This window comes from Athene noctua, chromosome 27 (assembly GCF_965140245.1).
Source record: "Athene noctua chromosome 27, bAthNoc1.hap1.1, whole genome shotgun sequence".
In the NCBI taxonomy this organism is placed as follows: Eukaryota; Metazoa; Chordata; class Aves; order Strigiformes; family Strigidae; genus Athene; species Athene noctua.
Window position 1 is genome coordinate 6780897 of NC_134063.1, and position 119948 is coordinate 6900844.

General features: G+C 57.5%; 8 protein-coding genes and 1 long non-coding RNA gene across 13 annotated transcripts; 7 read left to right on the forward strand and 2 right to left on the reverse strand.

Annotated features, from left to right (window-relative positions):
• The first annotated feature begins 1068 nt into the window (after positions 1 to 1068).
• On the forward strand, positions 1069 to 55223 carry GATAD2A (GATA zinc finger domain containing 2A). 2 transcript variants are annotated; one of them, XM_074928130.1, is made up of 12 exons: positions 1069 to 1211; positions 19568 to 19642; positions 29915 to 30186; positions 40584 to 40713; positions 41248 to 41379; positions 42965 to 43054; positions 45106 to 45237; positions 46390 to 46557; positions 47324 to 47603; positions 48164 to 48453; positions 49335 to 49521; positions 50471 to 55223. In XM_074928130.1, exons 3-12 carry the CDS (start codon positions 29924 to 29926, stop codon positions 50599 to 50601), a joined length of 1803 nt encoding a protein of 600 aa, XP_074784231.1. In that variant the 5' UTR covers positions 1069 to 1211; positions 19568 to 19642; positions 29915 to 29923; the 3' UTR covers positions 50602 to 55223. The 2 variants fall into 2 exon arrangements, with proteins under 2 accessions (XP_074784231.1, XP_074784232.1); XM_074928131.1 differs by lacking the exon at positions 42965 to 43054 and having other exon boundaries at positions 1070 to 1211.
• Positions 55224 to 59494: 4271 nt separating this feature from the next.
• Positions 59495 to 62685, forward strand: NDUFA13 (NADH:ubiquinone oxidoreductase subunit A13). Of its 2 annotated transcripts, none has more exons than XM_074928133.1 (6): positions 59495 to 59587; positions 61249 to 61426; positions 61560 to 61638; positions 61899 to 61970; positions 62075 to 62144; positions 62431 to 62685. In XM_074928133.1, exons 2-6 carry the CDS (start codon positions 61333 to 61335, stop codon positions 62548 to 62550), a joined length of 435 nt encoding a protein of 144 aa, XP_074784234.1. In that variant the 5' UTR covers positions 59495 to 59587; positions 61249 to 61332; the 3' UTR covers positions 62551 to 62685. The 2 variants fall into 2 exon arrangements, with proteins under 2 accessions (XP_074784234.1, XP_074784235.1); XM_074928134.1 differs by lacking the exon at positions 59495 to 59587 and adding an exon at positions 60153 to 60205.
• Positions 62686 to 63327: 642 nt separating this feature from the next.
• YJEFN3 (YjeF N-terminal domain containing 3) lies at positions 63328 to 69777 on the forward strand. Its single transcript, XM_074927703.1, has 7 exons — positions 63328 to 63435; positions 66049 to 66157; positions 67549 to 67617; positions 67963 to 68073; positions 68162 to 68275; positions 68749 to 68899; positions 69563 to 69777. Exons 1-7 carry the CDS (start codon positions 63389 to 63391, stop codon positions 69775 to 69777), a joined length of 816 nt encoding a protein of 271 aa, XP_074783804.1. The 5' UTR covers positions 63328 to 63388.
• Positions 69778 to 71058: 1281 nt separating this feature from the next.
• Positions 71059 to 77745, forward strand: CILP2 (cartilage intermediate layer protein 2). The gene is made up of 9 exons (XM_074927704.1): positions 71059 to 71119; positions 72478 to 72576; positions 72864 to 73136; positions 73381 to 73563; positions 73944 to 74102; positions 74206 to 74469; positions 74613 to 74721; positions 74817 to 74974; positions 75084 to 77745. Exons 1-9 carry the CDS (start codon positions 71059 to 71061, stop codon positions 77474 to 77476), a joined length of 3699 nt encoding a protein of 1232 aa, XP_074783805.1. The 3' UTR covers positions 77477 to 77745.
• An 8591-nt stretch (positions 77746 to 86336) lies between these two features.
• CCDC194 (coiled-coil domain containing 194) lies at positions 86337 to 88633 on the forward strand. The gene is made up of 4 exons (XM_074927705.1): positions 86337 to 86703; positions 87720 to 87816; positions 87929 to 88061; positions 88189 to 88633. The coding sequence occupies exons 1-4, from the start codon at positions 86374 to 86376 to the stop codon at positions 88631 to 88633; spliced, it is 1005 nt and encodes a 334-aa protein (XP_074783806.1). The 5' UTR covers positions 86337 to 86373.
• Positions 88634 to 91319: 2686 nt separating this feature from the next.
• PLVAP (plasmalemma vesicle associated protein) lies at positions 91320 to 94159 on the forward strand. Its single transcript, XM_074928137.1, has 6 exons — positions 91320 to 91822; positions 92243 to 92327; positions 92562 to 93151; positions 93386 to 93503; positions 93627 to 93705; positions 93794 to 94159. Exons 1-6 carry the CDS (start codon positions 91448 to 91450, stop codon positions 93798 to 93800), a joined length of 1254 nt encoding a protein of 417 aa, XP_074784238.1. The 5' UTR covers positions 91320 to 91447; the 3' UTR covers positions 93801 to 94159.
• On the reverse strand, positions 91535 to 92875 carry LOC141971055 (uncharacterized). The gene is made up of 3 exons (XR_012635249.1): positions 92735 to 92875; positions 92152 to 92278; positions 91535 to 91662 (listed from the first exon to the last, which is right to left on the reverse strand). It is a non-coding gene; the product is annotated as an uncharacterized LOC141971055 (long non-coding RNA).
• An 889-nt stretch (positions 94160 to 95048) lies between the features above and the next one.
• Positions 95049 to 99029, reverse strand: GTPBP3 (GTP binding protein 3, mitochondrial). The gene is made up of 9 exons (XM_074928136.1): positions 98961 to 99029; positions 98187 to 98425; positions 97027 to 97113; positions 96703 to 96905; positions 96544 to 96616; positions 96311 to 96454; positions 96015 to 96180; positions 95619 to 95897; positions 95049 to 95534 (listed from the first exon to the last, which is right to left on the reverse strand). The coding sequence occupies exons 1-9, from the start codon at positions 98996 to 98998 to the stop codon at positions 95303 to 95305; spliced, it is 1461 nt and encodes a 486-aa protein (XP_074784237.1). The 5' UTR covers positions 98999 to 99029; the 3' UTR covers positions 95049 to 95302.
• A 3185-nt stretch (positions 99030 to 102214) lies between these two features.
• On the forward strand, positions 102215 to 112655 carry ANO8 (anoctamin 8). 3 transcript variants are annotated; one of them, XM_074928206.1, is made up of 18 exons: positions 102215 to 102440; positions 105167 to 105277; positions 105501 to 105633; positions 105709 to 105847; positions 106608 to 106704; positions 106966 to 107082; positions 107167 to 107294; positions 107525 to 107686; positions 107867 to 108019; positions 108110 to 108236; positions 108317 to 108372; positions 108457 to 108531; positions 108793 to 108936; positions 109314 to 109985; positions 110073 to 110264; positions 110362 to 110493; positions 110756 to 110866; positions 110975 to 111927. In XM_074928206.1, the coding sequence occupies exons 1-18, from the start codon at positions 102341 to 102343 to the stop codon at positions 111650 to 111652; spliced, it is 3327 nt and encodes a 1108-aa protein (XP_074784307.1). In that variant the 5' UTR covers positions 102215 to 102340; the 3' UTR covers positions 111653 to 111927. The 3 variants fall into 3 exon arrangements, with proteins under 3 accessions (XP_074784307.1, XP_074784309.1, XP_074784308.1); XM_074928208.1 differs by lacking the exon at positions 108793 to 108936 and having other exon boundaries at positions 102216 to 102440; positions 110975 to 112655; XM_074928207.1 differs by lacking the exon at positions 108793 to 108936 and having other exon boundaries at positions 102216 to 102440; positions 107504 to 107686.
• Positions 112656 to 119948: the final 7293 nt, after the last annotated feature.

Here is a 119948-nt window from a genome sequence, read left to right on the forward strand (position 1 = left end):
GTGGCCGGAACGGCCGGTAGCCAGGGTGGCCGGTGGCCGCGCTGCTGCGCTGGCTCGGGCCCGGCCGCGCTCTGCGGCTCCGAGTCCTGTCTGCCGCCGCCAGGAGTTGGGGTTTGGGGTGTTTCAAGTTATTTTCCGGCTGCTTTCAGCTACTCGCTGAGCCCCCGGGAGCTGGCGGCAGCGCTGGCGGGAGCTACCGCGAGCTCTCCGGTGTGTGAAAATAGCGATTGCCGGGGTCGGCTGCTCAGAGCGTCTCTCTCCCCACTCGGTGGAGCTCAGCTCCTCTCGGTCAGACTTTACTCTCTTCAGGACGGATTTCGGAAACGAGCCGAGTCCGTGTCCGTGCCTCCCCGCCGCCCGTCCCCGCTCGGTAGCCAGGCCTCCGACTATCGGTAGCCCTGCCCGGAATACGCAATCTGCCCGGGGCTGGCTCCCGCTGCCGTGCGCTGCTGCTGCTGCTGCTGCTCCTCCTCCTCCTCCTCCCCGCTGTCCCGCCGCAGGCCGGCGCGGCCGCGGGAGCCGCGCGCCGTTAATCCGCTTCCTTCATCAGCGCCTCCAGACGCTCAGGAAGGAACAAGATAAGCGGCCCCCGGGACAATCCGCGTCCGCGGAGGTCCCGCCGTCGCACCGGACCGCGGCAGCTCCCCTCCGCCCGGCCCGGGAGGCGGCGGCGGCCTCCAGAGCAAGCCCGGCCCCGGGGCCGGGAGGCCGCAGCGGAGCCGCCGCCGCTCCACGTGGCCCCGAGCGGCGCGGCGGGACCCGCGCCCCCCGCGGCGGCGCCCCTCGCCCGCGCCGCAGCCAATCCCCGCCCGCCTACCATGTGCCGCGACCCCCGCCGGCCAATGGCGCCCCGGGTCACAGACCTGCTCCACCATTGCCCGGAAGCGGCGCCGGGCCCCTGCGCGCTGCGGCCGCCACCGCCGCCGCCGCTCCCGCTGTCGCCGCGCCAGCCCCGCTGCGGCGCAGGACGGGGCCGCCCTGTGTTTCGGGGACGGCCCCGCGCATGCTCCGCCGAGTGACGCCGCGACTCCATGTGTGAGAAGCGCATTATTTGGCAAAGGGAGCCGCGGCGGAGAGGATTAACCGGGGGGATCCCTTGGCGGCGCGGAAAAAGGGGGCGGCCAGGCGCGGGGGAAGAGAAACCGGCCGCCGGGGAACGGGCACCGGCGGCGCTCGGATGCGCGGGGACCGGCGGGGAGGTGCCGCGGCGTGTGAGTTCCCAGATTAAAAGTTCGCGTTGGGTTTATTGTCTTGGGGAGGGAGCGGCGGCGGCAGAGTTATTTGTGAAAAGCGGCCGCTGGGGATGCGGGTGCGCTCCCGGGGAAGTTCCGGGAGAGCCCGGTCGTGCGGGGACCGCGGGCAGCCCGGGAAAAGTGCAAAGTCCTGCTCTCCGGCCGCCGGGCTCCAGCCCTCGGGCGGGCTGATTGATTAATGCCTGCCAGGGAGGTGGTGCCGCTGCCCGCGGCGGCGAGGAGCGGGCTCCCGGGGCTCCGGGGCTGTATCCTCGCCGGTAAACCAAAAGTTTAGCGGCGCGGCGCGTCCCCCGAGCCCGGGGCCGAGCTCCCGGGGTTGCCGCCGGCTTTTGTTCGGCGTTGGGACGGCAGCCTGCGAGGCGTTTGTTTCGGAAAGTTGTTACGGGCTTTCCGCCGTGCCTGCTTCCTCTTCCTCCTCCTCCTCCTCCTCCTCCGTCGCCGCCCGGGCCGGTGCGGGGCTGGGAGCGCCCCGGCCCCCGCTGCCCCCCGCGGACGGTGGCGGCGGCGGGACCGGCCCCGGGTGGGGGGGGTGGGGGGGTGGGCCGCGGCGGGGGGCGAGCGCTCGCCCCGGGTAGCCCCCGCCCCGGGCAGCCCCCGCCGTGGCACTGGCCCGGCTGGCGGCCAGGCTGCGGCCCGTGTCACAATAAGAGTCCTCGCCCGCCCGCCCGCCCTTCCTGCGGCTCAAGGTGCACCGGGCTGCCCCCCCCCGCCTCCCCGCAGCGAGGGGGGGCCCTGGGGTGTGTGTGTGGGGGGGGCGCAACCGCCGCCTCCCCCCGGGTGTCGTGTCGGTAACGGGGGGCTCTCGGCCGGGGCCGCGGGTGGAAGCTCTGGCTGGGCGCCCTGCCCCGGTTTCTCCATTACTGCACGTTCCCGGCGCCTGCGGGAGGGGCCGGGCAGGATTTGGCCCCGGTCGGGAGAGTCCCCGGGAAGCGGCGCTGCCCGAGCGCACGCAGGCGTCGAGCTCCCCGGTCCCCGGGAATCGCCGCTCCCGGTGGCGGAGGAGCCGTTTTGGCGGGGGGGGGGGGGGGGGGTGTCGGTGCCTGAAAACTGGCATCAGTCGCTGCTTTGGAACCACAAAGCTGGGGACGCCCGTAAGTCGGGATGCACGTACTGACTTCTCTAGAGCATCTGCTTACTTTTTGTTGGGTTTTTTTAAAATTATTTTACGTTCTCTATATGGCTTAGGTTTTACTTTCACTTGTCTTTTTTTTTTTTTTTCTGGCTGCCCCACACTCTTCTATTTTTGTACTTGATGAGGTAAACCCCTTTCCCCAGGACAGAGGTTCCCAAGCTGATGGACCCTGCAGCGACTGTCACCGAGCACTGATTTGCAGTCATGGCCCTAATCCTCGTTTCCAGCTTCTTTTGCAGGTGTCTGACTTTCATGTTTCTCCCTCGCTTGCCCGCCTGCGAATGCAGCTGGAAGCAGAGGTAGCAGAGCTGCTTGTAGAGACAGTTACACAGGAAGTGAAAGGAAGAGGGGCCTTTGGGAATAAGAGACATGCCAGTAGGCTGGAAGCTGCCATGCATCAGCGGGAGAAGAGGGCGAAACCTTCCTTCCTTCAGACAAACTATTGACCAGCCTCTCAAGTGGATGGAGTTGTGGGTAGGAAGAAGCAGGAGCGTAAGAGATGTGCTGGTAGTGGACGAGGTGGTAGGGGATCAGAGGCAGCAGAAAGCATGAAATAAAGGGATGTGGAGCCTGCGGAGAGCTTTTTTTGTGTAAGAGAGCTGTCTCATGGGCGGCCTGTTGCTGGGCACGTGCGTTCTGCAGACCCAAGACTGGGGACAAACGGTCGGTCCCACCAAATCGCGGATGTGGCGGCGATAGGCACCGGTGTCTGCTGGAGTTCAGGCCCGGGGAGGCCGGTAGCCTCCCCCTGAGCTAAGTGGGGACCGTGCTGTATTGAGGGGGGCGGGGGGAAGCTGGCTGTCAGCAGGGTCGTTGCCCCCAAGTGCCACCTCACAGCCACCCGAGACCGTGGCACGTACGGGATGGCGCAGTCCCGTCCATCTCGCTCCCTTACTCCCCGCTGGTGTCACCTTCGGTGTATCTGGACTGTCAGGCTCTGGTCAGAGAAACGGGGCTGTGATATCCTGGAGGCAGCGAGGCTCTGCGGTTAAGTATCTCGGATAGGATCACAAAATACCCTGCTTTCAGGGCTGGAATTTATTTAGTTTCTTTTTTTTTCTCCTCACAACTATCTGGTTTTGAGAATGGGGAGGGCGGCGCTGCTTGGCATTGAGGCTGTGAGAGCTCACCCCCCCTTATGCCTTGTCTGGGGGTCAGCAACAGGCTGATGCTCTTCTAACTTGGAAAAAAGAGTGAATATATTACCAGTTAGCATGCGCTGGCTGAACTTCGAGTGTGAAAAGGACCAAGTTCCGTGCTTGAAGTGAAAGCCACCTTGCTGAGCTTCACTGGAAGAGAGAGAGTTGTGTCTCTGTAGTCACTCGGTGTCCAGCAGTGGAGCAGGATGGAGGCAGCCCAATATATTTCTCTTTCCTCAGAGATGCAAACACAAAGGAGTAGCTAATACCATCCCTAACAGCGTTACATAGTCATGAGGTTACATCAATGGGTGATGATGCAACACCGCTGGCATATGATGCAGTGTCAGTATGCTAATACTGTAACTTAATATAGCTGCGTTACGACTTTTTTGTAGTAATTACAGGCCGGTAGTCATGTGTGGAGCTGTTTAAAATCATTGCTTCAAATTGAGACGGTGCTGGTGTTTTGTGTGATGTTTGTGACGCTTCTGCAAGGCACGGTGAAGGATTTGGATTGGTTTTTTTGGTCAGACAGAAGCACATGTACGTGGGTCCAGCGTTTGGTCCTTTTAGGTACCTCTGCGCCGCCTCAGGTTTGAACTGGAATTATCTCTTTGCTGTCAAAGGAACTATAATTGTGGGAGGAACTCTGGGCTTACTGTCTTATGGTCTTACACTTCTATTTCTGGGTGTGCTCTTCGTTAGCCTGACCTGTCCGTGTGGGCTATAAGCATTCTTACTTCCTTACTGAATCACTTCTGCTCTGCTGCTTTAGGGAGGGGGAAGGAGAAGGAATGATGCTTGGGATAAAGGAAGTCAACTTGTGACGTCTTTCGCGTGGCTCTGGAAGAATTTTAAAAATTAAGTCTAAAATTCATTCAGCTGTAACGAGGCCGCAGTTGAGATCACCTTACGTTTTCAGCGGTACCTCCTGAAATGGTGTCCGTGTTGTGAAGTCCCTGGCCAGTCGCCAACCAACCAAAATCCACAAGAAATTGGGGGTGGACAGAAGCGGCGAGGTGCTGCGGTGGTCAGCAGAGCTTTTCTGCTTTGATGGAGCACTCACTCGCTTCATGTGTAACTTCAGAGTGGAAAATGCAGTTTTGCTGATTAAATTCAAAACGTTTTCACAGAGCGTGTTTTGAACCACAAACTTGTAGAAGCAGTCTCTAGATGTTACTCACTGATAGTAGTGTACCTGAGTGTACTTTGGCATTTAAAAACTCAAATCTTCGGGCATCAGAACTTAACTTTTTTTTGGCACTACGCACCTATGAACTGTGAGTTCTTCCCAGGCTCAAGTTACCTTTAATACTTTGGTTTCTTACTGCCATGCTCTGAGGGGAGTAGTCGTGTGCTTATCTCGCTTGTGTTTCACAAAACACGGTGTTTCCCTTTTATGTGCCTTGGGAGGTAGAAAGTCGTGTGCTCTGTACAGAGTTCACGTCTGTGATACACACCTGTGCAGGGACAGGCTTTTATCCTGCGGACAGGTATTGCTCAGAGAGGTCACAACAGAAAAGCTGGGAAGAAAACATGCCGCGCGTGCGTTCCCCTTTTGGATTAAAATACACGTGCTGAGCTGTCGTTACAAAATAAAAGGAAAAATGAGCTGTGATGCGGAGGGTTTTTTATCCCTCCTCTTAGACTGACCAACATTACAACCCTGTTCCAGGCGCTTCTTGACTTCCAATTCATGTCTTTTTCAGTAATAATCTAAGTAATGTAGAACTGTATGGTATGTTGGTTTTTTTTTTTTTTTTTTTTTTTTTTTCCACTCCAAATGTTCCTGGAGACTGTGGTATCTGAAAATATGGTAGACTTATTTTTAGACTTGGGGAAGTAACGTTTGCTTTTGTGTAATGCTATTCATGTTTGAGGTATCACAGCACACGGTCTGTAGACCAGTATGTGAAGTGCAATGTAGTTAGCATATTTTGTTGATTGGGGGGGAAAAAATGGCATGTGAGCGCTCTTTCCTCTTCTCCTGGCATTAGACAAAGGAAATGTTCAGAAGAAGAGCTGATGGACTGGGAAGTTCCAGGACAGCCCTTCAGTTGTGTTCTGTAAAAGTCTGTTCTTGGTAGTTTCATCAGGCTGTCCCAGCTCTCCCATGCTGCTTGTTTTAGATTTGTGCCCTTAAAACTTACAAGCTAGAGTTTGGCACCTTATATATAGACATTCTGCTTATTTATGCATTCATATTATGATTGATTGGTGTAAAGACTTGCTTGGGCTTTATTTTTTTATTTTTTTTTTAGGCTTTTCTAGCTGCCTTCCCCCTCCTCTTGTCTCTGCGTTTCTGTGGCATCCCTTCGCCTGGGGAACGGGACATCTGTTGAATATGTTGACCCTCACTGAGTTAGTGGTTCCTGCTTTATTCCTTACGTACCACCTGGAATTTCTGAGGTTATCTGTTTCTTTGTGATGTTTTCTATCCGCTTAGCACCGCTCAGTCTGAATGCCCTGCATACAGCAGTGATCCTCAGATGAATCCTGTGTCCATTTTCAGGTGGGGAAAAGGAGAGTGAATTGCCCAAAGCAAGCATTACAGGACAGGGACAGAACAAAGGTTAAGGTTTATTAATCCACAGTTTCCTACGTTGGCTTTTTGCTGTTCAGCACTTTGCCTTCCCCCTTCCCCAACTGCGTTTCTACTTCATTGCCTTTAATTGTGTTCTTTGGGGTTTGACTTCTTGGTGTGTCAGGTCTCGGGACTCTCCAGTGGGGCACCAGTAAAGGAGCCTTTGTGTGTGTGTCTGTGTGACCTGTTCAGCATCACCTCGGGAGACTGTGGCGACCACGGGGCAGGGAGGAATTCTCCTGTACAGCTTTCCTTCCTCTTTAATTACAGAGCACCTCTTCACTGTGCTGGGGCTTTTTCACCTGTTGTCCGCTATGCTCCTCTCTTTCTAGTGCAAGTGAGGCTGGAAAGCAGCGTCGTGACTCGCTTCAGGAGCACAGCTCACTCTCTTTGAGCCAAGAGGGCATTTGGAGGAAAAAAAAAAAAATTTAAAAATCTGATTATACCATTTGGGCTGAAATGGGACAAAGTCAAGGTTTAGCAAGAAAGTTTTGCCTGCGTTCGATGTGTTGACTCTTAAGAAAAAGATGTTTGAATGTGTTGCTGTTTCAGCATTCTGAAATAAGGCAGAAAGTGGAAAAACTTTGCCACGTGCAGCTGCAGCAATGCCCTTTTCTTTCCTCATTGCTTTTAATATCGGAGGTTTGACACAGTTCAGCGTTGCAGGGCGGCGTGGGTCGGTGTCTGGCCAGAGCTTTGGATCCGGCACAGCTCAGAGTGTGGAGGGCAGATGCCAGGTGTTTGTCCCTGTTATTGCATCTTCAAAAATCACACTGCTCGGGACCAGCTGGTGTCCTGTGCGCTGTAGGAACTTGTCCTCACCTTTACCATTGCTTCCCTGTCCTCTCCGGAGGAGAAATTTTATATTGCTTTGGGTAAGTCACTTAAACCTCTCCGTGCCTTGGCTATCCCATCTGCAAAATGGGTATAAGCAGGAGGCGTGCAAAGTGTGGCTTGTAACAACAACTCCTTTTATTTTAATCTTCATCTTCTCTAGCTTTTATCTCTGAAATGATTTAACCCCACGTCATCTTATGTTTTCAAATGAGAATTGCTGGTAGGGCTTCAGATGAGACGAGGGGGGGTGGAAAAAAAGAGTTGTTGGGTTTACCCCACAATTTGCAATGCCAGTTTGTTGTGTTAGGAAATGCAAACATTTGAAAGGTCTGGGAGAATAAAATTTAACAGCCAGTCACGGGCGCTGAAGGCCAGACAGATACGGGGAAGGAGGGTCACGTGTGTAGACCGAGGGAAGCAGGGAGAGCGCCCCGACGTTCCTTGTTTGAAGGCTTCGTGTGTCTGTAGGTGATGTGCTCGGGTCAGGTGAATTTTTTTTTTTTGCCTTGCAGGATTTCTTTCTGTAAATCCCCTATAACCAGCGGGTCTCTCCCGGCGGCAGGATCGAGGCTGCACCTTTAACCGAGACGTGCAGAAGCTTGTGCTCGGGAGGGTTTATTTTGTCTTTTATTTTTAAGAAGGCTCAATTTCGGGAGGCTGTTTCTCCTCCCACCACTGTCCTTCCTGGAGAGCCCTTGGGCATTGACTGGACTCCTCGGATCCTCCCTCCAACTTTTGGTTTGTGCACAGAACGGACCGATCTGCTGACCCAGACCTGATGGGGGTCCTTTCCCATTTAGAAATCTTCTGCGGCTCGAGCAGGTGCTGCTCATGTTAAGCAGAATCTGTGGAATGGTCTGTGTCTGTATCCTGAGAATGTCTGGAGTCTTAAAGCACTCCAGGAGTGTTTAGGTATCAGCTAGTTAAGATGCACATCTCTGAGTTTATATCAATCTGTTCTGCTTGTATTCTTTCTTACTAAATTCTGGTTTTGACTTTTTTTTTTTTTAACTCTTATGAGCGAGTTGAGCATTTCAGCCTCTATTCATTCTTCCGCTTCTTTGTTTCCTTCTCTCTCCCCTCCCTCCCCCCTTTTTCTCCCAAAAAAACAACAAACGAAAAACAATCGGTATTTTGCAAGAGTAAAGGAGTTTTCGTGACTGTTTTGGGGTGACCCTCAAGGTGAGGCAGTTTGGCCACGACTTGCCTCTTCAGAGACGTCGGCAAGTTTGGCATTCCAGATGATCTGGCATTAAGTTAATGCTCTGCCGGAAAGGCTTTACTCCTGCCATGTTTGGAAGAAGAGTTGGTCTCCAATTCCTTTAACAATTATGAGGTGACTAATAACTTGAACGCAGTTTCCCTGCTAATTTGTGGTGCCCTGTAGTGAACTCTGCTGTGGCATGAAAGGGATCAGTGTGCGAGCGCTTCGTCTTCTGGTTTTGGTGTCTTATGCGTCACCTTCTGACTTGGGCTTATTCCTGTATAAACACGAATCAAACTAAATTTTAAAAGTTATACCCAAATCTCTCTGGACCCGGTGGCCCAAGCCACGCAGATGGGGAGTGGGGAGGCAGTCCACCACACTTCCAGTCATCCATAACAAGATGTGTTTTTTTGTTGCCCTCGCTCCAGCAGTGTGAATGGGAGCTGGAGGGATGGGAACAACAAAAAAAAAAAAAAAAAAAAGCCTATAAAAGAGCACTCCCACGAGGCAGGAGATAAGCCCTGACATGAAGTAAACACCATTCCTCCCCCTCTACCTCCACTTCCAGTCTCTTCAGCTGAATATAAACGGATACTTAAAAAGTCAGGTACCTGAAGAAGTTTCTAAACCACTTAGTAACGAGTGAGGCCGTACGATATTTTCTTATTTTTTGCACTTCCATCAAGTGAAAATAACTCATTGCTTTTTAAATGCGTAAAGTACGGTGGGTAGTTCCGACAGAGAGTGTGGAAATAGATGCTCTGCCTCACCTTCTGGGAAGAGGTTCTGCTAACTCTTTATCATAATCACTAATTCTTTAAGAGTAAATGTTGTTACTCAAAGTTCTGACAAAAGTGGGTAAGAACAACTTCTAAGAATATCAGGTGACACCTCAAACAGGACGTTATTTTTTTTCAGTCATATTTGATGGGAGACCAGATGAACATGGTGATAGGTAGGTAGCTGCTCTCAAGCTCAAGGCAGTATGGTGGGGTTTTTTTTTTCCTTTCTCTCTTAAATATCCAAAATAAGTAGAAGTTTATGACGGGATCTTTGCATTAAAATGCCAGAGTGATGGAGTTGAAGGAATAAAGGCTTCTTTTGTAGCTTTTCAACAGAAAAAAAGAAATGAAGCCATGATTGAATTTTCAGTTACTCTCGAAATTGATTTTGACGTGACCTGTCTCATTCACTTTGGGATACAAATACCCAATTTTACTACCTGTAAGACTATAGGAGTTGGCATTCAGGAAAACTTAGTGCTTTTTTTTTTTTTTTTTTAAAACTCAGTAGAACAATTCAGTGATGCTGGTTGTCTCTTGTTTCCTAACTCAGTCTAGATGGAGAGACTTTTGTCAGTATTGGTTGCTGAAACTGCATCTCCCGCACACCAGACAATTACCCCGTTGCCAGCACAGTGGTTAATTTTCTTAAAACAGTTTTGTAAATGCCCAGAGCGTGGCTGATCGGAGCCCAGCAGTGGTGTGGGATGCTCTTGAAAACAGAGTAAGCCTCCTTGCAGCAGCAAAGTCACTTTTGTGACTGTTTCGTAGGGGAAGTTTTGCTGAAGATGGTCAGCAGTGGTTTTTCTTGTAGTTGGGTTTATGCTACAAATACCAAAGACTTTCCAGCTACTCAAATGAGTCAGAAAATGGAATTGTTAGCTTTCACACTAATGCTGATTTACCTGCTGCTGTAAGTAGGAGCAGCTTCCTTGCCATAGCCTGTCAGCTATGCCCAGTATGTTCATTTGCTGAAGTAGCCATGTGATCACGAGCTTTGAAATGCTTGCAAGAATTAGAGGAAGTAAACTGAAGGCATTCATATTTAATAGGATCTTAGAAAATCCTGTCTCCAACAGAATTAAGTACTGCAGCGTGCGTGTGTCCCTAGCACTGTGGTATGTGCAAACACACTGAACCACCTATTGAGATCCACACGCTGTATAAATCTAAAATTTTCTGGTTTTCATTGTAAAACAGTGAAATTACATACTGTTGCAGGCACAAAGTGCTAGCGTTACTCTCTGTAGGATGCTGTTGCGTATGGATTTCCAATTCTGTTTTCTGCTGGCTTCCTTGTTTGTTTGGAAGGCTCGTGAGATGGTTTGTGTGAAGGAGGTGCCTGGCGGTTTTGGTAGTGGAAAAAACCTCTGCCTGCTTTTGTTTGGTGCCTGTGGAGGGTGGCCAGTGAAGCTTCACTCATCTCTGGGTTGTGCTCACGAGGAGCTGAGGGGACTCTGGCTTCATCCTTCCTTTTGGGGCTGGGCTCTTAGTGCCTTGATTAACTCTCTAAATGTGACAGGAGTTTGATGTCCTCGGCCTTTTTCAAATTCACTTTTGTAGTTGGGGGGGGGTGGAAAGGAGGGCGACATTTGTAACAGCTTTTCTGTACCTGATCCTGAAAACAGGTGATACCACAAAAAAACCTGTGGCTCGTGGTGTAGCTTTTCCTGAACGATCCCAATGAGGAGATGTCATTCTCCATAAAACTTGAAAAGCAATCCTGGCGTAACTTCCAGAGGCTCAGCTCAACTAATCGGGATTGGCTCCGGGTAATAATTCTTATTTTCATTAAAGTTACGCTCCGATATAGTCGGCGGCCCTTACAGTTAAGGCGAGGATTAAATTAATGTCTTGCAGTTGACAGAAGATTGCTGATACGTAGGAACTGTTGCTGCTCTGTGGGCTGCAGCGGCAGGATCGAACAGGAGGATCGCCCAGAGAAACTTCTGGGTTGTTATATCAATAGGTGTTAATATAATTTGCAAATCCTGTTTCTGGGAAAGTTTATGAATAGTCAAAAAAGCAAAATTAATTAGTAATATAGAATATGAGGTGGAAAGCGTAGTGTCTTTGGGGGTTGGTTTGGTATATGGCGGGTATGTGAGGTATTCTGTGGTGGGAAAAGCTCTGAAATTCTTAAATTCTGGAGAAGGTAAACTTCTTACTTGACATTTTTAAAGAAATACAGCAAGCTTGGCGACTGTGTTCTCACACTTCTCTGCACTGGTGGAGAGCTGGGGCCCGGGAGGCAGAGTGCCCCTCTCCAAACTTGTTACCTTCAATCTTCATTCCATTAGTTTCTGTGGAAGGTATTTAAGATTCCTCTGCTTTTTCTCCTTCCTTCAGCAGAGGTATCCAGAGAGGGGTGTACTAATTCCTTTTGCTGGACCAAAACCTGTTGTTAAACCTGAAGATGATGGTTTAACAAGCAGCCGGGACTCCTGAGGGATAGAAGTGGCTCGGGGAACAAAAGCATGTGAATCCTGTCGGTTAAGACCTGATGGGTAACTTATTTCTGTGAGGTGCCTGAGAATTATGATGATGAAGACTATAGAAGTAATTAAATAAGACTCATTTTAATATTGCGCATGTTATTGATCCCTTAGGACATTTAGATACACCAACTTGATAGGAAGAGCTCCTTTGCAAAATGTTGTTCGGTGTAATTGTGACACCTCTGGTTGTTTTCTGCCCAAAATGCCCTCATGTTTTTTTTTTTTTTTGTGGAAGTGAGATGTTTTACATAAAGCCACTGAAGTAACCGAGTCTAAATTTCATCTTGCTCATTTTCAGTATCTGTTCGCTTTCTGCTTGTTCTGAGCAGAGGGACCCCGACAGGTTTCATACCAGCGGTTAGGTTTGCTCAAGATTAAAAATCCCCCTCGATCCCATGGGTGATAATGACAACTTTTGTTTCCTTTTCCCTTCTAACTGCAGGACCAGGGGCTAAACATCAGCCCCGCAGCCTGCCTTGCCTTTACCTCAGCCGTGGCTGCGTGCGATGGTGGGTGTGCAGGGCTCCCTTTTCATCTCAGGTGGGGGATGCAGCGTGCATCCAGATCAAGTTTTGTGTGCCGAGGCCTCTGAATTAATTAATGATGGTGGCTGTGCTCGGCTTCCCCTGTAAATAGGTGTGGCCCCTGGGTCCCTGCCAAGCTGCCATTTCATTTCCCTTATTTGGATTTCTGAACGGTGTCATTCTCTACACACACCCTCGGTTAGGTTTTTAAATAATAGTTGGGGAAACTAAAATTGCTGCTACAAAATTATTAGCTTATGGGTTATTAATGTACTCCTACAACTGAGATTAAGAACATGTCATTTAGTGGAGGATGGTATCTTGAGCTCCCCCCTCAAAAAAAAAAAATAAAAAAAAAAAAAGGTTACTGCTGTGTTTTCAGTAGGTGATGCTGAAGCCAGGTAGGAACAAACCAAATTGTTCAGCAGGAATCAAGTTGTCATATCTCGGTTGATTCCAGGTTGCCCAATTAAAGTCACTGGCACTTGGTGGGCACAAACTGCCCGCAGAGCACAGCAAAGCTTCGTTGCAGCAGTGAGTGTTGGCAAAGCAGATGAAAACAAAGCCCCCAGATATGGCATTCCAGAGCAAACATGATGCATACAAAAAGCACATCTTACACGATGATGAAAGTAGATCAGATTTTTTTTCACCAGAGCTAGAAATAACAATTTGTCACCTGCTTTAAAAAAAAAAAAAAAAAAAAAATTGAATGTTGCCACTCATTTCAGTCTCCGTCTCTCTTAATGAGAGTTGCGGAGCTTCCCAGTCATCTTCCTTGGGCTTGTTGGGCACTCGGTGAAAGAGGTGATAAATTCATGCAAGCGTCCCTCTTCCCCTCTTTAATATTCTGCCAAACAGTTCTGCAAATGCATTTCATAACGCTGCCTCTTTGCATAGAAAAGAGACACCCCCTTCCTCTGTCAAAAATACATTTTACGTCTGAAAACAGAAGATAGTAATTCCAGTTCTTGAAAAACATGTTTATACAACAATCCACAGAGACCTGCTCTGTCAGGCGATCAGATTGCGCTTTGATTAAAACCAGTTGAAGGCAACTACTGGGGGTGGCTGGAGGATGAGGTGGACGGGCTCAGGCGTCTCGAAGGAGACACAGAGCGGGTCAGTCCTGCAGCGTCAGAGCCGGTGGTGTTGATCTGGATTGTTCTGGATGACGAATAATTCAGGGATAGGAGCCCTTCGTGCTCATCCCATTAATCCAGGAGATCTTGGCCCTGGGTGAGGATCAACATAATTGCCCGTAAACACAGAGTAACTGAAAAACAGTTCAAACTGTGCTGTGTATAAACCAGAGAACCCCCAAACCAAAACTCTTGAATCTATTTTTAGCTCTTCTTGGTGTTCTCTCCTTTTGTTTAACAGTAGATGCTGTAGTTCCTCTTCTTGAAGTGGGCACTGCTTTGTTCATGGCTGCTGCTCGGCTGCTGTCTCTGATGTGCAGAGTGTTTTCTGTTCCTGCAAGTCAGCCTCTTGCAAAGATTTTGATCTAATGAATCGGGTCTACCCGTTTAGTAATTACAAAGATTAACTTGGGTAGATGTGAAACAGATGTATAAAACTGTTTGGACCTGGCTGCAGTGCAGCCTCTTAATCAGTGGATTCATCCTTTCTCTGACTGAAGTCCAGTTTCACAGTTTAGACTACTAATTGTGAAATTAATGACAAAAATAATATTTTCTGTTTCACTTTGGACTTCCCTAATTCCGTATCATACCTTTGTTCCTTTGAGCGAGGACATGACATTGCTTAAATGCTTCTCTACAAGGGAATTCATCTCTTAGAGCCAAAGCAAAACGAAATTGGTCTACGCAAAGGGTTGCTCTAAGGTTAACTTGATCTAGAAATACCAGAGCTTTTGTAGCTCGCTTTAGAACACATTGCTCTGACTTTTATAAAACTGAAGTGTCTTAGAGCTGTTTCCTGTGAACTTTTGGAGGAATAACTGTTTTTTTCAGAGATTTGCTGGGGAACCTGTCCCCCCTTACCCCCATTTGAAGACATAAATTGTGTTATGAGTGAAAAGCAAGCTTCGTGCTCGTGTCTGCTTGAGCCCGTAGTGGTGCAACCCTAGACAATCATGGGTGTTTCTATTCATGAGTAGCCAACCAAATCGTGATCTGGGTATTTTGAGCCTGCCTGATCTTCTGAATCAACCTGCAGAGAAATGCACTCCATTTTGTGCTGACCGGGGACTCCGCGCAGGGCTGGCCGCTGTTGCGTTTTCCACGTAGCATCTGTAAACTCGGTTGCGTTTGCTGCGGGTGCCTCAGCGTTGTGAACTGCTGACCAGGACGGCAGTAACTGGGTACTCCAGGCTCTGGTTACAGAAAGCCAGATTTGCAAGGTCTTGAATAGCAAGGCTTCCTGGAAGAAAAACATAATTTAAGTTAGTGTTGATTTTTCTCTCTAAACTGCATTATTGGAACCTCTTTCTCTTTGCATCTTCCAGGTATCCACACTTGATTGAGTTCTGGCTAATGTCAGTGGAAAGCACAGGTAGATGGTGTCTGGGGAGGGAGGAGGGAGCTTGGTCGTGTACTTACCGCTGAGATACTCCAGACTGAGGAACGAGAGAAATCAAAATGCATTTGCACTGCGACCTCAAAACAGTAAATTTTGATTGCAAGAAGATTAGATTATACCAGTGTTTTCCAAAAGGTTCAACCTGGATTTTTTGGAGAAAACTTACTCTGAGATTTCCTGTTTTCCTGCAGCGCTGGTGCATGTGAGTAGCAGCATTTGAGAGGGCAGAGTAAAGCTGAACTCCAGTCCTGTAGAGAGTAACTAGAGCTGTACGGAGTGCGGTGCAGGCAGTGTGAGTAGCAGATCGTACTCTCCCAGATCCAGAAGTAAAGGCAGGGTTTCTCCTTGAAGGCCTGCGTGCACTTCCATAAGATTTGGCAGCCCTTCGTATCCAGTAGAGAATAAACGCTGGAAAAATAAGTGTTCTCCAGAAGAAGGATGTGCTGGGGTGACGTGCTGGAGGAACAGCTGTGGCCAGTAAATCGTTTTCCTATATCTGACTTTGTGCTGCTGCCTCAAACGATGCTCTGGCTGGCTGGTGCAGCCTGTGATCCCCGTCTGGGGACCGGCTTAACTAAAGGGTTACTACAGCCCCTGGTCTCCCTGCCCCGCGAACGCAGGCATTGATCTGAAGGGTGTAATTATAAATGCTATTGATGGCCGGGGAGGGGAGTTGTATGTTTTATCTCTGGCACAGGAATTCGGGAGTGAGTGGGAGAGACTTTTAATTTGTAACAGGTTTTATTTGCGATCTGACTTGTACACAATAAACGGGTAGCGGTGGTATTAATGAGCATCTGAAAGGAGCTTTTTTTTTTTTTTTTTCCCCTTCCTACAAGGTGGCACTTCACTGTAGAGAGGCTAAAACTGAAGAGTGGGCATGCGGGGTGTTTGGGCAGCTTTCACCTCGATCTTTAGGCACACAGAAGTTAGAAAGCAACGCTTGAATATTTGGAGAAATACCCGCGTCTGCCAGGTACAGAATGGATCAGCACATTCATAAAAAGCCAGAGAAGTGCTTTTCCACTCCATGATGGTTGCTTACACTGTAGTGAAATGTGCACCATGACTGTTATTTCTCTCCAGTGGCTCTTCCTAGAATTCTTTTGAGACGTGTGCAGGGAGGAATCTGCGCTTTTGGAACGTACAAAAATGCTTTCAACTGGTATTTCGGTGCTTAAAAAACCTGATTTGATACTTCGAGTTCTCCTTCTAGACCAATAAAGTCTTTGAAGACTTTACTCTTGGACTCAAAGATGTTTATGGAAGTAAAGCCTGAACACATGAGACAGAAGCTAGCCCCTTGTCTGTCAATATTTAAAGTGTAATGTGACTCCATTTCTTTTTTTTTTTTCTGCTGACCAGTTCACTCAGCCTTCCAAAAAGTACAGAAGTTTTCTTATCTCGGTTGTTTGAGGAGGTATGTACAGCGGTAATGCTAAACTGTAGTACCTGTGTCATAGTTTCCATGCCTTAATCTTCTTAGAGAATCCATAGCCTGTCTTACTCTGAAAATGTAATGTTTTAAAAACCCTGTCTTGCAGGCTAAATCTCTCTTGAATTTTACTGGATAATAATTTTTCTAGATAGTGTTGATGGGATTCAGTAACGTTGCTAAAAATGTGGTCCTTATTATTCTATCTGGAGCTTTCATCATCGTTTCGCAGAGGAAAAAAAAACCTTCGTGAGTGACAAAGTAGACTCTGAGCAAATAGATCTGATTTCTGCTCTGGCAGGTCAGCAAGAGATACTCAGTCCAGTGCCTGTTTAATTTCCTGAATATTTCACTTACGATGGTTTTTAAAAGTTGCTATATCAGAACGAGAGCCGCGATTCTTTTTAAATGAAACATCCAACTTTGGAAAGAAATTGGGGAGTGATAGGATACTAAAGGTTTGGTTTCCTGAAGGGTGGAGGAGCTGCTCAGGACCCACAAGACGGGCAGCGGATGGTGTCTGCGGTGCTGGCAGAGCCCTCGCCGGTGCCCTTGGATGCAGCAGCCGAGCACCAGAGCCTGCAGGTAGCTGGGATGGAAGTGCTGTCAAAACTTAGAGCTGCTTGGGCAGAGTTTCACTTCCTAGTATTAACTGTTTAGCTGCCTGCTTCCTACGAGGCTCCCTGCACAGATGCTTTAGAAGTTAATCCTTCCAAATATTTGTATAAGCATTTGAACCTTTTTTCCTTAGCGGCGTGCGCTGCGAAAACAAACTTCCCATCTTGGAGATGCAGGAGAAGGCTGAGCTGGCCACGGAGGGACGGAGTGTGCGAGCCAGGGCGGGCCGTGGGGCCTCCCCGGGCAGCTCGTTGCCACCCGCCTGTTGGGTTTTGATGGAAACTTTCACATGCTGAGTGTGGGTCAGCACGAGAGGTGGCCCCGGCCCTGCACCGCCAGCGTCCCGTGGCGCTGAAGCGGTTAAACTGCTGTTCTGGTGTCCTTGCAAGATGAAAACTATTTTAGTCCCATGACACGAGCACTATGGGAGTTTAATGCTACAGTTCATTAAAAATGGAGGCTGGCCAGAGCCTCAGAAATACGATTCGGTAGCTTTAGGCTTCCCACGTCCAGAGCACGTCGGAAGGAAGGATCTCTGCTGAAGTCCTCTGAAACACGGGGAGCACTCTGACACGAGGGTGCTGCCGGGCTCGTTTGCATAACCATATTCCTCTTTCTCGGGGGAAAAACTTTGAGCAAAGCGCAGGCTCCCTCTGTGCTGGAGGTGCCTTGCGTGCCGCCCTCCTGGCAGAGCCGAGCCGGCTTCGGATGGAGCCGGTGCCTGGAGGATCCTCCCCTCCCGCTGCCACCTTTAACCAGTCCTGCTCAGCAGTTATCTCTCTACCAGGCAGAATAATTCATTTTTTAAAAAATTTTTCTTCCCCCCCCCCCCCCCCCCCTCCCCAGCAGAGTTAGAACTTGTGGCTTCCTGGTGGCTGCAATAGTGTCGTAACCACCAGTTACCGGGCCGGGCCGTAGCGCTCGCCGGGGCCCGGCCGCGGTCGTGCCGTGCCCGCTGAGTTCTGTCCTCTTCAGCAATAAAAAAGTGTTTTGTGTCCGGGCCAGGTTGCGTGAGGAGCAGCGTGGAAGTATCTGTCAGGTTTTATAGCACTGTTGAAGGCCCTGAAGTAGCTTGAAGGCCCTGAAGTAGCTATTGCAATGGTTTTCAATGGGCTTCTAATTAGAAAAGCATTGGACTAATAGGATGAGCTATAATTAGCAAGACCTGCCCTCTAGATAGCTAATCGGGGACCAGAATACAGTTGCATATCCATTCATGCGGTTTCTATATCTGCACTTTTGTAGCGATTTGTTTAACCTGTTGGAACCTTTTGGGGGTGTTTAAAATAGTAAAACAGAGAAGACGTACACGGACAAGACGACCTCCAAGCTTGCTGGAGTCCGGGCAGGGGGGGCGGTTTGATCCTTGGGTGGGTGTCAGCCCTTTTCCCCACCCCAGAGAGGAGTTCTAGGAGTCGATGAGCTGTTGTCCTGCCTTCTGGACAAAAGAAAATAACTCTGCAACTTTTTGAGGAGGGAAATGACTCAGTTCTTGGTGGCTTAGCAGAAATAAGAGGCCGAGCTTCCAAGGAGTGGTCTTGGCAGGCAGCGTGCATCAATTACTGCGCTCCACCTCCAGCCCAGGGCTGCTGCCGCCTGCCCCGAGCGCCCACCCCGGCGGCGTGGCGGCGTGCTCGGCCCCGAGCAGGACCCGCTGCTGGAACTGGGGCTCTTGCCTGGTTCTTCGCTTCGTGCCGCGTCAGAGCAGGCCGGGGTAAGGGCTTGTTGGACTCGGCCTGCACTGCTGGCGCAGGTAACTGCTGATCCAGTAGGATGGCAAAACTAGTTGGTTTTTCGAACTGACCAGTGTACACTGGCTGCGGGTTTCTCCCCTCAGTGTTTTCACAGAGAGGGAGAAGGAAGGTTTGGGTATCGTACACTGTGTGTACAGGCTCATAAAAGGATTTTTGTAAAGCGTAAGCAAGCGTCAGCCAGCGGAACTTTTTCTGGAGTAAGAAGCAGATAAACACACAAGCATGTTCTTCTAGAATTATTTTGATATGCTGTCCTACAGAATAAAAGCTTCACTAAGAAGTGGTTTCCCCCTTCTTTCTCTGCTTCGTGTGCAACTTCACGGAGACTTCTGCGGGGAACAGTGCTGTGGTCTCGGGCAGGACCGGGAACGGGGGGGACAGCTGACTCCATCTGTGTCAGTGGTGTGGGCGGCGGTGGTACCCCGCCAAAACCTCCCACTGGGTTTTAGTCAGAGCGTCCAGCTCGGCACTAAAACTTGCTCTGGTGTCTTGTAAGTGAAAATACCAAAGTGTCACTGAATTGCTGAACTGAGGCGGTGCGTGAGCATACGTGTGACCATGTCACATCCAAAGATGGCTCTTCGTTTGCATCTCAGTGTTGCTGCCACTTAAGTGGGATTACCTTCACGTAGGTAGCGCTAGACAAACGTTGCCTTGTTGCCTGCACCTTACTAGCTATTAAAATGCTCGTCCGGGGGCCTGCTGGCTTGTTGGACAAATTAAAAGCACCAAACTTCTTTCTGAAGATGTGTCTTCAGGTGTCCTGCATGCACACATGGACCCATACTGCTTTTTGTGCAAGAAGTAAAACGGAGAGGGGGCACAGCAACTGCCTTAAGGCTTCCTCGGAGCCGGGTCCTGTGGTACCGGGTGTTAGGACAAGTGCAGGTCTCGAGGAAAACTGTCGGTTAGAAGTGGGAATTCTGCTTTCAGCAGGTGTTTGGGTCAGACCAGAGATAGCAAGAAGCAGTTGGTTTCCTCCTAGCGTGTTAATGTAAGAAGCAAAGTCTAAAGAAATACAGAGTAAGAAAAACAGTAACTTTACAACATTTTTGCCTGTGCTTTTGTTTTTAATCCAAAAGCATTTGAGCACACGCCTGGCTTGCAGTTCCTTTCCTTAACGTAATAGGGTGCAGTCTTCTCATCTTTCACATGGGTCCCAGTGTTTCAGGCCAGCTGTCTCATCAGCGAGCGCGTTTTGGGTGAAGGTGATGGGCCTGTCACCAGCTGTACTAACCAGCTTGTCTCTTCCCTCAGGATCCTCGCTGCAGTTGCTTTCAGCCACTCGGCCTGGTCAGGATCCCACCTGGAACCCATGAACTTCACTGACAGGTAGGAGTTGTGAATAAGGTGGAGTCTCTCATGTTGCACAGACACCCCTTCTCCCCCTCGTTCAGTGCTGAAAATGAGGAGGTGGATGGGAGGGTGGGATTGTCTTCTGGTCTTTTGCACCTTCAGCTCCTGCTTCATCTAGGAGGACAAATAAGAGCTGCAGAGGAGCTCTGAGATTAAACTCAAATCAGAATTTGGCTCCTTAACCGAAAATGGCCTTTCATTTAGCACTTTAGCTCCAAAGTAGGTGAGTCTGCCTTGTGAAGGGACAAAGTTGTTTTACTTCCTTTTAACTGGGCAGTCACAACAGCTGCACGATATTGTCAGTCTTGAATGAGAGGAGAAGCAAAAGCAAGCACACAGAAATTCCTCCCTTGAGACTTTCTGTATATTTTGATCATTTGTGCAACCTTCAGAAGAAAAATTGTGAATGGAAATGAAATTTCTGCCGATATCTTGTAGCTCGGGCAACGCTCAGTGGTGTAGCTGAAGCGAAGCTCTCTTGCTCAGCTCTCCCGTGCGTGACGGTGCTCACCTGTCCCCAAATGAAGCGTTTTATAAATAGCAATTTAAGGATTTACCCAATGTGTTGTTTGGTTTGTGTTTTTTTTTTTTCTCCAAAACATGTATTGCCAAGGCCCCAGTGGTCAATACTAAGTATTTCTGGTCTTTGCTTTTCCTCCTGTCTCAGTTTTCCTGGTGTAGTTGTTGATGTCTCTGCCCGTAGATTGACTCATTTGATTTACCGTGGTTTACTAGTCAGCTTCAGCACTAACGTTGTGCCAGCCATCAGCACTGCTGGGTTCTTTGGCTCCCTTCTGGTTCCCAAATTTTGCAAGGCAGTGCCACCTTTCATGAGACCAAAAGGCTAAATGAAATCATAAAAACACCTTAATGACATCAGTCAGAGGTGAAGGAGTAACAGTGAGAGTATCAGAGAGAATCACGCTTGGATGTATCGACCATAGGCATGGAAATTTCTTCATCTGCTCTCTTGTTCAGTGGGTTTTCACCGTAAAACGCCTGAAAACCAGCTCTGTGCAGTTGTAGGGCAGTGTGCATAAATCGTATTTTGTCAGTTCAACTTGTTATCCAAATCCTGCAGTCTGAACCATAATCGAAACTGGTACTTAACGGCTCTCCTGCACTGAGGAATCTCCATGATTTTTTTTGGTAATACAAAGCCCAGACATAGTCATTAGCAGACTTCCTGCCCAGTAGTTTCGAGACAAAAATAGATCTGTAAAACTTGGGGGAGAATTCAGGTCAAACAAGGCCCTCGTGTAGCGGCTCTAAGTAGTGCCCTCTAAAAACACCTTTTTAAACCCAAAGCAGTGGACCTTAGAATTAATATAAAGTTCCCTGTTAAAGAATCGGACTATTGATAGGTATATAAGAGAATTCCTTAGCTGTTCAAATCTTTCTTTTGGTACCTTGTCCTTTGTACCCACTTACACCAGTTCCCTCCATGATCGTCCTGTGGCTGTATTAAATAACTTATATTGGGTTGAACATGAATCCAGAGCACAGCACTTCTTGGAGAGGAGTGATGCTGAAGCCAGTGTGGATGGTCTGGGTGCCCAGAGAGCCTCCCTTCTCTTTAAGTTTTTAAAATGCAGGGGGAAAAAAAAAAAAAAAAAAAAGAAACCCAAGGAATTGCCTGTATTATAATATACACAGCATGTGGTGCTGGAAAAGCTGATTGTTGTTGTGACTGAGTATTTAAAGATGCTAATTTTGCTGCTCTTGCATTAAAATAAATGAACCAACCTAGATCCCTCCTCTAATAAGAAGCATACATTAAATGGGGAGGGGGGTGGAAGAAGGGGAGAGGATCTGATTGCAATCTACGGTGCCGTTACTTAATATTTAAATCTGTTCCCATCAAATAAAAGTTTAAATCAAGTTACAGTCCTTTAAGTGCAAGGTTTTATTTTTGAGTCCAAATAAACACTGGATAAACAGTTTTTAATGATGAGTTAATACTTGTGAGGATCGATGTGCCTGGAGAATCCGAACCTCGAGGAAGGGCAGAGTCTCTCACCGAGGTGGAGTCGGACCGTGCGCTTCTCCTAATCGCTGGCGTCTGTTAACAAAATGACTCTGATTTCATTCTTCTCCTTCGGCCGCCTCGCGTGAGGGTGGTTGAATTCCCCCGGCAAGCTCAGGGGTGACAGCAAACCAACTGCACCCTGAAGCGTGCGGTTCATTCCTGAAAACTGCAGCTCTGGCTCAGGGTCACAGAGCACGGGAGGAGCTGGCACCGCTGCGCAGAGCGAGCCAGGGAATCGGGGTCGTTGTGGCAGGACTGAGAAGTGAGAGGATTTTTTTTGGTTTGGGGGTTGTTTTTTTTTTTTCAGGCTGGATCCTTCACTTAAAGAACAGCAACACTAGCAAAAGGTATTTAGGAGAGAAAGAAAGAAAAAAGCAGGTTTCTCTTAGTTGCTTTATTATAATATTTTCTAAGATCACCTCGATAGTGAACACTTCTCTGGAGTTCCTACACAAATTTTGCAAGTCAGTAGATTGATTTTTACAGGCAGCAGCTATTTCCCATTTCCACAGCTACACGTTTAATATCATCCATGCGGCACATTGAGCTTTCTGTTAGGAACTGTGAATGCTTCTCTCTTTGTCACACAGAGCCCTTAGACAGTGGTTAGACTCCCGACTAATAAATGGAGCCAAACTCAGCCACAATAGTGATTTTTAAGATGAGTTGACACAAAACGCTGTGCAGAGCAGAAGGGTGACTCCTAGTGTAGTGGGACTTCAGCTACCAAAGTCCCGTTTCTGGCCAAATACAGAACTTCGTGTTTGTGGTGCTCCGAGCTCGACTTCAGCGCCTTTCTACGAATGTTTATCTGTTCATTTTAGTAAATATTTAGTCAAGCCCGGGCTGAATTGCTTCCTACTGCACTACAACGACTGCCAGCAGTTGCACCGTGGGCACTGTGTGTCTTAGTGCCTGGTCACTCGGATGGAAATAAAAGCAGCTTCTGCGAGGCTGGAGGTGCAGAAGGAGCTGCGGGTGCCCCCCTCTGAAGCCAGGAGCAGCCGTGGGGATGTGGTGGCTGTTTTCAGGACAGCGTAGGGTTCTGGTACCCCACATTTCAGGTGTTTTCCTTCAGCGGTTTGTTGCGTTGGTATCCCTGGGATGATGCTTTGCTGCTGGTGGGCTGCTCGCGAGAACTTTTCTCTGCTGCCTCCAGATGCCCGACACTCGTGGCACAGAGGAAACTTCTGTTGGGCTCTGTCTCTTTTTAATTGCAAGTACTTAACAGTCCTAAGCAAGCTCATTTATTTTTCCTCGAATGCTTAAAGAAGGGGGAAATAATAATACTAGGAAAAGAGGGAGGCAGGACTGCGCAGCCGGGAGGTGCTGTGGTGGCCGGCTGGCGTGAGCACATGCAGCTGAGCAGCGTGGGAGCCCGGTGAGGGAAGGGTTAAGGGCTGCCATTTTGTTATGTAACACCCTTAATGGACATATCAGTGAATGGCACCAAAATGGCAGGGCTTAACCCTTGGTGGGCTGCAGTGCTCAGCCAGCCAGGGGCTGGGAGCCTCTCCCCGCTGGGAGCAGGGAGTGGGCTGTGAGCAGGTACCCTCCTCTCGTCCCTTCTGCTGGAGGGGGCTTCAGCACTTGCAGTTTCTTCTTCTTTTTAGGTCTCGTGGTATGGAAATCATGGCTGAGATAGCAAAATGATCAACCCACCTCCGGCTGCTCTCATGCTTTTTGTTGCCTTCATCAGGCAAAGGATGGATTTTTGGTTGCCCAGTTGAATTCAGATGCGGGATGATTTTTTTTTTTTTTTTTTTCAACTTGCAGAATAACCTATGTTCTTGTCCTACTGCTGTTGCATTAGTTTAGTCTTTAAAAAAAAAAAAATCTAGTTCTTTGGCTTTCTAAAGTTTATTTTTCTAAACATCTACATGATAAGGTCATGAACAGCTCAGTGTGTGCATGTATACGCACATTTACATGCGTGCACACGTGAGTACACGTGCACACAGTAGTACACAGACACACACACACAAATATAAATTACTTTTTCCAGGGCATCTCATTTATGGCTTACATCCTGCTATGAGAAATTGATTTCTAGGCACCGTGGGGTTGGTGCATGGGGCTGATCCACGGTGACTGCGTGGGCTGCGCTTGCAGGAGGCCTCTCTGCCGCAGGTCTGTGCTGCGTGCCAGGGACTGTTCAGAGTCAGTTTTTGATCAACTACCTTTAGAAAAAACTCACCGAGGAGCATTGGATGTCTCTTAACCTCCCTGTTTCCTCCTCTGTAACCTTGTCTGTTTTTTTTCTCTTTTTTTTTAAAAAAAATATTTTTTATTGCCCCCCCCCCCCCCCCCCCGCCTTTTGCTGTAAAAGTTTCCAGATCATGTTGGGGAAGAAGGGTTGTTGATCTTTGCTTTTGGCTACCAAAAAGAGCTATTATCACATAGCTGGATGGGCTAGTGTGTGGCTCCAGTGGCATTCGAGCCCATCTGCAGATGCTCTGTGCTGAACCCATATCTGCTGCCGGTGCTCACCAGCACGGCTGATGATTCTACCAAAACATCAGGATGTAATTTTAACTTCAGTCCTTTTAACTCCAAACCACCAAGTTGTGCTAAACAGTGAAAAGTAAGCAGAAGTATTTCTCCGTGAAAGAATTACTTGGAGTTTGTACGAGGAAGTTATAAATCATGAATGGGAAAGGAGTGAGGAGGTAATGTGGATAACTCTGAATGGGATGTGGGGGAAAGTGGAAGTGTACATTACAAACAGCAAGCAAAGTGTGCTGCTTTTTTTTAAAAAAAAAAAAAAAAAAAGTGGCTTTGTCTTTATGTACCATGTCGGGGTTCTCTGTGTGCATCAGACCTGTCCTGGCTGCCACCCCACTCCCCGGTCCATGCCCTGGTCAGGCAGCACCCGGGTGAGCTGGGCACGATTTCTGCAGCTGCTCAGGCTTATTCCAGGCTGGACTGTACATCTGGAAAAATCAGCATCAAGTAATTCATTTCCCAAGTCTTAAACTGGAACTTTGTGAGTTTTTTCCTCTTCTGTAACTTTTCCCTGTAGCAGCAAAAGCAAGTGAGAGCAGGTGATTGCTGCAGCATCCCCAGCCCTTCGCGAGGGCCTGGGCTGTATCACAGAATCCCGGAATCATCCGGGTTGGAAAAGCCCCTGAAGCTCCTCCAGCCCAACCATGACCCTCCCCCTGACCCTTCCCAACTCCCCCAGATCCCTCAGCGCTGGCTCAGCCCGACTCTTCAACCCCCCCAGGGATCCCGGGGACTCCCCCCTGCCCTGGGCAGCCCATTCCAACGCCCAACAGCCCCTTCTGCACAGAAATCCTTCCTCAGAGCCAGCCTGACCCTGCCCTGGGCAGCTTGAGGCCATTCCCTCGGGGCCTGGCGCTGGGACCTTGGCTCCAGAGACTCACCCCCCCTCTCTGCCCCCTCCTGGCAGGGAGTTGCAGAGGGCCAGGAGGTCTCCCCTCAGCCTCCTCTGCTCCAGACTGAACCCCCCCAGTTCCCCCAGCCGCTCCCCAGCAGACCTGTGCTCCAGACCCTGCCCCAGCTCCGTTGCCCTTCTCTGGCCACGCTCGAGTCATTCAATGGCCTTTTTGGGGTGAGGGGCCCAAAACCGAACCCGCTCAGTGAGGGGCGGCCTCCCCAGTGCCGAGCCCAGGGCTCAGATCCCTTCCCTGTCCCTGCTGGCCGCGCCAGTGCTGACACAAGCCAGGATGCCATTGGCCTCCTTGGCCCCCTGGGCACACTGCTGGCTCCTGTTCAGCCGGCTGTCAATCAACACTATGTCACAGTGTCCTTCACATCCCTGCTGGAAAAGACACTGTCTGATTTAAACCAGGTTTATCTTGGTCTTGCTGCTCTGCTCTTTGGAGGGAGGAAGGATTTGGAAGACAACAAGAGAGCTCTTTTGACCCTTTTCCCAATGGAAAGCGTACTGGTGGCATCACAAGCACACACAGGATTTACCAGGCTAGTGTAAATAGGTTGGGAACTCCGGAGGTTTGGGGTTTTTTTCCTGTTGTCAGTGTGCTCAGAGGGCAGTGGAGCTGCATGGAGGCATTTCTGACAAGGCTTCAGGGTGACCAATGTAATGGCCTGCAGTCCAAGGAGTTTACTGTGTTCCATATGATATACTCAACGGCCTTTTGAATTATCGTAGTAGTTAATCTGTTACAGCAATAGCACTTAACAACTGAGCATTTGCTGCTTAGATCCTGGGCACTCCACCCCGAGCTGTTCCAGTCCTTGTAATAAAAAGCAGAACCTTTCATAAAACTTAAAAATTTACTGTGCAATACTTGCTTTCTCTTCCTTCTGTCACATAAAAGGCATAATGGAGTTGAACCGAAGCCGTTTACTGTTTGTGCTGATCAGTTCCTTTTGCTCTTAACGGTGGGGAAGCAGAAGTGGTGATTTTGGGAATAGCTTCAGAAGTTACACGTTATCCTTAAAAACAGCCTGGATGTTTTGAACCATCTACCTGATTTATTCTCATCTAGTGGAATCAGTTGGTCAAGGTGCAATCTCAATAAATCCAGCAGATTTAAGGGCTGATCACAGAGTGTGCTGGTAAAATGCTGTTTAATAGTGGTGGTAAAGTCTCGGGTGATGACTGGCATGCTGTCCTCGGGTGCTGGGGATTAAGCAAATTGCCAGATTTGCCACTGGGAGAGAGTTTTCTTCCCAGGTGGGTTTGGGTTTCTCCCACCTCCTCCTGTCAGGAGAGCAGCCGCTCGTGCCCTCTCCATGAAGGAGGACACTGTCCCTGCTGGTGCAGGTCTCTGCAGGCACCCTCTTCTTCCTCCTCTCTTCCAGGGCACCCGTCCGGTTTTAACCTTTTCCTACAGATCTCGAGTTTAGGCTGGTTTGGAAAGAGTTTTGTGGTTTCCTATGTGAAATAGATCCTGCTGGGGACTTGCCTGAACTGTTCACCTGCTTCTCACTGCCCTCTGGCTTGCAGGAGATGGGGCCCAGTAACCCAGGTGATTCTTATGAAAGTCTCTGACATTACCAGTTTTCATCTCTCTTCCTGAAAAGAGAGGCACAATAACCTTTCTAAAGAAAATCCTTCTCACTATTTTATCTTTTTCTCCTCCCCTTCTCTCAGTGCTACATTAATTTTCCCTCAGGTCTCTCTGCACCTGCATCCATGTTAGCAAACTGTTTTCTGGTACCATTTCCTGCAAAGGGTTAAAACTCTTTTAGGGAGCTTGATTTTAGGGCTCATCTACAATAAGAATGATCACTATCACAATAAATAATAATCACTATTGTGACAGGGGGAACTGTGCAACCAGATCTCTCTATTACATGAGCCTGCACTTGCAATCTTCAGATTTGGCTGTAAAAATCTTAGTGCAATCTCATCCCAAGGTCTTCCCAGTAACGTAGATCTTCCCAACGTGCCGTTTCCCTTGTGCTACAAACACTCTTCTCTAGCAATCGCTGTCCCCAGTTGCTGCTTTTCAGCCCTACATCGTTGCGACGAGACACTGTGAATTTTTAACGCAAACTTGAACTGAATTTTGATTTGTAGAAAAGTCCTCGTAGCAGCAGCACCGTTCCTCGAAGGAAACCAGAGGCATTGCTTTTTGCCTGTGCGAGTTGGGAACGTGCCGGGAAGCTGAGGCCATTTCCAAATAAAGTTGGTGGTGTCTGATAAGGGGACGACGGTGGCGTTCCAGGGGGAAATGGCTGCGACCGGTTGGGAAAGGACTCACGGGGTGCAGGATGTGATGTCCTTGAGAATTTGTAATAGGAGAGGGTTTTGCTGGAAAGGTACGTGGTGCCTTTTCATCAGGGTTGTTAATCTGTTCGGTCTGACCTTTGTAAGGAGTTTGTGTACGAAGGGTTTGCCCCTGGAAATGCTCTGAGCTGGGTGCTCAGTGCCTGCCTCTCTCCATCGCTCCGAGACGGGCTGTCTGGGTTAGCTGGAAAACAGGTGCTTAGGGAGGGATTCAGTTTGCATTACCTGGCTTTACGTTAGCATTTTGACTGCATTAATTTTTTTTAATAAAACTGAGTGCTGATACGAGATTTAGGTAATTTCCATTGCTTGTGATGTTACTCAGGTAATCAGGATTCAGCTGTGAGCGTGCAGCTCTGCCTGGCAGCTTTACGTGGGATGTGTCCCAGTACAGCTGAAGAGACTGCCTTTCCCCATCCCAGTCAAAACTGGAAAAAACCTAAAGGAGATTAAATACAGCATAGTGTAAATGTTCTTAAAGTTTGGAGCCTGAAGTGCTGCTGTAGCTCTTGGGTCAGCACAGGCTGCTGGAGCTGCTTCTCATCCCTGTGAGGCTGGAGAGCATGAAGATGCTGAAAATAAACCCAGATCAGGGTTTAAGGAGGTTTCCTACTGACTAAGCAGTCTTGCTTCAAGAAAGTCGCTGTGATTGATGGCACATCTCAGCTCCGTAAGCTGGGCCATAGCTGCTGGTCCTTTGTTTTAGCCCTGGGTGCAGATGCGTTTGCACTGAGTTACCAGGAGGAAGAGTTGTGGTCCCCTGGCAGCCCGTGCAGGGGGAGAAGCAGTTGTCCTGCTGCTGTACTGTCAGCAGAGACACTTAAACCGAGGTACTGTTATAGTTAAAAGCTGTGCTTTAGAGGGCTGGCTGAGCCCGAGCAGGGTTTGGAAGAGGCTGCTGCCTGTCAGTCGGGGTACACTGAGCTGCACCGAAAATCTCCGTGCTGCTGCCTGCCTGTCAGCTCTGTGCTGTTTGCTGGCTTTCAGAAACACCAAAATTTAACTTTGCCTTGCTGTAAAACACAACTTTCTTCCCTTATTGTAAGTTCAAGTGTGGTCACACCGTAAATGCAGATCAGCTGAGGGGAGGCACTTTGATTTTAATTCTCCCCTCACCCCTTAAAAAATACGTATTTTATCCAACACCGTGCTGGGAAACTTGTGGTCGCTGGTGTGGGGCTTATGCCATCAAAGTGGCCATTTCACATAAAGCTTCTGTGACGTTGTTGAGTAACGGGGTGGTGGGGGTGAGCAGAGGTTAATTACGTTGTGTAATTATGTTAAGCTCTTGCTGCTAAAAACATTTTAAAGACTTTGTTCGACTCTTGTGCGTTGGCCTTACTCTTGAAATCCATTTTATAAGGAGGAGGAGGAAAAATAATCTGGGATGGGAGGAATGCTTAAAATAAATAAATTTAAAAAATTGATGTTGGGGGTGTGTATTTCTCTCCTCTGCCCTCATGGCACCCCCTTGGTGCCTGGTGTCCCCAGGCACCCGGAGGGGAGCAGCGGTGCCCGAGGAGGAGGAGGAGGGATGCTCCGGGGTGCCGGCCGGGTTAGCCCCGCTGCGGGTTGCCTGCCGCCGGCTCAGACTGGTTTCTGGAAAGTGCTTTGTCTCGCAGGCTGCATCCTGGGAAGGGTCATGTGGAGCCCAGTGATGTCATGGGATCAAAGCCTGACTCAGCTCCGCGTCCGATGGATGGGTGTCCGCAGGTACCGAAGTGCGGGCTGAGATGGCAGAGCCCACCAGCAGCAAAACTTCCCGCGCCTCCGGCAGGCGAGGAGTTAAGGCTGGTTCCCCCGAGCCCGGCGCTTCCTCTGCTGCCTGGAAAAGCCTGGCTCCTTCACCAGGAGGGGAGAAAGTCTCAACTTGAGTATTACAATGGCAGTGCCTTAGCGCCGGGCGGCAGGCTGTCAAGAACTCTGGAAGCCTCTCTTCACGCAGGGTGTGGTGGTCCTTTTCCCCATAGTGTCTGACTCCCGAAACTTGCAATCAGGCTCAGGTCCTCAGAAAGACATGGCAGCAGTCCCAGGCAGATCCTAATCTAGAATTTTGTAATTGCGTTTATTTGCATGTGAGGCAAATACATACATTCTTCCTGCCTTTTGGTAAAGAGCCAAACTTTTTTTCGTCGTGGGGGTTTGTGTGTCTCTCCTCTAATGCAGGGTTTTGTTGTGTGTTTGTTTTTTTTTTTTTCTCCTTGGTGATTCTAGTTCATGCTTAGTGAGGTTTGTGTGTGTGTTCTTGTTTTGTCTTTTTTTTTTTTCATTTGTTTGTTTGTGCTTAACATAAAAAGTGTAAGTACAGTGATGCCGGGTGCTTAATAGCTTCAGACTGAGATGTATTTTGAAGATAGGGTAAGTGAGCATACTGATTGCTCTTTCTGAACTTCTTTTGCAGTAACCACTGTACTTTGCCCTGTTTTGAAATTAAGGTGTTTTGTCCAACTTCTTTTTTCCAGTGTACTTACCTCATTTGTGTCTCCTCTCTCCCCAGAGCCTCACAATGACAGAGGAAGCATGCAGGACACGGAGTCAGAAACGAGCGTTAGAACGTGAGATAACGCACAACGATGTGGACAGTAAAAAAATAAAAATGGAGAAAGGACTGTTAGGAACAGATATAAATGCTGAAGGCGACATGAAAATAAAAACAGATCCTGGAGCTGGAAAAGTGCAAGGATTATTAAAAAGCGGAGAGGTGAAAGCGACCATTAAAGTGGAGGTTCAGACGGGAGATGAGCCTGTGGACATGAGCACCTCAAAAAGGTGAGTTAAACCTGTAACCTCTGGGGCGCCAGCACAGCAGGAGGAAGTCCTCTGCATCATGAAGGTAGAGAGAATTAAATTTTTACGTGTCTGTTGCAGCTCTGGCTCTTCACGTGAGATTCAACAGCTACTTCTGTATAACTTCCTTACTGATTTTTTTCTTCCACAAGCTTTGACAGCAGTGGCAGCTGTGATGAGCAGCTGAATAAAGAAATACGGTCTTGAATAGAAAAACGTACAAGTTAGAAAGAGGATGCGCTTTGAGCTACTGATTGAGATTTATGTGAGGAAAGAGTGGTTTGGGGTTTTGTAATTGAGCTGTGATATAGGAAAAATAATAGATTATAATTGTCTGAACAGAGGAGTTTTAATTGCAACTTGATTCTTCCTGACAGAGCAGTATGTATGGATAAGTCTGACTTTCTTTTTGAAGGAACTTGGGGATTTTGACACTGGAAGTGTTATGAAAAGGCAGCACCTGTCTGCAGCAATTCTCTGTAAGACAAGCTCTTAATACTTTTTTGAAAGTCCAGCCTCCTTAAGATGTCTGAATTTTGACATCTGAAAGCGTGAATTCAAAGTTCTGTAGCACTTTGGAGAATTTTATTATTACTGAAATGTAAAGCTTTTCCTTTGACTTCAGTGTGAGAGACACACATGGATTGGGTGGTTCTCACATCTCCAGGCATCACTTTAAAGGCAGATTCCGAATCTTCTGCCGTATTTCTAACCCAGACTCTGGCTGTACCAGCATGAAAATTTTATCAGAAGTTCTGTGGCCCTGGTGTTGGCCCTTTAAGGTCTTGCTTTTTATTTTGTAGTCCAGTAAGATCCAATATATCGAGCAGGAAGTCCAGAAGCCTCGTTTATTCCCGGTGCTGACACCAGCTGATGCTGGAGCAGTAATACGTGAGAACTGAGACCTGCCTTGTCTGTGCAAAATGGCTTGAACAGTTCTTGGGAGTAATAAATCTGTGTTTGCTTGGATGTCAGGTATTACAGCAGTGCGGATTTGAGGTGTGAAGCTGAAAACACGAGATCCTTATCAACTGCGCGGGAATTACTGGGAAGAGAGGTGCTTATGGGTGCTACCAAGAAAACTGGTATCTTTGATGTTTAATGGCAGTTCATCTGTTAAACTTTTCCAAACTTTTGATGCTTTTTCTAAGAGAAATAACTCAGACTGCAAAAGCCTGATTACTTTATCCAAATATTACTTCAGTGTATGTAAAGCAAGACCTTTTCCATCAGCGTGATTGAGGGAAGGTGATAGTTTTTAGCTTTCTCTATAAACCTTCTGCCAAAGGGACAATTATACAAGTTGCTCAATTTGATACTTAGGAGGTGCTTGTGTCTTGCACAGAAGCAGTTAATTGGGGTACTGGATGACTTCCATGTCAAGCAGTCGTATTGTGCTGACTAGGAGTAAACCTCTGAAGGTGTCTTTTGGCGCTACCTACTAATTAACAAAGTTATGCGTGCCCTTTTTTTTTTTTTTTTTTGAAGAATATCTAAAAAGATTGCTCATACCAAAAATTGAATAAATTAGAATCAGGTATTCTAACTCTTGTTGCAGTACTTGCCCCCACATGCATGTGCTCTTTGTGAATTTATCGTATTTTTGAAACGTGTGCCAGTGTTTCTGCGCTGTTGGTGTCCGTCTCTGTGGCAAGACGTGCAAACAGGATGATGAAGGGGCTCTACATTTAACTTCCCAGAGAGCATCTGGAACAATAACACCTATTTAGATGAGATGGGAGAACATCCTCTCTCCGCATGGCGTTCTTATTTCAGGTGGTAATAGGATATTGTTGTATTCAGTTTCGGCAAGGAGGGAGAAGAGGCTTCCCCATACAAAAAATATGCTTGCGTAAGGAGGCAGTCTGATCCCAATTCTGCTGAAGTTAATAAATATAATTAAGAGTTTCACGAGGCTTTGGATAAGCTCTTTGGATACTCTTTGTTGAGTTGGAACACCTTTCGTCATGTGTATTTGTATAAAATTCTTAATAGGGAGGAATTAAACCCTGGGTCATCTCAAATGATAAAAATGAGCCTGAATGATTTCTGCAAACTTCTGGGAGTAAGGCAGCAGCTTCCCAGGCCCTGGGGCTCTGCTCCTGCATCGTGGCCGTGCCCTTGGTCCCTGTGTGCCTCCGTTCCCGGAGCATAAACGTGCTGAGCAGCTGACCGGCCTCAGGATGCAAATATCTCCAAGTGAATGCAATCTGAGTCTGGAGATGCCTGTGAGACAGAGGAAGCTTGTCTCTGGATGAGTCTGATCCCTTGCATATATAAGAATACAATTGGCATTTGTAGGGAAGGTGGATTTTAATTTCATAAGGCTTTTTTTTTTTTTTTTTTAAAGTGTGGGACTTACCTTTCCAGACCTTTGATCTTTAGAGGAATTTAGCTCACAGCTTTTTATAAGACCTGTGTCTTTAAAGCAGTTGAGCTGATTTTCTGAGGAGATGAAAAAAGAGCTGTTGCTTAAAATGACTGAACTGCTACAAACTTCTTGGGTAAAATTCACGCTTAGTGATGTATGGTGTTTTGGCTTTTAAACTCCCTTAATACTTTTAGAACTGAAAACATAATATTTTCCTTGGAAAAGGTAGCCCAGCAATAATCACAGTTTAACTGATATAAAGCTGATTGAATGGATTATCTTCCTGAAATCAGTTGATTTTTCAAGATTTGAACTACAAACCTGGCAATATCTCTGCGTTAAAAAATATTTTTCTTTAAATTTTTTTTTTTTTCCTAAACCTTAAAGTTAAATTTAAAAATAGTGTCTGGTTTGAGCACATTTACTGATGCCAGAAGAAACAGAAGAAAGTCTGTAGTGGTAGAAGTCTTTGATGAGAGGTCACACAAGGCCAAACCAAAATCCTGCTCCTCTGCCTGGCGTTTTTGCAGCACTGGGAGCTCGCTGCGCTGCTGTGTAATTATCCCAGACCTACTGTGGAGAAGGGATGGGAGGAAGGAGAGTCTGCTCCCCTCGATAAGGACACGTCTCGTTTGCAGTGGGATGCTAAAACAGTGTCACATAAATGGCTTTGCTTCTGCGTACACCGACTGACATCAATATGGGTGCTGGAGGGAAAGAACGTTTGTCAAACCTGGTTGAATCCTGGTGTCCTACGGCGCTTCCAAGCTCTGCTTTCCCTTTCCTCTGCTCTTCATCTCTCTCTTCTTTTCCTTGCCCGTAAATACATGAGTTTCCTACCACGTGTGCCCGGTGCTGAGCATCAGTTGCTTCCCGCTGAGGCTGGGGCTTTCTCCTGGAGCTGTTCCTGGCTCCTGCTGCCCGCTGCATCCCGCTGCATTGATTGCACTCCAGATGCAGCTCCCTTCATCCGTGGTAAACATTCTGATAATTTTGCAAGGGTTTGTTTTGTTGTTTTGGTTTTTTTTTTCCCCCTAGTTCTATTTCCTGAGCTATACAAAACGAACTAGCTGCATACACAGTCCTGGTTAAGCTCATGATTTCTGGTGTTCTCACAGGAGGGTTTGGCAGACGCCACAAGTGATCTTTCTGGACACAGCTGGATGGGAGCTGCTGTGCTCAGACAGGTCTACGAGGACAAATTCTCCTCTCTTCTGTGCCTGTTAACCCAATTGTAGGAAAACCTTGCTCATAAATAGAGGTGTGGGGTGTTTACAAGCAAGAATACTACTTGACCCTGTGAGCAGCTGTGTTGTGCTTGGTTGTTGTGCTGTGCTATCTTAAATCCTCAAAATTATAGTAACTCTCCAAATAGATAACCTCAAAATATGTTTCGCTTCAGAATTCTAAAAAGCAAAGCTGCTCAGTGCGACAAGAGAAGTGAGAGAGAGTTGAGAAATGGTTTTGTCACAGCACACAAGCATGATGACAGTGGTGAAGGTGATATTGTTAATAAAACACAAAGAGTTGGCTTCTGTCTCTCCCCAGTTCTTGCTTTGGCTTGATAGCAACCTTGGGATGAACGTGTCCTCTGTAAAGCAAACTGGAAAACTTTTTAGGCAGTTGAACATCTTGCAATTTTTCCTGTGTTGTCATGAGTGGTAAATTAGTGTATTAACTATTTCATCTGTATTAATTGTGGTTTGATCAAAAACAGTTCAAGGCGAGCTGATAAACAGAAATGATTCCTATAGATTTCTTATCATTCGGGGTCTTGTTTTTTAAAAAGACCAGCAAACAAACAAACAAAAATTCCAAACCACTATATGTATTGTGTCATCTTCTCACATTAAGCTACAGAGAGTCTGGATTTTCCTTCCGAAGTCTGGAGAAACCAAAAAGTCTGCATTTGATACGTTTGGTTTATTTTCCACAAAAATCGCTCGCACCCATCTATTGTCTCCCGACGTGTGGTACACACAAGCATCAAATCCACCCACAGCACGGAGATCCTGCTTCTGGAAATGACATGGGAGCTGGCCCCGACTTCAGCCCTGGCTTGTTTGCTTAAATGAAAACTGTCAGGCAGGGTGAGCGTGAAGAGTGTGGAGGCATCCCTAGAGCTGGTGCTCTCGGAAAAATAATCTATCTGAACGCCCGTAGGTCCTTCAGTTTTAGGTCTGGCTGGTTATGATTTGTGTGCTTGACAGACGTTGCACTACTCAGGAACCTCGGAGTAATCATGTTCTTTTGTTACACGGGATGATTTAAAATATCATCTAATAGAAATTGTTTGGAAATTGTATGAAAGTTGGCCTCATAGCTGTACTCTGAATTTCCGTGTTAGGGTTTGGATGCTAAAGTTTGGCGCCTTGAAGGGTTTTAGGTTGGTTTGGGGGTTTTTTGGTTTGTTTTGTTTTCACGTGGCCAAATCGCATTTAAAACTTACGAAGTGAATGGATTTAACTCTGAAATTCTAACGTGTTCTTAAGCACACTGGGATGCAGCCTGTGTTGGCTGACCAGACTCTCCGCTTTACTGGAATTTACTGGGAACAGCCTGGAAATATGGCACAGCCCCGTCCGTGCTTCAGATCCCCTTTTCAGCTTGTGTACGTCGTGTCTGTGCCTCCTGCTATGTGTTGTACTGAAGGATATTGTGACAAAACTGATGCCAGAGTTTCTTGGGGAATTTTAACATTTCATTTTAAATGCAGACATAGTTTGATTAAAGTTTCCTTCCTGTATGCTCGGAGGAAGGGATGAAGTTTTTGTTTTGCTTCGGTTTCACACCACAGTCACTAGATCCATTGCAACGGCTTTGATTCATGTAGATAAAACATCTTCAGGAAAAAAAAAAAAATTCCCCACTGTATTGCTTTTTCTTTCCTTGTTTGTCTTCCTTCCTTGCCAAATATTTTTGGATGAGAGTATACAAGAGATTGTTGAATGGACTGAGGCAAAACTGTTGCATATTTGCTAATGCAGATTAAGCTTTAGTTTGAATAACAGTTGTGATGCTTCCTTCAGTTACCTGCAAAGGAGCAGAAAATGTTGGGATACCACAGGATGGGGCTGTCTCAGCCTCCTGTTGTGCAGTGGGGGATTTCAGGTTACAGGTCAGTACTGCTGTAACTTTAACCAAGTGAGCATCGCATTGATTTTTTTTTTTTTTTTTTTTTTTTTTTCCCCCGAGAGCGATCAAAAGAGCATTTTAGAGCATGGGTAAGATCTGGTCTCTAAAAGGAAGCTTATTTTTTTGTGTAATGCTTCTGGATCAGTGTGAGGAATGCAAAGAGTGCTTGTTGAGATACAGGAGGTCTTCTGTTAACGTTGTGAAGCTCTCTGTAAGCTGCAGCACCAGTCCTCTGAAATTAAACCCTCTACCAAAACCAGTAGTTCCTGGGCGTCTCTTTTTTCTCTTACTAGTGTTAAGCTTAAACTTTGTCTTCTTTGGTCATTCTTCATTGAAATTTCTATCTGGCAGGAAGGTGAATCTGTTAGAAAAGTCGAGTCCAACTCGAGATACCTTAGACCTTGGATGTATCATCTTCAAGACAAAAATTGAATAAATCTTCCCCTGGTCCAGCTAAATGGAAGCCGGCCTCCAAGGCTGGATTTGGCCACCTTGACCCTCTCTTTCAGATCAGCAAAAAAAATACAGTGTCCCCATGGGAAAGTGGCCTTTTGGTTTGGTTTGGGTTTTTTTTCTGGAATAGTTGTTGTGCTCTGAATTGCTACAGGATGCTCCAAGACACTCAGGAAAACTCTGGAATAGCGTGATGTGTCTGTCCTTGTGCTCTGAGGTTTTTCAAGAGGATATTGGAGGAAGCACGGCCTTTTTCTTCACGCACTTAGTGACTTAGGAGGTCTGCGTTTGATTCCTTACACAAACTTTCTGCAAGGTCTCTTTTAAATTGTATTTTATTGCTGTGAATGCTTAAATGGGTGTACGTAACCGGGCAGCAACCCTGCTTTCATCTTCTAGCGTAGAGTCCAAATGATTGAGACAGCAACACTTATGAAAGCTGAAGGGAGAATAATAGAACTATGTCTTTATTTAGCTAAAGGATATGCCTGATGGCTTCAGAGGATAAAGGTCATAGTATCAGGGCAGTTATCCCAAATTATTAACTGCTGGTGGCAGTATTTTTCTGAAAGTGGTGATATTTCCATTGTCTGTCTTATTTTGAAACATCTGCTTTGAATTTTTTTGCTTTACACACAGGCTAACAAAAGAGTAAAGCAAACTCCTTTTTGAAGGAAGATTGTTTTGCCCAGTTCTGGTCTACATTTCTGAAGTTCAGTCTTGTGCCACCTCATTCACTGTGCAGTTGGTTGTGCTGCTGAGGAGACAAATCCTGTGATATACCGAATATGAGTCGATTTGGTTGCTGTGGTCAGTTTGTGTTGCCTTAAAAAAAAATAGATACTCCCAGCTTCAAGAAGAGCTTTTCCTTTGTGAAGTCGCATGTAGACTCAAAGTTGGTGTAGGGAGATGATCCTAAATGGATACGACATTTTGTGGAAATATTATTTTAAAACTCTGAATCTAGTGGTTTCTAATGCAGCTTTTATTAGATCAGCGTCTTATAAAACAGCTGTCGGGAATATCATAATGTATCTTGCAAAATGGAGAAATCACACGGTCAGGCCAGTGACGGGTGCTCCTGCTCGTGTCTCCTGCTTCACAGCCTGGCTGCAGGACGGGGTTGATGATATTGCGGGCAAGGTTTTATTTCCTAGTTCCAGATCTGATATGATGATCCTACAGAATGGCTTAGGCAGCTTTTTTTTTTTTTTTTTGTGCAAAGCAGTGGCATCTTGCATAGACACTTTATTTTGCTGTTGCTCTCTTCCAAGTGCAAGGAGATAACCGAGGGGACCCCCACAGCAGAGGGGACCCCCGGTCCCAGCAGTAGCCCCTTGGTGGAGGTGCTGTTGGTCCATCTTGGGAAGCTCCAGTGTGGTGTCACGGCTCGGCCGTGGCCGGACAGACCAACATCCATCCTGGGGCCGTGGCCGTGGTCCGTGGGCTGACAAGAAGTATTTGGAAGCGGCCGAACGAGCCCAGGCTTGGCCGGCGGGCTGGGAGCTGTGCTCTCCCTCTCCTCCTCAATTTAGTTGTGTTTTTTGGGTTTTTTTTCAAAGATAAAAAGTATTCAGATGGCTGATGAACGCAAACTTCTGTTGATCACACGTTGCTGCAGATGTCCTGTCGTTCTGTTATCAGCACATGTCGCTGAATTAGTTCAGGATTAAGATTTTTTTTCCTCCTTGTGCTATCCGGGGGCTGGCAGGCGTCGTCTGTCAGCCCGGCCTTCCTCAACCAGCCTGAAAATAAACCCAGAAGGACTCCACAGCGCAGGCCAGTGACACTCTCAGGGCTTCTTTTTTTATTTTTTTTTTTTTATTTTTTTAATTTTTTTAAATTCATTTTTCCCGTTTCTCACTTCATTTCTTGAAAAACACCAAGAGGACCCTCGGTGCAGGTGTCTGTGGTGGGGGGCCCCGGGGCGCAGGGGGGACCCCCGGGCACGGCCGCTCCATTTTCTCTTGCCGGCACCTGAGCCCGACCTCACCTCACAAAATGAAGGCCGGGCGGCACCGGCTGGGACCGGCCGTTGCCATGGTTTTCACCGTGGCAGGTCACGTGTTTTGGCGTGTCACATGACCCAGCGGTGGCCCCGCTCGGTGCGGGAGGGGAGAGAGCCCCGGTGCCGCCATCTGAAGCGGGTTCAGACGCCGCCACCTCGGCCGGAGGAAAGCTGGCAGGAGCAGGGTGACGGCGGCTCCGCCACGGCCCCGGTGGCAGCTCCCAGGTTCCACCAACCTCCCTGCCCAGGGCGGCCCGACGGCAGCCGGGCTGCTCCCGCCACGGCTGGGCGAGGGGCCAAGCGTCGCCCGTGCTGGACGGAGCCCATCGTCTGTAGGCGGAGAAAATCCTCCACGTCCCCTCGTGTTTGTGGCTGGAACGTGCTGACCCCGCAGCAGCCGTGTGGGCCGCTTCAAGGGTAGAGCTGGCGAGAAGAGCCCTTGCGTGCCAGGAGCGGGCTGGTTCGGGTTGAACGCCGCCTGCTCAAATCCCCACGTTTGTGCGATTCTCAAGTTTTTTAGAGAACTATCCCTGCTCTTCCTGAGGGGTTGAACCTCAAGGTTTGAGGAGGAACGAGCCAGTTGAGCATCAGTCAGTCCTTCACGCGGAGCTGCTCCCTGAAAAGGGCTCCGCAGCGACGGGCTCGACACGTCGGCGCCTGCCCCGCGCGCCCGGTGCCCGACAGATCCTCCCGAGCTCAGCCCGGCCCCGTTACTTCCCCGCTCAGAGCAACCTGAGCCAGTTTGGTGCTTTCAAACACAGGAAAAAGCTGGGAAATACTTCACCTGTGCCACTGTTAAAACTCTGAGGTTGTTTCAAAATTAAATGATTCCAGTTTACTGGTTTGCTGTGCCCTCTAGAGGACACTCTACTTTTTTCATTATTTTTTTTTTCCCACTAACATGGAAATTGTGTTTTAAAAGCTGGGTTCTGAAGTGTTTGAGGCGGGTTCTGCAGTATCCAAAATACCGTTTGACCTGCCCCGAGCCATTTACTGAAGGTTTGTGATCCACAGAGATGTTCAGAGCACGCGGCTTTTCAGAGCTGTTATTCAGTGTGAATATCCTTTGCATCGCTAATTAAGATAATAAGGATTAATTTCTGCTAATCATTGAATTCCTAATAAATGTGACATATCAGTTAAGTCTAGAAATTGTTGTTTAGCCTAAGAAGTAATTGCCTGATATTTAAAAGTACAAAACTCATACGCCACGTCGCTTACTCGTGAATAATACAAACCACGCTCCAAGGTTTGCTTCGTACAGATTCTTTATGCATTTTGTCTAATGCCTAAATGCAGAAGGTTCTCACCGTAAACTTTGCTGTTCCTGCTTCTGCCTCTGAGCCACGAGAAAAACAAAACAATTACTTGTGTTACGTTCTCCTAATATTCTTGCTGTTGGCCCTGTCTCAAGCCCTGTCGTTGTTGCCGGGGCAGCGTGGAGGACTTTGCTGTCCCTCTCCTGGGAGGCTCCTGCTAAACCTCTCAGCAATCACATGCCACAAACCTGGCTCTGAAGTCCTTTGGAGTTTGAAATCCCAAATCTGGTACCGAAGGTGATCTGGCAGTGACCACCAGCTTGTGCAGCAGAGGAGAGGCGCTGGCGTCTCTTGTCACCATCACCTCATCTCTGTCCCTTTTGGTTCTAAGATTCTCTTCTCTTATGGTAGTTGTAGGTGATAGAGCCAAGAGGTGATTTATTGTCAGGAATTCAGGTGGAAGGTGCAGCCACCATGTTAAAGCCAAATAAAGAGTTAAAATGAATATAAGTCTGGATGTGTTTCAGTGGGTTTTGATGAAGTTGTGTGGATGTGTCTGTCTGTTAGAGGTTTCCACTGTTAACAACGGAAAAGAATTAAGTAGTTTGCTGTAGAAAGAAAATAATGCCATAAAGTACTTAAACTCAGGTAAGTGAATAGGTGTGAATTGTTGGGGTTGGGTTTCCTTGAGATTCGGTAACTTGGGTGGGCAAAAGTCACAACTTACAAATATTTGCCTTAGGAAAGGAAAAAGAAAAAGGGGGGGGGGGTGTGTGTATGGTTTTGCCTTGCAGCACATCAGAGAGAAGCAGAAGTGGCCCGTTTGTCCCTGCCTTGGGGTGCGATGTGGAGTTCCCCCGGCGCAGGCAGAGCCCCCCCGTGCTCTGGGGGGAGTGCGGTGCCTGGTGGAGAAGCTGCTGATTTGGTGGATGTCACCACGGCTCTGTGGTGTGGCTGCATCTCCCCTCCTGGGAAGCTTAATATCCATCCCCAAGGAGAGCAGAAACCGATTGTCCGTGTCGGATTTATTCAGAATTGGAGAGATTTGAGATTAATGTAGCAGAAGGTTGTAAATAACGTTACTTCGCAGCAAAAAGTAGTTGTTTGCTTGTTCTTATTCACTTGTTCTCTGTGTTTTTCTTTTGATTTGCAGTGAGATAAAGAGAGAAAAGCGAGTCCCCTCACCGGATGTTATAGTGTTATCCGACAATGAACCTTCTAGCCCTAGAATGAATGGTTTAACAAAAATAGCATTAAAAGAGACCAACACAGAGGCACTCATGGTGAGTCTTCTTGTCTTGACACACTATAAGCTGTGCCATCTAGAAAGAAGAAAACACACCGCTTGTTCCCGCAGAGGCGCTTGTGATCACAGGGGCAGGGGGATACGTGGTTTTATAAAGATGGATTTGCAAGGGGAGAATCTTGAGGCTGTTAAAGGCTGATCAGTCCTTTCAGTTTTTTCAGGTTCTTAACGCCATGATTTGTATATCATTCGAAAGCACACCTTTTTCAGAATTGGCTTTTTAGCGGAATGTCCCTTACTCAGCATGGCATAACAGGGCTTTGTTGTCTGACTCTTTCTTTGACTTTATTTGTTTTGCGAGTTGAAGATATCTCAAAACTCTTTTTTTTGCCTTTGAGTTCTTTCTCCGTACTCTACTTCGTGTCCGTATATTGCAGGCATGTCGGTGACACTATGATGTATGTGACAATTATAATGTTGTAAGTTCTTGTCGTAACTTGTGTGGTATCTGTCTTTCCCCTCTCCCCCCTCCCTGTTTTCCCATCCTCTATTGCCCTACCTGGCCCTGCAGAAAAGCAGTCCAGAGGAGCGTGAGAGAATGATTAAACAACTTAAAGAAGAGTTACGGTTAGAAGAAGCAAAACTTGTTTTATTGAAAAAGTTACGGCAAAGTCAAATCCAGAAGGAGACCACTACTCAAAAGGTATTTATTCTCCTACAGATACTTAATCATCTCATCTTTTGAAATGAAGGGGGAAAATATTGAAATAACTCCGGCAGTTGCCATAACCTGTGGAACATGAGATAGCTTTCAAATAAAGCATATCTCACTTTTCATAAAATCTTTATGAAGTTCATAGTGGTTTATCCCATTAACCGTTCCTTTTTGTGGAATCCCTTTTTTTTTTTTTTGGTTTTTTTTTGGTCTTGCCAAGACCAAACAGCAAGACAGCTCATCCTATCAACTGTGTTCAAAAGCCGAAGACCTTTTTGTTAACTCAGATGCATTTATGACTGTAACATATTTCCAATTATTTGTCCAGTCCTTAATGCTGTGTAGAGATTGCTGAAATACATTTGGAAATGTTTCTTGCACGTAGCAGGCGTGCTGACAGGTAGAGTTAAAGCCTTTGAACCCCAGGCTCTGGGAGCTGGCGGCCGAGGGCTGCACTTTGTGCTGCATCTCAGAAGCCCAGGTCTGGATTCCAGGTCTGACCAGGTGAAGTCTGTGCTCAGCTGCACTCTTTCATCACCCAAAAATCCCAGGCGGCCTCTGGAAGGACCGGCTCAGCCCTCCCACCCTGAACTCCCTTCCCTTCCTCCTCTTTTCTCCCCGCCCCTCATCTCCCCCAGCCACACGCAGTATCCAGAGTGCTGCCAGGAGAGTTGTTTTCATCAGCAACTAACCCAGCGAAAAGAAAAAAAAACTGCTTTTTTATCAGAGGGGTCACCCATTCTGCTCACTACGTGTGCCCTTCGTGCTGGCACTGAAGGGTAGAGCTGGAGGGTGGCAGGAGAAGCGCAGAGGAGGTTGGGAGGCGAGGGGGTGTGCGAACACCCCACGCTCTGCTGTCAAGGCACGGGTGAATTTTCAAGTATCTGTAACAATGGCAACTAAACAATTTTATTTTACAGCCTGTGATGCTGACTTGATGGATTTTTGTGACGGGGGCGATGCGTAGATCGGAGTGCGCCTCACGGTGCAGGGGGACGTTCAGACAGCTCTCTTGGCTGGTTTGGGGGGGTTTATTGGCTTCTTTCTCCTGGACTTCTGAGTGCTTCAGTAGATGGGATTAAAACTAATGCCAGTACCTGCATCACTCAACTCGCTGCTGAACGCTGAGCTCTGGATGTTTGAACTAACGAGGGTGAAGTGGCATATCCTAAACTTCTTAATATCTGACGTCTTTTTCCCCAACTTTTTTCACTTTTTGCACTATGCTTGAACCTAGTTAGTTGAGACTAGTAATAATGGTGGCTAAGACCAAAGTGGGGCTCTAAGCTGAGACTGCTCAAATAGATTTCCAGATTGCTCTGCTTTTGGTGTACAGACTCTTTATTTTCCTGGTGTAATCTTACCTATACTCACCTAATAATGTCTCCATTTAACTACGCATGTTGAGACGCTCGGAGGAAGAAAGGGATGCGGGAGGGGGGGGGAAAACCAGTCTTTGAAGAGTCTCTTACTGAGAAGAGCAAGGACGTAAACGCTTTTATTCCCTTAGCTTCTGTAATTCTGCTTACACCCTTACACTCGTCTGCTTTCTTTCTGGTTTTTCCTCTTCCAGCCTGCTGGTTCCTCTGGGAGTGCTGTGGCCACCCCTCCGCCCTTGGTGCGGGGACCGCAGAGCGTTCCTGCTGGCAAGCCGTCCCTCCAGGTCAGTGGGGTGGGCCAGGCTGCCAGGTGTAGGGCACGGACCCCAGCAGAAGGTGCACAGTACAGGAAAGACAGTCCCATCACATTAATTGCTTGGAGCCAGGTGGAATTTTAATTTTTTTTTTTTAATTTATTTTTTTTTAACTCCCGAAACCCCGCTATAAGCTTTTTAAGAACGATTGGGGTGGGAGATCAAAGTAGGATGTCACACGGAGATAACTCCCATAAGCTTTTTTTTTCAGTGGCTGATCATCCTGATCCACTCTGCTGATAAACACATCCATGCTAGTGCTAACGACCTTTGGCCAAAGAGGATGCCATGGAGTTACGTCATAGAAATGTTGTGGCAGCCTGTTGCCGTACCCTCGAGAGACTTAATTGTGCCCTCAGTATGATTAAGAGCTGAGTGAATCATATGATTTTCTCTGTTGGCTTGGTGGCTGAATGGCACATGATGGTAGGAAAGATCTTGGTTCAGGCTAAATTAAATGAAATGTTGGAAAGCCTTGGGGAAGAAGAAAAAGAAAAGGCAGAGGCAATTGACATCTGTCAACCTAATCCTCCTCTTGAGCCTAGTATCTTGTTTTGCTTTTGGATTTAAAACATTCCTGGTTATTTACCTGGGGTTAATTCGAAACAAATTTCAAAACTGCTTCCGCATAAAATGCTTTCACTTGGAAAATGGCAACTCTTCCTTTCAAAATCCCCTGGAATGCTATACTCGATGGAAGGGTAAATTTGCTATCCGTTTAGGAAACGTTCACAAAACCTAAAGCAGTCTGTCAGTTGGAGTAAACTCTTCCTTGAGGCAAGTTGCCTTCACTGAAGACAGCACTTTCAGAGGAACTGGACCACGAGTTAAACCTTCAGCGATCAGACAGTGAAACTTCGGTTGGACAGAGCAGAGAGCCGGGAGCTAAGAATCCAGAATTGAAGTTATTCTGTCTAATTTGTGGTGTTTGGGCAAATTAACCTCCATCTGCTTTTGCTTGACTGTCAAAACTACTAATTCCTGCGTGTAGGAGCTGAGTTAACGTTTGGTCTCCAGTTGAAAAGCGTGCCAGAGGGGGAGCAAACTTCCCACCTGCCTAAATACGTACGTGTGTACACGTGGTGACTCATGGAAGTGGGAGCTTCCGTGGTTTTAGAGTCCTCATTCGCAGATGAGGGTCAGTTTGGGGCCTGAGTGAGGGAAGTGGCAAGATGTGCAAAGCCACACAAATAGGATGGAGAGGTTTGTTGCTCTCGAGCAGCGGGTGCTGCTTGGGCGCGTTTGCCAGGCCTTGGTGGGCTGCAGGGATCCAAGTGACCCCTGGCAGTGTGTCCCCTCGTACAGTGGCACGAGAAACTTTGAGGATTTGATGCAGGCTGCAGCCCGAAAAGCATATTCGACAATTTTTCAAACTGCTTTAGCCTGATTCCTTTTCTTTTTTTATTTTTTTCTAAAGCTTTCCCTTTTTCCTGTCTCTTCTTTTTTCCTTCCCACGTCCATGCACACGCCTGCCCATTCACATGGTCCATTCACCTCCCCAGTTCCTGCATCCCCACCGTCTGTCTGCCCCGTGCTTCTCCTTGAAGACAACAGTTCGTACTTCCCCATTCTCTTACTCCCGCCCTCAAAATACACTTTTTTTTTTTTTTAATTCTTTTTTAATTTGTTTGTTTGGACACTAACTGCACCACAGCCAGCCCTGCCATCCCTTGTCCTTCAGTATCTCCCCTGGCTCAGGACAGACACTGCATCCCTGCTCTCCCCTCCCCGGGTTCTGGCGTGCCTCTTGCTGTCTCTCAGTGCAGCAGTTCTTGAGCTATTGTATTCTGGCGGTGGGAGGGCAGATGAAAACATTGTTCGAGGCTGCTCTTTACCTTTTGAATTCCGTGCAGGATGAGAGAGAACAATCCGTGAGCGCGTAGCCAGGCCGGCAGCGCGTACGTGTCTGTGTTGCTGCCTGAGATCTCGGGTGCTGCTTTAGTGGCACGCTGACAGCAGAGAGCATGCCTGTAAACACACCAGAATAAAACAACACGAGTAAACGATTTTCTGTTTTGCAGACCTCTTCTACACGTATACCAGGCACTGTTATTCCTCCTCCCTTGGTCCGTGGAGGGCAGCAGACTTCTTCAAAATTAGGAACTCAGCAAAACACGCAGATAGTAATGCCACCTCTTGTCAGAGGAGCACAGGTAAGTATTTACCTTGGGGTAGATCCTCTGGTTTTCCTTAACGATTTCCTTAGTCATCATCTTTCTGCTTCTCTGGAGGGAACCTGTGACGTTCTTGCTGGAATTTCTTAATGTGGCTTGGTGTATTGCTGCTGAAAGATCCTGCATCGTGCCAGTTCTGCGTGTTGTGCTGTCCCACAACGCTTGCAGTGAGGGATGAGCAAATCCTGTGGCGATGCAGGACACTGCCTGACCTGCAGAGCTGCCTCCCCTGCCTGCACCAAAGCAGTTTGTTTGCCTTTATTATGAAAGTTAATTTACAGGCGTCCGACTTCACCCGCTTTTTAGGAGAGCGGCAGCAGAGGAAATGAAACACAATCCCTCGTTCTTCCATATTTTTTTTTTTCCCCTCATTATTCTTTCTGTCATATCGATTTGACCTTTTCAGATGCTGAAACTCGAGGGGTTTTTTTTCCTCATTGTGTCTGTCTTGTGATTGAATAAGAGCTGCTGAAATGAGATAGTTGACTGGAAGTCTGAAAGTGCTGCTTTGCAGGGTCTTTATCACCTATAACAGCAAATAGTGATGTCACTGAAGGAGTAGGAAAGCAGTGTTCAGTTTGATACGGTCTTCTAAAACCATGATTTCCATGGGATACCAGGAAAAAAAAAATATTTCCTTGTTAAGTGAGGATTTATTTTGCAGTGAAAGGTCTGCTTTTATCTGTTGCACAGCCAGCATTAAGGAGGAAGGTAGAGATTTGGTATTTCATTTTCTTTCTCTTCTGATTATGGAGAAAAATTCATTCGGAGGAGCAGCTTTCCTAATGCCTTTAAAATGAAACAGGCTTAACAACTGTACGTTTTGAAAGAAATTTGACTCGGAAACTTAGGGTTTTGACGCAGCTGTTTTGGCCGTAACGTGATGGCCTCACATGGCAGCATCTCTCTCCACGTTGCATCCTACTTGTTTCATTTTGACAGAGGGAAAGGGAAAACCATCCCACTTCGACACGGGTGTTAATTATCAACGCTTTCTTTGCGTTCCCTGCCTTGCCTCACCTCCACTGTCTCGTGTCATCCCATTTGACTCCCACCACTTACCTCCCGCTCTGTTAATCCTCCCCGTCGCTCATGGCACCATCGCATCAGCCCATTTCTGTGTCTTCCCAGCAAATCCACAACATCCGACAGCACTCCAGCACGGGGCCGCCTCCGCTGCTGCTGGCGCCGCGGGCGTCTGTCCCCAGCGTGCAGATTCAGGGGCAGCGAATCATCCAGCAGGGTCTGATCCGCGTCGCCAACGTCCCCAACACCAGCCTGCTCGTCAACATCCCGCAGGTGAGTTCTGTAAAAACGACATGCCGAACGTACCACTCATCTCACAGGAAGGGATAAATGGTTTTAATTACTGATTGTCCGGGTCCCGTATCTAATTGGCGTGGTCATCTAACTGACGTGGTTGCTGCTCCTTGTTCTTCCCGTGTGGTCCCTTCTCTGTTCACATTCACCCCCTGTACGTAGGAATGAAGAAAAACATTAGAGAATATTGGAAAGAAATCTCTTATTTCCGTGAACTGAGCTTTGTGCCTCATTTCACATTTGGTATTTCAATATGAAGCTGTCCGTTAGGATTTTTATTTTTTTTTTCTCCTCCCTTAAGAAGTGTAAATGAGTGTTCTAGTAAACAGAGCTGAAAATGGGGTAGTGCTGCTGTCTGAAGCACTGAGATGCAAAAGCAGCAGCTAACAGCAGTCTAACACTGATACTGCCATACAAGTGCTGTAGATAAAGGAAACAATTTAAAGTCAGTGCTTTGACAAAATCATAAGGAAGAGGACACCTTTTTGTTTTTCTCTTCAGAATTTCTAAAACTGCTTTACAAAAACGATCCGTAAAGAAAAGCGAAGTTCTTCAGAAAAAGAAGGGGTGTGTTAGGTGACAGACCACGTTTGTAACAGGAGGTACAATGTCAGTAAACGTGTGTGTTGTGATCTGTCCAGTCACAATTAAGGTTTAGAAGCAGGTGCTTGGCCTAGTCCCGTGCCCTCCCCTCCCTCCCGCCCCGGCAGCGTTTGTCCTGAGCTGGGTCCTGTGTCCCCCCCAGGCTTCACCAACTTCAATCAAAGGTACAACTGTGACGTCAGCTCAGGCCAACGCCACGACGACCAGCGCCGCTTCCATCGTCAACTCCAGTGAGTCACCGGCCAGCCGGCAAGCAGCCGCCAAGCTCGCCCTGCGGAAGCAGCTGGAGAAGACGCTGCTGGAGATCCCCCCTCCCAAGCCGCCCGCGCCGGAGATGAACTTCCTGCCAAGTGCAGCTAATAACGAATTTATTTACTTAGTCGGGTTGGAAGAAGTTGTGCAGAATTTGCTGGAAACTCAAGGTGAGATGGCGTTAAAAATGTTCCTCAAAGGCAAGGGGAGGATCTTTCCCATCTGGACTTCACCTCACTGCTAGTAGTCAGCGATGGTTTTCAGGCATCACGTGATTAAATTGTCACACTCTGTCAAATCTAAGCTTCACTTCCTTTAATAATTTTCAAACTGTTTTATTTTAAATTGTAAAAAATGTCTAAAAATGAAAATGTAAAAAAAAAAAAAAGTAATGATTTCTCATAGGCTAGACATTGATTGTAAAGATTTCTCTAAGCACTCCCCAGATCTGTTTGCTTCCTGACAGCCACATGTTTGTCCATCACCCCTAAATTCTCAAACCGGTATCTAAAGATCTGCAGGACACCTGCACCCTCACTCCCAGAAGTAAAGATTTAGCCATGCAAAAAGCTTCAGACTGGGGAGAGTTACGGGCGGAGGGTTCACCTTGTGTGTTGGGTTGTTGTTTGGTGGGGTTTTTTTCATGCTGGCATATTTTTGAGGTTTCTCGAGTGTTGCTCATTCCTAGAAGCTGCAGATGGAGCTGAGCTAAGCTGGTTGTGTTCTCCAGGTAAAGTTTCGGTTGCTGTATCCTCTCGTGAGCCCTATATGTGTGCTCAGTGTAAGACTGACTTCACCTGCCGCTGGAGGGAGGAGAAGAACGGAACCATTATGTGTGAAACCTGCATGACATCGAATCAGAAAAAGGCCTTGAAAGCTGAGCACACTAACCGGCTGAAGGCTGCCTTCGTCAAAGCACTGCAGCAGGAGCAGGAGATCGAGCAGAGGATACTGCAGCAGACAGCATCTCCTGTCCAGACCAAGGCAGACCCCATCGTGCAGCACCACTCGCTCAAGCAGGTGAGGCCCCGCCGCCAGGAGCCAGGCCTTGGGGATGACGGGGCCGAGGTCCTGCGGCTCCAAGCACACGGGTGTTGGCTGCACAGGCACGGCACTGCTGCCTGAGCTTCGCTTTAGTGCAGCTCCCCGGTGGGTGTGTCTGGAGTGTGAGCCTAAAACCAGGCTGGTGAAAAGGGGGTTTTGTCACGGGGGGGGGACACCTGGGACTTGAATTATCTCGGTACCTGAAGAACGGGAGAGTGGTGGCTTTTTGTAGAGTCACTGGAATTACCCAAGGTGTTGAATTCGTATCCTGCAAAGTCTGTTCCTGAAATTTTCTAGGATGTACCAAGTGGAAATAGGTACCACTATTTGGTATTTCATTTGGCTCCAGTGCCAAAGACACAAGAGTGAATTGACCTAAGATAGAATAAATTGCCTTGAGCCAAGAGCACATAAAGTTGCTTGTGGAAGTTTTGAGGTGATGGCAGCAGCCATTCCTGGTGGCAACTGGGTCTCACACCTTGTAAAACCACCGTTGAGTCGGAGGAAGAGAGAAGCTGCCTAAGTGCTGCTTGGAGTTGAAATCCTCAAGGTACTGGTTATTTAGGACAGGGAAGCAGTGGCGCCTGTGTAGGGAGGTGCTTACGCTGCACATTTTTTGCTGCTTTGCAGTTGATGATGATTCCTCAACCTTAAGGTGCTCTCAGAAGTAGAAAGCTGATTCTTGGTAGGAGAGATGGCTTGGCAAGTTTTCAGCCCCAAAAACTACAGTAACACATTCCAGACTTGGCAGAAGAAGCTGAGAAAGGCCGGAGGGGCGGTAAAGATCCATCAGGGCTCCTGTACTTGAGACAGACAACTGCTCTATAGGCCTGTCTTCCCGTTTGCTCTCTCGGCAGACTTCTAGCCAGATGTCTCGAGGTCCTCCTGGAGCTCCACGAGGAGTGTTGCATGCATTTAGCCAGTCACCCAAGTTGCAGAATGCATCGTCTGCAGCAGCACTTGGGAGTAGGCCAGGTAAGCATGCTGAGAGACCTGTCAGCAAGGGCAGCGCTGCCTCCTGGAAGAAGACTCCCATCAATACAGGTAGATTTTTCTCTAAAGTTTCTTTTATTTGTACTTAGTAGCTGCACTCTGTCCAACAGTCATAGTTCTTTGGGTAAGGATGCTTTCTCTTTGACACTTCCTGCATGAAAGCCTGGTGATACCCAGGCTTTGCTCTTAGTATCGTTGTTGGCACTTGCTTTTGGGGTGGTTGGTGCTCGTCAGAAGGGGCAATCAGGGGGTGCTACCAAATAAAAAACTACTGCTTTGCACATTTCTAAGTAAACCAAATAGATGGGATGCCAGACTCTTGGTCACTGAGCCCGTATGCACTGAGTTGGTCGTTTGTTTCTGGGAGTTTAATTCAGTTTAATTTTGACTGGTGTTTTCTCTTTGCTGAAAGCAACGTAACAGCCAGTAGATGGGTTTGCTCTAGGTAAGGCACCAGCGTTCCTCAGGATCTGAAATAACTAAAGCTGTTGCTTTGAACAAATGCAAATTGTAAATTCTAATCTAATCTTGTAAATTATAAATTCTAATCTAATCTTTTTTTTATATATATATATAAGAATCTGACTTGAGTAATTTGTTTTCTTAAATGATAATTAGGATCTCCAGGAAGGAAACACTAGCAACTAGCTCTTTTGTCATCTGCTTTCTCACCCAGTGTTGAATGGATTTCTTTTTTTTTTTTTTTTTTTTTTTTTTTAAATTCCTGACAGCGTAATTTATCCATTTAAAACATCATTTCATTGCAGAGAGCTCTAGCCTGCTCAGATCTTCATTTCTGGTACAAAATCTTGCTCCTGTTTGTTCGGATGATTTTTGGAAGCTTTCATCTTCTGAAGGTGTCTGAGCTTCGTGGCCAGCAGTGGCCCGTGCTCAGCTGATCCGTTTTCACGTGGATGAAATGTGGTTTTGCCACTCTTGTGCCTCCTGTTTGTACCCTACGGTGACACTTGTTCTCTCTTCTCTCTTTATATCTCGTCAGGTGGGGCTTTACCTTTTGTTAATCCTAGTTTAGCTGTGCACAAGTCGTCTTCAGCAGTAGACCGCCAGCGTGAATATCTCCTGGATATGATTCCCCCACGGTCCATCCCACAGTCCGCCACGTGGAAATAGTGCAGAGGAATGCCCAAGAGGAAGACTTTCCTGTTTCTGCCATCCTTTTTATACCACATTACAGTGGAATCTGCTTTAATCCCAGCTGGATATGCCCCAGGCTTTATAGGATGCAAGAAGACCACTCCTCATCCCATCGAGTGCTGCTGTCCCTGCTACGAGAAAATGACACCACGTGGGTGGGAAAGACTTAAGCTCATTTGGTTCTCAGATTCTGATGATTGACTGATGATGAAGGCTGTCAGGGAAGGGGAAGAATTCTCTCTCTTTTTTTTTGGCTTTATGTATTTAGTTTGGATTTTTTTTGTCACCAGCACAAAAAAAGGATTGAACGACTCTCTGCCTTCAGTTTCTTTCTTAGTCACTACCCCTTCACCAGGAACATGGTGTTCGTTGGCCATCGAGCATGGACGTCAACTCAAGGAGAGAGGAATTTCAACCCAATCTTGCAGATGCATTTAGTGAGCCGAGTTCATGTTTGCTTTTCTTCCCTGCCCCTCCTCCAGCCAGGAAGGCAGTCTACAGGTTATAACGTTTCACAAAATCTTCTGGTGATGAGCTAATGATAAATAAGTACAAACTCAAATTCCGGTTGAGTATGTTTTGGGGTTTGTTTCTTTTTTTTTTTTTTTTTTTTTTTTTTTTTTTTTTTTCTAAGGGACTGGCTGCCACCAAAAACTTGTCTGGTAGGTGGGAACCAGTGCAGGAGTCTCTCACTTTTGTTGGATTCTGTTTTGAATAGACTTTGAACTGTTGGTAGTCTAAAAATCTAATTTACTGAATAGACAAACACCGTTGTTCAGTCTTTCTAATTCAGCAAAGAGCAGTTGGGCCTTTCATATGTTCCCAGAGACTTTAAAGTGAAACTGTTTTTGATTATTTTCTTTTTGGAGGGTTTTTTTTTTTGTTGTTGTTGTTTTGAGCAATTTTACTCAAAAAAAAAAAATTTTAAAAAAGGAAAAAAAAAAAAAAAAGGAAAAAAAAAAACAAACAAACAAAAAAAAAAAGGAATTCCAGAAGCTGCACGCAATCAGAAAGGGCGAGTGGAGGGTGCAGAGGAGCGGGGGGGGCTGCTGTCAGGTCGCAGGCTCCTTCCTCTGCCGATACCCGCCGAGAAGTGGCCGGTGGTGGCCCAGTGGCCGTGCCAGCGCGTGGTGGGCACGCTGGGGGCAGGACTGCCTACCTTGACCCCTCTAGAGCTCCGTTCTTCCAGGCGTACCGAGCATGCTCCTCTGTCCATCACTTCAGTATTTCATTTTTGATAGAGCTTTAGGTAACCCTGCTTTAAGGACAGGTTTCTACGTGGTTTTAATATATTTTGGGGATTCCGCAGGTTAAACCCAAATCCATCAGGTCTAGGTTTGCTTCTTTTTTTTTTTTTTTTTCCTTCTCGTCATCTTCCCTCCTCCTTCCCTGTGTTTCTCCCAAATTAAAGATGAATTCAAGTGGCAGAAATACATGCCTTACTACTTACGTTGCATATCAGTACTAGAAGTAGTGCTGATAAGAATTATTTGCAAAATTATATATATATATATCTATATATCTATATATAAAAGAAAAGGGGGGAGGGGTTACTATTCAGTCTATGCTGACTCTATTTTCTTAGCAGTTGCTGTTAGATCTAACTTCAAACCAATAACTGTATAGGGTTGTCCCCCTTCAGATCTAACTATTGCATAGTGAAAAAGAAAACCCGTTCATTTTAGCCCCTCTTCCGTTGTGTGAATATCAGTATTTAGATACTTTGAAAACTGTTCAGTAGCCTAGAAAACCTAGTTTTGCAAAATGGTATTTGTTGCTGTATAAAGCCCTAGAATTTCAATTTGACTTTGGTTTTTTTTTGTTTGTTTGACAAATGTATATTAAGAGCTAAACGGGAATGAGATTAATTGGGTTTGAGTTTTTAATTTTTTTCTTTTCATTCCAAGAGATTTTTGGATTGGGAGATGTGGAGGGAGGAATTTGAGTGCATTTTATTTTTGCACCTTGAAATATTAAGAAAAAGTTTCAGCTCCTTACCTGTGTGGAGTTTTTTTGTTTGTTGGTTTTTTTTTTTTTTTTCTCTCTCTCTCTTCTGACAAATTGCCTGCATTATCTCACCATTGATACAAATGTCTAGCAATGTTAAATCTCCTGGGAAGAGTGCATTTGTTTAAAAAGAACAAGCAAAACTTCTCAAAACTAAAATTCAAATGCCTTTTTGGGAAGGCTGGGCAACTTCACAATTTCCTTCCAGCGTTGGGGGTAGCTTCAGCTTCGGCTGATGCTCGGGGGGGAGGAAAAAAAAAAAAAAAAAAAAAAAAAAGGAATGGAAAGAGGGGCAGAAGTATTAAACTTGCCTGTTTTAAAAGCTATGTCAAAACCTTTTTGGATACCCCTGGTTCAGTACAGCAGCTTGTAAATTCTCGTTTCAACACAATGGATGGGGGAGACTTAAAACAAGCCTTAAAAATAATTGAGAAGACTTAAGATTTGGTACTAAAAAGTGAGTCTGCACAATACTTAGATCTAAGTTGCTCCCTCAGCAATGCTAGACCACGGTCTGCTTTCATTTAACGTAGAATAAAACCCCACAAATACCGTCTTATGTATTGGGGCAGAATTGTTTTTGAAGGCTTGGTAAGTGAACAGAAAATACCACGCGGATATTAGGCTGTTGGGATTCAAACCAGTTTTGACATCGTTTTTAATCTGTGGTTCTTGGAGTGTTGCACGTAAGGTAGAGGATCTATTTATTGCATTTGTGTTTCTGCAGAGTTTTAGCTAAATGCACCAGGAAACGACTTAAGTTGTGTACATGTGTTAAATGCCAGAAGAATTTGCTTCTTCCTTTGTAGTCAAAACTGCATATTCAGTTGGGTAAGGTTGAACTGGGCTAGTTAAGGCACCATGCTAGGTTTAGGTAGTTGTTCAAACACTTGTTACAGTTTTTTCCAAATCTCCTCCTCCCCATCTGTGTGTTTCCCCTTCTTGCAGAAAAAAAAAAAAAAAAAATCCCTGAAAAACCAACAAACGAAAAAGAAAAGCTCAGTTAGCTGGAATATTGACATTCATGGTGTTATGCCCTAAAGGTTAAATCGTTTGGGAATTGTGAAGGAGGGGGGGGGGGGGTTTAGACACGCTTTAAAGAACAAATCTTTGGTTTATTTCTACTGCTGTCACGTTTGGAGTTCCTGCCTCCCTAAGGGCTATCGGCTCTCTGTCCGAGAGTCACCTCATCAGCCTCTCCTGGAGAAAAAAAAAAAAAAAAAAAATTAAAATTAAAAAAAAAAATAGACCGTTTTACTTAAAGCTCCCTCAGAACAAGAGACTGAACGTGCTGCTCGACAGTCCGACCCGTCAATCGGTATCATTCAGGTGGAGTGTCCGGCGTCGTGTCCCGTTCCCCCGACCCTCCACTGCTTCGCTGCAAACTGCTGCATGAGCTGGTTTGACATTGCTCAGATGCTGCTTGCTTCCCCCTCTCCTGGGGAGAGGGTTAGAGCAGCGTTGGTTCTCGCAAGCCATAATAACCTTTCTTTGAGACGTTGCGACTACAAGATTTTATAATACAGTAATAATGAAAATGACTATTGTACTTAGATTTTAGCAACTTGTGAAATAAACCCCGGATTTTCATTTGAAACCCGTGTTGCAACTTGGGAGCTGTGTGTTTTGTTTTTTTTTTTTTAAATTTTTTTTTTTTAATTGACCTAATTTATTATCTGTTTGATTTCTGAGCGTTGACGAGCTCGCAAGCCCTTCGCTCAGAAACGCGACGAGTTGGCCTGGTTGAACCTTTTATTTTTATAGCACAGATGACTTGGGCAGCGTTTCCAGCTCATGGAAAGGGCAACTTTGCTAATTTTTGTGTTCTTGGGTTTCCTGTACACGACATTCCATCTGTAACAGTGGGGAAGACTCTTGGTTAATCTTAAATTCGAGAGAGTTCAGGGTTGGGGGTTTTTTTCTATAGATATTTTTATCATCTCTTTAGGGAACCATTCCTTCACCTCTGAATTCTCAGACCTAGTTGACACTTTTTTTTTTTTTGCTTACTAAGGGTGGGGGGGAGGAAGAAAACGTACCAAAATACAGCTCAGAATGGAAAATGGGGGCCTTGGGCTGCAGAAGTGAGTAGAGCAGAGCAGGCTTAGGTCTCATCAGAAACCCTGTTTTGGCTCATTTCTCACTTTCTCCTTTTGGAAGGAGGGGGCACAGGCGGCTTTTTTTTTTTTTTTAATACTAAATATATAAATATATATAACAAAAAGACCTCAAGGAACCACAGTAGTGTTTGTCTGCTTAAGGCAGAGTTACGCCGTACGTTGCATTTAGCGAAATAACTTGCATTGTGCTTTTTTTTTTTTTTTAATAGAAGAAGAAGAAGAAAAAAAGAATTTATAATCATCTAACAAAGGAGTGTAACAGAGTAACGTTACGCCAGCGCAGGGTATGTTTTTGTCACTCTTATTTATTGTGACTCTAAATCTTTGATAATAAAACAAAAACTTTAAAAAAAAAAAAAATTCCCTCTAAAACCTGATAGTCTCAATGGGGGAAGAATCTGAGATCAATAACTGTATATTGTATTGTGAGGGATTTTTAGTATTTGAATGACAATAAATAAATGGACAAAGTGTCGTGTCTGCCTCTTCTTCCGAGTAGATCTGAGAAGCGGCTCGTTTCGCACCGCTCACGTGTCGGTGAGGCTGCTCGAGATGTGGGCACAGGTTCTTCCCCCCCCCAAAAAAAACAGGTTGATGGGAGAACAGGAAAGGAAGGAGAAGACAAAGTCTGTGGAGTTTCATGGATTGAAATTAAAAGCCACAACCAGATTCAACGTCCCCACAGGTGCCATCAGACAGGGCCACGCGTGTTCTGCAGGAGGCAGCGGGACACAAGCGCCTCTCCAGCCCTTCTCCCCTCGGTGACCCGCTGGGTTTTACCCCTCGTTTGTGTCCTCGGGTAAGAACTTTTCCCAAATTAACGAGCTGGAAAAGATAAAACAAGCTGCCTGCGTCCTGCCTCACACCACGGAACGGGCTGGGACCTGCCCTCGTGGTCGCTCCGCAATTCCAAAAACTAGAACTTGAACCCCACGTTCCTCCCGAAATACGTTAACACATTCCTAAATTTGTTCCAAGACTCCAGGATAACTCCAGAAGCCGGCGGATCGCTCCCCTCGGGGAGGAGAAAGGGAAGATGTAGATTGCAAATTTAAACGTTGCCGGAATATTTTTGATCTGGATTCTGGATAAAAACAGAGTGGTTGGAGCGTCGCTCAGCAGCCAGGGAAGCAGCAAGTGCCCTCGCAGCTGGGTCTCTCCTGGCACTGGGGCTCCCCGAGGCCGTGCCCGTTGTCTTTCAGCTCCCGGTGCCCTGCAGCAGACGTGGCCTTGCTGACAGCCCGCGCTCCGGGGTCGCTGGCTGGGGAGGAGGAAGGAGAGGAGGACGCTGTCTCTGCTCTAGAGCGAAGCCCAGCTTAAAGAAAGGGAAAAAACCACAGGGTTTATTTTCAGTTCAGGTTTCCACGTGCAGTGTGTGTGTTGTCGGGGGCAAGACCACAACAGTAACTCAGGATTTGTGCACGTGCCGGATGGAGCCCTGGGTGTCCCATCTGTGACTCTGCTCGTCACCAGACAAAGCTGGAAACCTCCAGCTCTTCACCCAGCCCCATCCTGCCAGAAACACTCCGAGGGCCGGGTCCGGTCGTGGGTTGAGCCCCTGCCCTGCGGAGCAGAGGGAAGATGAAGGTTCGAAGAGGTGATGGTCACGGTCTGGCCGCGCGCTGGCGAGTTCCTGCTGGAAACGCCTGAGGTCACAGAGGGTGAAAAGCGGCTGGGTCTGGGTGAGAGCAGGAAGGACTCGTTTTGGCGTCGTAAAAACCCGTTTTGGAACTGCAAGATCCAAGTGTCTGCGGGGCAGAGCGGTGAGGAGGAGGAGGGTACGGTGAGGAAGCCTCGTTTTGCGAGCAGACCCGCGCCGAGAGCAGCGTGGGGCCGGCAGAGCCGGGTACCCCCCAGCCCACTCCCCAGGGTGCCCCTCCTCTGTTTTCACAGATGTTGAAATGTTTGACCCTCACCAGGTGTGGGGATGTGATTTTTGTGGGCCCTTTACAAGCTGCTTCTGACCTTCTAGAATTGGAAAAATCTCTCAATTTCTGCATATACAAGTTCAGGAACCAGTTTCATTCAAGCTATTTCATTTTTCTCAAAGCTGTTTAATTGCTGTGCTGCTGGAGGCTCTTATTGAGGAAGCCTTTTTATGCGAAACTGCTGAAGTGCAAGCTATTAACTCTGGGCTATTTTGGTACCAAAATCATCAAGCTATTGTGGATTAAAGTGCTAGAAGATGGCAGTATCTGAACCTGGTAGGCTCCAGGGGGCAGCTGAACCAGGTAATGTTGGAGAGAGGTCCTGTACCCCCGGTTAGCATCTCACAGGCGACAGAGGTAATTCTATTTTGCTAATTGCCTGGGCTAATTTAGCTCTTGCTGGCACCTGAAGCGTTAAGCCCACTCCACCCTGAAATTCTGTCCCCAACCTGTATTATTCCCATTTCCCATCAGCTACAGAAGAGCCTTCCCTCTGCTTGTCGGGGCTGCCCCGTGGCTCGACCCACCCCGAGGGCTTCCCCTGAGGAGCAGAGAGGCTTCCAGGTTCGTTTTGATCTCACAAATCCTTGGCCCTCTCCCAGAAGCGGTAGCGCGATGCGGCGGCGTGTAACAGCGGGGCAGGATTGCATCAGCTCCTCCACGCTCCCCCCAGCCCCGCCGGCGCCGGGGTCTCACCTTGTGTGAGAAGGTGGGGGCTGCTCCATCGCGTCCCGCGCCTTCGTGTGCTGTCCTTAGCCAGGGGAAAAAAGTTTAGGTTGTGATGAAGACAAAGAAGAGGAAGTTTGGCTCTTTAGATACCTTCTTTGCTGTTAAAGATAAAATAAATGATGAGCGAGGGAGCCCCTTGTCGTTACAGCCACGCTAGGTTTGGTTTCTCCACCCAGGAGAGACATAAAAAAAACCCCTTTTAAATACAAATGAAATCTTAAAAAGCTGTTTTTCCTGTCAGTCCCCCACTCCCCTCTCTGGACTCTGATGGGGAAAGGGCAGCCGATGTTTTAGGCCATCCCAGAGTGGAACGAACGGGCGGTTTGGTTCAGGGCAGGGAGCGGGCGGGCGGATGCTGGAACCAGCCAAGCCCTCTCCCTCCAGGCGATTCAGGGGGGGAATATTGAGTTATTGCTTAGTAAAAGCCTTAATAACTGCCTTAATAACGAGTATTGGAATAAGCAATTCCACTCCTAAGGTTAAAGGTTATTTATTAAAAAGGAAATTTGTCAGACAACCCGAGCTGTGAAATAACAACTTGTGAAAACACAAAACTTCTCTTTGCTCCCGTTCTGCAGTAACAAAGCCTTGCTTTTAAGTCAGGTTTAAGAGCAGGAGAGCGCTCGGCACATCAGCCCTTGGGTGCTCTCCCCGGTGGGCATCGTCCTGCAGCGAAAGGACCGACCCCTCGAAGGCTGCTCCTAAAATTAGTGCCAGGTCTGAGCCTCCTGCTCGGCTGATCGCAGGTCTGTGAGGTGAGTGGGAGGGGGGGGGTGCTCCGAAACCAGCTTCGCCCGCGTCTCCGCGTGGCCGGATGGAGCTGTTTGATGGGATTTGCGAGGGTTTGAGTCAACAGCCCTAGAGGAGGGTAAATCGAGGGTTTATGGGGTGAAGTTGACAGACAGAAACCTCATCAAACGTGTTCCTTCCCGCTACGAGGCAGAAATAATCCCATTTATGCAACCCCCAGGCCCAGCACTCAGCACTGCGCCCATCGCCTGAGCTCGGGAGGGGGGGGCACACACCTCCCGGGGCAGCCCCCGGGACTCAGCCCCCTTCTCCAAAAAGGTTTTTTTTTGTTGGTGCATCCCCGTGGATGGAGCCTCCCTCAGCCCCGAGCTCCCCCACTCCAGCCCGGGAACCCCCAGCCCGGGGGGTCCTGCAAAGCCACCAAACCTGGTCGGAGTTAAACGCAGAAATTTGGCTTCCGAGGTGGAAGGGACGAGGGACGGGGGTTTTGTCTTTGTAAACGAGCTGACTGATCTCTCCTGCTTTTCTTCTCCCTCCCCGCACACAGCCAGGCTGGAGCAGGGAACGCGCGTAGGTGTCCTGCCACAGTCACGCCGGCTCCTTTAGGATAATTTGCCAGCAGAAAAAATCCCCAGGTAAGCGTTAAAACACTCCAAACCCAGAAACAAACCCCTGTCTGCTGAGAAACGGGGCTGAATTTCTTCCTATTCCCCTTATCCTGCGCCCTTAATCCACCCCCAAACCATAAACCCCCGTCCCCCAGATGTGGCTTTGGGGGGTTTCTCCTGCTGCGTGTGGTGGGGCTGGGGCACCTGCAGAGCCCCGAGCCGGTCCAAGTCCTGCCCTGGGTGATTTCCCACTTACCTTACATCCTCCCCCACCGAAAAAAAAAAAAACAACCTACTGCCTCCCCATGCCCTCCACACCTTCATTTTCTTGGCTCATTAGCTCCGTGAGCTTAATCGCGAGCCACCCGATCGCTTTCTGTCTTCTCAGGGCCGGGAAAACAAAGGGAGCGGGAGCTGTCCGTCAGCCCAGGCATGGGGGGGAGCCGGGGTGGCCCCCCCCGGGGGTGCAGCCTCTTCTCTGGAGCATCCTCAGAGTCTGGGGGGAACGGGGCCGACCCTGGGGCCAGTGATGGGGATGAAGGGACCACACGGAGGGTGGGGAAACGGCCCCCGGCGTGGGAACGGGGCTGGGGAGCGGGGACACCCCCCCCCCCCGGGGGGAAGCGGCAGCTTGAACCTTGGCACCGGGGGTGGGTGAGGTTTGCTCCGTGCTCTGGGCACCGAGCGAGGGACCAGGCTTTGTTTTGTCACTGGGCCAAGACGCTGCCGGAGCCCTGGATTTGTGGTTTTGCCTGGAGGTGCGGCTGGTTCCAGGCGCTTGGAGCGGGGTGGGGGGTGACCCCCGGGCTTTTCCCTCCAGGTGAGTTTCCCCGGGGGACACCGGTGAGAATCCCGAGTCCCCGTCGGGTTCAGGTCCCACCTCGGCCAACAACCGCGGGGGCAGGACGAGGCCCGGAGCCCGCGCTCGGCTCGCGGCCGCTCCTTCCCCACGAGGGTCTTTGCCCACATCTCAGCTCGATTCTCCCGAAAATTCGGTCGTAACGAAACGGGTCGGTACCGGGGGAGCCGAGCGAGTCGGTGATGCACAGGAAGACCCCGGCTCTGGGGGTGTTGGCATAACGACCCCCCCCTCGAGGATCACTCAGGATGGGGCGAGGAGCCGGAGACTCCTGCGTCTTGCTGCGGCACCCCCCAAGGACCACGGGCACCCCCGGGCTCGCCCTTCCCCGTGTCCCCCCTCCCCAGGGTGCCCTTTACACCCCACCCCCCCCATCCGGGCCCCCCCATCTGCAAAGTTATTAATTCCCGGCGGCAGCCGGGGGGATTAGAGCCGCCGATTAGGGCTTAAGACAAGAGTGACCTTGATCTGGAGCGTCCGAGGGCTGAGAGCGCCGGGGGGGGGGACGGGAAAATCCACCCCGGGGGGTGCGGGGTGCTGCGGGGGTCCCCGCGCCGGGGGGGGTGCGCAGGTAAAACGGTGGGTGCTGGCTGCGGGGGGTCTTGGGGCTGGGGGGGGGGGTGTGGACAGAGCACAGCCGGGATTTGGGGTGCAGGGGGCTGTGGGGAGGGGACACGCTGCCCAGGGCCTGGTCACTGGTGAGCGCACGCTCCAGCGTGAGCAGCATTCGTGGTGCACGCTTGCACTTTTTTTGCTGCGTGTCTGCCGGTGGGTGCAGGCTCTTCGGTGCACACTTACCGCCGCGTGCTTGCCGGCGGCTGTACGCTCGGTGCACGTTTGCCAGTGGGTTCACGCGTTTTGGTGTGAACTTGCTGGTGCACGATTAACCGTGGCTGCACTCTTGGTGCACGCTTGCTGGTCGATTCACACTTTTTGGCGCCCACTTGCCGGTGCACAATTAACCATGGGTGCAGGCCCGGTGCACGCTTGCTGGTGGATGCACACTTTTGGGTACATTCTTGCTACTTGGTGCACGTTTTTTAGTGCACACTTACCGTTGGGTGCTGGCCCGTGCTGCGCTCTTGGTGCACATTTGCCAGTGGGTTCACACTTTTTTCTTCACGCTTGCCGGTGCGTGCACACTTTTTAGTGCACGATTACCGCTGCGTGCTTGCCTATGGCTGCACACTTGGTGCACGCTTGCTGGTGAGTGCACACTTTTTGGTGTACACTTGCTGGTGCACACTTAACCATGGCTGCACACTTGGTGCACGCTTGCTGGTAGATTCACACTTTTTGGTGCCCACTTGCCGGTGCACAATTAACCATGGGTGCAGGCCCGGTGCACGCTTGCCGCTGCGTGCACACTTTTTAGTGCACGATTACCGCTGCGTGCTTGCCTATGGCTGCACGCAGTGCACGCTTGCTGGTGAGTGCACGCTTTTTGGTGCACACTTGCCAGTGAGTACCCCCATTCCTCACCCCCCCCGTAGTGCCCCCGGGTGCCCCGGGACGGCGCTGGGCACCCCCCGGCTGCCGGATCCGTTCCCGGAGCGCAGCGAGTGCCCCTGCGCGGGTGAGGGGGACCCCACCGCTACTCACCTTTGCGTTGCCCCTTTAAGGCGAGGCCGGCGCTGTCACGTGGTGTCTCCTCACGCTGCGTTTCCGCTGAGCGCGGCGGAAGTGACGTCACGGCGGCCGCCGGGATGGCGGCGCAGAAGGTGAAGCAGGACATGGCCCCGCCGGGCGGGTACGGCCCCATCGACTACAAACGGCACCTCCCGCGCCGCGGCCTCTCAGGTGGGCGGCGGCCGGGGAGCGGCGCCGGGCCGGGCCCGGGAGGCTCCGCGGGGAAGGCCCGGCCCGGCTCGGCCTCCCCCCGGTGTCCCGGTCCCGCCGGTGCCGGCCCCTGACCCGCTCCCCCCCCCCGCAGGTTACAGCCTCTTCGCGCTCGGCATCGGCAGCCTCCTGCTGGGCTACTACACCCTCATCAAGTGGAACCGGGAGCGCAGGTGCCGCCATTCCCCCTCCCCCCGGGGGCTCCCCCCGGGACGCTCCATCCCCCCCCCCCCCCGGTTCTCCCGTTTCACCCACCCGCGGTTCCCCCCCCCCCCCCCCCCCCTCCGCGTCCCCTGCCCGGGGGCTCCCCGGTTCTGGCACCTCGTTCTCCCCCCGCACTTCCCTGCGCGGGATTTGCTTTCCCCGCATCTCCCCCCCTCCCCAGCCCGGGCCCCCCCGCGCCGAGCCCTGACCCCCCCATCCCCATCCCCAGGCGGCTGCTCATCGAGGACCTGGAGGCGCGGATCGCGCTGATGCCGCTGCTGCAGGCGGAGTCTGACCGCAGGTACCGGGGAGGGGGGGACGGGGACACACACACACACACACACTTGTCACCCCGGGGGGTGTCACGGCCCCGCGCCCCGGGATCAGCCCTCCCCCCTCCCGCAGGACCCTCCGCCTGCTGCGGCAGAACCTGGATGAAGAGGCCAAAATCATGAAGGATGTCCCTGGCTGGAAGGTTTGTGTCCCCTTGGAGAGGGGGGGGCCGTGCCCGGAGGCTGCCCCTCGGGGATCCCAGGGGGCAACCGGGGGCAGGAACCGGCCGTCCCGGGGGGGTTGGGCCCGCGCTGTGTCTCTCGAATTGTCGGCATGAGCCCCCCGGGCAGCGGCAGCGCAGGGCGGGGGGTGCCTGTTCCCCACATCAGGGCTTAGAGCTGGGGGGGGGGGGCGCAGGGGACGCCGATGGCAGCGCGGTGGCTGCCTGCGCCCCCCCACCCAGCGATGTGTGCCCCCCCAACTCCCAGGTCGGCGAATCCCAGTTCCACACCGACCGCTGGGTCCCCCCGACGGTGGACGAGCTTTATTACCTGCGCCCCCCCAGCGAGATGGACAACGAGAAGTTTGGGCTGCAGTACTACGTCTGAGCCCCGCCCGGGCTGCCGGTGTCCCCCGGTGTCCCCCAGTGTCCCCCGGTGTGGTGGCAGCGGCTGCCGGGGGCCGCCCGTTCTGTGTCTGATATTAAACGCCCCCCCCAGATCTGGGCCTCGGGGGCGCTCTCGTGTGCGGCTCCGTGTCGGACGCGGCGTCCCGCCTGGTTCCGGGAGAACTCTGCTGCTCCCGGGGCGTTTCCTGCTCTTCCCTGGGGGGGTCCCGGTTCTCGGTCCTGCACCCCCGGATTGTGGCTGGGGGGGCAGGGGGGGTGTGGGGGGGTGGCGGGGAGCATGGGGTGGGTCCTGAGCGGCGGCTGCTCGCTGCGGGGCTGTGCTGGGCACCCCGGGGGGGCTGGGAACCCCCCACTCCCATCCCCGTGTCCCGGGCAGGGTCTGGCAGGGGGTGGGGGGCGGCCCTGGGGGCTCTGAGCCCCCCCCTCCCCGTGCGGTCGATGCCCTTTGTGAAAAGCACCGATTTGGGGGGGGTTTGACCTATTCCCGTAGCTCGGGGGAGGGAAGGTGCTTCCCGGGGTCGCTGCGGGGTGCAGGCGGCTGCCTGCGGGCCGGGGGAGGGGGGGGTGTAGGATGGGGGGGGGTCATAGACGCGATTTCTGCCGGGCCCCCCCGCCTCTATCATCCCCAGGCGGGGACGCGGGGCGGGCCGGGGGCCGGTGCGATGCTCCCGCGGAGGGGGGGCCGGGCCCGGGCGGGGCGGGGGCAGCCGGAGCCGCCTCCCCCGGGCGGCACCGTGAAGCGCTTTGGGGGGGGGGGCGGGGGTCGCGCTGCCGCCGCTCCCGCAGAGCTCCGCCGCTGCCCCGTCCCGCTGCCCGGTATGAGCTCCGCGCCCGGCCGCGCCCGGGACCCGCCCCGGTACCTCAGGTGAGCCCAGGGCCCCCCCGCTGCCCCGGGGAGCCCCCCCACACCCTCCCGCTTCCCGGGACTGCGCGTTGGGAGAACCGGGAGCTCCGGGGCGGGGGGGGGGCTACGGGGATCCCGCCGCGCCTCTGCCCCTCACCGTGCGCCCGCACCGGGGCTGCCGGGGATCAGCTCCGGTACAGCCGGGACCCCCCCTCCAGCCGCTGCCCCCCCCCGCCCCGCTCCGGCTCCCCCTGGGCTCGTCCCCGCTGCCAGCAAGGACGTGACCGGTGCCGGGTCCCCGCGGGACGTGGTGGGGACCCCGGGAGGGTGCTGGGGGCTCCCGCGGAGCCGGGGATGGGGTGGGACACCCCGGACACCCCCCCCCCCCCCGCCGCTGCCCCGGGAATCCCCCTCGGGTCGGTTCCTGCCCCCTCTGATGCTCCCGGGCTCCTCCTCCGGCCCCCGCGGGTCCCCCGGGACAGTCGGTCCCCCGGGGCAATCCCACCCCGGCTCCTCGCACCCCCGAGCCGCGGGGGGGGGGCTGGTACCCAAATAGCCTCTGTTGCCAGAGCAACCGCATCCCGGGTCTCCATGGCTGCGGCAGGGATGTCTCCGGCAGACGCGTTCCCCGCGGAGTGGGGGGACCCGGGGCGGGGGGGGGGGGGGGGACACCCCGGTACCGGGCAGGGTTGGTGCCTCCGGTGTCCCCCGGCGGGCGTGGAGGGGGGACACGGAGCCGGGATGTAAAGGCGGGGGGGGGGGCGTCACGGAGCCGAGATGCGGAGCTGGGATGCAGAATCGGGGTGCGGAGCCGGGGTGCCCCCCTCCGGGGTACGGGGGGGGGGACGACACCCAGGGGGGCAGCGCTCGACCCCCTCATCTGCCGCCTCCTCTCCCCCCTGCCCCATCTTGGCAGCAGCCCCCACCCACCCTCCGCTCCGGGAGGAGGCACCGCTAACTGGGTTAACTGGGCTTTACTGGGTGCCCCCCCCCGGGACTCTGAGGGGTCTCTCCCCCTGCACAGGGGTTGGGAGCTACATTTCCCCCCCCCCCCCCCCCCCCTTATAGCGAAGCCAAACTGCAGAGCCCAGGGCGAGCGGGGAGGGCTGGTGGCAAACGCGCACCCTGGAGCGTTTTGGGGGGGACGCTGTGAGCTGGGGGGGGGGGGGGCAGCGAGCCAGGACCCAGGGAGCCCTGTGACGTGTGAGCGTGTGCGTGTCCCCCCCACCCCCCCGGGGACGATGCCAGGACAGCGGGAGCCAGCCCGGGCCGGGGCCCAGGTTTCCCTGCCAGCAGCGATTACGGGCAATGTTCTCCCCTGGAGCAGACGGGGGGAGTTTTGCGGGAATGTGCCTTTTGTTGGTGACCGACAACACAGCTGCGCTGGGGCCCGCTCGGCCCCGCCACCCCCGCACGGGAGGGGGGGCCGGGGGCTGCGTTTGGCCCCTTTTTTCCCCCCCTCATTTGCCCACAGGACCCTGCTGTGGGGCTGGGGCCGGGCTGGGACTCACTAGAGGGCACCAAAGGATTGGGGACGCGGAGGGGATGGGGCTGGATGAAGTTTTTTTTCTGGGGGTCTGCCAGGATGAGCAGGTCATGGGGGACTTGTGGGGTCTGCCAGGGTTTGGGGGGGGGCGGGCTGTGGGGTCAACCAGAGGACGTGAGGTCAATGGGATCTGTCAGGGGGTGGGGGCTGTGGGGGCTGCCAGGGCCACCAGGGTGTGGCAGGTCTCGGGGGGTTTGTCAGGATGGCCTGGGGTTTGGGGGGGGTGGGGGGGTGTCAGCCGGCCTGGCTGGGGACGGGGGGGGTCTCTCTGGGGTCTGCCAGAATGACCAGGGGATGTCAGATCTCGGTGTCTGCCAGGACACGTGGGGGTGGCACCTGCTGGGACACGGGGGCTCTGCCAGGGGCCGGGGCTGGGCTGTGGGGTCAGCCTGGACAATGTGGGGGGCCCCCCCCGCAGGCAGGACCCCGACCCCATAACCCCTCCGGCTCGGGGGGCCGGCAGCACCACACCATTCCTGCCCGTGGCGGGGGGCCAGCGGGTCCCCTGAGCGAGGTGTGAGCGCGCACCCCCAAAACGGGAGCACGGCCGGGGGCCCCCAGCTCCCCCCCCTGGGGCTGCCAACTCCGGCCTCTCCCAGGGGCCAGATTTCACCGTCCCTCCCACAACAAGCGCGGCGGCAGCGGCGCGCTGGGCCCGGCACAGGCTGTTCCCATCCGCGGCGCAGGTGAGCCAACAGATGTGAACAATTATCGTCCAATTTGGAGGCTCCCCGGCCCTGCCAACTTCTGGGCTCGGCAGCGGAGGAACAACCGCAGCATTGTTCGACTTTATATAACAGCCCGATCCCCACGAGCCCGGGGACGCTGCCAGGGCCGGGAGTGCCTCGCACGAAATACAGCCCCCGCCACGCCGGGCCCCCGAGTGTGCCGGCCGTGCACGTCCCCAGCCCTGAGCCACTGTGGCCCCCCCAACCCTGTTCCACTCCGGGCCCTGCAGACCCCCAGCCTGGTGCCACCCCTCCCCGGCCTGGGGATGGAGCGGGGTCCTGAGGGGCTCGGTGCTGGGGGTGGGGGGTACGTCCCCGTTCTCACTGCTGTCCGCTTCCCCCCCCGCCCTCACCCCGCAGCAAGGCAGAGGCCGAGGCCATCGAGAAGGAGCTGCTGGAGGATTATCGGTTTGGGCGGCAGCAGCTGATCGAGATCTGGGGACACGCCTGTGCCATGGCTGTGACCAAGGTGAGGCGGCCAGCGGGGCCGGGGACACCCCACGGGGCTGGGGACACCCCACGGGACAGGGACACCCCACAGGGCTGGGGGCTCCGCTGCCAGCTGCTCTCCCACCCTCGTCCTGTCCCCCTGCACGGCCTTTCCCCCCCTCTCCCTCCCTCCCCAGACCTGGGGACAGGGGACAGCCGGGGCTCGTGGCAGAGCCCAGCGGAGAGCGATGCTCGGGCCGTGCCAGGGCCGCAGCCTCTCCCTGGGTGGGTTTTTTGTTTTTTGCATTCCTCAGCCTCGCTTCATTATTTCCCCCGGGGTGAACCGGGCTCACCCCGGGACCGTGGGTTGCACCGTGTCCCGTGGACGCTCAAGCCCTGCCCGGGGTGTCGGCACTGCCGGGCACCGGCTGCCCTCGCTGTGCTGGGGGAAGGAGGGTGCTGGGGGGATCCCCGGGGCTCCCCACGCTCTGGCCACTCTCTCCTGGTGCTGTGAGCCCCGAGTGCTCGTGCTGGATGCGAGGAGGAGGAGGAGGCAGCGGCGGCAGCAGCCGGGCTCTGGGCAGATGAAGGGCAGCTTTGTGCCTCGCGGGCCGGCAGCTCCGCGCCCGCCTGTCTCAGCTTTTCCGCTGGAGGTGGCTGGACCGTGCTCTGCCCCCCCCCCCTCTAAGGGCAGAGGAGATGCCTGAGGAGGGGAAATATTCGGGGCTCGGAGCCTCTCTGGATCCTGGGGCTGGTCCCAGTCCCACACCACGGGGCTGCCCACCCCTCCCGGGATCCCCGTGCCACGGGGCTGAGCATCCTCCTCTTCCTCGCGGGGCTGGGCCGGGGAGAGCAGCCGCAGGCCCCAGCTCGGGGATTCCCCCCCCCCAGCCCCAGCCAGTGTCCCCAGCATCGTCCCCTCCTGGCACGTCCCCCGCAGCCGCAGGGCAGTTGGCAGCGCGGGCGGTGCTGGGGCAGGGCCAGGGCCAGGCAAGCGCGGCTTTGTCCGGCGGCTGCGAGCGGGGCCGGGCCGGGCCGGGCTGCTCGGGGCTCTGGCGCGTGGATGGGACCAGGAGCCAGGCTCCGTGAGCAGGAAAAAATCCGTCAATGGATAAACAGCCTCAGAGCCTCCCTGCGCAGGCCGCTGGTATGCGGAGCGCGCGGCCGCCTCCCTGCAGGCTGGCGGGGAGCCCCGGCCCGCTGCGGGCATCGTCCCCAGCCTGGGCACCATCCTCATCCCGCTGTGGGCACCATCCTCATCCCGCTGTGGGCATCACCTTCATCCCGCTGTGGGCACCATCCTCATCCCGCTGTGGGCACCATCCTCATCCCGCTGTGGGCACCATCCTCATCCTGCTGTGGGCATCACCTTCATCGTGCTGTGGGCACCATCCTCATCCCGCTGTGGTCATTGTTCTCCTCCTACTGTAGGCATCATCTTCATCCCACTGTGGGCACCACCCTCATCCTACCACGGGCATCATCAGCATCCTGCCATGGGTACCATCCCCACCCCACTGTGGGCACCATCATCCCCCTATGAGCCCTGTCCTTCCCTGGGTGCCATCCAAGTCCTTCTGTGGGTGCCACCCCCATCCCACTGTGGCCATTGTCCCCGTCCCATCCCATGCCCCGTCCTGCCATCCCACCCCACCCTGGGCACCGTCCCCCTCCTTCCTTGCCCCACGCCGCTGCCCAGCAGCACATCCCCATCCTGGGTCCATTTGCCCAACTCTCCCCACCGTGTCCCCGGCGCTGGGGACTGTCCCCAGGGCTGACCCGGGGCGGGGGGGGGGGTTTGGGGGCTCAGCGGTGGGGTGACATCCCCATCTCCCCCCCCCGCAGGCCTTCCCGCTGCCGTCCCTGCCGCGGAAGCAGCCCACGGTGCTGGTGGTGTGCGGCCCGGCGCAGAACGGGGCCATCGGGCTGGTGTGCGCCCGGCACCTGCGGATCTTTGTAGGTACCTTCCTCCCTCCCCTCCTCCTCCTCTTCATGCCCGAGCGGTGCCGGGCTCCAACGCCACCTCCCCGCTCTCCACCCGCAGGACTACGAGCCCACCATCTTCTACCCCAAACGCTCCCCGGACCCCCTGTACCGGGATTTCACGACGCAGTGTGAGAAGATGGACATCCCCTTCCTCTCCTACCTCCCCACCGAGGTGAGTCCCCCCGACCCCGGAGCCACCGCGCTCACTGGCTGACGTAGTTGGGTTTATTATTCTTTTTTTTCTTTTTTTTTTTTTTGATTCCTCCCCACCGCCGCCGCCCCCGGCTCTGCTGGGAGCCCGGGGATGCCATGAAATCCAGCGGCGGCTGCCGCGGCCCCGCCAGCCACCGGCTCTGTTGTTGTTGGAAGAGCCAGGCTCGGCGAGAGGAATGTGACCCCAAAACGCTGCCCTGGCCGGGGCCACGCGGCTCGGCGTGCCAGGCTCTGCCCCGCCACCGCGCCCCTCGGCCCCCCCTCCCTGCCTCAGCCTGGTTTTGGGGGGGATTTTGTTGGCAGGAGCTGCTGGGTGAGTCTATTTACGCCGGAAAACGGGATCCCAGCATGGGGGTCGGTGCTGGTCCCATAGCGGGGTGGCTGCGGGACCCCCCCCAAAACGTGCTGTGCACCCTGTCCTGTCCCCCCCAGGTGCAGCTGATCAATGACGCCTACAACGCCGTGGTGGACGCGGTGCTGGGAGCCGAGGCCGAGGTGGGCGAGGGGAGGGAGCCCTGCGCCGCCATCCTGGCCACCCTGAAGCACATCCGCATCCCCATCGTCAGCCTGGACGTGCCCTCAGGTCTGGCACCGTGCTCAGCTCCCCCCTCACCCCCCCAACCCGGGCAGGATGGGACCCCGGGACCCCCCCCACGCACTTTGGTGCTCCCCACACCCTGGACTTGTCACCCTGCCCACCATGGCGTCACCCTGGGCTCAGCGCCTGGGCAGCGGGGGAGCCCCGGCGGTGCCCTCCCAGGGCAGGGACAGCCCCGGGGACCCACCGCTTCCCCCCCCCTCGCCATTTTCCCCCCCCGCCACAAGCCTGGCAGCATCCCCGCCGGGAGCCGGGGCTGGCGGCCGCTCTCTGCGGATGCATTCAGGGCATCCACGATAAATAACAAACTCCCTGAACTGAGACATGATGTAATTTGAAAACACCCGGGTGTCTGGTGGCCAGGCCTGGAATTGCCATCACAAACCACCACCCCCCCCCGTGTCCCCCCCCACCCCGCCCCACGCTGCAGGAGCAAACAGGAGCCCTCGGCACGGCCGCTGGTGAATCCCCACCAAGAAAAACCCCGCGTGGTGCCAGGATGCGGCCGGAGCCACGCAGGGTGGCAATGGGGGGGGGGAGACACACACACACACCCCCCAGAGCATCCCCCACCAACTCCGGGCCACCGACGGCACCGTGTGTGTCACCCCTGACCCCCCCCTCCCCGTGTCTTTCTCACCGTCGCAGGGTGGGACGTGGAGGCCGGGAGCAGCGGCGGGATCAGCCCCGACGTCCTGGTGTCCCTGTCGGCGCCCAAGGAGTGCGCCCGCCGCTTCCTGGGCCGCCAGCACTTCGTGGCCGGTCGCTTCCTCCCTTACGACGTGCAGAAAAAGTTTGAGCTCAACCCCCCCGAGTACCCCGGCACCGAGTGCGTGGTGGCCCTGCGAGCCCCCCGGCAATAAAGCGCTTGGTGGCTCTGCCCCGGGGTTGGCGTCTGCCTGGGGCTGTTGGGGACACGGGCTGGGGGGACGGTGGCCTCCCAGTGAGGGGGGGGAGGTGTGAGCTGGGGGGCTTGTGCCGGGCCTCAGCCCCGCGCCCCGTCCTCGGCCACCATCATGGCTCGACCCCCCCATGCTGTCACCAACCTGCTTCTGGGGACAAACCTGGTGTCACCCCTCCACGGCCCATCCTGTGGGGGCGTGGGCAGCCACCGGGGTCGTGGGGGTGACTGTGAGGTCCCCGGTGCTGCTGCATCCCCCCCCCGGGCCTGAAACCCTCGAACGCACCAGGGAAGGGTCGTGGCAGCAGCCCCCGTGCAATGGGCTGTTTAATTAACAGGGAGGGCTGTGACGAGCCACTGCTGGGGACCGTCCCCACCTGTCCCAGCGGAGAGGGTGTCCTTGGCCCTGCGACAGTGCTGGGATCCGCTCCCCCCTCCCCCGGGGGGAGCTCGGTGCAGCCGGAGTTTCGGGGAATGCAGGGAATGCGCCGGGATTTCCGCCGGCCGGGCTGCGGGAGGGGGCTGCGGTCCCCAGCCGTGGGCAGCTGCACTTTGGGGGTGACCCTTGGGGCGGGGGGGAGTGGTGGAGGTTCCCCACCCTGTCCCCCCACCCCACCACCACCATCATACAGCAGCGCCTCTGGGCACTTTGCATCCTGCAGCCCTCAGCGGGGGCAACTGGGGCCATGGGTGCACCGAGCTCTGCCCGGCCTCAGCTCGGCAGCGGGAGGCGGGCGGCTCCGACACACCCACGTGGGCCAGGTCACGGCGGGGGCACCCACCGGTGTGTGTGTGTGTGTGTGTGTGTGTGTGTGTCCCCGCTCCTCCCTTCACCCCCCCACCCCATCCCACCGTGCCCCAAGGCAGCGAGTGCCAGGGGAACGCTGGCACCCCAACCCCAACCGCAGCAGCGCCGGGGCCGGCCTCGCTCTCGCCTTTTTTCCCCCCTTTCCCTCCCCTCCGCATTCCCAAGTGCATCCAATTTTAGCAGCTTTGCAAAAACAAACCCTCAAGTTTCCCGGGCTGGAGCGGCGAGCGGCAGCGCGCGGCCGGCTCGCCGGGGAGGGCTCCTTCCCGCTTCCCTCTTGTCACGGCTCCAGCTCCGGCAGAGCCGCCGGCCCCGGGTGCCAGGAGCCGCTTGCTGCTGCCTGCCGGCGCGAGTGGGAAAGGCCTCGCTCATATATAGACCCACGCGGCCGCCGCGCTCGCAGTCGCCGGCCGACCCGCCGCCGCGTGGGCAACCATGGGGGAGCTGGCGTTGGCCCTCCTGGCTCTGGCCGCTCTGCACGGTGCCAAGGCACCAGGTAAGGCCGGGGCTGTCGTCTCACCGCGGCACGGGGACACCCCCCCCACCCCGGCCCCATCCGTGCCACGGGCATCCCCGGTGGCGGCGATGCCGGGCACCACGGGGATGGGGCCGAGCGCTCGCCAGATGTGCGCCGAGGCCAGATGTGCGCCGGGGTCGTGGTCATGGACGGGGGATGCGCTGGGGATGCTCAGGGTGGTTTTGCCCTCCCCGGGGGCCGTGTCGCTGGAGGGACGGGGATGTGCCCAGCGCCGGGTGACCTGTGGGAAGCCCTGGTGGCCTCAGTTGCTCCCGTGGGGGTTTTATCCCCCGGTGCTGAGGCCCCCCAGCCCCGTGGGGGTCTCTGCGAGACACCCAGAGCAACATCTCTGCGATCTGAGCCGGGAATGTCCCTGGTCCGGGGACAAAATCCATCCACCTGCAACGGGTCCCCCTGCCCCCAGCTCTCTGCCACCTGGGGAGGGGACAGGGGGTGGCAGGGTCGAGACCCCTCTGCTGTGGCATCGCTGCTGGCAGAGGTGCCCGTGGGGTGCCCCCTGCACAGGGTTGGCTTCAGTGTTCGGCCACATCCTGCCCCGTGCCCGGGGGTGACAGGGACCAGGCACACGGGGAGCTGCTCCCCGCATTTGTCCCCTCCAGCACGGCTGAACCCCCCGTCGCAGCCCCGAGGATCACCCGTGTGAGGGTGGGTGGGTGGGCAGGGCCCTCGGAGACCCTGGATCCCCCCCGTGGGTGGTGGGTGGCCGGGCATGGAGGGAGCTGGGGTGGGACCCCCTGCGCCCGGGGTGCCAGCGAGCCCCTCCGGGCCGCTGTCTCCATTTGCCAGCTGTGGTTTTACAGACCAATTTCCTGCCGCCTCCCAGTTTGACGGGTGGGGCTCGGGGTGACCCCGGGGTCATGCTGTGGCGGGGGGGTGCATGGGCACCCCGGCTCCTCGCCCCATCCCACATCACCCCCGGGGCTGAGCTTGTCCCGGGGCAGCCGGCAGCTCGCGCGCAGCTTTTCCCCGTGGACACGGCGTGGCCGGACCCACCACATGGCACCAACCTCGGCCACCCCTCGGTCCATCCCTGGCTGGCCGGGAGGCTGAAGCCCGTCCTTGGCCACCCCGGGACGGTGACACCGTCAGCCTGTCCCCATGGAGCCGGTAAATCCCACCCTGAGCCCCCTGCCCAGCTGATGATGTGGGTCTGGGGGTCCCCTGGGGGTCCCCCTGTGACACGACGTGTCCGGGTGCTGCCTGCGCTTTGCTTCGGTGCCTGTGGCTCAGCAAGGAGCCGGCTGGTCACTGCTGGGTGCCCTGAGGAGAAAGAGGGAGCCCTGGCACGGGGTGCCCTCACCCTGTGCTCCCCCCAGAGCCGCTGGAGAACGACTCGGAGCCGGGCAAGAGCGGCGTGGGGGGGAAGCCCTGGAAAGCGGCCCCCAGCCCGGCAGACCTCGACCTGGACACGGCAGGTACGACCCTCCCCGAGCCCCCCCTGGCCCTCCGGGGACACCCCGAAAGGGCAATGCCCACCGTGCCGGCCTGGGAGGTGCCATCTCCCCCCGTCGGTGACCCCTCGCAGGGCCCACCCCGCGCTCCTCCCACTCTGCATCCCCCCCTCACCCAGTGCCCTCGCGCTTCCATCCACGCTTTGTCACCCTCGATGTCCCCAGCGCCGGTGGCACCCTGGGGTGCGCTTAGGGACACGGGGTGGGGGCTGCCCCCCAAAACCCTGCGCTCAGGGCTCGCTCTGTCGCAGGCAGAGGAGCTGAGTGGACATCCTGGTTCAACATCGACCACCCCGGGGGGGCTGGGGACTACGAGAGCCTGGAAGCCATTCGGTTCTACTACCGCGGGCGCGTCTGCGAGCGGCCGGTGGCCATCCAGGCCCGCACCACCGAGTGGGAGCTGCCCGAGGAGGTGGGCGAGGTGGTGCACGTCAGCCCCAAGAAGGGTTTTCGCTGCGTCAACAAGGAGCAGCCGCAGGGCAAGACCTGCTCCAACTACCACATCCGCTTCCTCTGCCCGCTGGGTGAGCGCCCGTCCCCGCCGTGTGCCCCCCGCGGACCCCACTGAGGTGACGGGGTGGGCTGTACCCATTGCTGTCACTGTCACACACACACCCCCCCCCCGTCACACCCCGGCTCCAGCCATCACCCCTTGTGCGCGCGATGCTGGGCATCGTCCTGGCAGGGTGGGTGGGGGGCACGGCCAACATGCCCCCCACGCTGGGTGGTGGGTCCCCAGCTAACACCTCTGCCCCCCACCCTCCCCAGAGCACATTTACTGGTCGCACTGGTCCTCCTGGAGCCCCTGCTCGCGCAGCGCCTGTGGCAGCAGCGGCACCCAGACCCGCACCCGCCGATGCGTCAACGCCCGCCTGGTGGCCGCGCTCAAGGAGCTCAAGTGCAAGGGCAAAGCCGTGGAGCGGCGGCCGTGCAGCGCCGGCCCCTGCCCGGGTAGGGACCCCCACCGGCACCTATTTGCCCCCACTGTGGCCACTGCTCGCCACCTGCTGCCGGCCACCTCCGGCTCGTGCTGCCGGTGGCACGAGGGGTCCCACGGGCGCCATCGGCACGTGGTGGCTGCCCCCGTGCTGACGCGGCAGCTCCCCGGGCGAAGCCGCCGCCGCCTGCACATCGTCAGCTTAATTGCAATAACAGAGGCCGGGCTGCTAAAAATATTTTGGCGGGGGTGAGCCGTGGCTTGGCCGGGCACCGGTGGCGGGATGGAGCCTCCTTGCTTGGGGACCCCCAGTGTGTCCCCGTGGTGCGGGACCACCCTGGGGGCTGGGGGGGGGGAGCACGGTGACCGAGTCCCACCCGGCGTTTCCCCGCAGAGCCGGCGTGGCTGGAGTGGGGCTCCTGGGGCCCCTGTTCTCGCAGCTGCGGCAGCACCGGGACACGGACGCGGCGCCGGAGCTGCAAGACAACCAAGAAGGTGCCGTGCGCCGGCCGCCCCACCGAGGTGCAGAAATGTCCCCCCTCGCCCTGCCCAGGTACCTTGGGGGCTCGGGACCCCCTTCCCTTTTTCTCGGTGCCCCCCACCCGCGTGGCCCAGCCGTGGCCGGGGGGTCTGAGCGCCACCGTGCCGCCCCGCAGCCTGCCCTGAGCACACGCTGCAGGGCACCGTCGTCTCCGCCGCCACCGGCGCGGCGCTGCCGGACGCTCGCATCTTCCTGGAGGGTCGCCCGCCGGTGCTGCTGGCCCACAGCGATGCCCACGGGCGCTTCGCCGCGGCCGGGCTGTGCCCAGGCTCTGCCATGAACGTCAGCGCCCACCGCGACGGCTTCGCCCCGGGCCTGGCACCCGTCGTCTCCAACGGCTCCGGCGTGGCGGTGGCACACGTGAGGCTGCGGAGGTTGGGTGAGCGTCGCGGCGTGGGGTTGGGGTGGGGCCGAGCTGTGCACCCCTCGAGGGACCTCCCGGAGGGATGCGTTGATGGGGGGAGCGATCCTGGGGAGGTTGGAGGCAGCTCGTTGTCCCTCCTCCACCTTCCTCCCCTGCAGAGAAGCCCTACATGGTGCTGCACCCCACGGCGAAGGTGCGGGTGGCCGGGCAGGATGTGACCTTCTGCTGCAAAGCCTCGGGCACCCCCGTGCCCAAGAAATACTACTGGTGAGCGGGGGCCGGGCAGCGGAATGGCGGCACTGGGGAGTGCGGAGGGGCAAGGCAGCCCCGTCGTTCCGCTGAGCCTGTCCCCATCCCTGCAGGTACCACAACGGGACGCTGCTGGAGAGGAAGGTGCACCGGTACGGCAGCCGCCTGGTGCTGAGCGGGCTGGCACCGGCGCAGGCTGGCACCTACCACTGCAAAGCCAGCACCGAGGCGGGGGCCATCAAATCGGCGCCGGCACAGCTCACCGTGCTGGGTGAGGACGGGACGGGCTTCCTCGGCGGCAGAACCGCGGCAGGGTGGGGTGTGTGGCGGGGAGGGACACCCTAACCCCCCGTGTCCCCCCTTCTCCCCGTGTCCCCCAGCCCAGGGCCAGCAGAGCTGTAAGCCGGAGCCTGAGCCGAGCCTCGTGGAGCTGCCCAGCGAGTGCCCGCAGGACGCTGCTGGCTCCCGTTACTACAACGTGGGGCGCTGCCCGCCCGTCCCGTGCGCCGGCAGCGTGGCCGAGCAGACGGGGTGCGGGGCGGATGCGGGGCGCTGCTGCGGGGTGCGGAGGATGGAGATGCGGGAGATCCCCTGCGCCGGTTCCCTGCTGCCCCTCAAGGTGGTGGCCGAGTGCGGTTGCGGCCCCTGCGCCCAGCCCCGCGTCCTGGTGCAGGGCCGGGTGACGGCGGCCGACACCGGCGAGCCCCTGCGCTTCGGGCAGATCTTCCTCGGGGGGAGGAAGGTCGGCTTCACCGGCTACAAGGGCTCCTTCACCATCGAGGTGCCGCCGGACACGCAGCGCCTGGTGGCTCGCTTCGTGGACCGGCAGCAGAGGTTCGTGGATGCCATCAAGGTCTTGCCCTTCAACCGCCGTGGCGGTGCCGTCTACCAGGAGGTCAAGATGCTGCGGAAGATGGAGCCGGTCGATCTGGACGGCAGCCGGAGCAACGCCATCCCGCTGGGGGAGGCCGGCGGCCGGGAGCCCGTCGGGGAGCTCGTCCTTCCCGCCGGTGCCTTCCTCCGTCCCTCCGGGGAGGTCTTCAAGGGCACAGTCAAAGCCAGCGTCACCTTCCTAGACCCCAGGGACATGGCGACGGCCGGCGCCGCCTCCAGTGACCTCAGCTTCGCCAATGCCGAGGGAGAGATCGTGCCCCTGCGGACCTACGGGATGTTCGCCGTGGATTTCCGGGAAGGGAAGAGCGGCGCGGCGCTGCAGACGGGGCCGGTGGAGGTGCGGATGGACACGGGGCAGGTCTGGATGCCGGAGCACCTGCAGAAGATGAAGTTGTGGTCCTTGAACCCCGAGACTGGCTTGTGGGAGGAGGAGGGGGTCCTCCGCCCAGCCGGGGGGAGCCGGGGGAAGAGGGAGGAAAGGACTTTCCTGGTGGGGAACCTGGAGATCCGGGAGCGGCGTCTCTTCAACCTGGATGTGCCGGAGGACCGGCGCTGTTTCGTCAAGGTCAGGGCTTACAGCAACGAGAAGTTCAACCCCTACGAGCAACTGGAAGGGGTGGTCATCAGCCTCATCAACCTGGAGCCCCAGCCTGGCTTCCCCGCCAACCCCCGGGCGTGGGGTCGCTTCGACAGCGTGGTGACGGGTCCCAACGGCGCCTGCCTGCCCGCCTTCTGCGACGGCCAGCGCCCCGACGCCTACTCGGCCTACGTCACCGCCACGCTGGGCGGGGAGGAGCTGGAAGCCGTGGCCTCCAGCCCCAAGCTCAACCCCAACGCTGTTGGGGTATCCCAGCCCTACCTGGGCAAGCTGGGCTACCGCCGGTTGGACCACGATGACCCTAACTTGAAGAAGACGGCTTTCCAAATCAACGTGGCCAAGCCCGACCCAAACAACGTTGACGAGACCAACGGTCCCATCTACCCTTACCGCAGCCTCAAGGAGTGCGAGGAGGCGCCCGTCAGCGCCAACCACCTCCGCTTCTACCGCGTGGAGGTGGACAAGTACGAGTACAACGTGGTGCCCTTCAAGGAGAGTGACCTGACCTCCTGGACCGGTGACTACCTCTCGTGGTGGCCCAACCCTCAGGAGTTCAGGGCTTGTTTCATCAAGGTGCAGATCGAGGGGCCGCAGGAATACATGGTGAGGTCCCGTAACGTGGGGGGCAGCCACCCTCGCACCCGGGGGCAGCTCTACGGGCTGCGTGACACCCGTAGCGTGCGGGACATGCTGCTGGAGAACACTTCGGGCGCCTGCGTGGAGTTCAAGTGCAGCGGGATGCTCTTCGACCAGAGCCTGGTGGATCGCACCTTGGTCTCCATCGTCCCCCAGGGCAGCTGCCGCCGCACGGCCGTCAACAGCCTCCTCCGGGACTACCTGAGCCGCCACCCGCCCGTGGCGGACAACAACCACACGGCCGCCTTCACCATGCTGGCACCGGTTGACCCGTTGGGTCACAACTACGGCATCTACACGGTGACGGACCAGAACCCGCGGTTGGCCAAGGAGATCGCCATCGGCCGCTGCTTCGACGGCACCTCCGACGGCTTCTCGCGGGAGATGAAGGCGGACGCGGGCACGGCCGTCACCTTCACCTGCCGGGAGCGGCCGGCGGGGCGGGAGAGCTTCTTCCAGCGCCTGCTGACGGCCCCGGCCGAGGCGTTGGCCGAGATCCGCCAGGAGATGGGGGCCAGCGAGATGCGCCGGGCTCCCCCCGAGGTGATGGACTTCGCCTCCGGCGCCCAAGCCCCGGGCCCCACGGCCACCCGCCGGACCCCCAGCAGCCGGCGGAGGACGGGCCGGATTCCGGGGCAGCCGTGAGTGCCGCGGCCCCCCCCTTCCCCACCCTGTGCCCCCTCCCCGGCTCAGCTCTGCCCTCCCTTTCCCTGTCGCTTTTATCCGCGCTCATTTATAACGACCGAGGAGGGGACACACACACACACACGGGACACGTGGAGTGGGACCCTCCCGCCATGGCCCCGGGGGGACAGCGGGACAGGGCACCGCTGGGACATGGGGAGGGGGGTGACAGCGGGCAGCCCTCACCGGCCTCGCCAGCCCCTCACCCTGGTGCTGCCCCTGCCCTCGCCCCCAGCCCCACGCGGGGCAGCTCTTGGTGCTCAGCCCTGGGGACCGCGGTGGTGCCGGCAGAGGGGCCGCGGCCCCACGGGGGTTATTTAAATAAAAAAGAATAACAGAGGGGGTGGAAGCGAATAGGGGAAGGGGTTGGGATGGGAAGGAGTTGGGGGGGGGGAATCCCTGCCCAGTGCTTTGCCCCCGTGCCCAGCAGCGGGGGTCCCATGTCACCCTGCCAGGGCCGGCGCTGGCTGAGGGTGCTGGGAGCACCCGCTGCACCCCTGCCCTGCACCCCACAGGGAAACGTGGGGGTTCTTTTTGGGGATAAAAAGCCCTCCCTGTGCTCTCCGCCCCGGCGCGGTGCGGTGCCGACAATCCGGCCGGGTGCAGGGGGTGTCGGTGGCTCGGGGGTGCTGGGCTCGGACCCCGCCACCTTCCCCTGCACCCAACTGGGCCTGACCCTGCACCCATCCTGCTGCCACCAACATGACTATTTTGCCCTCGGGGAGAGTTTTGCACCAACTATTTTTATCCCAGACAAAAAAAAAAAAAAAAAAAAATCTCTTAAACCCCCTCCCCAGCGCAGGGAACCCCCTTCCCCCCAATTCCTGGGGTGCGAGCGAGAGGCCACGGCAGGATGCGACCCCGCGGCCGCGGTGCCGGCGCGTGCGGATTTGTACATTATTTATTACGAAATATACGGTTGTGTGTACACCCGCCTGGCTGCTGGGCTTCTCCGGGGGTGGTGGGGGGGGCTCCAGGTACCCCTGTTGTGTGTATGTGTGTGTGACCCCCCCCAGATTCCCGCCCCGCCGCCTCCCGCCCCGCACGGTAGCACCGTCCCGGCGGCTCCTGTTTGCCTTGGGCCCGGTTCAGGCCGTTGGCAGCGGCGCGGGGGGAACGGCGCCAGCTCCCCGCGGCCGGGGGACGTGGCAGCTGGGGCGGGGGGCCCCATCCAGCCCCACACCCCCCCCTCCCACCCCTCTCCCCGAGCACAGGAGCTGGGCACCCACTGGGTGACCCCGGCCAAGGCTGAAGGCGGCGGGTCAGTCTGTCCGTCTGCCCCCCCCGCCCCGGCTCACGATACTGGGTGGGTTTTTGCAGGCGTGTCCCCCCCCCGCGCCCCCTCCCACCCGCGGCTCCTGGCGGATGCTGTAATGGAACAGGCTGCGTTTATGGGGCCAAACCTGCCCCCCCCTGCTCCCGGCACAACGTTTCCCTTTTACAACACGGTTTGGCCGCGCCGCGGCATTTTTTTACCCTTATACTGGATGCGGCCGCTCGAGAGATCAAAGGGGACACGAGGCACCCGGGGGGGGGGCGAGGGCCGGGGGGGCCTGTTTGCCAAACCAGCGGCCAAATCCCAGCCCCTCTTCCCATCCCGCCTGGACGGGAACCCACCGCGGTCGGACACCGGCACGTCGCGACGCCGCAGGACGAGGCACCTGACACGCCGGGACCTCATCGTGGGGCTCCTGCCCCCTAAAAATGGGGTGCTGCCTGCTGATGGGTGCTGCCTGCCCCTGGGTGCTGCCTGCTGATGGGTGCTGCCTGCCCCGGGGTGCTGCCTGCCCCTGGGTGCCCCCGCCATGGGGGAAGGCCGGTGGATGCTCCTCCGTGGGCACCGCTGGCAGCACCGGGGGTCGGGGGGGGGTTGTGGGGGGGGGGGAGCCCCATCAGGCAGGATTGTTTTCCGCCATCTGGTTGCAGGCAGCTGCGCAGGCAGGGCAGATGGAAGCAGCTCCCGCAGTTCTGCTGCTATTTATGGCGTCGGGAAGAAAAACGGGGTGAAAAAAGACAAAAAGCAGCCACGCGAAGGGGCCAGCTGGATGCCCCTGTTTGTAGCCCCTCGCGCTCCCAGCTGTGCCCCGCTCCAGCGGGACGTTGTGCCATGGGGTGCTGGGGAGAGCCAAGGGGGGGGGGGGCAGGGGCTCCCCCCAGTCCCAGGGACACCGAGAAGGAGCCAGGGGCAGGGACGGGGTTGCGGGAGGTCCGTGCTGGGTGTCCGGCCCAGCCCCACATTCCCGAGGGCTGGAAACCCGCCCGGGGTCAGGGGCTGGGCTGGGGGGGCTGCAGCCAAAATCCTCCTGTTGCTCCCCCCCCCCCCCCCCCCCCACACACACCCTGGCTGTGAGACTCTTGGCTCAGGAGCTGAAACCGCAGTCCCTGTCCTGAGGGTGCCCCCACCCTCCAGCCCTGGGGACAAGGACCCCCTTTGCCCCCAGCCCCAAATACCCCCCCATGTTGGCCCAAATACACCCCACCCGTGTGCTGTGGAGCATCTCTGGGTACCAAATCAGCCCCCCCCGGCCCCCCCCGGCCGCCCGGCGGTGCTGAGCCTCACAGCCCCGCGCTGGTGACACAGCGGAGTGTCCCAGGCTGCCGCTGCGACGCTTTTGTCTCTAATTCTCATTAATCATCATTAGCAGAAACCACCAGCACGAGGCTCCGCGTGACCCACGGCAGCTCCAGAGGGGGGGACTGGAGGGGGGGGGAACCCCACAGGGACCCCACATCAGACCCACAGGCTGCGGGATGGAGAACCCGGAGGGGTTTTCTGCAACATAACAGCTTTGGGGTGAAAAAACCTTTTTTTTTTTTTTTCTCTTCTCAGCCCCTTGGCATGGGCAACGCTCCCGACTCAGCTCCTTGCGGTGGGAGGCTGGAACGAGTCCCCCCCCCAGCACTGGGCAGGCGATGGGGTGCGGTGGGGGCCCGGCTGTGGGTTTTGGGGTGGGTAACGCTGGTGGGTCCATCTGGCTCTGACCATGCCTGGAGGGGGGGGGCAGAGATAAGGATGGAAACATCCCGGGAGAGCTCCTGTAAGGCCGGGTGGTGGGATGCGGGCGAGGGGCGATGAGAAAGGCAGGTGGGGGCCGCCGGCAAGACTGGGCTCAGCTGCTTCTTGTTACCCCCGGACCCCAGCCAAAAACGGGGAGGGGGGGGAATGGGGGGGACAGGAAAAGGAGCCCAGGAGCCGGCAGCTCTCGTCCCAGCAATTAGCGATGGCCAGAACCCAACGTCGATGAGAGGACGGTGTGCGGGTGCATCGGCGCTGCCAGGGCCCCCGCAGCGGGGGGGGGGGCTGCTGTTGGCTCAGCTCATCGGGGTTCACCCCCCCAAACCCCCTTGGCCCCTCAGGGAGGAGGGAGCCACGGGCAGCGGGGATGGGGGGGTGCTGCCGTGCTGCACCCCACGAGCACGTCCCGGTGCTGGCCGGGAACAAAAGCTGCTCTGAGAGGCAGCCGGGAGCTGGAAAGCGCCTTGGGAAGCTGCTCGTTTTCTTTCTTTCTGTTCTTTCTTTTTTTTTTTTTTTAAATAATGGAAAATATAATGACAGTGCCTAAATTAAAATAATAAAAGAAAGCGGCCGAAAAGCCAACCCAAAATAGGAGAGAAACCCACGTTTCAGGCTGAAAGGGAACAGGCAAGGGATGAAAGGGAAAAGCAGAGGCGCTGCGCCCGCCCAGGACCCTCCCCTCAGGCCCCCAGAAGGACGGGAGGGGGCTACGCTGCCCCACCACCCCCCCCGGGGCCAAGCCGTGGGGTGAGAGCTGAGCAGGGTGCAGAGCATCTCCCCGGTGTGCTGCCCCCGGGAGTCCCAGCACCCCAAAATGTGCCCCCGCATGCCCCGTTCCCGCTGGCTTCGCTCCTCTGCGCCACATCCAGCACTGGTGCTTCAGGGGCCGCATCCTGCCCAGGGCTCCAGCCCCGGGGGGGCCGGAGGTGTCTCCTCTGTCCCCTGCCCTGAACTGGAGCATCCCCGGGGACCCCAAATCAGAACATCCCTGGGGGGCCCAAATTGGAGCATCCCTGGGGACCCCAAACCAGGAGCATCCCTGGGAACCCCAAACCGGAGCACCCCCAGGCATCCAGAGACCCCCCCAGAGACCCCAACCCGGAGTATCCCTGGGAACCCCAAACTGGAGCATCCCCGGGCATCCAGAGACCCCAACCCGGAGCATCCCTGGATACCCCAAACCGGAGCACCCCCAGGCATCCAGAGACCCCCCAGGAACCCCAAACCAGAGCATCCCTGGGAACCCCAAACCGGAGCACCCCCAGGCATCCAGAGACCCCCCAGAGACCCCAAACCAGAGCATCCCTGGGAACCCCAAACCGGAGCACCCCCAGGCATCCAGAGACCCCAACCCGGAGCATCCCTGGGAACCCCAAACTGGAGCACCCCCAGGCATCCAGAGCCCCCCCAGGGACCCCAACCCGGAGCATCCCTGGATACCCCAAACCGGAGCACCCCCAGGCATCCAGAGCCCCCCCAGGGACCCCAACCCGGAGCTTCCCCGGGCCGCCAGCCGCGGGGGGACACGGGAGGTGCCAGCTCCCCGTCCGTGCCGCCATGGCGGGGCCAGGCGGGATCCAGCTGCCGAATTCCAGGCCGTCTGGCCAAGAGACGCCGCTCGGCTCCCGCCGCTCCCTCCGGACAACCTGCCGGAGGAGGAAAACAAACGCTCCTCAAACACGGGCAAGCTGGGGAGCAGAGACCCCAAACACTCCCCAAGCGGGGGCACCGGGCGGGGTGTCCCCCAGGAAAGGGGCTGTTGGAAGCCAAGATTTGGGGGAAAACAGTGGGAAAAGGGCTGCTGGGAGCACTAACACTTGTTTTACGAAGCGAGCCCGAGCTGGGACACCACGGGGACAGCCGAGCTCCGCGGCGGCTTCGGAGCAGCCCTCGACGATGCTCATTCCTCTGCCAGTTGCTTTTTAGATACTTTTTTTTTTTTTAATTTTTTTTTTTTTTCTTTTAAGCGTTGCATCTCAATATCTCTCAGTTCAAAGCGAGCTGGTTCTGGAAAAAACATCCATTCCCGGTTTTTTTTCAAGCTATTTTTGAAACCTTTGGCCTTCGTTCTTCTTCAAGCTCCAGACCATAAATAATAATAACAACATACTTAAAGCCTTTACGCTGACAGCTCACCAAATCTGCCAGAGCCTTTTAATTCTCCAGATGTTGAAAATCTGCCACATAAACTTGAAGTTTGGTAAATATTTTGTGTGTTTTTAATTTCACAGCCATTGCTTCTTTTTTTCTATCACATGAAGCAGCGAGAATAAAAAAATACTAAAAGTGGAACAGCTATTTCTGGAGCTGGGGGGGGAGGAAAGGTGAGGCAGTAGCCGCCGTCTCTGCGTGCCAGGACGTGGCTGGAGCATCCCTGGGGCGGGGTCGCCGGTGCCAGGGCTCTGTGCCGAGGGCTCGGCTCCCTGGCACGGGTCGTGGTGACGGGGACAGTGACACTAGATGCTGAATGTGGCACCACGCTGACTGAAGGAACCCCCCCCCAGCCCCTTCGGTCCCCCAGGTCTGGCCCAGCCTGGGCTGGTCCTGGTAGGCGTCACCTTGGCCAGACTGGGATTTCTCGGGGTGACCAGTGCTGGTGTGAGGCGTGGTGACATCCCGAGCCGCAGCGTGTCACCCAGGCCTGCACACCACGCTCTGCACCCCACATCCCATAGTCCTGCATCCCATATTCCAAATCCCACATCCCGTATCCTGCATCCTGTATCCCATATCTGGCATCCCCTGTCCCACATCCCACACCCCATCCCGCATCCCGTGCCCCCCCCCCCCCCCCCCCCCCCCCCCCCGCCATCTCCTCCCAGCCCCACACCCGGGAAGGTGCCTCCCCCCCACCCCCGCTACCCCCCCCCAAGGGCTTTGGGGTCCTTCAGGGTCCCCACAAACCGGCCGGTGCTGCTTTTGCTTGGGGGATGTTTCCCTGCTGAGAAACACCAGCAGGAAAAGCGTTAACCCCCCCCCAGGATTTTAGCTCAACTCCTGGAAAAAGAGTTTTTCATTTCTCCCCAGCAGGAGCTGGCTCAGTCCTGCTTCCTGAAAACCGGGGGGGCCACCCCAGCGCCAAGCACTTGCCAGACACCAGGGCCCGATCCTGGCCCCAGCAGAACCCCTGTGCCCAGCCGGAGCCATACAGACTGGTACCAGTGACCCCAGTAACCCCACACCCAGTTACCTCACACCCTGGGTACCCCTGTACCGCAGGTCCCCCCTAACCTGGTTACCCCACACTCCACTTACGCTGTACCCAGGGTAGCCCCGAGCCCAGGCACCCCAAAACCCAGTTACCTTATACCTGGGGTACCCCACACCCCAAGTACCCCACACCCTGGATGCCCCACACCCCGGGTACCCCACACCCCGGGTACCCCACACCCTGGATAACCCACACCCCAGGTACCCCACACCCTGGCCACCCCACACCCCGGGTACCCCACACCCTGGATAACCCACACCCCGGGTACCCCACACCCTGGCCACCCCACACCCCGGGTACCCCACACCCTGGATAACCCACACCCCAGGTACCCCACACCCTGGCCACCCCACACCCTGGGTACCCCACACCCTGGTCACCCCACACCCCGGGTACCCCACACCCTGGTCACCCCACACCCCATGTACCCCACACCCTGGGCACGCCACATCCCAGATACCCCACACCCCCATTTCTCCATACCCCAGGCACCCCATGCTCCGGGTACCCCATTTCCACCCCCTCCCCCGTTACACCTTGCCCTGGGGGATGTTTTCCCCTGTGTGTCCCCCGCCACTGTGGGCACATGGACCTGCAGCCCCCCCAAATCTGCCTCCCCACTCCCTGGGACACGGGGCTGGGGTCCCCCCCTGCACTGGGGGGGGGGGTCCCCTGCAGCATCTGCCCGAGTCCTGCCTGTACCCGCCCCGGTGCAGGCAGGGACACAGCACTGGCCTTGCGAGTGACCCTGGTAGCCCAGCAGCCGTTTAGCCCCGCCGGGTGCCGCGCGCTCACAAACCACATGATTTCCTGGAAAGTCCCACTCGTGCAGAAACAAAACTGCTTGCTTTTGGAGCAAATCTCGAGCTCCCTCTGAGCCCCGTGGGTTTTGGGTTTTTTTGTTTTTTTTTTTCCCAAAGAAAGGGCAGGATGGAGGGCTGCAAGCCACACCAGCCACCCCTGGGCAAGCCAGCTTGGAAGACATTAGTGGCCGTGGCCGTGGCCTTGGCCGTCGGAGTGGTCGTGGTGGTGCTGGCAGGAGCCCTCCCCGCCGTGCTCTGCCGGGGGGCTGTGGGCTCCGGGATGGCGGGGAAAGGCTCGGCAGAGCTGGCCCAGCTGGAGGACGCGCTGGCCATCACCAACCTGTCCCTCGCCGAAGCCCGCGGGCAATGGGAAGGCTGCAGGAAGCAGCTGGTAGGTGCTGGGGGCGGGAGGGGCCCACGGGGAAATCTGCGGCCTTGAACTGGGGGTATTTGGCTGGTGGGAGGGAGCGCCCGAGCCGGAGCCTCCAGCCCCTTCCCTCTGCTCGTGCTCAGGGAGCGCTGGAGGGGAAAGTCTCGGAGCTGGAGCCGGCGCTCGCCAGGGTGACGCAGCTGCAAGGTGAGTCCTGGGCAGGGGCAAAGGCCCCCGGGTCACCCTGATCCCAACCCCTGGGTCACCCTCACCCCTGTCCCTCAGGGTCACCCTGATCCCAACCCCTGGGTCACCCTCACCCCTGTCCCTCAGGGTCACCCTGATCCCAACCCCTGGGTCACCCTCACCCCTGTCCCCCGGGTCACCCTGATCCCCATCCCCTCAGTCACCCTCATTCTCCTCCCCTGGGACACCCCGATCCCTGTCCCCTGGGTCACCCTGACCCCCGCCTGCTGTCACCCCCCCGCAGAGGAGAACAGGGTGCTCCAGGCAGAGGTGGCCCAGCAGCAAAGGGAGCTGGAGGACCTGCAGAGCAGCAGGTGAGCCCCACTCCCCCGCTCGCTGCCCCCAGCCCCACGCTTTGTCACCAGCTGTCCTTGTCTGTGTGTCCCCCCCCCTCCAGGGACAAGCTCCAGCAGGAGAACCAGATCCTGGAGAAGCAGCTCCAGGACATGAGGAGCCACCACTCAGGTGGGAACAGGCTCCCGGCCACATCCTTCAGCCTCCTGGCTCTCCTCCTCCCCGGGGTGCTCCTCCTGTGAGACCGAAGCAGCAGGAGGGTCCCTGTGCCCCGATGTCAACTGTCCCCATCCAGCCTGGCGGGGTCTGGGGGTGGCAGTGGGCAGCCCGGGGCTGCTTACACAGTCCTGTACTCCCCTGCCCGCTCTGCTCGCCAAATTCACCGTGGGAACATGCCGGGGAGATGAATTCCCTCCGGCCACCAAGGCCTGTGCCCAGGCCAAGGGAGGGGACAGGGACATGGCAGGGCTGCCCTGAGTTGAAAGGCCCACAGGGACTCCATGGTGAGGTGTTTTTTATCCAATTTCCAATAAAACCTTGTGAAAATCCAGCGTTTTGTTGTTCCAACGTCTCCTGGGGATCCTGACCCTGCTGCAGGACGGGGGCAAGGGGCTGCTGCAGAAACTCCTCCCTCAGGCATCCCCGACGCCCCCCAGACCCCAACCGTGTCCCCGCTCATCCCTGCGGCCGTGACCCGCGGCCGGGCGCGGGGGCAGAGCATCCTCCCACCTCCAGCACAAACAAAATCTATTCTGGGCTGTGACCGGCCAGAAACCGCAGCCCAAAGCGGCGTTTGGTGAGAAAAACCCAGAGGCAGCAATTACAGCAACCAGGGGAGCGACCTGCCCCGGGAACGCTGCCACATCCCGGGCAGCCGCCGGGCGAGCGGGCGAGCGGGTCCCGTGTCCCCCCTCCGGGATGGACCCCGCGGTGCCCAAAGCCACCCTGAAGGTGCTGGGACTGTGCGCGGCGCTGCTGGTGCTGGTGGCGGCGGTGACGGTCTCGGTGGCCGTGATGGTTTGGCGCTCGGAGGCGGTGGGGAAGCTGCGAGGCTGCCGGGAACGGGCGGCCAACGAGAGCCGGGAGCTGGGGAACCGCTTGGCCGAGCTGGAGCGGGAGCGGAGCCGGCTGCAGCGGGCGGCGGCGGCGGGCGCACGGGCGGAGGGTGCCCTGCGGCGGGAGCTCGCCCAGGCCCGCGGTGACGCCAAGAAGTTCAATGTCAGCCTGGCGGCCTGCCGGGAGCGGGCGGTAGGTGCTGGCGGGGATGGGGACATGGCGGGTCCTTTGGCCACGGGGTGAGCGACGCCGGGGTGGAGAAAGGGGGTTTCTGCCGGGGCGGGGGGGGAGTTCGGCAACTCAAACCCAGGGTGATGCTTCGGCTCTGGCTCGTGGGAAACCCCAGCAGTGCTGGCAGGACGCTGCAGATGCGCAATGAACAACTGGCTGGGAAGATGAGATTGAAAATGGGAGAGGTAACGCTGGCATGGGGGGACCGGCAGCACCCCGGGGGGGGCCCAGCCACCTTCCTGCATGGGTGACACCAAAAGGGGAGCCCTGGCTGCTCCCCGTCCCTCGGCGCAGCCCCGGTCCTGCCGTCCCCCTGCCTGGCCGGGGACAGCTATTCTTAGCCGTGCCCAAGCTGCTCCATGCACGTATAATTACCCCATCCCAAAGCAGCAGCGGAGGCCGGAGCCGGTGCGGAGCTGCCGTTTCTCAGCTGCTGTTTCTCTCCTCCCAGGTATTTTTAGCTGCGGACCCGGCTGGGAAAGGGCCTGGCCCCAGGGCTGCGGCCACAGCCCGGAGGAAGAGCTGGGTCCTGCCGCTCCTTCGGGTTCATCCGGTGGAACAATGGCCCGGAGAGGCTGGAAAAGTGCTCTGGCTTCCCAGGGCTGGCGCCGGGAGTGGGGCTGGGCTGTGCAGCCTCTCGGGGACCCGCCCGTGGGGAGCCCTGTCCCTTCCCAGGCCCCAGAGATGCCACCCGTGGGGTGCTTGGGTGACCTGGGGCTCCCTGACATCCCTGGTGCACCAACATCCTCGCCAAGCTCAGGCTGAGCCATCCCTCCGGGAGAGGGATTTTTTTTTTCCCCAAATCCACGTCCTTATCCCTTCGAGAAATGACAGGGGGGGACCTAAGGCCACCAGGAGGACGGGGACAGCTTGGGGACATGGGGTGGTGGTGGAGGGGCGAGGGTCTGGCAGCAGATGGAGAGACAGGAGGGCACTGCCCACCCCTGTCCCCACGCCGCCGTGTCCTCTGTCCCCAGGCCAGGCTGGAGGTCAAGGTGGCGGCGCTGGGGGACGAGGCGCTGGCCCTGCGGCACGAGCGGGCTGAGCTGGCCCGCGACAAGGCGGCTCTGCAAGGTGAGCTCCGTCCCCCCGGGGAGCCACAGCCCCAAGGCCACGGCGGCCTTCGGACACCACGTCTGGGGTGTCGGGGTGCGTGGGTGACGCCGCTGTCCCCCTCATCCCGCAGAGGAGGTGGCGCGGGGCGAGGAGCAGGCGCTGGGGCTGGGGCAGCGGCTGGAGGAGGCGGCGGAGCAGCGGCGAGCGCTGCGGGCGCGCGGGGAGCAGTGCGAGGCCCGGCAGAGAGAGCTCGAGGCCGCCCTGTAAGGACCTTGGCCCCCCGCTCTGTGGGCACCCCAGAGCACCCCCAGCCCCTCCACCACCCTGCCCTCCCCATGGGGCGCACCCCAGGGCAGGGACCCCCCTTACGCGGCTCCGCTCTCCCCACAGGCGGGATTACGCGGCCGAGGTGGACGCGCTGCGGCGGCGGGCGAGGGACCGACCCACCGGGCGCAGGTGCCCCCCGTCCCGGTACTTTCTGGGGGTGCTGCCCTGCCTGCAGGGCTTGGGCGGGGGGGACACCCCTGGCATGGGTCTGGGGAGGGCGTTTCGCCGGTGCAGCCAGTCGGGGGGCTCACGGGCACGTGTCCCAGCATGTGCCATCGTCACCGGTGTCCCCAGGGCAGCAGGACCCGGGGGCCGCGCGGGGACTCACTCCCTGCCCTCCCCTCTTTTGCAGGAAGGGATGAAGCCGCACAGCCCCCCCCCCGACCCCCTCCTCGCCGGGGGATGGGGTCTGGGCCCCCCCCACCTCGCTGTGTCCATCATTCCCAGTCCCACAGCGCCCCTTAGCACTGGGACCCAGCAGCGGCTCAGCCCCAGCGTGGCCGGATGAACCCTGATGGTGGGCGCCACGTGTCCTCGTCCCACCGCGTGTCCTTGTCCCACTGTGTGTCCTCGTCCCACCACGTCCCGATCCCATCCCGTGTTCTGATCCCACCGTGTCTCCATCCCACCGTGGTCCTCGTCCCGTCACGCGTCTTGATCCCACCACGCGCCCTCGTCCCACCACGTGTCCTGATGCCACCGTGTGTCCTCGTCCCACCCCATGACCTCATCCCACTGTGGATCTTCATCCCACCACGTGTCCCGGTCCTACCATGTGTCCTCGTCCCACGTGTCCTGATCCCACCCCACGGCTCCATCCCACCGCGCGTCCTCATGCTGCCGTGTCCCCCGATGCCACCGCCGCAGCAGGATCGGAGGGGTCGGTCGTTCAGCTTTTGGACGGAGTTTTAACTCAACCAAGGGACGTTTTCTCCCTCCAACCGCTCGGAGCTGCTCTTCCCTCAGCGCCAGGATTTAATGCCACATGCCCAGCGCTCTGGAAACTGGGAAGACTGGGCAGGGGTTTGGGCAATAAAGGCTGCTCAGCTCACCAGGACATCTCCCAGTGCCACCAGCCCAGGTGTCCCCCCACCAAGCCCAGCTCCAGCCCCCCCCAGCCCTGCTCAGGCACCACACACCCACCCAGCAGCTGCCAGGACAGGACCCAGCTCTGCCAGGCACCCCAAAAACACCCCGGGGGGACCCAACCAGGGATGCGGGGCTGAGGTGGGGAGGGAGCGCTCGGGGATCAACAGCTGCTGCTGTTTTGCAGTCGCTTCCCATCATCTTTGATCCACTTTGAAGAAGGTTTCCAGGAAAGTTGCAGATTTTCCTGCCGGGGCCACCGCAGTATCCTGTGCAGAGGGCATCCGGCCTCCTCCTGCCCGCCCTGCCCAGGGGAGAGCACCCCCCATGCCCCCCGCTGCCCCCCGCCACTGTGGGGGCTGGGGAAGGTGCTGGCAGGGGGTTTTCCAGGTGAAAATGCCTCTGCGAGGTGGCCCCCAGCCGTGTCGGGGCTCCCCAGGCTGCGGAGCCTGGGTGGGGGGACACAAGCAGCCCCGCACCCCAAACCTGGTGGTCCCGAAGTGGAGACCCCAGCCCCAACATCCGCCTGGGACAGGGAGGGGAACCGGGCAGAGCCGCTCCCACGGCCTCACCTCAACCCAGCGCCAGCCCTCGGCCCAGGAAGGATTAATTACAACCGGGAGGTTAATTAGAAAATGGGACACGGGCAGCATCTGCAGCACCCGGGGGTGGGGGTGTGGGGGGGGCAAGATGCCCCGTTGGGATCCCCCGGGAGGCTGTGGGGGGCCCTTGGGGTGGGGGTGCCAGAGGGAGCATCCAACCAGCAAAGGCACCGGTGGGGTCCCGGGGTCAGGGGTCCGGCAGCGGGCCCGGGGGGGCCCGGGGGGTGACTCACTGGTATTTGCAGCTCAGGAAGGAAACGGCGGTAGCTGAGAATGGATTCGGGACCGACACCATCGCCACCACCGCAGACACTTCCCGCTCCCCACGGACCGTGGCGCAGCCAGAGGGCAGGAAACAGCACCCGGCGGGGCCCCACACCTCGGCCAGCCCCCCCCGGCCCACGCTGGGCATCCTGCAGAGCTGGAGGGGGGGGTCCCCGGCGCTGCGGACCCCCCCACCACAGCCCAGGGCTCCTGCGGGATGGGGACGGGGTGGCGAAGGCCGTGACCGGGATCCGACCGCCCCGTCTGTGGCCACCGGCGCTGAGGTCGGTGGGGGAACACCCCCCCTTCCTCCAGTCCCTGCCACGGTGCTGCCTGTCCCCGACGTGACCCATTTTCCCTGCGCTGAGGAGCGCCCTCCATGTCCCCAGCCTGTCCCCAAGCCAGCCCTCACCCCCCAGGCTCCCTCCTCACCCCCAGGAGACCCCAAACCCGGAGCGGGACGGGGGATACGGCTGCAAACTCGTGGCTCTTTCCATCCCTGCCCGGCGGGGCTGAGCCACCGTGGCAGCGATGCTGGCCCGGGTGACAGTCCTCACATGCCCAGGGCCACCCGCGCTCCACGTGCTCGGCCGGGGCTTCCTCCACAGCCTGGGGACACATGGAGAGCTCTGGATTTGCCCCTTGCTCCCCTCCACCAGCTGCCCTCTGCCCAGCAGAGATGTCCCCAGCGAGGGACAGAGGCCAGGAGCAGCTCCCCGGGCCCTGTCCCCGGATGGTGGCTCCACAGGGGTGACAGCACCCATGGACACCGCAGCCGCAGGATCCCGCCGGTGGCTTCATCCCATGTCACCCGCCCCAGCCCGCTGCCACCCTACCTGCAAGCCAGGGCCTGGCCCATCCTTCCCCTGCCCACGAGCTGCCTGCAAGGTGCAGGAGAGCCGCCGCGGAGCGTCAGTCCCCCCGTGCCACCGCCCTGGCACGCAGCGGGCCCCGGCGGTGCCACCAACCCACCACGAGGACACGGCGCCAGGACCAACCCGGGGTGCCCGGTGCAGGCGGTGGGATCCTCCTCCATCACCCTACCCTGCCTGTCCCCGGGGCATCCCCGGTGCCCACCGTGCCGGGGGCTATTTTAAGGTGACAGCCAGGCCCTGGGTGGGTGGGGGGGAAGCAGGGTCGCAGGCTGCGCCCCCATCCATTAGCGACCGGGAACAATAGCCCTCCCGCAAACAGAAGCTGCGTCGTGATAAACCGGCGGGTCTGAGGCATCCGGAGCGGCAGGAAGGAGCCCAGCAGAAGGAAATATTAGACAGAGCAATATAAACACAGCAGCGAGGACGAGCTCCACCCCGGCGCGGCCTCGTTGAAAGGGGGTGCCGCGGGGTGGGGGCGCGCAGAGCATCGGCGGGATGGAGAAGAGCCACACCATGGCCAAGTTCGGTCTGGAAACCAAGGAGGCCATACCCAAGCGGGACTGCGGGTTTTACGTGAAGTACTTCTTCCTCTTCACCTCCCTCATCCAATTCCTGATCATCCTGGGGCTGGTGCTGTTCATGGTGTACGGCAACGCGCAGGCGGGCACCGACACGCACCTCCGGCTGCTGGAGGAGCAGCTCCAGGATCGCTACAACAAGATCATCACCCTCAGCGGGAGGAACCTCAACCTGACGCGCACCCTCAACGCCACCCTCAAGGAGAAGCAGGGCCTGCAGGTCCTCGCCCAGAAGGTCCAACGGGATTTGGATAAGTGCAACAGCACCCAGGGTACTAACCTCGTCTATAAGGTGAGCCCCCCCACCCCTCCCCTGGGAGGGAAAGCAAAGCAACCCCCCCCCCTCCCTGAGTGCTGGGTGACCCAGCCATGGGTGCTGGTGGCTCCAAGGAGCCAGAACCTCGCTTCAGCCCCACAAGGGATGGACAAGATGGTGTGGGGGGAGTGGGGGGGACAGAACCTGCTGGGGATGCGACATTGCCCCCCCCCACAATCCCCAGCCCCAAGGGGGGGGCAGGTCTCAGCCCTGGCACCGCAGGCGCAGGCACTGGCTGAGGGGGCTCCAATCTCGCAGCTCCCCCTTCCGCATCCACTGGCCCCATCAGACCCCCACGCTCTCACCAGTGCCTGGGGGGCGAGCAAGGCGATGCCGGGGGGGTCCTTGTGGAGCATTCTGACCCCCCTCCTCTTCCTCCCCCCACCTCCTCTGCAGGAGATGATGAACATCATCTTATACCAGTGGATAAAGCTGGAAGAGTGCCGCATGAACATCAATCTCATCAACAACACCTGCAACGGTAAGAAACAGCCCCCCCCCAGCTGCCCCCACTCTGGGCACCCCCTCCCAGCCTTCTGGGGACCCCCAGCACTCCTCAGGGACCCACCACAGGGGGTCTGCACCCTCCCCGGGCCAGGCAGGGGGGGGGCCTCACCCCAAGATACAGGGTGAAAGTTGGGAGGGGAGGGGGAGACACACACCATCACGCACCCCAACCCTGTGCCCCCCCCCCCCCCCCGCAACCCCTTCGCAGCCGAGAAGGCGATGCTGCAGAGCCAGCTGGACCAGACAGCCCTGGCCAAGAAAGAGCTGGAGGAGAACGGCCGCCAAGCGCGTGCCACGCTCACCAAAGCCACCCAGGAGAAGGAGAGCTGCCAGCAGGACCTGCTGACCACCCACAGCCTCTACAAGTCGAGCAAAACCAACCTGGAGCTGGTGAAACAGGAGTGCGGGGCCGTGAGGTCGGAAATCAGTTACGCCCTGCAGCACATCAAGGAGACGCTGGGGCCGTACAGCTGCAGCGCCGTCCACGAGCAGCTCAACCGCCTGATGCAGCGGACGGAGGGGCTTTTCCTCTTGCAGCAGGAACGAGAGAGCATGTACCTGGCGAAAAGCACCTACGAGCTGAACCTGCTCCGCTGCCAGGTCAACTGCAGCCAGGAGAAGCAGGAATTGGAGAAATGGCTGCAGGAGGTCGAGAAGCAAGTCAAGGGCAGCCAGGAGGAGAAGAAGAAGCTGCTGGTGGAGAAGGAGCAGCTGGGGAAGGTGCTGGAGGAGAAGAGCAAAGCCGCCGCGCAGGCTGGGTACTTCAAGGAGCAGCTCAACATCTGCATGGGCTCCAAGGTGAGGGAGCCGCCGCCGCACCGCGACGGCACCGGGCGGCCACGCCGGGGGCACCCACGAGGCCGGGAGCCTCCGTCTTCCATTTGCAGAGGCGGTTTTGCACGCGCGGTTTTTCTTTTCAAACACGGTTCTGCATGGCCGCGGGTGCTCCCCGGGGCAGGGATGAGCGGTGGCAGCACCCTCGGGCCCCCCCCTTGGCCAGAGGTGACGGCCACCCCCCGCTCTCCTCCGCAGACAGACGCCTTCTTCGATATCGTGGGCTCGCGGGTGCCGGGGAGCGGCGGGTGGCTGGGACCCTCCAGCAGCACCTACACGGATGCTCTGAGGAACCAGGGCATCTTCAGGAATATGGGTGAGTCCTTGAAGGGGTAGGGAGGGCTCACTGTGGGACCGGTCCCCTCATCACGCTGGGGGTCACCGTGTCCCCCCCACTGGCGCCCAGCCCGGCTCAGGCCCCGTGGCTCCGTCCCACCAGGTAAAATCAACACGGAGGAGATCCAGCGGATGGTGCAGAAGATCATGGAGCAGTACAGGTCCACCCTGCAGAACCCCAGGTGAGGGGGGGCCGGTGTGGGGTGGGGGTGTGCGGAGGGGGCTGGGGGCACAAGCAGTGCAGGGGGCCTGATCCTGCCCTCTCCGCAGCGGCTAACGGCCGAGCGGCGCACAGAAAACGGCGGCGAGAGGCTCAAGGACAAGCCCAGGAGGTGTTTCCCGCAGCACGGACGGCAAACCCCGACCAGGAGCGAGCGGCCGGCACCAGCGCCGTCCTCCCCCTGGCCCTGGGGGGGCCGCCAGCGCGGCAGGAGCCAGGGTCACCCCTTCCTGAGCCCCCGTCCTCCTCCCTTCCCGCACGCTTGCCCACCTCCCCGCGCATGTACCCGTACGCTTGGAGACGGGGCGGTTGGCAGCTGTAAATACAAGCGGCCCTGAGCACCGACACAGCTCGCCACACGTGTGCCTCGATGCTTGTGGCGGGATGCAGAGGCCACGGCCGCGCCGGGGAGAGGGAACATCCCGTCCCGGCTTCGCGTGCCCCTTTGGGGCAGGAAGCGCGCGAGGCCAAGCCCCAGCAGCCCCATCCGGCCACCGAGCCCCCTCGGCACGCCGGGGGGGGGCCGGGGCGCCGCGGCGGGCGCAGGATGCGCCGAGCGTGGTGATTTATCACCCGCTGCCACTCGCTGATGTGTGGCCGCGCTCCCCGCGCCTTCCTGTTGAAAGAACCTTTCCTGCCCGCCGGGCTGCTGGCACGCCATCCCCTGCCAGAGCCTCGGCAGCGGCGGGCAGCGCTCCCGGCGCACCCCCAGGTCCCGTCGGGGTCCCCCAAGTCCCCATTCGGGCCCCCCCCAAGCCGCATCCCTCCCAGGACACCGGCAGCCACATGCTCCCACCACTCTCTGCTGCCCGAGGATGGGGATGCCGCTGGGTCCCCCTGTCCCTGCCCAGCCCCTGGAAGAGCACGATGCCAGCGTGGGATCGGGGTGATGGAGGGGGATCCCCACTGTCCCAGCTGCCCCCACACAGCCTGGCTGGGGGACGGAGGGGACCCGCTCGCTGCCAGAGGATTTCCTGGAGCTCCACTATAAATAATCACAGAGCACCCGGCGCTTCCAGAGCCCGGGAGCTGCAGCTGCGGGGGGGTCAGAGAGCTGGGAAACCCTGGGAACCCCCAATACTGGGGCTTCCAGAGCCCAAAGCTGCGAGGTGGGTGCAAAAGCTTGGGGGACCCCAGGGCTCCCCAAGCTGTGGCTGTGCCAAGACCCCCCTACGCTGCACCCCCAGGGCTGGGGCTGCACTTGCGGTGTAAGGATGGACCCCACGTCCCCCGTGGCACGGGGGATCCCCACAAAGGGGAAGCCCGGGGTGGCTTTTCCCTTCCAGCCGCTCCAGCTCCTTGTTTGTCCTCTTGGCCAGGAAACGGGGCCTCTCCCAGTGGGATTTTCCATGCTTAGGGCGTGGGACACGCTCCCCCCGGCCAGGAAAACCCCGAGGCCTGGCACGGGGACACGGAGCCCCGCGGCACCGGGGCGCAGGGAGGGGGAAGGACGCCAGAGCCGCCGAAGGCACCACGGTTTAATACCAGCACGGAACCAAGAGCTCCCCTGCCCGCGGTCCTCAACGCTGGGGGCACCCCCCCGGCCTCGCCGCGCCCCTTCACTTGCCGATGCAGAAGTCCCTGAAGATGATGTCGAGGACGTCCTCGGCGCCCACGTGGCCGGTGATCCGGCCCAAATGCCGCCGGGCCAAGCGCAGCCGCTCGGCCGCCAGCCCCAGGTCCCGCCGGCGCTCCCGGCCGTACCGTGCCAGCGCGGCCGCGCAGTCGCCCAGGTGGAGGCTGTGCCGGCTCTGCGTCAGGCTAGGCGAGCCTGCCAGGGGGTCTCCACATCTGGGGGTGAGGGGGGGCAGAAAAAACAGCTTGGAGCCCCATGGGGTTGGCTGGGGTGTCCCCCCTGCTCCTTCCCATACTCACAGCCGCGCCAGCTGCCGCGCCAGCAGCTCCAGGAGGTGGTCGAGCCCCTCGCCCGTCTTGCAGGAGAGGAGGGTGGTGGGGGGCAAGGGGTCCCCCCGGGTGCAGGTTTCGCGCAGAGCCCCCCCTTCCTCTCGCAGCAGATCGGCCTTGTTGAGCACCAGGATGCAGGGGGGGGTGGGGGGGGGCAGCAGGGCCCCCAGGGCAGCCCCCAGCCCGTCCGGCTCGGTGGGCACCGCCGCGGCGTCCAGCACGGCCAGCACCAGGTCTGCGTGCTGCAGCCTGGAGGGGACAGGGGGGGACAGCGTAAGGCAAGGGGCCACATCCTGCCACCTCCCAGCCAGCCCAGCCCCTGCGGTGGGGGGGTTACCCCCGACCCCCCCCCAACCCCAGCCTCACCGGTCCCGCGCGCGGCTGACCCCCTCCCGCTCGACGGGGTCGGTGGCGTCGCGGAGCCCGGCCGTGTCGCTCAGCACCAGGGGGTAACCGCCGACGTTCAAGGCCACCTCCACCACGTCCCGCGTCGTCCCTGCCACCGGCGACACGATGGCTGCCGGACGCTGGCCTGGGGACACACACCCACCACGGGGCTCAGGGGACGACACCAGGGACCCCCCTCCACCTGTCCCCGGTGGCTGCCGCTGCCAGGGAGGGGGAACGTGGTCCAGCCCCCCCGCCCCAGGCCCCTCACTCACACAGCAGGTTGAGCAGGCTGCTCTTGCCCACGTTGGGGGGGCCGGCTATGACGGCGTGGACCCCCCCGCGGAGCAGCTCCCCGCGGCGCCCGTCCTGCAGGTGGGCACCGATCTCCTGCTCCAGCGCCCGCACGATGGCATCCACTGCGGGGACAGAGCGGCGGGGGGGTTGTTGGGGTGGGGGACAGCAGGGAGAGGGTGTCCCACCCCCCCACCCCCCTGCCAACCCTCACCTTGGGACAGGACCTCTTCCTCCACGTTGTCATCCTCGCTGAAGTCAATGTAGGCTTCAAGGTGGGCAAGAGCCTGGAGGGGGGCCGGGGAGGGGATGGGGGGGTCAGCGGGGTCCCTAAGCCACCAGGCACCCCGGAGCCGCGCCCCGACGCCCGTACCCGGGTGAGGGTCTCGCTCCAGCGCTGGTAGAGCCGGCCCAGGTCGCCGTCCATCTGCCGCAGCGCCTGCCGCCGCTGCGCCTCCGTCTCCGCCCGGATCAGGTCCCCCAGCCCCTCGGCCGCCGTCAGGTCCAGCTTCCCGCGGCGGAACGCTCGGCGCGTGAACTCCCCGGGCTCGGCGGGACGTAGCCCGGGCAAGCGGCCTGCAAGCCATGGGGGTGAGCTCCCCATTCCCTGAGCCGGGGGTACCCTCCGGCAGCACCCCAAGGGGGAAGGACCCGAGGGGAAACAGCGAGGAGGAAGGACGGGGAGGGGGGGCCTCACCCAGCGCCCGCAGCACCCCGCTCAGCACCGCCGGCCCGCCGTGCACGTGCAGCTCCGCGCAGTCCTCCCCGGTGAAGCTCCGGGGACCTGCAAAGCCGCGACGCGGCACCAGCTGAGCCCACGGCCCTGAGCACCCCCCGGCCAGAGCTGGCACATCCCATCCCCATGCACACGCCTGCTTCGACCCCACAGGGACTTCTGGGGGGCTCAGAAGAGACCCCCCCACCGCCACGAGCAGCTATTTAGGATCAGCGCGGAGGGGCCGGTGTTGATCCAGCACCACCCGCACCGGCATCCGCGCCCAGCCGGCCTCACGGGGCCGGGGAAGCTGAGAGGGGCTGTGCCGGGCACCGAGACCCCCCACGGGGCACCGAGACCCCCACAGTGGACACTGAGACACCCCACCAGGCACCAAGGCCCCCTCAGCGGGCATCGAGCCCCCCCCACTGGGCAAACTAAGAGCCTCTCACTGGGCATCAAGACCTCTGCCACCGAGCACCATGAGCCCCACTGGGTAACGAGACCCCCCCATGGGGCACCAAGACCCCCCCACCGGGCACCAAGACCCCTGCCACTGAGCACCATGAGCCCCACCGGGGGCACTGAGACACCCCCACCGGGCACTGAGACCCTTTCATGGGGCACTGGGCACTGAGACCCTCTCAGCACGCCCCAAGACCCCCTCATGGGGCACCGAGACCCCCCACTGGGCACCGAGACCCCCTCAGTGAGCACTCAGACCCCTCAGCAGGCACCGAGACCCCCCACCAGGCACCAAGGCCCCCTCAGTGGGCATCGAGCCCCCCCCAATGGGCAAACTAAGAGCCTCTCACTGGGCATCAAGACTTCTGCCACTGGGCACTGAGAGCCCCCACTGGGCACCATGAGCCCCACTGGGTAACGAGACCCCCCCATGGGGCACCAAGACCCCTGCCACTGAGCACCATGAGCCCCACCGGGCACCGGGAGCCCCTCAGGGGGCACCGAGACACCCCCAGCACGCACCGAGAGCCCTTCATGGGGCACCAAGACCCCTGCCACTGAGCACCACGAGCCCCCCAGGGAGCACCGAGACCCCCCCACCGGGCACCGAGAGCCCTTCATGGGGCACCGGGCACTGAGACCCCCTCATGGGGCACCGGGACCCCTCCCAACCCCACCTGGGAACCAGACGACGAGGCCGCGGTCCAGGGGCTCGGCGGTGTCGGGGTCCCGGATGCGGCGCAGCGCCAGGACGCGGGGCGGGGGCAGGGGCCGGCGGGCGGTGAGGCTCAGCAGGGCCCCGCGGCTGCCCGGCCCGCTGGTGCGGATCACGGCCACCCCGCAGCGCCCCTGGCCCGAGGACACGGCGAAGATGGTGTCCCCCCCCCACGCCGCGGAGCACAGGCGCTGCGCCCACCTGGGAGAAGGGGCGCAGTGGGGAGGGGGGGGGCAGATCCGCACCCCCCTAACTGGGGCAGAGCGGGTGTAGGGATGCACGACCCCCCCGTTCGCCCCCCAGCACCCCCCCTCTGTGCACCCACAGACCCAAGGGGGCTCCCACTGAGCCTGGGGGTGCAGACACACCCCCCCCCCCAAAAGCCAGGGGTGCGGCCGTTCTCCCTGCACTCCCCCCGGCCTGGGTGCACCCCTCTCCCCCCGCACACCCCCCCCCCTCCTCCGCGGACACCCCCTGCCCATGCGCACCCCCGCGCTTTGGGGTGCATCCCCACCTCAGCCCCCAAAACCGCACCAGGGCGCACCCCCACCATGCACCCCCCCTCCCCGAGGGGCACCCCCCTTCCCCGTGCAAACACGTGCTGCGCCCCCCCCCCCCCGCCCTTGTCACGCTCCCCCCTGCCCAGCTGCACCCCAGACACCACCCCAGCCCCGGGGACCCCCCCTCCCGCGCACCCCCTCCCCACAGTCCCCCCCGCCCCAGGGTGCCCCCCCACCTCCGTCCCGCCGCGCTCAGCGGCCTCCGCAGCGCCATGAGCCCCCGCGGCGGCCTCAGCGCAGGCGCCTCGCCCCGCCCACCCGCGCGCGATGATTGGTCGACGCGCGAAGAGAGGCGGGCTTCACCACGGAGACCCCGTTTCTGATTGGCCAGAGGGACGGCCATCACGTCGCGCCGCCTGAGGCCGTGCAGGAGCCGATCGCTTCCGCCCGGCCCGGCCCGGGGCGGACCCCGGGGGTCCCCGCCCGCCCCCCCCCCCGGTCCCCGCCGAGGCGGGCCGGGCTGCGGGGCCCCCCCCGTCCCTCCGAGGCACTGCACGCCCGTTCGCGCCCCGGGTGCTGCCCCCGCGGGGTGTGGGGGTGCAGCGGGACCCCCCCGGGGTCCCCCCAGGGGTATTGAGGTGCCGCCCTGTAGGTGCGGAGCCGGGTGGGAGCCGGATACTCGCGACCCCCCGCTGCACCCTAAAAAAAACCCAAAAACCAGCCCCGCAGGACCCTGAGTTGGGGGGCTCCCGTGTCCGGAGAGGGGGGGCAGCCCCGTGACCCCCCCATGGCAGAGCCCACCCGTGCCCCGTCCCTTCCCTACTGTCCCCTCTGCGCCCACCGGTGTCCCCGTCCCTCGCGGGTGGGGGACCCCTTGTCCCCACTCGGACACAGCCTGTCCAGAGGCACTCGCGCTTTTTTGGGGACCCCCTGCTCACCTTGAGGCGGGGGGGGGGTCCCTGCACTGGGCCCCCCCCCCACCCCGAGGCTCCTCGCCCACCCATGGCAGAGCTGCTCTTCCCCCCAGGGAACCCCCACTACAGCCCGGGGGGGGGGGTGTGTGGGGTGTGTGTCTCACCCCCCCGCAGTGGGGGTCTGGCTGATTCCCTGGGCTGCGGCGTGGGGGGGGGTCCCACAAACCGCCCCCACCGTGTGCACCGGGCGGGGCCCGCAGCCCCCCGCGGCCCCGCTGCCCCGGGAACCACAGAGATATTCCCCAAGCGAATCCCGGGGTGGTACCCGCTCCCCATCCCACCCCCCCGTCCCACCCCCCCTCACATCCCCGCCTGCCCAGGGCCCAAGGTTTGGGGGGGGGGGGCGGGCAATCCAGCCCGGCGCGCAGGAGTTGGGGTACAAGCAGGCAGGACAATGGGATCCCCCCTGTTTTGGGGGGGGGGTGTGTCTCCCCCACACACACATGGTGCCCCCAGTGTCGGCCCAGTTTGCGGCGGTTTTGGGTCGGCTGGGGGCTGGGGAGGGCTGCGGGCGGCTGCGGTGGCGGCGGGGGGGGGACACGGGGGACGGCCATGGAGACAAAGGCGCTGGAGCAGGGAGGAGCGAGCAGCAGCATGGCCGGGGTGCAGGCAGGGATGCAGGCAGGGATGCAGGCAGGGATGCAGGCAGGGATGCTGGCAGGGGTGCTGGCAGGGGTGCAGGCAGGGATGCAGGCAGGGATGCAGGCAGGGATGCAGGCAGGGGTGCAGGCAGGGATGCAGGCAGGGATGCAGGCAGGGATGCAGGCAGGGATGCAGGCAGGGATGCTGGCAGGGGTGCTGGCAGGGGTGCAGGCAGGGATGCAGGCAGGGATGCAGGCAGGGATGCTGGCAGGGGTGCTGGCAGGGGTGCAGGCAGGGATGCTGGCAGGGGTGCAGGCAGGGATGCAGGCAGGGATGCTGGCAGGGATGCTGGCAGGGGTGCAGGCAGGGATGCAGGCAGGGATGCAGGCAGGGGTGCAGGCAGGGATGCAGGCAGGGATGCTGGCAGGGGTGCAGGCAGGGATGCAGGCAGGGATGCTGGCAGGGGTGCTGGCAGGGGTGCAGGCAGGGATGCTGGCAGGGGTGCTGGCAGGGGTGCAGGCAGGGATGCTGGCAGGGATGCTGGCAGGGGTGCAGGCAGGGATGCTGGCAGGGGTGCAGGCAGGGATGCAGGCAGGGATGCTGGCAGGGGTGCAGGCAGGGATGCAGGCAGGGATGCAGGCAGGGATGCTGGCAGGGATGCTGGCAGGGGTGCAGGCAGGGATGCAGGCAGGGATGCAGGCAGGGATGCTGGAATCCCCGGGATACTGGAGACCCGCCAATGTCACCTCCTGTGCTAATCCCTGCAGACACCCGCACACCCCCCGAGACCCCCCCCATGCTCTGTGGGCCAGGGGCGAGGGAGGGGAGCCCACAGGAGCAGGGGCAGGGAGCTCTGGGCCTGGGGGGGGGCAGGGGGGGTCTCCCAGGACACTTTGGTGCCTCCGGGTACCCGCACCCCCGGGGCAGACCCCACGTAACCCCCCTCCCCGAGCTGCAGACATTTTTCCTTGCACTCCCCCCCTTTTCCCCCCCCCATCTCTGAGCGGCTCAGCCTTCTCCCCCCTCCTCAGGCAGCTGGACCCGGGCCATGGGGGTCCCAGAACGGTCTGGGGTGGGGGGGGGGTGTTCAGGCTCTGACGGACTCCCCGGGCAAGGCAGGGGGGGGCACCTTAGCGCCCAACCAAGACCGGGCCAGTGGCCAGGCCTGGCCTGGGAAACAGGCCAGCCTGTGCCCCCCCCCTCCAGCTGCCAGAGGAGGGGACGGCTCCTGGTGGCACCGGTCACCAGCGCTGGCACCCGGCCCCTGCCCCAAAATAGCCCCGGGCGTGTGCGACGAGCTGGGGGGGGCGAGCGGGACCTGGCACAGGGGTGTCCCCCCCCCATAAAGCCCACGCTGCAAGGGTGCCCCGGCCCGGCTGCGCTGGGACCCTCCGGCCCTGGGGGGGGGCTGGGGGGGGTGGGGGGGTCCCCTGAGTGAACAGGGCCGGGCTGGGGGGGAAGGGGGGGCAGGGGGGGGTAAGAGCGGAGCGTTCGCAAAAGGTCACGGAGGCAACGTGCAACCCCGATCGTGTTACCGGCCTGTCCCCCCCCCCCTCCCCGCTCCCCCCGCCACGGGAACAGCCTGACCCGTGCGGGTGGGCACCGGGCCGGGCGGGGGGGGACACACAGACGGGGGGGGGGACACACGGGGGCAGCCAGGGTAGAGCGGCGGGGGCGGGGGGGGATGCCCCGGGGGGGGGGATGCTGAGGACATGGGCGAATCCCGGAGGTTTTGGGGTTGCGGGGGGGTGCGGGGGGGGGCAGTGTGCTCCGGGGTGGGGTGATCCGCCGCCGCGCTCCCCCCAGGACCACCCCACGGGGCGCGGCCGGACACGCGTGGCCGGTACAACCGGCGCTGGGGAGACGGCGACCAAGCAGACAATTAAAGGGGCCGGGAGCGCCGCGCTCCGCTCCGCCGCCTTTGTCCCTCCTCCCGCCCGGTGGCGGCGGCGGCGGCGGCGGCGGCGGCGGCTCGGCCGGTACCGGCCCCGGCCCCGGCCCCGAGCCCGGAGGCCCCATGCACCGGCCCCCGCCGCCGAGCCGCCGCCGAGCCCCGCACCATGCCCGAGCCACCGGCGGCAACGCAGGACGGCGACCGGTCCCGGAGGGTCCCGCCCGGCGAGGAACGAACGGAACCGGTGGCCCAAACCGGTGTCCTGGGTAAGGCGGCACCGGGAGGGAGCGGCCCCCGCCGCCGGGGTCGGGTCGGGGCTGCGGAGCGGCGGCGGGGCGGAGCGGGGGGGCCGGGGGGGGCCGGCAGCTCCCTGCGGCTCGCTGCGGATGTCGGCGGGGCTCGGCCGGGATGCGGCTCCCCGGGGACGGCGCGGGGGGGGGGGTGTCTGTGTCCCCGGTGGGGCTCTGAGCAGCCCCCCCCGAGGGCTCCGTGCACCCCCCAGCACAGCTCCGTGTGTCCCCGCTCCTCCTCCCCGGGGTCCCGTCCCTGTGTCCCCGCGGGGGGGGTCTGTGGTTCTCCGGGGGATCGGGGCTCTGTGTGTGTGTGTGTGTCCCCCCCAGACCGGTCCGTGCCCCCCCCCCCCCGGGGACGGGGTCCCCGAGGACGTACCGGTGACCTCCCAGCACCGGGCCCACGCTCTCCCCCGTGTCCCCTCCGGGCCATGCAGCCCCCCCGGGAAGGTCCATTTGCCCCCCCCCAGGCCAGGCCCAATTTCCCCCCCCCCCTCGAAGACAGGCTCCGTGCCCCCCGGGACAGAGCTGAGCAGCGGGGAGCAGGACGGGGCTGTGGGTCAGGGTCCCCACGCTGGGGTTGGGGGGGGGGGGTGTCCCCCCACCCCGTGTGGCCCTGGGGGGGCAGGTGACATCCCCGTGGCTGGGTCCCCAGGGCGAGGCGGTGCAGGCAGGGCCCGAGCCGGACTCCTGCCTGCGGGTGGGTGACCCACTTTGTGTGTGTGTGTCCCCCCCTCCCGCCGTCACCGGGACGCGGCCACCCGTGGCAGGCGGCATCGCTGCCCCCCCCCAAATGCCTCCTTGCCCGGCGGTGGGGCAGTGGCGTCCCCGTCCCCCCCCCACGCCGCAGCTCCCGTGACCTTATCCCAGAGAGCCAAGGTGAGCGGCACAGCCCCGGCACGCTGGGGGGAGCGGGGGGACGCGGGGGGACACGAGGAGGGGGGGGGATGACACACAAGGCTGGGGTGGGGGCTCCATCCCCGCGCCCCACTGGCAAGACCCCTCACACCAGTTTGGTGATGGCACTGGGTGCCGGGGGGGCTGGGGGCTGCTCTCGCTGGCAGAGAAAGACACCGTGGCTGGAGTGGGGTGAGGGCAGGATCTGGCCCCCCCATGCCCAGCTTGGGGGGGGGGGTGGGGCAGGAGGGGCGCTGGGGACCCCTCTGCACCTCAGCCACGTCTTTTCCCATGACCTTGGGCAGGGAAAACCCTCCTGCACCCAGAGCCGAGGCCTCGAGGTGGGCACCCACCTCATGCCGCCACCGCCCCCCCCCGGCATCCCCCCGCTTCGCACGCTGGCGGCAGGGCCCCCCCCCAGGCCCCCACCCCGCTGCCCGAGCTGCCGGCTGGGTTACAGGGCGTAAATAATTCAGGGTGGGTGAGCTCAGGCTGCCGGCACCGGGGAGCGCGGCCGAGCCAGCGGCACCGCGCACCCCCCCAGCCGCCCCCCCCGACAGCGCTGGGCCCCGGTTCGCGGGGTGCAGGGTCGGGCCCGCGCCGGGGGCGGTTGGCTGGTGGCCCGGTGCCGGTCACGGCGTTCGCCCACGGTGCCGGGACAGGGGCGGCCTTTCAGAGCCCGGCGCCGTGGCCCCTTTCCCGACGGCAGCGCAGGGAATGAGTTTGTCAGGTCTCAGCCCAGCTGCCGGCGTGGTGGTGGGGGGGGGGGGGCGTTCTGCTCTGCTCCCCCCAGCCCAGAGGGTTTCGGGGTGCCCAGAGCCGGGGTGCATCCTCCGGGATGAGCTGCCGGAGCAGGTTTGGGGTTTCCTGTTTTTCGGGGCTGGGTGTGGACGGTGTTTCCGGAGCCCCGGGACCTTCCCAGCCCTGGCGCAAGCAGAGAGGCCGTGACGTGCCCCGGGCATCGGCCCACTCGCCCTGTTCTGGCTTTGCCACCCCGGCTTGGGAGGGGAAACTGAGGCAGGGAGGTGCTGGGCACGCTGCCGGTGTGAGCAGGGAGAAAGGGGGTCCCGCGGGGGGACCCCACCCCAGCACCGTCAGGGCCCCTCGTCCTGCCCTCCCTGCCAGCTCCGGGCAGTGCTTTGGGACACGCCCGGTCCCCATCTGCCCCGAGAGGTGCGATGGGGACACGGGGCCCGGGGAACGTGTGTCCCCGCGGCGTGGGCACCCCACAGCAGGACCGGGGCCGTGTACCTGCGCGGGACCCAGGATGGGAGGTGACGAGGGGACCCTGGGGACCGTCCCCATCCCGCCTCGCCGCTGCGACGCGGGGCCTCCCCAGGTTTCCATGGAGACCGGCTGCTTTTTCGCTCTCCCCATTTTTCCTGCGGTTTCCCATCTCCCGGAGCCGCGGCCCTGACAGATCCCGGCCCTGCCGAGGGGCTGCGGGCAGAGGTGAGCGGCTGGGGGGGCTGCAGGGGGGCACCCCACGGCATCCCGCGGCCGCTGGCACCCCAGGGGTGTCAGGACGTGCCACCAGCTCCTCCCCGGCAGCTGTCGGGGCCTTTTTGGGTGCCCTGAGCTGCTGGAGGAGAAACCTGAGCCAGGGCCAGTGTCACCGCGAGCAGGGCTGTGACCTGCTGCCACGGCCACTGCTGGGCACGGGGGGGGGGACCCACGCCGGGCGTCCCCACACCCACCCTGTGCGCCAGCAGCTGAGTCGTTTGGTGCTTCAGGGTCCGGATCCCAGAGTGGGGGGATGCCCCCCGGGGTCCCACGGCTGCTCACCCCCTCCCTCCCCCCGGCAGATAAGCTCTTCGGGAAGCGGCTGCTCCAGGCCGGGCGCTACATCATGTCCCACAAGGCCTGGATGAAGACGGTGCCCACGGAGAACTGCGACGTGCTCATGACCTTCCCAGGTAGGGACATGCCCAGGGGACCCGGGGCGGGGGACGGGGCTGACGGTGCCGGTGTGGAGCGCTGGGATGGCAGCATGGAGCTGTGGTGGGGACGGGGATGTGGGGAGGGATGGAGGATGGAAGGGGTGGGGGGACGTGGGGAGGGATGGGGGACGTGGGGAGGGACAGGGACCGGGCTGGGCTGTGCTGGGGGACACGGACCGCGCTGACCGGGGCCGTCCAGACACCACCGACGACCACACGCTGCTCTGGCTCCTGAACCACATCCGCCTCGGCATCCCCGAGCTCATCGTCCAGGTCCGGCACCACAAGCACACCCGTGTCTACGCTTTCTTCGTCACCGCCACCTACGAGAGGTAGAGTCCCGGCTGCGTCCCCCATCGCCACTGTGTCCCTTGCCGTGTCCCCAGCCATGTCCCCTCTCCCTGCAGTTTGCTGCGCGGGGCCGATGAGATCGGGCTGCGGAAGCCGGTGAAAGCCGAATTCGGCGGAGGCATGCGGAGCTTCTCCTGCGAGGAGGATTACATCTACGAGAACATCGAGAACGAGCTTTACTTCTTCACCTCTCAGGTGGGATGCGGAGGGATGAGGGGTGGGAGGATGCGGGGATGTGGGATGCAGGGCAGGGATGTAGAGATGCTGGGATGTGGGGATGCACAGAATCCCAGAATCATCCGGGTTGGAAAAGCCCCTGAAGCTCCTCCAGCCCAGCCATGACCCTCCCCCTGACCCTTCCCAACTCCCCCAGATCCCTCAGCGCTGGCTCAGCCCGACTCTTCAACCCCCCCAGGGATCCCGGGGACTCCCCCCTGCCCTGGGCAGCCCATTCCAACGCCCAACAGCCCCTTCTGCACAGAAATCCTTCCTCAGAGCCAGCCTGACCCTGCCCTGGGCAGCTTGAGGCCATTCCCTCGGGGCCTGGCGCTGGGGCCTTGGCTCCAGAGACTCATCCCCCCTCTCTGCCCCCTCCTGGCAGGGAGTTGCAGAGGGCCAGGAGGTCTCCCCTCAGCCTCCTCTTCTCCAGACTAAACGGGTGCGGGGCTGCGCGGATTCGGGGCTGTCGAGATGTGGGGCTGCGGGGTGTGGGGCTGCAGAGCCAGGATGGAGGGACGTGGGGCAGGGACGGCAGAGCCTTTCTCCCTCCCCAGGTGAAGAAGGGGATCAGGGAGCCTCAGCCCAGCTGGGGACCGATCCAGCCACCCCCCAAGCTGGGCACACGGCAGGTCTGGGGGGGGGGGGACAGGCCAGGGGACGCGGGTGTGGCAGGAGAGGGGCCGGGGGCTGGGCAGTGGGACCGTCCCCGGGGCTCAACCCCGCTGCGGTGCCGCAGGAACGGCAAAACATCATCAGGTACTGGCTGGAGAACCTGCGCGCCAAGCAGGGCGAGTCGCTGCACAACATCCACTTCCTGGAGGGGCAGCCCATCAGTGAGTACAGCGTGGCATGGCCAGTGTCCCCTGGCCCCGCCTGGCCCCATCCTGGCCGTGTCACGCCGGGGCTGGGCACAGAGCCCCCCGCGACGTGCCGCGGGGACCCCAAACCCACCCCTCGCGTTGTCCCTGCCCCACGTCCCTCCGTGCCAGGGCCATCTGGGGACACCGGCTGGGGGCAGGGGGTGTGTGGGGGGGTCAGGGCGGGCTGGCCGCGTCCCCGCAGCCCCTCCCTCACCCCTGTGCCCCGCGGCACAGTCCCGGAGCTGGCGGCCCGCGGCGTCATCCAGCAGCTCTTCCCGCTGCACGAGCAGAGGATCCTCAAGCGGCTCATGAAGTCCTGGGTGCAGGCGGTGTGCGAGGCCCAGCCGCTCGGTGAGGGGGCGAGGGGGTGGTGGGGAGTGGGAGGGGGCAGACGGGGGTCCCAGCCCCGCTCACAGCCCCCCCCGGCCCCCACAGATGAGATCTGTGACTACTTCGGCGTGAAAATCGCCATGTACTTCGCCTGGCTGGGCTTCTACACCTCGGCCATGGTGTACCCCGCTGTCTTTGGCTCCATCCTCTACACCTTCACCGAGAGCGACCAGGTGAGAGAGGTCAAGAAATGGGATAAATCCCTGCATTTTTGGGGTTCCGTCCCTCCTTGCTCCGCGCTTTCCCTACAATGCTTTAATACGTCAATTCCCATGAGCTGGGAGGCTCCCAAGGTCATGGTGGTGGGGCCAGGGCAGCGCCGTGAGGTTCCCCGGGGTTGGAGGGGGGTGTCGGGGCCAAGAGGGGACCGACCCCGGTGCAGTCGGTGCCATCCATCCCCCAGACCAGCCAGGACATCTGCTGTGTGGTCTTTGCCATCTTCAACGTCATCTGGGCCACCCTCTTCCTCGAGGAGTGGAAGCGCCGGGGGGCCGAGTTTGCCTACAAGTGGGGGACGCTGGACACCCCGGCTGAGTCCATCGAGGAGCCCCGGCCCCAGTTCAGGGTGAGCCCTTGGCCATGGCGGGGGGGGGATTCCCGAGGCTGGGGTCTGGCTGAGCCCCCCCTGACCCCAACGAGCCACCCACGGGGGGTCTGTGCTGCGTCCCACGGGTCACGGAGGAATCCAGTGGGGCTCCCGGTTGTTGTGGGGAGGGTCACACGCTGCTGCCCCCCTCCCCATTAGGGCGTTAAGAGAATCAGCCCCGTGACCAGCGCCGAGGAGTTTTACTACCCGCCGTGGAAGCGTTTGCTCTTCCAGTGCCTGGTCAGCCTCCCCGTCTGCCTCGCCTGCCTCTCCTTCGTCTTCCTCCTCATGCTGGGCTGCTTCCAGCTCCAGGTGTGTCCTTGTCCCCCCCGCGCTGCGCTGGCAGCTCCCCCCGCCCCGGCCCTCCCCGCCCCGTGCTGACCCCGGTCCTCATCCCCGCAGGAGTTTGTGTTGAGCATCCAGGAGCTGCCCCGGATCATCCGTTTCCTCCCCAAAATCGTCCTGGCCGTCATCGTCGCCACCTGCGACGAGGTTTACAAGAAGATCGCCTACTGGCTGAACGACATGGGTGCGTGGGGGGGCGGCACCCCGGGACACCCCCCACACCCCCCCAAACCCTGCCCTGACCCCCCCTCCTCTGCTTTGCAGAGAACTACCGCCTGCAGAGTGCCTACGAGAAACATCTCATCATCAAAATCGTCCTGGTGAGAGGGGCCGGGGGGACACAGAGGGGCCGGGGGGGTCCCAGGGGCTGCCCTGTGCTCACCCCCCACCCCTTCCTCCCGCAGTTTCAGTTTGTAAATTCATACCTGAGTCTTTTCTACATCGGTTTCTACCTCAAAGACATGGAGCGGCTGAAGGAGGTAAGGGGCCGTGCCCGGGGGCGGCGGGGCCGGCCTGAGCCCCCCCCGGCATCACCCGGACGGACAGACGGATGTCCTCGACCCACCCCTGCCACCGTCCCCTCCGCGCCCTCCCGGGGGGCCCGGGGTCCCCGCATGCCCCCGCCACGGTCCCTGGCTGCTGCGCTCCCGGCCGGAGGCTGCGCCGGGTCCCCAGCTCCTGCTCCTGCTCACGGTCTCTCTCTGTCTGTCTGTCTGTCTGTTCTTCTGTCCCCTCCACAGCTCCTGCTCATCTTCTCTCTCTTCCAAAGCCTCGTGCGTCAGCTCAAAGAGGCTCTCCTTCCCTTCATCCTCCTCCACCTCCACCTCTCTCTCATCTTCTTTAAGGGCCTCCTGGGCTTTTGCTGGAGACTGGGAGTATCCAAAGTAGGAGCGGGGAGGGGGGGGCCGGGCATCCCCCATCCCTTGCACCTCACCCCAGGACCCCCCAGCTGCCCCCAGGAGGGACACGGGTGTCCCCAGCCCCGGCTCTGCTCTGGCCGGCCGTGGCACAGCGGCCTCCAGCACCGCTGCGGTCCCATCTCATCGGTCACCACCACTGCGGGGGGGTCACAGGAGGGGGGACCCCAGCCTTGGGGTGCCCCTCTCTGCCAGCACGGCCGCGGGGAGGAGCAGGGAAGGGGCAGGCGATAGGGGTGCAGGGACACACACAGAGACCCCATACACACCACCACTGGGTGCTGTCCCCCTTTTCCCCCCCCCCGCTCCCCGGGTGACAGCGTGCGCCCCGTGTCCCCGCGCAGATGCTGGCGACGCTGCTCATCACCCGCCAGTTCCTGCAGAACGTCAGGGAGGTGTCGCAGCCCCACCTGTACCGACGGCTGCGCCGCGGGGACCTCAACCTCCGCAGCCTCCGCCAGCTCGCCCACGCCGTCCTCTGCCTGCTCACCCCCCGCCGCCACCCCCCGGCCCCCCCCGAGGGTTCCCGGGGGGAGAAGAAGTGTCTGAACGGAGGTTGCGGGGTCCCGGAGGAAGAGGAGGAGGAGGAAGAGCGGCGTGAGTCGGATTCGGAGGAGGAGAGCGCCTTGGATTGCGGGTTGAAGCTGAAGAAGGTGAGCTTCATCGAGAAGGCAGAGCGGCGCGGCGGGGAGCCCGGCGGCCCCGAGGACGAGAGTTTCCTCGAGGAGGGCAGCCCCACCATGGTGGAGAAGGGCATGGACCCCGCGTCCGTCTTCGAGCTGTGCGAGGATGAGGAGGAGGCCGAAGGTGCCCCCGGTAGCCCAGTCAAGGCGGTAGAGCCGGCGGTGGTCCCGCGGGCCGGCCGGAGGAGGCGGACGGCTGAGAGCCGGGAGGAAGAGGAGGGTGAGGAGGAAGGGCGGAGGCGTAATCGGGCGTCGTGGATCGACCCGCCGGAGGAGGACTACTCCACGCAGCTGACGCAGGCGGAGGTGGAGAGCTGCATGAAGAAATACGAGGTGAGCGGCCTTGGCGTGGGGCACGGGGCCGGGGGAGTGTGATGTACCCCACTGCAAAGCGCTCTTCCTCCTCCTCTTCCTCCCCAGGACACCTTCCAGGACTACCAGGAGATGTTCATCCAGTTCGGTTACGTGGTGCTCTTCTCCTCCGCCTTCCCCCTGGCCGCCATGTGCGCCCTGGTGAACAACGTCATCGAGATCCGGAGCGACGCCTTCAAGCTGTGCACGGGGCTCCAGCGGCCCTTCGGCCAGCGCGTCGAGAGCATCGGGCAGTGGCAGGTGGGCTGGGGAGGGGGAGGGCTGGTGAGCTGGGGAGGGGCCCAGCGGGGAGCCCGGGCTGGCCGGGGGCTCATCCCCGACACCGTCGCTCTTGCAGAAAGTGATGGAGGCCATGGGCGTCTTGGCCATCGTGGTCAACTGCTACTTGATCGCCCAGTGCGGGCAGCTCCAGCGCCTCTTCCCCTGGCTCAGCCCCGAGGGAGCCATCATCTCCGTGGTGGTGCTGGAGGTACGGTGCTGGCCCCCGGGGCTCGCCCCCGCCGCTGTTACTGTCGGGTCTCCCCAGTGCGTGACAGTTGCCTTGGACGGGGTCCCAGCCCTAAACCCTCTGCGGCAACCTCGGGGCAACTCCCTGCAGGCAGAATCCCCCTGGTTGTTACTGTAGGGTCTCCCTGCCCCCCCGCTAGCCCTTAGGGTGCATTTTGGGAGGGGACGGCAGCGCCCGCGGGGCCGGGGTGGGGACGCTCAGCCGGACCCGCTGTCCCCCGCAGCATTTCGCCCTGTTCCTGAAGTACATCATCCAAGTGGCCATCCCCGACATCCCCGCCTGGGTGGCCGAGGAGATGGCCAAGCTGGAGTACCAGCGCCGCGAGGCCTTCAAGGTAGGCGATGCCGGGCTGGGCCCCCCCGGAGCTGGGGTCCCTCCGTCCCTGGGGTTGGGGGGGTGTTCCCCGGGGTGTCCCCGGAGCTGACGGGCTCCCCGTTGACAGAAGCACGAGCGGCAGGCGCAGCACCACTTCCAGCAGCAGCAGCGGCGCAAGCGGGAGGAGGAGGAGCGGCAGCGACACGCCGAGTACCAGGCCCGCAAGGAGCGGGAATCGAGCCGCGACGAGGCCAAGCCCGAGGCCGCCGGGCAGGACCCGGCCCACGAGAAGAGCCAGAGCAAAGGGAAGGGCTCCGGGGGCTCCTCGCACGGCTCCGACAAGCCCAAGCGCCCCAGCTCCCTCCTGGCCACCAACAACGTGATGAAGCTGAAGCAGATCATCCCTTTGCAGGGCAAGTTCCTCTCCGGGGGGGCCGCGGCCAGCAGCACGGCCACCGCCAGGTCCCCCCAGTCCCCCACCGGCAGTGAGAACAAACTCCCCGGCTTCCTCAGCTTCAAGTTCCTGAAATCCCCCGAGACTAAGCGGGACGCAGGGACCGAGAAGGTCCAGTCGCCCACCAAGCCATTCAATCCCGGCAAGCTCTTCAACTTTGGCAAGTCCGAAGGGGCCGGGGGCAACGGCACCGCGGCCACCGCCTCCCCCCAGCCCCGAGCCGGCCCCTCGGCGGACACGGGCGAGCGGCCGGTCCCCAGCAAGTCCCATCTCAATGGGGTGCCGGAGGAGGGGGGCCGAGAGGAGCCCGAGAGCCGGGCGGAGGAGGAGAGTGGGGGCTATAAACTCTAACCGGACATTTCGGGGGAGCGGGAGCGAGCGGGGCTGCCCCGCTCCCCTCCTCAGGCAGCCGTGGCCATCGTCACCCTCCCGCCGCCCCTCGCCGTCCCCTGCCGCAGGGAGCGCAGGGCCGGGCTGAGCTCCTTCAGCCACCAGCGCTGGCCCCTCGCTCCGCAGCGTCCCCCTCTGCCACGTCCCCTCGTGTCCCTGCTCCAGCCCCTCCGCCGGGACCCAGCACCGCTCCGGCTCCAGCTCCGGCCGCATCCTGCCCCGAGGAGACCTGAGCAACGCGCCGTCGGCGCGGGCAGCGGCAGGATTTGGCCGCAGCTTCGGATGGAGCATCCCGACAGGTTTCCCTCCCGCTGCCCTCGGCTGGGCGATGCCCCCCGGGCCGGCTCTGTGCCCTCAGCCCGGCGTCCCGGCCCATCGCCCCCAGGATCCGGCACAGGGAGACGCCGCGGGCCGGCCCGAGGAGACGCCGTGGGGCTCGGTGCTGCCAGATCCACCGGGACCAGCCGGCCGGGCTCGGTGCCGCGTCTCCCATCACGGAGGGACGAGACCCTGGCGCTCGCGGGAGCGGCGGCGAGAGAAGCCCGATTCACCCGTGCCTACAGCCATCGCCGGGGCCGTGCCCGGCTCCGTCCCGCTCCCGGCAGCCTCCCCGGGGATTCTTTCCCAGCACCGGGACGTTTTCCTGCCCGAAGCCCGGACAGCCGGGAGGGAGGGGGGTGAGCGGCGAGCGCCAACCACCTGGACTCCCATGCATGGGCAGCATTTCTTGCACTAAAACCGAAACAAAACCCAACGCAAGCGACTCTCTCCCCTTCTTCGTTCGACGGCGGCGAGAGCTGGCACCGGTGCCGCGGTCGGCGGAGCCCAGGCCGCGTGCGGGCAGCGGCCCCAGCGACTGCAACGCGAGCCGGGATGGTCCCTTCCCCTCTCCGCTTTCTTATTTCGGGGAATTATTTCGCAATAAGGCACATGGAGGTCGTGCCGGAGCCCGGGAGAAGGAGCGGGGCTGGGGTGGGGGGAAACTCGAGCTTTCCGCAAGGGCAGGGGCTGGGGGGGCGGCGGGGGGAGCCGGGGTGAAGGTTTTGCTGTCGCTGGGTTTAGGCTTTAGTGCTTCAACAGCCGCCGCCCTCGCCGGGGCTCTGCGGGGAGGGGGCTGCGAGGCGGCTGCTCCTCGCTTTGCAGCGGCTCTGCTGGGTGCTGCTTCGCTTTAGGGGACAGGACGGGGCGGGGGCACCCCAAGGCCGTGCCCAGGGGTGATGTGGCTGGGGACACCCAGCCCTGCCAGCTCCCTCCTGCCCCTCGCCGCCAGCTCTGCTCTCTGCCCACCAACCATTTCCAAAGCGAGGCCGGGGGGAGAGGTGGGGGGCTGCGGGGAGCTGGGGGGGGGGCTGTGGGGAGCTGGGGGGACCCCCAGGCAGCCGCCCCATCACTGTGCCTGGTCCAGGCCCGGGCGGTGACGCGGGGGCTGTGCACCCCACTCTCCCCAAGGCCTGGGCTGTAGAAAACGTCAGGTTGTTTCCCCCCCCCTCCACCTGCCACCGCTGTGTCTCTTTCTATACATCACGTCAATTTTTTTTTTATTTTTGTCCGAATCAAGCCATTTTATACAGCAATAAGGGCAGGAGAGGGTGAAGGGTTTACCTGCTGCTCCGTTCACCCGTGCTGCCAGCACAGGAGCCGAGGTGCTGCCTGTGGCCCACCGCAGGCAGGGGTGTCCCCCCCACCCCACCCCGCTGCTGTGGGGCCAAAATCTGGGGCCAACCCCGAGCTCCGCTGTCCCCAGGAGCGCAGGGCCAGGCCCGGCTCCCCGCGGCACCTCCCGGGGCACACGGGTCTCCCCGTCACCCTCCGGGGTACGCAAGGAGCAGAGGATGCGGGAGAGATTTCTGGGGCGCAGGCAGGGAAATAAAAGGGAGCACTGGGCTGGGCGGTGCTGGGAAACTGGGGCAACACGAGCCCCCCGGCAACCCAGCGCGACCGGCACCGCGGTGGCCGTGCCCCGGAGCGGGAGCAGCGGCGAGTTCTAACGATGGCAGGAGAAAAGACGCTGGGGGGACTGGGGCACCCAAAAACACCCACCCCTGCCCGGCCTTGGCACCCTGCCAGAGCCCCCAGCTCCCCCCCCACGCCTCCCTGCCCGCAGCTGGAGATCGGGCAGAGGCGCAGAGCGCTCTCCCTTCCGACATTTCATTTTCTTTCTCTGCTCCGGAGGAACACGGACTTTCTTTTATCCCGTTTCTCTCCCGAGAGTGACAGTGCTGGCACCATCCACCCCTGCACCGCTCGGCGGAGGGGAGGGCAGGGTCCCGCTGCCGCCAGGACCCCGCAGCCCAGGGCATTTTTAAACATTTCTCTATACAAATTATTTCTACAAACAGCCACCTGTCTGGTATCTCACTCTTCCGGGCAGTTACTGTACAAAGGAGGGAAGAGTTAGGTTGGTTTTTTTTGTTCGTTTTTCTTTTTTTCCTTGCTGTGTTTCATTTCTTTGGAAACTAATAAAAGAAATGAAGGGGGTTATTTATTTCTTTTTAATTTATTTTGTCATATTTTTGTAAAACCGGCAGAAATGCAATAAAAATATATTTCAACAAGCCTGAAGCGTGGGCTAAATCACTGCCCGCAGAACACATCTGCTGAGGGGACAAGTCACGGGTGTCCTGGCGCTGGGGAAGGTGGAAGGGGACACTGGGGACATTGGGGACATTGGGGACGTTGTCACCCTTCCACCCAGGGACACAGGACAAACCCCAGCAGCACAAAGCACCCTCAGCAGCCACACCGCAGCTCGCGCGCGTATCATCAGGTGGAGGAAAAATAAAGAAAGGTGTAATCCTCTAAATTCTGCAAATTTATTATACACAGTATCAAACATGGAAGAGTTTAAAAATAAATGCAAAAAAAAAAATTCCAATGGCCGTGACATTCGACTAACAGTGTATTTACAGTCACTCCACGAGGGCAGCCCTTCCGCCGACACGCAGCTCGCAGGAAAAAAAACACCTTCTCCCCGCCCCACGAGACAATTATTTTTTGCAAAAAGAGGGAAATTCAAGTTGCAGAGACAGGTTGGAAGTAACACAGACTCACAAGCTCGACGTCGCGTTGCGAAAACCAGCCTGGGGTGGCCAGAGGAGTTGGAAGCAGTCGCCGATGAGAGAAAGCTCCGAGGTGCTCTCAGAGGCTCAGCCCTGAGGTGTGACCGGCCGAGGACACGCTGGGGGGGGTTAACTAAAAATACCCGAGAGAGCTCGTTAATGGCACACTCTGCGCTGATTAATAAGAAATGAATGCGGTTGGAAATCGGCACGACTGTAGCACGGACAAGGCGGTGACTCAGCCCGTTTGGGGCTGGTTTACAGTAAGTCATGAGTCATCCCGCGGCCCCGACAAACCAGACAACTTGTCCTGCTCCCCCCCACCTCCCGCCGCTGCTCCCCAGCCCCTCGCGCTGCTTAGAGTAAGTGTGGGAGAGGATCTGACCCGTTCGGCTGCTCACTATCGTGTCTCACAAAACCAAAAAAAATTAAAAGGCCTGTGGGTGTTTAACAGCAACATCCCAGGGGTTGCAGCATGGAGTCACCGGGACCTGGGGGTGTTTAAGGAGCTGGTAGCAAGGAGGCGAAGAGAAACGTTGCTGCTAGTTGCTAGCCAAAGAAAGTTTGGTTTGGTCATGAAGGCGAGGAAACGAAAAGCAAGAGTCGGAGCACAAGGAGCAGGAATCACCGTCCTCACGGCGCGCGAGGCAGCGGCGAGGCAGCTCCGCTTCCCTCCGGGGCTGCCGAGGGGAAGGGGCACGCGAGCGGCCGACGATCGGAGGAAAAAAACTCTGCAACCACAGCGGCAAACGCTGGCCCACAGGCGTGCCTGCTCCCCCCACGCCACCCGGCACCTCCTGTCTGAAAAAAAAATCCTGATTGGAAATCAAGTCGAGTTTTACCAGCGCTGCCCTTCGGCCGCGCCGGCTGAAGACTCACGCTCAGGTTTACATCAGCAGAACGTGGAGCTCTACCACAAAGGTTAAAACCACACAGACTCCTCGAAACAGCATTAAGACCGTCAATAAAACTTTTCTTTAATTCCTAGGACAACCCAATTCTAAAAAAATCACACACGTAGGGAGCCTTAGTTCTTCCTATTTGGGGACACACTAGCAAGGTTTGGCCTTTAAAAGCAGAATCTCAGTGTTAAAGAGAATGCGAAAGGCGGGACTTCATTCCCTCGTTTCAGGTACAAAGATGTTCCTCCCTGCAGGCCAGGTTCAGCCTTTTCAATACCCAGAAGATGTTTGGGTTTTTCTTTCCCAGTAGTTAAAAAAAAGATGGGGCTCTAGGAGCGCCATCTCCTCCCCGACACTGGACTCTCGAGATGACACGGGGCTGTTACACCTGCCAGCACATGCGTTTCAGGACGAGCTCCGCAACGCGACGCTGCGACAGTCAGCTGGCGAAGGCTGGACCCAACCACTACACCCAGAAGTAGCCCGTCCGCCTGGGGAGCCTGCTGACTCAGCCTTTTTCGGGTGCTCGCTAGCAGCAAACATCCCAGATCAGCTGTCAGGCAGAGCCCGGGGCCTCACCCTCCGCGCTCAGGGCACGGACGTCGCAAACCAGCAGCAGAGAAACGGGAAAGCGCCGTGGGCACAGCACGAAGGTCAGGCCCTGCCTCCCCGGAGCCCTGATGCAATAACCCCTCTGGGCACAGCTGCCAGCACACCCTCTGCACTGCTCCCAAAAAGACCCCGAGCTGCTCCCAGGTAAATGCAACCCTCTCCTTCTTTAAAGAAAAGGATTTCCCACTCCCTGTTACGCGTCAAAAAAATTTCAAAATCTAAAACCTGACACGGAGAGATCAGCTGGAACCCCTCTGGTCACGGTCAGTGTGTCGCACAGTTCCTCTGCTGCCAGGCTGACGTCATTAATCCAGGAAAACAAATTAGTTTTCCTATTATAGATACGCAGGTCTTTTTTTTAAAAAAAGAAAAAAAAAACAAACAAGCAAGCTTAAAAACAAAAAATGAAGCAAGTGGTACACAGACAAGCCAGGAAACGGTAAGTGGTAACGGAGCTGAGAGCTGCAGTGTTAGAAAAAATCCAAAACTCCTGCTTAGTCTTTGACCTTAAGGCCAGTGTCAAGGAGCTCACCAAAAAAATAAAGCTTTGACGTTACACCTGCTGTAACTACGGAGTGAAAATGTGAGGATTAATGTCCAGCATGTTCAAAATTTGCCTCGCGGGAAACAGTCCAAACATCCGACAGCTGAACTGCTGCATAAGGCACACACCGGGGAGGGAAGGAAACCCATTTCCCAGCTGATCCAACTCCAACCTTCACGGCCTTCCCCTCGCAGAGCTGTCGGTAAAACCCCAATCGCCCGCGCGGACGCGGAGTCCACGAACCACTTGGCACATTTACCGGGACGACAGAAACGAGCGGTCGGGTTAAACGCGTCCTTGGGATTCATCCCAACCCGGCTCAGCAACCAGCTCCCAACAGCCGCCGGGACGCGCATCCCACACGCCCAAAGCAGAGCCGCTGGTGCTCCGTGTCTTAACAAGGCGGGTTTGGTTTTATTTTTTTAAAATCAGATCTAAAGCAGCTAAATGATTCTAAAAGCCTGTCCTCCTCCAGTGAAATGCATCTAAATGCACCCTGTTAGCAAAATACATCTGAAAACTTCTGCCCACCTTAAATACTTCTGCAGTGAAGAGTTTTGACCCAGGTCAGGCGGGGTCCAGGCTGAGCCACGGTGTGTGGCTGGCGGGGAGCTGAGCAGCTCCCGTCCCCCCCGGTCCTGGTCTGGTTCCCTGTCCTGCCACTCGCTCTCCTTCATAGCACAACGTGGTTTCAGGGCTTGTCAAAAAACCTTTTTCACGTGCCTGCAAACTCCCTCGGCTTTGCTAAGTCTTCCACTGCTTGCCAGCCTTGTACAAAGCCAAACCTTCCAGCCGCGGGTTCTGCTGCATTTCGCCACTTTCTGGTGTTTTCTGCTTGGAAAGGACCCCGGGAGGTCACCTCCGGCCTCCTGCTCAGAGCACGGGCCATGCGGGTTGCTCAGGACATCGGCAGGGTCCTGAAAAACTCCCGGGACCAGAAGCAGGAAACACCTTGAAAGCTGAACATGTCAGCGTCACCCGCCCGGAGACACTGTGACAAACAACTGACCTCCAGGACTGAACCACCAGCACAAACACGCACAGACGCTGCTGCCCGGACGCAGTTCCCCGTCCCCTCAGCTGTGAATTCCCACATCGTGGGGAAGTCTGTCCTTTCTCTCAACATTTTCCCACCTCTAACTCTTAACATCTTTTCTTTTGAACTATCTGTCCCCTCAAAAAGTGATCGTATCAAGACTTAACCTAAACACAACTGCAGTTTCCCTGCCCATCAGTCACTGGTGTATTTTTACGTTAGGAAAAGGCAGCGCAGAAGATTTTCATATTCTAAACTCTCCCAGCACACACCCGACTGCAAACGCCGGGGACAAGCTCCGGTGCCATTCAGGGCAGGACAGACGCCCGCCAACAGGACGCTCCGAGGGAAGGGGCTGCTCCCAGACAGACTCATCGTCCCTCGGTATCAAAAAAAAAAAACATTTCTGGTGCTTTGACTTTTGAGAGATGCATTAGTCAACTAAAAAAACACAACCCAAAATTCTGATCTCTGACAAGTATCTCAAAGTTTTCATTAAAAAAGCCAAACCTTTAGTATACATTGGTAACAGAAACAATAAAAATACCACTATGCAGACATATACAAAAACCCCCTGAGGGTCACTAAATCTCAGTCACTTTGTAACAAGAGTTGGAAGTCAGAGGAGCTAAGGATTATACAAACAGTGTGGTCAGCAAAAACCCAGGGTTTGTTTTTTTCAAACATTTCGTTGTTGTTGTTTTCAATGCACTAAGGCACCAGGAAGTCACAGTTAGGCAAGTGAAGATCTTCCATGCGACATTCAAACCCGATACACTTACCACGGACTAAACAGACGTGACTACAGGATCGAAGTGCGTAGCCTGAGGAGAGCACTCGAGCCGGGAGCAGCACGGAAAGGGAGCTGGAGGAGGAGGAGGAGGAGGGAGGGAGGGAGCTCTCGCTTCAGATCCACGGGGTGGAGAAAAGACTCCCTGCGGGTATCAGAAATCCACGCTGCTGGTGCACAGCCACCGAGGCGAAAAACACCAGCGACACTTCCGAGTCACGTCCCTCTGAGGAGCTGTTTCTCCATCACTTCAGAACTACCTTAAAAAGGCAACTTTTTTAACCTCCTAAAAACACCTGAAATAGTCCAAAGGCTCCCATAACCAACAAGACCGTTTTTTTAAAGACACGGAGGGAACAAAGACGGGGGTTTACAACAGGAAGGAACTGCCAACTCTCTTTAATAGTACATCACTCTGTCTAGCAGAGAAGTCAGCAAAGCTCAAACCTTGCCATATCAATCGAGAATTATACAGCATTTTACAACTTTAAAGCACTGTACAAACATTACTGCAAGGCTGCAGCTCTCAAGCTTTGCTAAACACACAAATTGGTCACGCTTTACCACCAGCTGCACGTCTGTTTCCTCTTTTGGTGTCTCACAGCTCTTGAGAGGATTCTTCAGTTTCAGCTTCAGATAATCCCTGCGAGGCCGGATGCTAACGCGGCGTCTTCAGGCAACGTCTTGCACTTTGCACAAAAGCACTTTTTGACAGCGTGACTCGGGGAGGAGTCCTCTTGCAATCGCCAGTAAATCACACGGAAACCCACGTGTGTTTTATCTTCACCAACACAGTTGGCATTTTCATCGACATTCCAGTGCTTTGGAGGTTACTGCCATAGCAAAAAGGTAACGGGGTTTTTTTGAGGCAGATACGAAGTTCTAAACTACTCAGTGTTAAGTTAAATTCACTCACTGCATCAGAAACTTGGTGCCTAACGTACATTTCAAATTGCAACGTGAGCTGTGCACTGCTCCTCCTAAGGTTCTGCCTTGCAACACGTGGTCGTCAGCAACAGCTCACCTCCCTTCACCCCCAAACCTGAACACGTGGCAGCCCCTGGTTGGATGGGGGACACACAGAAGCCCTCAAAGTTGGTGAAGGGGACAGCAGAAACCCTCAAAGCTCATGGCCACTGCAGCCACTCAGAACGAGGCTTATCCAGAATCTCTAGAAAAAAAACGTTCGTGCAATTTCTTGGTGTTTAGGATTTGTCCACGAGGAGAAAACACAGCTACAAATGCAACAATTTAAACTAACACAGTGTGAAGTCAGCTTCTTACGTTAAAGCAGACAAGACATCATAACTAAGC

Excerpts from the sequence above, each read along its gene's own strand:
- YJEFN3 (XM_074927703.1), top strand. The coding sequence starts at position 63,389 with ATGAGCTCCGCGCCCGGCCGCGCCCGGGACCCGCCCCGGTACCTCAG. Across the intron at positions 66,158-67,548 it reads GTGCCATGGCTGTGACCAAG|GCATCATCTTCATCCCACTG; the intron begins GTGAGGCGGCCA and ends CTCCTACTGTAG. Across the intron at positions 67,618-67,962 it reads TCATCAGCATCCTGCCATGG|GCCTTCCCGCTGCCGTCCCT; the intron begins GTACCATCCCCA and ends CCCCCCCCGCAG.
- ANO8 (XM_074928206.1), top strand. The coding sequence starts at position 102,341 with ATGCCCGAGCCACCGGCGGCAACGCAGGACGGCGACCGGTCCCGGAGG. Across the intron at positions 107,083-107,166 it reads GTGCGAGGCCCAGCCGCTCG|ATGAGATCTGTGACTACTTC; the intron begins GTGAGGGGGCGA and ends CGGCCCCCACAG. Across the intron at positions 107,295-107,524 it reads CCTTCACCGAGAGCGACCAG|ACCAGCCAGGACATCTGCTG; the intron begins GTGAGAGAGGTC and ends TCCATCCCCCAG.
- GATAD2A (XM_074928130.1), top strand. The coding sequence starts at position 29,924 with ATGACAGAGGAAGCATGCAGGACACGGAGTCAGAAACGAGCGTTAGAA. Across the intron at positions 41,380-42,964 it reads AGGAGACCACTACTCAAAAG|CCTGCTGGTTCCTCTGGGAG; the intron begins GTATTTATTCTC and ends TTCCTCTTCCAG. Across the intron at positions 45,238-46,389 it reads CTCTTGTCAGAGGAGCACAG|CAAATCCACAACATCCGACA; the intron begins GTAAGTATTTAC and ends GTGTCTTCCCAG.
- PLVAP (XM_074928137.1), top strand. The coding sequence starts at position 91,448 with ATGGAGAAGAGCCACACCATGGCCAAGTTCGGTCTGGAAACCAAGGAG. Across the intron at positions 92,328-92,561 it reads CATCAACAACACCTGCAACG|CCGAGAAGGCGATGCTGCAG; the intron begins GTAAGAAACAGC and ends ACCCCTTCGCAG. Across the intron at positions 93,504-93,626 it reads GGGCATCTTCAGGAATATGG|GTAAAATCAACACGGAGGAG; the intron begins GTGAGTCCTTGA and ends CCGTCCCACCAG.
- NDUFA13 (XM_074928133.1), top strand. The coding sequence starts at position 61,333 with ATGGCGGCGCAGAAGGTGAAGCAGGACATGGCCCCGCCGGGCGGGTAC. Across the intron at positions 61,427-61,559 it reads CCCGCGCCGCGGCCTCTCAG|GTTACAGCCTCTTCGCGCTC; the intron begins GTGGGCGGCGGC and ends CCCCCCCCGCAG. Across the intron at positions 62,145-62,430 it reads AGGATGTCCCTGGCTGGAAG|GTCGGCGAATCCCAGTTCCA; the intron begins GTTTGTGTCCCC and ends CCCAACTCCCAG.
- GTPBP3 (XM_074928136.1), bottom strand. The coding sequence starts at position 98,998 with ATGGCGCTGCGGAGGCCGCTGAGCGCGGCGGGACGGAG. Across the intron at positions 97,114-98,186 it reads CCTCGTCGTCTGGTTCCCAG|GTCCCCGGAGCTTCACCGGG; the intron begins GTGGGGTTGGGA and ends GCGGCTTTGCAG. Across the intron at positions 95,898-96,014 it reads GTCAGCCGCGCGCGGGACCG|GCTGCAGCACGCAGACCTGG; the intron begins GTGAGGCTGGGG and ends TGTCCCCTCCAG.
- CILP2 (XM_074927704.1), top strand. The coding sequence starts at position 71,059 with ATGGGGGAGCTGGCGTTGGCCCTCCTGGCTCTGGCCGCTCTGCACGGT. Across the intron at positions 73,564-73,943 it reads CAGCGCCGGCCCCTGCCCGG|AGCCGGCGTGGCTGGAGTGG; the intron begins GTAGGGACCCCC and ends GTTTCCCCGCAG. Across the intron at positions 74,103-74,205 it reads TCCCCCCTCGCCCTGCCCAG|CCTGCCCTGAGCACACGCTG; the intron begins GTACCTTGGGGG and ends GCCGCCCCGCAG.
- CCDC194 (XM_074927705.1), top strand. The coding sequence starts at position 86,374 with ATGGACCCCGCGGTGCCCAAAGCCACCCTGAAGGTGCTGGGACTGTGC. Across the intron at positions 86,704-87,719 it reads CGGCCTGCCGGGAGCGGGCG|GCCAGGCTGGAGGTCAAGGT; the intron begins GTAGGTGCTGGC and ends CTCTGTCCCCAG. Across the intron at positions 87,817-87,928 it reads CGACAAGGCGGCTCTGCAAG|AGGAGGTGGCGCGGGGCGAG; the intron begins GTGAGCTCCGTC and ends CTCATCCCGCAG.